The 144179-nt window shown below is 34.5% G+C and overlaps 3 protein-coding genes, 2 long non-coding RNA genes and 1 other non-coding gene across 14 annotated transcripts; 1 reads left to right on the top strand and 5 right to left on the bottom strand.

Annotated features, from left to right (window-relative positions):
- Nucleotides 1-20663: 20663 nt before the first annotated feature.
- LOC136214030 (myb family transcription factor PHL5-like) lies at nt 20664-22695 on the bottom strand. 4 transcript variants are annotated; one of them, XM_066002855.1, is made up of 8 exons: nt 22554-22695; nt 22207-22414; nt 22008-22073; nt 21772-21931; nt 21578-21654; nt 21446-21485; nt 21021-21365; nt 20664-20936 (listed from the first exon to the last, which is right to left on the bottom strand). In XM_066002855.1, the coding sequence occupies exons 2-7, from the start codon at nt 22288-22290 to the stop codon at nt 21289-21291; spliced, it is 504 nt and encodes a 167-aa protein (XP_065858927.1). In that variant the 5' UTR covers nt 22291-22414; nt 22554-22695; the 3' UTR covers nt 20664-20936; nt 21021-21288. The 4 variants fall into 4 exon arrangements, with proteins under 4 accessions (XP_065858927.1, XP_065858929.1, XP_065858928.1 ...); XM_066002857.1 differs by having other exon boundaries at nt 21021-21311; XM_066002856.1 differs by lacking the exon at nt 22008-22073 and having other exon boundaries at nt 21772-21955.
- Nucleotides 22696-27201: 4506 nt separating this feature from the next.
- LOC136216093 (small nucleolar RNA R71) lies at nt 27202-27308 on the bottom strand. The gene has a single exon (XR_010683086.1). It is a non-coding gene; the product is annotated as a small nucleolar RNA R71 (small nucleolar RNA).
- Nucleotides 27309-86075: 58767 nt separating this feature from the next.
- LOC136214019 (uncharacterized) lies at nt 86076-89055 on the bottom strand. The gene is made up of 4 exons (XR_010681123.1): nt 88772-89055; nt 88591-88688; nt 87342-87468; nt 86076-86550 (listed from the first exon to the last, which is right to left on the bottom strand). It is a non-coding gene; the product is annotated as an uncharacterized lncRNA (long non-coding RNA).
- Nucleotides 89056-90648: 1593 nt separating this feature from the next.
- On the top strand, nt 90649-93376 carry LOC136213998 (uncharacterized). 3 transcript variants are annotated; one of them, XR_010681112.1, is made up of 6 exons: nt 90649-90785; nt 90910-90980; nt 91880-92039; nt 92119-92512; nt 92717-92886; nt 92957-93376. It is a non-coding gene; the product is annotated as an uncharacterized lncRNA (long non-coding RNA). The 3 variants fall into 3 exon arrangements; XR_010681106.1 differs by having other exon boundaries at nt 91880-91986; nt 92717-93376; XR_010681100.1 differs by having other exon boundaries at nt 92717-93376.
- Nucleotides 93377-103320: 9944 nt separating this feature from the next.
- Nucleotides 103321-112342, bottom strand: LOC136210751 (uncharacterized). 4 transcript variants are annotated; one of them, XM_066002142.1, is made up of 10 exons: nt 112146-112342; nt 108321-110889; nt 108145-108232; nt 107243-108057; nt 106719-106773; nt 105293-105508; nt 105001-105198; nt 104473-104669; nt 104201-104392; nt 103321-104132 (listed from the first exon to the last, which is right to left on the bottom strand). In XM_066002142.1, the coding sequence occupies exon 2, from the start codon at nt 110879-110881 to the stop codon at nt 108659-108661; it is 2223 nt and encodes a 740-aa protein (XP_065858214.1). In that variant the 5' UTR covers nt 110882-110889; nt 112146-112342; the 3' UTR covers nt 103321-104132; nt 104201-104392; nt 104473-104669; nt 105001-105198; nt 105293-105508; nt 106719-106773; nt 107243-108057; nt 108145-108232; nt 108321-108658. The 4 variants fall into 4 exon arrangements, 3 of the variants coding, with proteins under 3 accessions (XP_065858214.1, XP_065858215.1, XP_065858216.1); XM_066002143.1 differs by having other exon boundaries at nt 105001-105188; XR_010678189.1 differs by lacking the exons at nt 107243-108057; nt 108145-108232; nt 108321-110889.
- Nucleotides 112343-114345: 2003 nt separating this feature from the next.
- LOC136219204 (uncharacterized) lies at nt 114346-118212 on the bottom strand. Its single transcript, XM_066006495.1, has 11 exons — nt 118045-118212; nt 117891-117960; nt 117712-117801; nt 117435-117611; nt 117108-117346; nt 116737-117012; nt 116562-116654; nt 116365-116481; nt 115903-116251; nt 115132-115771; nt 114346-114631 (listed from the first exon to the last, which is right to left on the bottom strand). The coding sequence occupies exons 1-10, from the start codon at nt 118210-118212 to the stop codon at nt 115758-115760; spliced, it is 1593 nt and encodes a 530-aa protein (XP_065862567.1). The 3' UTR covers nt 114346-114631; nt 115132-115757.
- Between the last annotated feature and the right edge of the window lie 25967 nt (nt 118213-144179).

Raw genomic sequence — 144179 nt, 5'->3', positions numbered from 1 at the left:
GTTCTCATATCGAAGTTGTGGATAGTCCAATTGCTAGGAAGAGATTGGATGTTTGTGGTGTTGTTTGTAGTGTTGAAGTGGATTTAGATTCTCATTGTGGGTTATTTGATAATGATGTTGTGAATGAGAATGTGGATTCATGTGTGGATGAGGAGGAAGGAGTTCTTATAGGTGAGGATGTTGGGGAAACCCGCGTTGCAATGGGTGCTCCCCATGTGTTTGATAAAATACCCCTCAAGCATAACTTTACTTGTGTGTGTGAGGACAGTGGGGGTATTACTCTTGAGGAAGGGGAGAGTGACCTTGGGTTTATTAATCTCTTTGGGAAGAATGATGAAATTATATTATGTGTGGAGATTGATGACTATGGAGATGGGAGAGATGTTGGTGGTTCAACTATAGTTGGGTGTAACATGTCGTTTGGGTCGGGTAGCTATTCAAATGGGTTAGCCAGCTTAAACTATAGGTAGAAGTGGAAAGGAACGAAAGGTCATGGGAAAAGACGGATCGTGGAGGAAGATGGTAGAGTTTACCATGGGGAGGATGAACGTTGAAGCATTGAGTGGAACCAATATGGGACCGCTTATGAGGAAGACGAAGATGGGGTCTACTATGATGATAATGGGCGTCGGTGTGTTGAGTGGGATCGACATGGGGCTCCTTATGAAGATAATGAAGGTAGATTCTATTGTGATGATGAGTTGGAGGATGTTGAACGGAACTACCATGAAGATATCTATGAGTATGATGGATGTAGGTTCCATCATGATGATGAGTTGGGAAATGTAGAGTGGAACCGAAGAGAAGAAGCTTATGAGGGTGCAGATCGTCTCTGAGACGACTATGGGTTCGGGAAATATTGGGTGGAACTGAAATGAAGACACTTCTGAGTATGATGAAGGTCGGTTCCGAGATGACTATAAGACGGAAAATTTATAGTGGGACCGAAATGAAAATGCTTATGATGATGAAGAAAATCGGTTCCAAGATGAGGATGAGTCGGCAAGTGTTGAGTATGAAGACACTTATGAAGTTGATGATGATGGCAATGAGTACAATGTGTATTTGGTGACTAAGGTGCCAATGCCTAGTAAAGAGGAGCATAGCCAACGTCATCGATTATTTAGAACTCAGTGCTTAGTTCTTGGGAAGAAGTGTGAGATGGTGATCGACGGAGGAAGCCAAGTGAATATCATTAGTCGGTCTGCTATGAGCAAGTTTGGGTTGGTTCCCAAGCCACATCCTAGACCTTACCGCCTTGGTTAGGTCAACGAGGTGGAAAAACTTCAAGTTACTCATTAGTGTAAAGTTCCTTTCACTATTGGAGCTTATGGGGATGAAGCTATGTGTGATGTTGTGGAGATGGGTGCTTGTGATATGCTACTTGGTAGGCCATGGCAATTTGATTGTGATGCCTCACATGCGGGAAGAAGCAACACCTACACCGTACGCAAAGGCGGAATCCGATATGTCCTTACACCTTTGCAGAGTTCTCCTAGTAAGAAAACGGAGGCCACTTTGGAAGATTATCCAACTCGGGAGTTGAGTGTGAATGGGTGCATTGGTGGAACGAGTGAGACATTGAATCATCTTGACTTGGGTTCCATGGATGAGTTAGCTAGCTACTCTCCTAACGAAGTCAAATCCAAAGAGGAGAATGAAGTTGAGAAAGGGGAGAGCAAAGTTGGGAGTGAGAAAATTGAGCCGATGTCCGAGGGTGACAAGTATGTGTCTTTCAACGAGCCACCTAAAGGGCTTCTTAAAGGGCTGCCACCTTTGAGGAAGCTACCACGAGACATAGCATGGGATCCGGGAGATAGTGCACCTAGCTCTACAAATGGTGGGCTGAGCTTTAGAGAGGAGGATGAAGGTTGCTCCATGATGTCTATTGATAGCACCGGAACACCTAGCACATACCACATGCAAAAGAATCAAGTCCCTTACCTGGTAAAATCTAAACTTATTCTTTTGTGTTTTGTTGAAGTATATGTGTTGGAATCTTGGTTGTGTATGTTGAGTGAGAACCTTCCCTGTGATGAGCCCATGAGAGGTGATCTTGTTGTGAGGGATGTGAACTTTATGTTGAGGGAGAACCTTCCCTATGATGGAACCATGAGGGGTGATCTTGTTGTGGGCTTTGGTGACCGTTTGTTGAAAGGAAATGGCTTCCTGTGGAATCTAGAGAAGATGGAAGGAGGTCAAGACTTAGTAAATTCGAAACTCACTATGTTGTGCTTTATTGAGATGAATGTGTGTGGGTATATAGTGTGCTTGTTGAGGAAGCATCAACCTTATGAGGAGTCAATAAGAAGCGATCTTGTGATGAAGAGAGTGAGGTTTATGAAGTCTTTGATGAATGGGGATAGCCACCCGAGAGATATTGAGGAGGTAGGAGAAATTCAAGACTTGGGGAGTAATGGCCAAGTTAGTAAAGCGGCAAGTCTTGAAGTTCCGGGATTATTAACCCAATGTGAGGGAAGAGCTACTATATGTGTGCTTGGGTTCACTATGATGTGGGTTGACAAATGTCGCCGGGATATTCCATTTGATGTGGGCCATGGGCAAGGAGAGATTGAGCATTGTAGCCGGGTTAGTGGAATGAGTGATAGGAAAGTCCGGGCATATTCAAGTCAAAATCATGTTTGGGTGGTGAAGAGTACTCAAGGGATCGCTCCAATTTGGGTTGATATATGGCGCCGGGACATGTCACTTAAGGTTGGCTATAAGCGAGTGGAGGTTGAGCCTAGCATCCGGGTTGATGGCGTGAGGTACATTGAGGTCCGGGCATATTCAACTCAAGATCATGTTGGGGGTTTGATGAATATTTTTGAGGTTGATTCTAATTGGGTTGATACGTGTCGTCGGGGCATTCAATTTGAGGTAGGCCAAAAGCGGAAGAAGATTGTGTTGATTCCTCAAGTTCGTGATGGGGAGATCAAGAGGATCCATGGGTGGTCCGTGCAACCAAATGAGGGACGTTGGAAGATCATCCAAGCATTTATTGGGAAGTGGTTTGACAAGCTTCGCCATGACATACCATTCGATGTTGGTAGAGCATCCGAGATTGGTGGAGATTGGGAGATGAGTACCACGGAAGATGAAGTCCGGGGTGAGGCACTTGTGGAGATATGGGGAAAAGCTCGCGAGGAGAAGGTGAGCCCGATAATATGCGGAGTGGACTTCTTGAACTCATCTCAGGCAACACCTTGGTTCGATTTGAAAGCTTGGGTCCGTTCACAATGAACACGTCTCATCAATATATGGCAAGCAACTTGGGGTCAAGTTCTTTTTAAGAGAGAGTGTATGATGCAGGCATCTTTCCACTAGCAACAACCCCGAAGTCGAGGTATGAGGAGCTTAGTGTCAAAGCTAGTGAGGGCTATTGAGAGCCACCCAAGAAGGAAGGAAGCTGCAAAGCACGAGACCCGGGGAGAGCCAACCGTGAAAGACGAGGACAAAGGCAACCAGTAGAGCATGCGGGGCGTGCCTCCTCATACGCGGAGCGTGGAAGGTCCTATGTCTAGAGGAAATTTCATGAGCTCATGCATGCGGGGCGTGCCTCCTCATACGCGGGGCGCAGATCAGGCATCCGAGACGAGTTCTACCCAGGAGGTCATCTACACGGGGCGTAATACCAGAGACACCACGCGTGAACCTCATCAACGAGACGCCCAAGTTCAGGAGGTCAACTACGCGGGGCGTAATACCAGAGACGCCACGCGTGAACCTTATCAACGAGGCATCCAAGTTCAGGAGGTCAATTACGCGGGGCGTAGTAAGACTCACGCGGGGCGTGTCCCGCCTGGAGGATGCTTCTTCACCAAGTTTTTGTGTTGGGGACCATTTATTGTCTTCCTTATTTACAACCTTGTCTCTCCTTATTTACACCTTTACCACCCCCTAATTACAACTCTACCACTCCTATATTTACACCCATGCCATCCTTTATTATGTTAACCCATTTTACCCTTACCTTATTATTCCATTTAGTTATAGTCTTTACCCTTTGATGTAATTTTGGCAATTAGGTTTAGATGATATAAATTCATCTCTTTGTAATTGTAATCCTTAACTTTTTATCAATCAATATTAAATCTTCTTCAAGAAGCTTGTTAGGGTTTTCACCTTCAACAATGGAGAATTCTTATTTCCTACGGATTTAGTCCGTAAAACCTGGGTTTCACTCCTTCTAATTTAGCTAGAGAAGAAATATCTTTGTAAGTTTACGATTAAAACTTTCAGATAAAACCGATCTGTATCATCATATCAATGAAAATCAAGTTAATTACAAATGCAGTAATATAGATCATCTTTAAAAAAATTTATAGAAGTAATAAATGAGATGAAGTTGATTGATTATATTCTCTCTAAGTAACAATACAAATTTTAATTATATTTAATTTTCTTAGAAGTTGAATTGGTAAAAAATCTTTGGTCACATTATAATTAAGTTTTACATTGCGATTTTTTATTTATTTATGTTTGTGATCTCTTAAAAAATAAACTTATTCTTATCGGCATGATAAGTGTATATAACGATAAACATTAATATTTATGTGTTTAAAATACAAATTGTTATAAATCGTTATTTACATGGTACATGTATATATAATGATGAATCTAAAGGTGATGACCTAATTGTTAGAAACAATAAGTGTGCGCTGTCCATTCTGGTCATCGGTGAAAATACCGGCATCACAGCTCCCTTTTCTACTACTGGAGCGGTTCCCAGTAAGTATTCAACCTTCAACAATAGAGAATCATTGATTTCCTATGGATTTAGGCCGTAAACACGGGATTAATTTCTTCTAGTTTAGCTAGAGAAGAACTCCCTTTATTCATTTACGGTTAAAATCAACTCATCTAAAACTGATCGCTATCACAAAAATGAAAGAAGATAGTTGCTAAGTTAAAATAACCTCATTTGGTAGAAAGTGCGCTTCGAAAACTTCTAGGCCCATCATCGAGATACATGAAATTCAAAAGAGTAAAACGAAGCGCTAAATAAATTTGCAGAAATAGGGGGGATATATGATATCACATCATAAAAGATGCTGAAAGTAGAATGACAGTAGGGTGAGACTTTTGTAAAGTAGGAAGCGAAGCATTGGTAGTTGGGAGATGGAAATTATTTTCTGAAAAGCTGATAGGCCGAATATTGGGAGTGGAATTAGGCAAATGACTTGTGGAAGTGGGATTAATTACAGTAGGGTGAGACTTTTGTAAAGAGCCAAGATTTGGAACTCGGGGAAGAGAAGTGTTTATATTAGTGGTTGGATAATAAGAAAGAGGATTAGTACCTGGTGGAGAGCCGAGCAAAGATGGGAGCGAAGTATTGAGGGGCGAGGTGCTTGCTGGTGACATGTTTGCAGAAATATATACGAGCAGAGGTAATCTCGAGACAAATATAACCGTTGTGATTTGGTGAGTCTCCCAAATGGACAAAAAGATGGGTTCAGAAATCAAATTTATGTCGATTATAAGCACGAAGGAAAGGGAACACACCACAACCAAAAACACCTAATTTTTTGAAGTCTGGATTTTTATTAAATGCTTTAAAATAAGGTGAGATATTTTGAAGCACATGGGTTGGAAGAAGATTAATTAGACTCATAGTATAATTCCAATATTGCAACGGAATAGATGCATGAGCATGGAATGTCAAGCTAGTGTCTACCACATGGCGGATTTTACATTAAGATATACCATTTTGTTCATGTGTATGTGGACAAGCAATTTTATGAACAATGCCATTTTGAGCAAAAAAGGGACATAATTTCTGGAATTCTCCACCAAAATCAGAATAAAAATTCTTAACTTTTGTAGAATAATGACAAACAATCATGGCATAGAATTGAGAAAAAATAGATGCAACATCACTTTTATTTTGGAGAAAGAATATCCAGCTAAGCCTAGTAAATTCATCGAAAAACTAACAAAATAACGATGTCCTAATACAGACTGAACTGGAGTAGGTCCCCAAACATCAGAATGTATAGACTCCAATATAAAGGTACTTTTGCGAAAAATAGAAGGTAAAATAAACTTAGAAAGCTTGCCCTGTGGACATGAGCAGCACACAGAAGTAGACTTGGAGGCTGGAAGGTTGTTTTATGTGATGATTTGTTGAACGGTGCGAGAATGATAGTGACCAAGACGAGCATGCCACTGTGAATATGGAATCTTCTCACCTACCAATGCTTGCTTCAATGTACTAGGTAGCATGTACAGTCCATCTCTACTCGGGCCTCGCAAGAGGATTTCCTTGCCGACCTGATCCTTTATCAAAAAATAAGAGAGCCAAAATTCAAAGTAACATGAGTTATCACGAGTAATTTTTGGACAGAAAGTAAAGATTTAGTGAGTTTAAGAACAAGCAAAACATCTTTAAGTATAAATTTATGAACTGTGGAGGTGCCTGAGTGAGAAATTGGCAAACCTTGACCATTACCAAACTGAATGGTATCAAAACCTTGATAAGGTGCATATTGATTCAGATGATGTGCATTGTTTGTCATATGGTGTATGGCACCAGTATCCGGATACCAGGGTTGGTCTGTGCCATCAAATTTGTCAAACGAAGCATTATCAATAGAACCCTGAGTCTAAGTCATGTTTTCTTATGGGCGAATGGGCATGAGGGGTCGTCTCCACCCTGAGTTGTGACGAGAAAAGCATTAAGATGTTGAACCAGGGCCCTTATTCTGGCGTTTGAACGTACAACGATCCGCCCAACGACGCGTGTCTCCACACAAACAACAATTGCTGCGTTTCTTCTTTCCTTTGAACTGGTAGGAGTGATCATCACTTGTTTTAGTGGACATGTTTTCCATTGGAACTGGATCCGCACTCCGAAGTAAGATTTCATTACGAGTTAGTTCATCATAGATTTCAAACCACTCAACAGGAGCACCACGACGGATATTGAGAGCAGTGAGAACACCATGATATTCAGACCCAAGGTGTTTGAACAGTGAGGCAATAACCTGAGTCATACCAGCTGGAGTACCTGCTGCAGTCAATTCATCGGCAAGTATTTTGACTTTCTGAAGGTATGTGGCCATAGGTAGATCATTCCTCTTCAAATCATTGAGTTCAATGGTCAGCTGGATTCGTCTATTTTCTGAAACAGTACTATAGGTACGCTCGAGTGCAAACTAAACAGACCTTACAGTTGTCAGATTGGTGGCAATAGGCAAAATCATTTGCGATACTTTCATTTTTGAAAAAACATCATCTGCATCAACGTACGAAAAATTATTATAAATTTTTTTTGTCATAAATTTGTATGTTGTATAACAAAATAAATAAATTGTATATTGTGATTGTTTAGGTCTAAGAATTACATTTGTTGTAGTTCCTTTTTTTTTATTTTAATTTATGTATTTCTTTTTAAAATTATTATTTTTGGACCCAATCCTCCCTTCTACCTAAATGTATTATGTATGATGTGATTTACTTTGGCCTAGTATTATTTCTGGAAACATCGTGTATTTTTTGTTTTTGGAAAAATATTTGTTTTTTGACCCCTCCATCCCTTGGACAACCTTGAGGAACAGTCCAATAGACTCTAAAGCCCTCAATGACAACCATTTCAATCTTCTTTAAGCTTAAAATCTCAATCACAAACTCTCAGTTTTAGACTCCAAGTGTTCAATTTCCTACTTGTTTTAAAAATAATTCATCACCCAAATTTCCAGCCATGGCTCCGTCCTATTTGTCCACCATTTTTGCAGCAATTTCCAAGCTTTTAAACTTCGTTTTCTTCAATCCAAAATTCATTCGCCATAAGTTTTCATGATTGAATTGTTTGAATTACTCGAGACATGGTTTCTAAGATTTCAGTTCGTCTTTGCTCAAATTTCTGCAACTGACTCGACTTCATCTGATGTAGTTTACTTTTAATCGTAAACTAACAAAGATGTTTCTTCTTTAGCTAAACTAGAAGGAGTGAATCTCGGGTTTTACGGCCTAAATCCTTAGGAAATCAAAGATCCCCCATTATTGAAGGTTAGCACCTTAACAAACACTTCTTGAAGAAGATGATAAAAATTATTGATAAAAGTTAAAGATTACAATAGAAAGAAATGTATTTATATCATCTCAAAAACCTGATTGTCAAATTACATAAAAGGGCAAATTACATAGCTAATTAAAAATGTAAAGATAAGGGTAAATTGGGGTAAAGGTAAAGAGGTGGCATAAGTGTAAATATGGAGTGGCATGAGTTGTAATTAAAGAGTGGCAGATTTCTAAATAAGGAGGAAGCTGGAGTAAGGAGCAAAGCTTTTTAATTGAATCCACTCGGAGTGTGGAAAATCCACTCGGAGCGTGGATTGGATGCTGATCTTTTAAGTGACATTCCTCCGGATCAGACAATCATCCATGCGGAGCGTGTGTCTGATTTTGGCCCCTTTACACACTTGATTGTCTGTGCTTGGTTCTGACTACCCTATGCATCAAAATCTTTTAATTTTATACTTACTCTTGCAAATATATCGTTGCTACCATCTTAAAATTTGTTAAATAATACTAGTATATAGAAAGGAAAATATGATTGCTTCTACTTTGTTAAATAGCAAAAAAAAGTATAAGTTTTATAAACATATTGTTCAGACTCGAGAATTAACAAAGGGTTAATAAAAAGATGGACTATTGGTGCACTACAAAAAAAAAATGGTCTATTACGATGCAAAAATTTATAATTTAACGACGGTTTTTAGTGTCACTAAATGTTTACCCACGTTTTTCAAAATGTCGCCACAAGTGTCACTAAATCGTGTTTCGTTAATTTTAACGACGCATAAATCGTTGTGTGGGTAAATTTATTCTGACGACATATCACATACTAGCATCGTCATGCTGCCGACACTTACAAATTTAACATCGTAATTTTTTTTCATATTATTTATTTATTATTTTTGAAATTTCCACTACGTTTTGTAACACATCGGAAAAATTAACGACATAATTTTTATTACAACGACACTTTAATTTAAAAGCACCTCCAAATTATTCCTAGCGTCTTGAATACAATGACACTTTAATTTAAAAGCACCTCCAAATTCAAGACATTTAATTATAAAAATATCTACATTTAACCGTATAAAAAAATTCATCTATCACAAATAGTTATTATTGCATCCTGAATATAATTATAATTTTACGAAAAAGTATATTACAATACATGCAGGGGCGGATATAGGGGGGTCAAAGGGGCATTTGCCCCCCTTCATCCGAAATAAAAAAAAATAAAATTTAGGCCAAAACGACACCGTTTTGCCTTGTGGGTTTTTGATATAAAAAGAAGGGTTAAGGTGCAAAAATACCCCCAAAGTTTTGGGTCAGGAGCAATTTTACCCCTAACGTCTAAAATGGTGCAATTTTATCCCTAATGTTGGAAGCTAAGGATAATTTTACCCCTAACGTTGATAAATTGAGTGAATTTGAGAAATAATTCATCAAACCGTTTTTTCGATCATGAATCTTGTCATCTACACTTCACACATGCGTTATTTATCAATAAAAAATCACAAACATATGTTGGAATGTGAAAAAAATAAGAAAAAAGTATTAAAAATATACTGTCTTTTGTACGAATTAGACAAAAAAAATTCAAAAAAAATCACCAAATTTATAAATATTAATCTCCAATTTTATTATTAAATTACAAAACACATTATATTCTTTTTTTTAGAACAAATTGATATGCAATTGGTGCAAAATAAAGAAAAAAGTATTTTATAATACTGTCTGAAATTGGTCCAATTTATCAACGTTAGGGGTAAAACTGCTCTTGGCTACAAACATTAGGGGTAAAATTACACCATTTTAGACGTTAGGGGTAAAATTGCTCCTGACCCAAAACGTTAGGGGTATTTTTGTACCTTAACCCTAAAAAGAAGCATCATAGATAGAGGCAGCGGATCGTTTTCAAGCTATGACAGATCGTAGATGTCAATTGACACCTCGTAATCATCGATCTACTTAGCATTAGAAGTTTTTTAAGACATTTTGTATCGAATAACAATTATATTTTGTCTAAAAAAAATTTACATAAAATTTTGACCCCCTCCCTCAAATCCTGGATCCGAATCCAAGACACATAATTGTCATTATATCCGTATCAACACAGCTGGAAAATGAAAACATTTGGAGAATGGTGGAAAAACAAAACAAAACTAGTTTCAATATATTTCAACATTATTGAAATGAATTCCTACAATGTAACATCCGTAAATTTAAAGGTATTTTACAAAATGAAATTTATAATATATATTATAATTATTATTATTAAAAAAATAAAATTATTAATTTTTATTTTATTAAGTCTGACCCATTGAATTATTTAATTATTATTATTTATATTTTATATTTAACATTATTATTATTATTATTATTATTATTATTATTATTAATTTTAAGGTTTAGTTACAGATAATGAGTAGGGTACGATTTGAGGGATTTGTGATCAAAACAAATACCTGCATCATCTTTCTCATTCTTTTTCTTTTTTCTTCAATGATATTTTTGTTCGTAACTTTTTATTCCGGTTACCTCTTGAAACAAAAATCATACCATTAAATTGCTTGTTTCGTGAGGAACATTTTGAGACCACTATTGATATTTTTCTGAGCAAAAAGTATGGTGACCAGAACGGGTATTTTTCACCGGCAAAGTATTAGGTCCCGCATTTTAGGCGGTTTAGTTGAGAAAGGGGTGTGCTTTTGGACTCCCCTGATCGTTGGCTATCTCGTGATAGTCTCGGTTCGTGATTCTGGCATCTCCGACGAACTTCCGGTGGCCGACCACCGCGCTCTGGCGAAACTCCGGGGAGCCAGTATCGGATCAATTAGAACCCGAATAATTGATTAGCTTTTTGGGACGAGAGGTAACCTTAATTGCTTATGTTTATATATATGTCTATATATATGTATATATATTCATTTATTTATTTATATGAGTGCCTATTGAGATGTTGATAATTAAATGTATGTTGAATGAATGTTGAGTATTTTATTATCATTTAATTGATACTTGATTTATATATATGGTGATTTGAGATTAGATTCAAATGTTCTCTGTATAATTGAATTTATTAATATAAAGCTTTGTTTTTCCTGAAATCATGTTGTTCATGTATTTACCTATTGAGGTATTAGCTGTGAAATTATACCATGATAGAATGAGAATGTAATATGAGTTCAAAAGATCATGAATTATCAAGTATGAAATTGTATTGGATTATGTTTGAGTTAGAACAAAACATAAATAGCTAGCTTGAGTGAGTATATTCAATGGTCTGGAGGTTTGATGATACTGTGATCACAGGCACCTGGGTAGGGTGTTATTTTACTCTAATTGAGTTTATACTGTGTCCTGAAACTGGGGGCGATAGCAGTACCGTATTATTGAAAAAAAAAAGAAAAAAAAAGAAATCATTACGAGATTAAAAAGGTACTATTGTTAACCATGAGACCATTGAGTATATTTCACTTAGGTCTAGCTGGGCCCTTAAAAATAAAGATAATAAATCATAATTTTGTTGATTGAAGTAAGAGCCACATACGAGATGATATGTTTATATCTTATTCTTGATTGATTGATGGTTGATTTTGATTAATTAAATGTTAAGATGCATGAAATTAATTATATATATATTTATATACATAAACATAGGTAATTATACTTATTGAGTAGGCAGCTCACCCCTTGCCACGTTGACATTTTCAGGCTAGGTTCAGAGGTTCTCCTATTTGCTAGATTTTCAGGTTTACCCTGCATTCAGGCTGGCCAACACAAGCGTCTCATTTCCATTAGAAATTTTATGAATATTTATTAGGATTTAATATATTGTTGAACTAGATTACTTTATTTAGATTAAGTGAATTTTTATTGATCGATTAAATTGTTTTATTGGTTCTTGAACCTTTTGAATATTGATTTTTGATAGATAATAATGAACAATAAGATTTTATTTGATTATGTTGTTCTTTGTATGAAATTATGATAATTGATTGGGGTTTTGTGTGTTTTCAACGTGACCCGGGATGGGGGTTACATACAAGGTATAGTTAAATGTTTGCAACTTCTACAATAAAAAAACCTAGAAATTTCTAATACAACCAATCAAAGTGTCTGAACAATAAGCAATTTGCCTAATTTATAAATAACATACTATAAAAAAATATTGCATCCCAGATTCCGCAATTATCATAGACAACCTTCAACGTCTGTTTGAATTCAATCGCGCTTCATCTCCATAAAAAGCTTCGTCTGTCTGAGAAATACAGTCAAATCTTTACAAAAAAAAATTCAAAATTTGGTGAATGGCCATTCAACCAACTGCAGAAGAAGAAAACAAAATTGATAGCATTAAAGATATAATAGTAAAAAATGCAAAAGCCTAGACAAATCTAATCTCCAAAAGCAAGCCATACCTCTCAAATATAGGGTGAGCCCTTGGGTGGAGATGCTTCAAATACTACAGCAAAGACATGGTCTAAATACATTCATAAATGCAGAGAAATACTATTGCAGAATCGAAAGAGATAGTAAAAGGACTTACTTGATAGTCGGTCTGGTTGTCATAGGCATACATAAGTCAAGGTTGATATCTAACATGAGTAATCACTAAATTACAACATTTAACTGCATATATTCAATAGGACACATAACACACTTGTCACTAAAATTTTAGATGCAAACACTGTCATACCCGACCCTAAACGGCATAGGGTATGAACAAAAAATAGGATAACGAACTTCTAACAGTCTAAAAGGAAAATTTATTCAGACTAAAAAAAATTATTTATTTATTTGGCTTGGACTGAATAATTCTATCAAGCTTCCTACGTATCCCGAACGGTCTTTTGATGTTTAAATCGGGAATCAAAGCTACGTAGTTCTACCTATTTTAGGTTGTTCATTGTGAAATTTGAAGTCTAACTTTAAGCTTTAAGGAATTTCTTGAGTAGGTTACACTATCTAACACTGGCATTGCTTCATTAAAATATCGTGACGTGCGTTTTTCTGTTGATATTTTCCGAGAACAAAATGATCTATTATAATCCCTTCCTCTCCGTGAAACACTCAAAAACCCCTCTTCCATATTCTTTCACTCCTAACTCTTTCCCTATAGTTAACTTGTTTTCTATCTGTTGTTTACTTGAGGACAAGAAAAGATTCAATTTGGGGGTATTTGTTATGCATGAATTTGACTACAATTTAACATGTTATTTATAATGAATTAAGGGTGTTTTTAGGGTTAAATTACAAGAAAGAAGGTCTTATAAGTGTTTTTGTGCAGATAAGGAAAGATTAAGTCGAACAGTTTGGAAGCAGCCTGTTTCGCACATACCATGAGGAGTTGAGCCATTCTTTGACCCAGCGGTCTAATGCTGGAATTTCTAATGATGGACAGCGACAGGACGGAAGGAAGGTGCAGCAGGAGCAGTAGGCAGAAAGGCGAATAAGAGCAGAAAAGTAGCAATATGACATGAAAGTTCGACCCTTGAGTGTTCAAGGGTCAAAAGCATCTTAACCACTTTTAGCATTCTAGGATTTGTGAACAATTTACTTTATGTACCGTGTTGACCTTTTCTTTTCCCTTAAATAGAAGTAGTGGGGAAAGGAGAGGAGAGATATCTCATCTTTTGTTGAACTGAAAAATAGACCTTTTGGTAGAGAGAAGAGCTCTCGAGGAAGATGACTTCATTGATGGAGCTCTGTAGAATGGAAGTAGACTGTTCACTCAGTAGCATGAGTGAGTAGTCATTTTGAATAGGTTCAGCCAGTAGGGACCAGTTATGTAAGTTCTCTAATTTCTATTTATGAATGAATGACATTAATTTATGAAGTGTTTGATAAAGCTTTCTATTCCATTGCTTAGGCATGTATGTTAGTGCTAGATGAATGATAGGGAACTGCTTTCATCTTCACCGAACTTTTCATCAAACATCCAACCCTGAAGCAGAGTTGTTAGGTGGTTGTATCAAGGGTTTTCTTTATTGAAATGTTGTTTCAGTCGTAATGCAAGAAAGAACCAACCTTAGGGATGCTTATGGTTGTAGTAAGTCTTAGAATCTTAAGAACACACGAGAGTTGACTTAAGTGAGCATTAAAGCAGAGACCTTGACTTCACTTTGTGTCATTCATGAATAAATAAGGTGTTTAGGGACTTAAGGTAACCTCTTCCGCTGTGCCTGGCCTGTTCTACCTTTTTATCATTATCAAGTAATCGTTTTTATAAGCTAAATCATTGATTCTGTCACTTATTCACGATATCTCTCACTATAAAGAATTCACACACCACGAACACCCTGTTCTGCAATGTTTTTCTAGTAAAATTTGGTCATCAATCCCTGTGGAGACGATACTCAACTTATCACTTTATTACTTGTATCTAGTGCACTTGCTAGAGTCTGTTCGGAGGACAACACCTTCCTATTTTCACATGCATATATTTGAGTTTTTAAGGTTAATTTTTGGCCAAAAGGTACCAATTTGGCACCTTTTTAATTTTAAAAGTCACAATTTTTGGTTTTTAAGCCTATAAATTTAAGTTTTATTCAGAATTTTCATATCTTTTCATCTCTTTCAGAAATTCTGAATTCTCTGTTTTATTCTGAATAAATTGTTTATTTGATCATTTGTTTAATCAGATATATAGCATTAAAATGTAACTATATATAACGGCAATAATCTTTCATAAAGAAAGTAACCCTAAGTTTATTTAAGTAGTTATAAAGTGTTCATACAAGCATGAAGTGAGACTGTACTTTATAATAGACCAATAAACTTAAAGTAAACCCAAGTTAAGTAATATGTTATAAGGGTTGGCATATTACTGTTGAGACTTGCATGTAACAGTGTTTTCTGTCGAGACAGAAAGCTGATCTCACAAGCTTTAGATATTCGGATATCTAGACAGTTACATGGATACGGTGAAGGAGTTCATTAGGATTGGGACCCGACTTGAGATAACAGAATGGATTGATTTATCTAATGTGTCAAATGTTCATCTCATTGGTGTTAGTAGGTATAACTAATCCTCAGACTCAAACATTCGTTAATTAGTAATTCTGGATTATGGAGTCTGGTACTTTGATTATGTGCGAGCACGATCCAATAGGTGAGAGCCTAGGGTGTGTGAGAGCAGGGTTGGGTATCACGCAAAGTGATTGCAGAATGGTTAATGTCAGATTGAGCATTCGTCACTCCCGATAAGTGGGAGATATATCCAAATGGCCGCTTGTGGTGAATTGACTGAAATCCTTGCAAGGTGATACAATTAAGAGTAGAAATGAACATTACTCTTCGTTATATGTAACCTTGACACATTCCATGGTTATAAGGAATTGACCGACAGGATATAGTTGATGAAGGATCGTATTATACTGTACCTAATACAGAAATGTTAACGTCAGTTATCAACCTGACTTCTTAATTGCTCTGGGGAATATCATAGGTTCTGCTAGTAACAGCTCGCGACGGTATTCCGTTATATACATGTTGGAATTAATCATGATGAATAATTTCAAAGGATATATACGGCTAATGGCAATAAAGAACCTAATGGGTCACATATGGGACTTAGAATCGGAGGACGAAAATGTAATTAGTAAAGAAACACTATATGGGACGAAATTTATATATATATTAGGGGATAAATTAATTTGATTAATAATTATAATTTGATTATAATTATGGATTAAATCAAAAGATTATCTGATAATATTAAATTAGAAGTTTTTATGTGATTGGAACTCTAATTAATTATCTCTAACATTAATTGATTATTAATTTGATTAATAATAATTATCTAAATATAATTAGTTATTGTTTAGATAATATTAAAGTGTTTATTTAATTATCTAATTAGGAATCCTATTTAGAATAAGATTCCAATTAATTAAATTCCTAACACAACTGAGATTAGGGTTTTGAGGAGTCTATAAATAGACCCCTAACCCCAGATTTCGGCCAACCCTATTGAGGAGAGCGAGGAATCGTTCCGTCGTCGTCTCGGCTAATTACTTTAATTTCTTACTCTCTCTTTGATCTCGTATCGATTTCTATTAGAGGCAATCATTGCGATTGCTATTCATTGAAGGTTGATGACTGATTATCTTTTGTTTTGTGTTGAATGTTCGTGGTTCACGAGTTGATAATAACAAGTTGTGGGCACTTCGTTTGCAACGGTAGATAGTCCATCAGTAAAGGTATTACTTTCTATCTCTCTTTATATGAAATAACAATTAACAGATATTGGAAAAGGGAAATAGATAAAATAGATAAAATTTTATTATTCCGCTATGCCTAGGCTTGTCTATTTTCCTTCAACTTATGTCACGCTCCGAGTGACTTTTCCCACGCTCCGCGTGGGCTCACTTAAAAGACCTTATGAATAAGTCTTGCTTCTTACTCCAGCTTTCTCCTTATTATAACTCTGTCACTCCTTAATTACAATCCATATCACTCCATATTTACAACTATGCCACCCATTTACCTTTACCCCAATTTATCCTTATCTTAACTTTTTAATTAGTTATTTAATTTGCCCTTTTATGTAATTTGGCAACTAGGTTTTGAGATTCATCTCTTTCTATTGTAATGTTAACTTTTATCAATACAAAATTATATCTTCTTCTTTGTGAAGTTTTGTTAAGGTTTCAACTTTCAACAATGGGGAATCTTGATTTCCTACGTATTTAGGCTGTAAAACCCGGGATTAACTCCTTTAAGTTTAGTTTGAGAATGACCTTTTTGTTAGTTTAAGATTAAAACTAACATGTCGGATAAAAATGCATATCATATTTAAGAAAAAAAAATGTGAAAACAGTAAAATCGAAAAAATACAAAAGAAATACGAAATATGGTTACAATGCAAAAAAAAACAAAAAAAAATATGAAACTTGTAAAAACATGAAAAATGAAAACAAAAACGAGAAAAAAAGTGAAAAGTTAAAAACACAGAAAACGGTAAAAATAGAAAAACATGAAAAAAATAAAAACATGAAAAAAATTTGATAAAACCACGAAAAACAGAGAAAAACACATGGAAAACAGTTTAAACTAAAAATACGAAAACTGACATAAAATTTCTGGTAGACTACCCAAGAAGAATTCTAATCTAAGGGAAGCTGCCGCAACTGGTCATTGTTGGAAAATACGGCCGACTTGGTTGGTATTTGTATTCTCAAAAAGGTAAAAACACAATAAAAAGAACAAACAAAACATGAAAAACGAAAAAAAAACGGTAAAAACACGAAAATCAGAAGATGAAAAAACATGGAAAACATTTTTTTGAAACGAAAATTGTATTAATCAATTGCTCAAAGCGTCATTACAAAGCAGAGGCCAAACAATGCTAGGACTATCACGTAAAATAACTATCGGTGTCTGAGAGTCACGAGCCCACTATGATATCCTATGTGCCACTTTATTTTCCTCTGTCCAGATAAAATGAAAAGCGCAGCTGGTAAAAAATTAACTAATTCGAGGACTTCTCGATATAGGTAATATAGAGACAACAGTGGAATAGGACCTTTCGTTAATGCTTCAATTACCACATTGGCATCTGACTCCACCCATAATGTGTGCAAATTATTATTTCATGACAGTATAAGCCGTATCGTTTGAGGTTCAGCAGCCTCAACAGAACATCAGGTTGAATTGGGAGACCAGCAAAGAAAATAACTTGAGCCATTGAGTAACCCGATCCTCGCGGAAATGCCATGGCCCCCCCATACGGAATCCCAATTGAGTTTTGTAACGCCTTCAAGAGGAGGACGCCAGACCTTGTGAGGATCCAGAGTTACTCGTTCAGGCTCCTAGGGACTCAACTTAGTTCTGTGAATCTTCAAATCTGCCATAAATATTTGGGCCTTTTCTAACAGCAGCGCAATCTCAATATCGTTACAATCATGAACAAGGGTGTTACGCCTAAACCAAAGACACCAAAGTAAGATTAGGCCGAGCTCTCTCTCTTACAAGCTTGCATCAGACTAGCATTCTTCTAGCCATGCCTTTAAGTCATGACAGTAGACTTTATCCCATCGAAAAGTCATCTTTGCCTGTTTCCACATCAGTTTGGCGCTCGGACATGTAATGAAAACATGGACTAGAGTTTCCATTGCAGACTCATTGCTTCCTCTATCCCTGCCACCCTTCTTTTCAGAATGTCATAATATCTCACTAAAATCCCCAAAGCACATCAGGGGAATAGAATCAGAATCAGTTAGATGTCTAATTAGATCCCATGTCCGACTCTTGTTATTTCTTTTCGGCCACCCATACACTCCCAAGTCTCTCCATATCGGGTTATTGTTAGTTCGAATCACAAAGTAGATGCAGTGGAGAGAGTACGTAGAGATAACCAAGTCAATTTCCTTTTTCCATCCTAAAATTAAGCTGCCACTCAAGCCTACGGGATTTATAATGAACAAATTATAGTCCGAAAAAGATCGATATAGGAGAGTGCAATTGTTTTTCTTTAAGCGAGTTTCCATTAAGAAAAACAAATCAGGTTAAGTCTCCCTCATCAGCTGTTTGAGGGTTCAGACCGTCCAGAAGTTACCCATCCGCTTGACGTTCCAACTCATTATTTTCATAACATAGGGCGGGGCCCTTTGTCGGCCACCACCCTTTGGTCAATGCTAGCAAGAGATTGTTTTTTTGTTACTTCCACTGGATTGAATCCATTCATCCCCTTCACTCTCTCTGAGTTGTTTAGCCAGACTAGAGATTTGTTGAGAACCTGACTGCATTGTCTGTTTTTGCGGGGCTAACTGTTGATTCATGTAATTAGTGAGCACGAAACACGGTACTGGTAAGTATCTAGTGATTTTCATTGTTCCTTACTCTCTCTTTTCCTCATCCGATTTACTTTTGTGTATGTCGATTTCAGCAACCTGATTTAAGGATCTATTGATTTTCAGAACTATCATTGAAAGGGTTAGATCTCTCGCTTAGATACACTGATTTTATTGTATTCATTGTTAGATTCCCCACTGAAAAGCTTGGGTCTTTATATTTTTTAACCTAGGGCCATACAATGTCGGTTGCTGAAGATGCTCTGATTTCTTTTTATTTGAACATAATATTTGCAGGGATAGTAAGAATGCTACATGCGAAGGCTGACTGAAGAGATTAATCAGTAATTGTGTTTAGCATATGGAAAGATTTTTTTAACTTATTGAGTATATATTGTTGTTATGTTAGTTTGAACTTATTGGTTGCATGTATGATGTTGTTGTGGGTGGTGCTGCTGAGATAGGTTTGCAATATATCTTCTACTTGGCTTGTTATTTGAATGAGTATGTGTATGTATATAAAGCATGTTAGCTTGTTCATGCTTGATGTTCTGCTTAGAAAGCTAGAAGTGATTGAGTATGTATATATATTGTTATGTGGGTTTGAACTGAACAATTACATATATGTATGATGTTGTGGGTGATGATGAAATGATTGGTATGAACTGATTGGTTAGATATAACTATTTAGGAAGCTAGGACTCGTAGAGTTTATGTATGATGATCATTACGCATGTGGCTGATTAGGCATACTCTAAAGCTTTGAATGTTCATTGTGATTGGCAATACTCTTACACCTACTGCTAGAAGTGATTGATATGTGTATGTCTATGAAACATGGCTTGTTTGATGTTCTGTTTAGGAAGCTAGACTGATTAAGTATGTGTACGAATGTTCATTTGGGCATGTAGCTGATTAGTTACATGTATGATGTTGTTGTGATTGGCCATACTCTTATGCTATAAATGTTCATTGAGTGAAATAATGTTCATGCCTACAACATATGTTTTGTGAAGCATAGTCATATGGTCAACCTAAATCTCCATTACTATGTATCATGTCACTTGGCTTGTTATGCTTATGGAAAAGTATTTAACATGGTGATGAAGTTGTATAATTCTAACAACACAAGTTTATGACTAAGCTTATGGTGACAGTATAATACACTTCATCGCCATGCTAACTTCATCATGAACTGTACAATCCAAGTGGCAGGTACATAGTGGTGGCTTTAGGCAGGTACATAGTGATTCTAACAACACAAGTTTATGACTAAGCTTGTTATAGTATGTTAGGCATGCTTTTAAAGCTGAAAATGTCATGAATAAGTAAGGAATAGACATGCACGAATAAGTTGTCTACTTGATATTCTGTTAACTAGTACAGAAATGCTTACTTGTGTCGCACTTTTTCAGGTTATTGTGTCGCACTTTTGTGCGACACACCTGGGGTGCGACACAAGAACTTTGCATCGCTCTTGAGAGTGACACAAACTACTCATCTGTTGTGTCGCACTTGTCACGCGCGCGATACAATAGAGTGATAACTCTTGTGACACACTTCTAGAGTGCGCGATTCAAGCTCCCGATTAATCTGGTACACTTTGTGTCGCTCCTTCCTCACGTGCGACACAAAATATTGATATTTTTTTAAAAAAAATTTACAAATTTTTCCAGCATCTAACATAAAATTTTATAATCAAAAGTAATAAAATTTTATAATCAAAATTTATTTGATTATACATGATATTATAGAACATACACATAAAACTACAAGTACCACTTTACATAAATACATACATATTCAAAATATATTAACAATTTGTTTGATTTTGGATGAACCAAAAAATAGAAAAATAAGACATTTCATTGTATTTCAACATGATAGGTGACATAGGCATGTCATGTGGATATTATCTTTTTCACAAACAAAGACAGAATCCAAAAATGATCAAACTATTGCAGCAAATGCAAATTATTGACTTTCGAGTTCATGAAATAAAAGAACTGGAACTATACACATACTACATCCTAGCCCTTGCCATGACTTCACTTCCTGCACTGCCCATTTCTGTTACTCCTGCCCTTGTACATGTCTCCTTGAATTGCTCCTCTGTCACTCCTGCAAACATAACATATAATATATTTTATTGTCAAAAACCTGTAAGAGCGAGCTTCCTTGTTCCAGTTAGTTACATCTAGTTACCTTTCCCCATGGCAGCAGTTGAAGACATGCCTCCCTGGACGGTCTTGAGGTAATGGTCATAAAAGTTGGCACCTGACCATTTCTGATGGGAAAGAGTGTCGACTCCATTGTTTCTCTCTTCCCTCTGGATCCTCTCCAGATATGCCAGCATTCCCCTCTTTGCATAGTGCTTAGCAAATTTATCAATCACAAGAGCATCAACATGAACCTGCAAGTGTTATGAACTGCCAACAGAAACCGAGCTTTGCAATTCTCGGTATGAAATCCCTCATCTGTCCTGAAGCATCCCAACTGAAAGAAGGCGAACCATTATAAGCCAATATCGAAAGATTATCTCAAACCTTCCTGCAGATATAGTAAATATCTTCTTCTGTCACATTAAATTAAATTATGTAATCATATATATAATAAGCTATTTAAATTACCTTGTGAATGGTCTGGCATGTACTTTGCAATTCTATATTTCTGCAAACAAATTAAATCAATTAATTAAAGCTCAGTAACTTTTATATCACGAACGGAGCATTATTGAAAAGTCATGGATGTAGAAATAATACCTGCAAATGACTCTTGACATGGAAGATAGTCAATCCTTCTGAACCCATCAGCTTCAGTATTGCCTTGGGCGTTGCTTCTGCAATTGAATTTTATAGCTGATATTTTTCAATCCTAACAGAATACTTTTTTCCGACTGTTTAGACCCAAAAAAGTAAAAATGAGTTACAGAAAGGAGAAACAAAAGAGGACTTACTCTCAGCACCTCCAAGGCGATTTACGCAATCAACGAATCTCTCATGAAGATTTTGAGTCCATCGGATTCGAGTTTTTGTAAAAACAGGGTTCACAGATCTTGGAGACTCAGTCTCTTTGGCTGAAGAAAATCCTAGCTGTGAAAATGGATTTCCCCCAACCTGTTGCCGAATAGAGATTAACAACTAGAAAAACACATCGGACTACATCACAAAATTAAATCAAAACAATACATACTCGACGATCCTGAATCGAAAACTGGTTTGTTGCAGGAGAATAATAATAATCATCAAGAAAATGAGTCTGAAAATGAAACAAACCCCGAATTGTAAAATCAAGACCGATCTAGCGAAAACGATTAAGCGAATTTGGCACCAACCGAAATCCCTAAAATGAAAGAAAGCATGGTAAAGAAGTTATGATTAAGAGCACAGACCTTTAAGATTGTTGTAAAAGGATTGAGGAAGATAGATCGAATTAGGTTATTAGGGTCCTTGATCCGAACCAGAGACTGAGCCATGGGGAAGGGAGAGGTACAATTGGGCTTTTTCTCAAGCGTGTCGTTATCCTCAAGGGCTTGAAGTTAAGATCCAGTTTTACCATTAGCCATTCCATCAGCCAAAAGAGTAACCAAAGCTTTCCCTCTAATTAACCCAAAAATACTCGCAAATTAACAAGAGTGCAGGATTTATCAACAAAAAACATAGGAGCAGTTTCAACTTTGAGCAGTGACCATTAAAATCAAAATAAAAGAAATTCAGAATTAGGGTTAACAATTAATACCGTTCGCGAAGAAAGGACATAACCGGAATGGTGAGAATCGATGGTTCTCATCACAAAAGCAGAGAAGGTAGTGATGGGAGAAGACATCCATGGAAGAGAGAATAGGAAGAGTCGAGAGGAATCAAACGAGGGAGACAAATAAAACAAGTCGGTCGAATTTCAATAGAATAGATTAGACCCTTAATTTTTAAATGCACCGGAGTCATTTTGATAAATAAAAAACGATGTGAATGTAAAGATAATACACTTTTTGTGTCGCTTTTATAAAAGTGTGTCACAAAAATAACACATTCCTTGTGTCGTTTTGGTAAAGGCGCGTCACAAGTTTGCTCTTGTGTCACACTGTAAAACAGGCGATACAAGAAGTAACTCGTTTGTGACGCACGCTCTTCAAGTATGACGCAAGTGATGACACAGAATACTTAGTTGTGTCGCGTTTACAGAACACGCGACACTAGTTACTCTGTTGTGTCGCTTTCTCTTCAAGCGCGACACAAGAAGTGCGACACAAGTGAGCATTTCTGTACTAGGAAGGTGATTAGGCATACTCTCAAAGCTGAAAATGATAAACTTGCCTGATTCCTTTCTATTTAAACATGAGTTATGCTGATGAGTTAGGTTTATAATATATCTTCCACTTCTCTTGTTATCTGATTGAAACCATTCAGAATGGTGATGGGTTTTTGATGCTATCAGCATAAGTTATGAACTTGTGGCTAGAGCATCGCATACTTCATCATAGTGCTCACTTTGGCATGTAAAGGGTTATTTATGTGCATTGCTATTAATGTTCATTTTGGCATGTAGATATGAATGTGTATGTGTCTATGTATGAAGCATGTTGCCTTGTTTTATGTTCTCTTTAGGAAGTAGAACTGATTCAGTTTGTGTATGAATGTTTATTGGGCATGTAGCATGTTATGTGTCACTTAAATATACATATGTTTCATATCAATTTAGGAATAGACATAAACGAATAAGTTGACTACTTTGTTATAGCATGTTATGCGTCACTTGAATATACATATATATGTCTACTTGAATAAGTTGTCTACTTTGTATTGCCTATCAAAAAAGGATAGTGTGCAAGGGGGCATTATGATGTGACGTGCGAATAGCGTACAAGGGGGGCGTGATGCGCGAATAGCAAAAAAGGAGATTTGGATGCTAAAGAAACACTAGAGCTGGCTGGATGGAGTGGAGTACTAGAGGGGCGTGGAGCCAAAATTGAAGATCATATTGATTACCAAGTAGGTTTGTAATCAATAATCATTCTGTTCTTCAAGAATGGCTCTATGCTTATCCAGTAGTCCACACCATCCAGCTCAGTGTTTCTTTGGCATCCAAATCTCCTTTCTATTCGCATATCACGCCCCCTTTGCATGCTTATGATGTGCAGATGGTAACCAAGGATATCTGGATGATGGAGAACTATTAGAGTCAAATGGCGTCAAATACTGGAGGGGCATGAAGCCAACATTGAAGATCAGATTGATTACCAAGTAGATTTGTAATCAGTAATCATTCTGTTTTTTAAGGTTGGCTCTATACCCATCCAGTAGTCCACACCATCCAACTCAATGGTTGTCCGGCATCCGAATCTCCTTGCTATTCGCACATCACACCCCCCTTGTACACTATTCACACGTCACATCATAATTTCCCCCTTGCTTGCTATTTGCACATCATATATCCCATGCATACTCTTCAGTCCATCTCCTGGCAGTTGCTACATAACCTGTCCTGTTGCTGATGTATCGTTCAACAATTTGCTCTCGGCTAGGAAATGGCCCCTCAATGAAGGGCTCCACCAGCAGTCCATAAATATTCCACAGCAGCTATAAAATGCATAGATAAATTAAATTAGACCCCAAACATGAGTAGATAAACTAGACCCCAAACATGAAATAGATAAATTAGACCCCAAATGCATAGATTTATATCATCATCTTACCGTGGAAATACTATGGGAAGGGTGATCAAGTAGCTGGGGCATAGATACATGCCCCAAGGGACCGATATTAGGATGATAAATTTTGGTCCTGAATATGACCTGCGAACAATAGTAATGTCATAAGTTTATTTGTATATATATGAACTGATTCCTGTGTGTTAATAAGTTCATGCATGTTCTTACAACTGGAGATGTGGAGGGGAAATCGACAGGGAAGTCCATGTGGACTATGAATACACCTCCTTCATAAGGGGTGTTTGGAGGGCCATTCATCACGGCAGTCTATTGTCGACGGTCAAGACATGCATATATATTGATAAGCCACCTGGGTGCCTCACACCGGAATCGGGAAATTTGCGACTCAACACAAGATAGAGGTTCCTTATACGTCTATCTATGCTCGATATAACTAGAGTAAGTATAGTGTTGGATTGTGGACTCTTGAGAATTGTTAAACGCTTCATATTTATAATGTGGGTGGGTAAGTGAAGGGTCTTAGAATGGAGAAAGGGTAAAACGAGATTAATGTTAAACCCAAAATATACCTAAAATATCATCATTATTTACATCAGTTTTGCTACGAATTTGTGATGTTTATATCTATTTAGAGTACTTTTACGTCCGAATATATTTCTTTCATGCAAGGAACCTAAATATTTGGTAAAATCCAAATAGGAATGAAAAGAGGTCAAAAACGAAGGAAAAACCCTACAAAAGGAGTCAAAGACGACGAAAAACCCTACAAAAGGAGTCAAAGACGACGAAAATCAAACGCACCGAAACAAGGACGAGGAACGAAGTCGGAGACGGAAATAATTACCCGTGTCGCGATCGAGAATCCTCCATTCTCGGTCACGACACGCGTCTCCTAGGCATCCTTCCCTTTCATTTCGCTCGGCCGAGAATTTATAATTCTCGGTAAGTTCAGATTTTCAGGCAGCACAATTTACACATGTTCATTTTCAAAGAAACGCGTCCGTTCGATTGGATAAGAATGTCTTTTCGCTGAAGACACGTCCCTTAGATTCGACCCTTCAACATCTATAAATAAAGAGTTTCAGAGTTGATATATGATTTTTTAGAGTTAAGATTTAGTACAGAATTAATGCAGAAATTCTGAGTCAAACGATTTAGAGTTAGTAGTTTGATTTTTGTAAAAGCAATATGATGTACACACATTGTTTATCAAATAATTACATACACAGTAATATTTAGATTTAGATTAAGATCAGTTTATATTAGTTTACATTCTGGTAGTTGACGACCCATCTCTATTCCGAAGATTCAGCGAGAAGATTAGCGGATTCGACCCACGAGCCTGACAAACTCTAGCGAGGTTTGAGGAAAGGATTGACGACCCGAAACTTGAATGTCGTTTGAATGCTTCCATGCTTTTTTTTCTCTGTAAACTTGTATCAAATTCATACTTCATCTAACAAAGTTCATGCAATTCAATAAATTTTTATGTAGCACTTATGGTAAATGATCTGAAGTGAGTTCTAGTGTTTTCATTAAGACGTAGTTGAATTCAATATCTTTACAAGGGAACTTTGTTGAACACTTAGGCAAATTAATTCTTATGCAAATAAGTGTTAATTTGGTTAAGGTAGAAATCTAACCTGACCGTAGGAGGATTGTTTGCAGTTCAAAGCCTTTTAATTGAAGGAGTTTACTTTATTACATTTTTATAATTTATACAAAGTGTAAAGTTGTTTTCTTTGCTTAATGCAAAGGAACACAATTATTCTCTTATTTTAAACACTAAACGTTTCTGTTTTGTAATTCATTCTTAAAACAGAATTGATTTCTAACATTCTACATATTCCAACCTAATTCTTATTCTATTAATCTCAAAACCAATTTCAAATAACGATTATCTATTTCTATAAACCTTAAGTCGTATTTAAACTACAAATAAATAAGTTTTTGTTGAAAAACGTTCCCTGTGGGATTGATATCTTTTTATTACTACAAGTGAAACCGTGCACTTGTGGAAATCGCTCAACAAGTTTTTGGCGCCGTTGCCGGGGAACGCCAAAATTTTTAACAAAAATTTAGATTTTTCGTGTTTTATTTCGAATCTAGGTTTATACATACTTATTTTAACTTTTGTAATTTATTAATTTTAATTTACTAATATATTTATTTTTCAAATTCTATTTTGAAGGTAGTTTTGGTTCGTGCAAAAATTTCAAGTTCATGCGCAGCTCTCGAAGTTCGGGCACACCACCAAATCCGTTAGACCCAGAAATTGAAAAGACCATTAAAAAGAAAAAGAAAGACAAGAAAAACAAATAAAATTCCGAGCCAGAAAATATGGCAAACCCACCAACACTTATGGATTAAGCTAGGCCAGGAGTGGCCGGTGTAACCAATAGTATCGTTAGACCCAGAATAACCGCAAACCAATTTGAAATTAAGCCAACTTTGTTTAATATGTTTCAAAATAATGTAATATTTTATGGGTTACCTAACGAAAATCCTAACACCCATTTGACAAATTTCTTAGAAATTTGCGACACTTTTAAAATAACATATGTGACTGCCGAAGCAATCAAACTTCTCCTCTTTCCTTTCACTTTGAAGGATAGAGCCAAAGAGTGGTTAACTTCCATGCCAGGCGCAACATTTGAAACTTGGGACCAATTAGCCCAAGCGTTTTTATCAAAATATTTTTCTTTAGCAAAAACCGCAAGAGTCATAAAAGAGTTAACTTCTTTTTCTCAAAATGATAATGAAACTCTTTATGAGGCTTGAGAACGTTTTAAAGAACTTCAACGTTTACGCCCACACCACCAATTGCCCGATGCACTTTTAATGCAAACATTTTATAATGGATTAAACCCCACAACTAGAGTTTCATTAGATGCTATTTCGGGAGAGTTATTTATGAAGAAGACATCAGCCCAAGCAAGAGAACTTTTGGAGGAAATGGCAATCAACAGCAGTATATGGCCCACGGAACGTGGACACATACCGGTGGCAAAACCATCATCCTCAACCACATCATCAGTTAAAGGTATAATGAATCTTGATCGAGTCGCGATGTTACAAGCCCAATTTTCTACCTTATCGCACAAAATTGACAAGTTTATGGCACCATGCGATGCTAATGGTAATCCAATCCAAACAGATGTGGATTATGAAGGTATGAGTGAGATCGAACAAGTAAATTTTGTCCAAGGGCAAAACCAAACTAATAATCCTAATTCTAATACTTATAATTCTACATGGAGGAATCATCCTAACTTTAACTGGAAAGATAATAATAATAATAATAATAATAATAATAATAATAATAATAATGTGATTGCTAATCAAAATCGTACGAATAATTATCAAAATCAATCAAGAGATACGATTAGCACTTTATCTTCTAAAATCGACAAATTCATAGATGCTATCAGTGGAAAAATAAGTAATCACGACGATGGTTTTAAACGGGTCGAGAATAAATTTGATCAGCTTATTAAAAACCATTCATCTAGCATCCATAATTTAGAGGTTCAAGAGGGAAGTCTTCCCAGCCATACGGAAGTAAATCTGAAAGATCATGTAAAGGCTATCACTATTCGTTCAGAGAAAAATTATAAAGGTCCGGAAATGCCCGGAGATCCAACTTTACTAGGAACTGATTTACCAAAATCCAAAGAAGATACATTAAACACAGAAAGTTCACCAATTGACTCAAGTACAAAAACATTTGTACCCAAACCACCTTTTCCACACAAAGTCCGAAATAAGGACTATGACAAACAACTTTTAACATTTTTGGATAAACTTAAAAATTTACACATTAATTAGACGTTTATGGATGCAATTACGTAAATCCCTAACTATGGAAAGTTCTTAAAAGATCTAATTTCAAAGAAGATTAGTTGGGAAGGAACCATTTCGCTAACTGAGGACTGTAGTTCAATAGTGTTAAGCAATTTGCCCACTAAACTCAAAGATCCCGGATGTTTTACTATTCCGTGTAAGTTGGGAGATATTGAATTCCCAAGTTGTCTTTGTGATTTAGGAGCAAGTATAAACTTAATGCCATTGTCTATTTTTAATAAGTTAGGTTTAGAAGAAGATATCAAACGTACCAATATGGTTTTGCAATTAGCGGATCAAACCACTAAAAGACCATATGGTATAATTGAGGACGTTTTAGTTAAAGTTGACAAATTTATTTTTCCTACCGATTTCGTTATATTAGATTTTGCATATGACGTTAAATTTCCACTAATTTTTGGTAGATCGTTTATGAACACGGGACGTGCTCTAGTTGATGTGTCAGAAGGGAAAGTAGTTTTAAGGATAGGAGAGGATACGATCGAGTTTAATATGAACAAAGCGATGAAATATCCTATGGAGGAATTCGCTTGTATGAAACTTGACTTAGTTGAAGAATGTGTCAATGACATTATTCAAAAAGAAGAAATTATAGAACCTATATGGGAGAAGAATTAGAAGATAAGGACCCAGAACCTTTGATTCGAGAAGATGGACCAGTTCCGCCTTCAATTGTAATACCCCCTAAATTAGAACTTAAAGAGTTACCAAACCATTTGAGATACGCTTTCTTAGGCGAAGGCGATTCTCTACCTATAATTATCTCTAACAAGTTAACAAATGATCAAGAAGAAAAATTGAAAGAAGTTGTTAGAAATAGGATAGGAAGTATGGGATGGCAAATTTCAGACTTAAAAGGAATTAATCCTAGTATTGTAATGCATAGAATTCACTTAGAAGAAGATAAGCCACCTAAAGCGGATAGGCAAAGATGCTTAAATCCGAATATGAAAGAAGTAGTCAAAAATGAGATTGCTAAACTTTTAGACAATGGAATCATTTATCCTATCTCGGATAGTGAATGGGTTAGTCCAATCCATTGTGTACCTAAAAAGGGAGGCATAACTATTGTAAGGAATGACGAAGGTGAATTAATAGCTACGTGAACCACCACCGGTTGGAGGGTTTGTATAGATTATATGAACCTAAATAAAGCAACCGGGAAAGATAATTTTCCTCTACCTTTCATTGATCAAATGATTGAAAGGATAGCCGGTCATGCTTTTTATTGTTTTCTTGATGGATATTCCGGATTCTTTCAAATATATATTTACCCGGATAAAACAACCTTCACATGTCCTTATGGAACCTTTGCATATAGGAGAATGCCCTTTGGTCTATGTAATTCAGCAGCAACATTTCAACATTGTATGACTGCAATTTTTAACGATTTCATTGAATATATCATGGAAGTTTTTATGGATGATTTTTCAGTTTATGGAGATTCTTTCGATGCATGTTTAGGAAACTTAGATAAAGTTTTGTCTAGATGTGAGGAAACAAATTTAGTTTTAAACTGGGAAAAATGTCATTTCATGGTTGACGAGGGAATTGTTTTAGGTCATAAAATATCTGAAAAAGGATTAGAAGTGGATAGAGCAAAAACTTCAGTGATAGAAAAATTACCCCCTCCAACTACTGTTAAGGGAGTACGGTCATTTTTAGGACATGCAAGTTTTTACAGACGATTTATAAAAAACTTTTTTGTAATTTCCAAACCACTTACTAATTTGCTTATGAAAGATTCAACCTTTGATTTTAATGAAGATTCTGTTAAAGCTTTTGAAACATTGAAAGCAGCTTTAGTCAGTGCACCCATAATTGCTAAACCCGATTGGGATTTACCTTTTGAAATCATGTGTGATGCAAGTGACTTAGCCGTGAGATGTGTTTTAGGTCAAAGGAAGGACAAGAAACTTCATGTTATTTATTATGCCAGTCATACATTGTCCGGTGCTCAATTAAATTATACCACAACTGAAAAAGAAATGCTTGCAGTAGTTTTTGCGTGTGATAAGTTTAGGTCGTACCTGCTAGGATCTAAAGTTATTATATATACCGATCACGCAGCTTTAAGGTATCTATTTGCTAAAAAAGATGCAAACCCGCGTCTGATTAGATGGGTTTTGTTATTACAAGAATTTGATATAGAAATTAAAGACAAAAAGGGAGTAGAAAACCTTGTCGCCGATCATCTATCAAAACTCGAAGATGAAAACGGTCCTATAGGTGAAACTATCGGTATATGAGATAATTTCCCCGATGAATATCTCTATCAGATAAAAAGTATCATGTCACCATGGTATGCGGATATAGCCAATTATCTCGCAGCTAACATTGTTTTAGAAGGGTTAGGTTTCCATCAAAAGAAAAAATTCTTTTTCGATGTTAAACATTATTTTTGGGAAGATCCTTTCTTGTTCAAAACTTGTGGTGATGGTATGATTAGGAGGTGCATTAGCGAAAATGAATACAGGTCTATAATGTCAGAATGCCATTCTAGCTCTTATGGAGGGCATAACGGCGTTAGTAAAACAGTAGCTAGGATATTATAATGTGGATTCTTTTGGCCTACACTGTTTAAGGACGTTCGTTCATTTATTATTCGTTGCGATAAATGTCAAAGAACCGGGAATTTAGGAAGGAAAGATGAGATGCTTCTCACAAGCATGTTAGAAGTTGAAGTCTTCGACGTGTGGGGGATCGATTTCATGGGTCCTTTTCCCCCTTCTTTTGGTAAGACTTATATTTTAGTAACCGTAGATTATGTTTCAAAGTGGGTTGAATCAATTCCAACCCCGACAAACGATTCTAGGGTTGTCCTTGAATTTCTTGATAATATATTTTGTAGATTTGGAGTCCCAAGAGTTATTATAAGTGATGGAGGTACCCATTTCATAAACCGAAGTTTTGAATCGCTTATGAGAAAATATGGAGTACGCCACCGCGTATCTACGCCATGCCATCCCCAATCGAATGGTCAAGCGGAGATATCAAATAGGGAACTCAAATGGATTCTAGAGAAAACAGTTTCGTCTTCAAGAAAAGACTAGTCTTGTAAACTTAACAATGTGTTATGGGCATATCGTACTGCATTTAAAACACCAATAGGAAACCATACCGATTAGTGTATGAGAAAGCATGTCATTTACCAGTAGAATTAGAGCATAAAGCTTATTGGGCTATTAAACCACTAAACTATGATTTACAGCAAGCAGGTAAGAAACGATTATTCGACTTGAATGAGTTGGATGAATTACGTCATTTATCTTACGAAAACGCAAAAATATATAAAGAGAAAGTGAAAAAATGGCATGATGCCAAAATTAAAGTCAAAAGCTTTAGCATTGGAGATAAGGTGCTGTTATTTAATTCACGACTCCGATTATATCCAGGTAAACTTAAGTCTAGATGGACAGGACCATATTTAGTCGTTAAAACATTCGACTATGGATCTTTAGAACTTGAAGGACCTAACGGAGTTCGCTTTAAGGTTAACGGTAATAGATGCAAAATCTATTATGAAAACGCTCCAATTAAGGAAATTGAGTTCATAACAGAATTTCGTGAAGATTAATTCATTAATTTCATGTACTTCTTTTATTTTGATTTTTGTTTGAATTCTTAGTTTAGCTTTTATTTTGTTTTTTTTTTACACATTTTTATGATTTTTAGTTTTTAGATGAATTTATATCAAGTCTTAGATGCATAAAAATATATTTAAGTCATGTTTTTAATCAGATTTTAGGTAAATAGTTCGAATTAGAAGAAATTCAGCGCTTCTTAGTCGAGAATTTAGGATTCTCAGTTGACAATTCACACTTTCAAAATTGTCCAAGAAGGTAAGAGATTTTCTGATCTTACCGAGAATTTATATTTTTGGCTGAGAATCAGAATATAGGAGTTTCGACGCCTGATTTCCAAGAGGAAATCAGCGTGTCGCGACCGAGAATCAGAATTCTCGGTCGCGACACATGTGTTTTCTGCACCATCAGACTTGTTTCTTCTTCCTCCTATAGATATGGCTAATCAAACTCGAAAAATTAAGTTTCTTCAACTCCAAGAGGTCTGATTTTATGCTTTTTTGCATTAAAAAGACACACTACTTCATCCTATGATCCCTATAAATAAATCAAGAGGTTCAGATTTCTGTTACTTGCTTTTCTATTCATCTCTGTCAAACACATATCAGATATTCTAAAAACACCATTCTACAAAAGTTACAGAAACTTTTTGCTCCTCGAAACCATGACTACCAAAAACAAAACTTCCAAGCAGATTGCTGCTTCACGCAATAAGCGTCCTGACTTGTCAGAACGTTAGGGTGCGCCATTTCCTATATACAATCATGACGAAGGACGACGCTATTACCGACTTCGTTACAAATTCTTTGTTGGCATGCTGTATATGGACGAGTTCTTGAATGATGAACTCGGGATCAGCGATGATATGAATCCCTATTTAGAGAATTTAGGCTGGTCTAAGTTCGCCCGTACGAGGTTTCCTATTATTGGAGACTGGATCCTTGAATTCTTCTATACAGTACGCTTCGTGAACAAGCGAGAAGTATGTCTCAGCTTTCGCAAGGATGGCGAAACCTTTACGTTTGGATACCCTGAATTACATGCCTGGTTTGGTTTTCCCCTAAGGTATACAACCATACATCATCCTGGAAGAGATATGACATCTAGAGACATTTGGAGGATGTTAACCGGATTCTGGCATTTCATTCCACGTCTCGCCTACAACAAATCCATTAACTCCAATTCGACGTTATATCTGGATAAGTTTCTGTGCCACAGTTTATTTGGACGCACTTTTAGCAGTGTTGTCCAAGAGACGGACTTGTACGTTTTAGGTGATATTTTCCAAGGCAACACCGTCAATACTTCAAAAATTTTGATGGAAGGTCTTATTTGGACGTTATATTTTCCAATGCCTGGTTTGTTTTGATTATCAATAGTTTGTATTTAGGTTTGTTTTTGTTATTTATTTTTCCTTGTATATATGTTTAGTTTGATTTTGTACATATGTGTTATGAAATAAAAATTTCAATTCATTTCAGTTCATATTGATTCTGGTTTATATCCGTTCCAATTTATATATGATAACGAACCAGTCTGTATTAAAACCACTTCATGTTGACAAATTCTAATCATTATTACAATATGAACATGATTTTAATGAACTTATATAATCTTCTATAATGATTAACACATATATTTGTTTGCCCATAACTTGATTAATTTATGTATGTGTATCATACTTTACAATTTAAGGTTTCAAACAATGAATTATTACCTACATGAACTTACATTAATTACATTTCAAATGATTCATTTAACTTATATGCATTAATGCCCTTTAATTGTTCATTAACTCTATTTAAGGCATTAATGTTTCATAATTATTCATTATTCTCAATTCCTAAGGACAAACCTTTGGTTTTCCTTGTATTTAATGCTTTTAAATTTGTGTTTTTTAGTACATGTACAGTTTTAATAAGTTTCCGGGCATAAATACTCAGAAAATTGCACGAATGGAGTTAATATGCGCAAAATTCAGCCACCAGGGGCAGATTCTCGACCGAGAATTAAATATTCTCGGTAAGATCAGCGAAAGCATGTAAATTTCAGAGAGATTTCTCTCTGAAATTGACATGTCGCGACCGAGAATTTGAATTCTCGGTCGCGACACACGTGTTGTAGGCAGTGAATGGTCCGATTTTGACACTAAAATCAGCCTATTCCTATTCCTACTCTACCTATAATTCACTCTATTTAACCCTATAAATACCTATTCCTTACACAAACATCACATCACCTCAATTTATACCCAATCCCTCACTCTAAACTCTTCCCAATACACTACTTTTACTCTTCCCAATTTATTCATACCTTATTCACAGTCAATTACCCCCTTTTATCTATCTACTCTTTCCATTCATTAACCCTTACTATTCCCTAACTCTTCTTCAAGCTTTTGCTATTCTCTCTACATCTCTTCTTCTCCATTTTCAAACCCTAAACACCACCATCATGCCTAGAACCAAGCGCGTCGGACACAAGCCTAAGGTTACGGAAGCAAATTGCCTTCGTGTTCATTATGGGGGCTTATTTTGATATAGCTTCCGAGGAAGAGGCGAATCGTTTCACTCATTTTTCAAGTTCAAAGAGGGAGTTTGTAGACATGCAGTTCCTTGATTTTGATTCGGTAAGAGAGTTGAATTTCTCTACTAGGATTAATGCTTACCTCGATACTTTAGGTTGGCAAACTTTTGCTTTTATGAAATTTTCCAGAATTGAAGAATATATTGTGGAATTTTTGGTTACCTCAGAAATTGATAAAAAAGAGGAATTTCATCACTTTTAGGAACAATAGTGTAACTTACACTATTGATTATGAAGCAATGGGAAATGTTTTTGGGTTTCCTACAAGTAATTTCTTTGACAAACCTAAGGATTTTGATAATGACACCATTTGGCATACTCTTTCGGGTCAAGCCTATTTTAATTCCAAAAATACTTCAAACAAGATGATTAGGGATAATTGTTTGCTTTACTTGCACAAGTTCTTGAGTTTTTCATTGTTTGGTCGAGTGGAGAGTTCCAAGGTTCAAGTTCGGGATTTGTTCGTTATTGACTGTTTGTTTAAAGGCTTAAGGGTTGATAGCATTGACATGCTATTTGATAATTTGTATCGTGCTTCGAGGGCTCACACTACTCAAGTCCCTCTAGGTAATTTTATTACCACTTTAGTATTGGGTGCACGTGGAGAATTGGCCGAGTATGATATGTCTTCCTGTTAGGCATGAAATTGACTACATTATAACGTATTAATTATAATAAATTAAGGGTGTTTTTATATTTTATTACAAGAAAGAAGGTCTTATAGATGATTTTATGCAGATAAGGAAAGATTTAGTCGAACAGTCTAGAAGCAGCCTGTTTCGCACACGCCATGAGGAGAAAGCCATTCTTTGATCCAGCGGTCAAACGCCGGAACTTCTGGTGACGGACAACGATAGGACGGGAAGTAGGTGTGGCAGTAGCAGCTGGAAGAAAGGTAGATAAGTGCAGTCTAGAAGCAATAAGATGACATGAAAGCTCGACTCTTGAGTGTTCAAGGGTCAAAATGATCTTCACTACTTTTAGCATTTTAGATTTATGAACAATTGACTTTGATTTGTAATATTTTGTGCGGATACTTTTAGTACCGTATTGACCTTGGTCTTTCCTTTAAATAGATAGAGTAACGAAAGGAAATGGATCGCATCTTTTATTAAACAAAAAGATAGACTTTTGCACCGAAAAAAAGAAAAGCTCCATAGATGGAGTTTCAGAGTTTTGAACCAGCAGATTTCTCACTCGCCCGTATGAGTGAGTAGTCCTTTTGAATAGGCTCGGCCAGTGGGGCCGGTGATGTAAGTTTCTTAAGTCTATTAATGAATGAATGGTGTTTATTTCTGAAGTGTTTGATGAGGATTTATATTTCAGTGCTTATGCATATATGCTTGTGTTAGATGAATGATAGGATAATGCTTTCATCTTCACCGAACTCTCTATCAAACATCCAACCCCGAAGCAGACATGTTAGGTGGTTGTATCAAGGGTTTTCTCATCTGAAATGCTGCTTCGATCCTAATGCAAGAAAGAACAAGCCTTTAGGACGCTATTGGTTTTAGTAAGTCTTAGAATCTTAAGAACACATGAGAGTTGACTTAAGTGAGCATTAAAGCAGAAACCTTGACTTCATTTGCATCATTCATGACTGATTAGGCTATTTAGGAGCTTAAGGTAACCTGTTCCACTGTGCTTAGCCTGTTCTACCTGTTTATCATTATCAAGTAATCATTTTTATACGTAAAACCATTTGCTTAGCCACAGTTTTCAACATCTCTCAACATTCATCACTATAAAGAAGTCACACCTAACGAACACCTTGTTCTACAGCGTTTTTCTAGTAAGATCTGGTCCTTAATCCCTATGGAGACGATACTTAACTTATCACTTTGTTACTTGTATCTAGTGCACTTGCTAGAATCTATTCTGAGGACAACACTTCCTACTATGGATATGTTCCGCTTTTGAATATTTCGGCTCTTGAACGAGCTCACTTGTTGGTTTCTTCGGTCCCTCCCGTTTTTGTTTCTTATGAATCACGTATTTCCCATCTTCGTGGTAATATGGGAGGAGGAGCCTCGAGTTCTCAATTTCTAGGTACCGAAGAAGCACTAGTGGAAAATTGTCTATTTGCATCGACGCATTTGCATCGACCCTTATAAAATGTGATGCAAAAGGTACATTTGCATCGGACCTTTATTTGGGACAGATGCAAAGGTCCATTTGCATCGGTCCTTTATTTGGGCCGATGCAAATGTCACGACATTTAGTATTTGCATCGGTCTTTAACAGAGACCGATGCAAATAACTGTATTATTTGCATCAGCCCTTTTGAAAGGACTGATGCAAATATCAATTAAATTATTTGCATCGGTCCCTTAGTAAGGACCGATGCAAATAACTGTATTATTTGCACCGGCTCTTTATAAACGACCGATGCAAATAGTGTTTATATAAATTCAGATTTTAGGGTTAATGTTCTCATTTACAGCCGCCTCCCACCTCAGTCTTATCCTTCTCGCAAGACCGAAATCAAGCTCTCTTCCATGGCTGCCTTTTCCACCTCCGATTACCCTAGTGTCTTCTCCGTTTCCTTCTGGTCTTCCCTATATGTTCAAATGGACGCTGCTAAACTCACCGAGCTTAAGGGTTTTGTCGAGCGATGTAAATCCGATCCTTCCCTGCTCAGGGATCCTCCCCTTTCCTTCTTCTGCGACTACATCACCAGGTTGTTATCCATATTATTCATTATTTTATTATTTTGTTTTTTTTTAATTCACCTTTCACTTGATTCTAGTTGGTTTCAGTCATGATACTCCTTCCTTTGTTTCTGCCTTCAATTCTGGACAGGTTTGTGATTTCAGGGTTTATCGTGTTTATGTTTTTTAGGTTGGGTTTTTAGATTCCTTGTTGCAATTTCAGTATTGATCATTAAACCCTTTTTATTAATCCAACTAAAAGTTGATGTGAATTCAATTTATTCTTCAATTCCACCATGGCTATATGCATATTGAATTATGACTTGCCTAATAAAAAAATATTGAAGCAATTAGGTATTATATCAAATTTCAATCTACTAAGTTTAGCAGCTAACATATGCATATTGAATTCTTGACTTGGCTAATAAAAAATATCTCTCTTAGTAAACCTTCCTGCTCCTTTACAGTAAAACAATTGTAAGCTCATGTTTTCTATTTGGATATAACAGCCTCATTGTTAGAGTGATCATGTCATCCATATTTTGGGATGTTGTGTAAATGAACTCAGCTTATTTAGGTATTTATTACGTTTAAAAAATGGTATCAATTTAGGTATTGAGAAGGGATTGGACACATTATTGATATTATTCCGTTAAGTTCTGATTTCTCCATCCACTTAATATCAATTGATATTACAATTGATAGAACTTAACGAAGTAATATTAATGACGCGTCTCGTTCCCTTTTTTAAACGTTTAGCCTATATTGGTGTTATTTTGTACGTGGAGCCTAAACTGATACTTCTGACAAAAATCGTAACCCTATTTAGTACTTTATCCCTATTTTTGTAACAGGCAATAAGACGTGAGAGCAACTGCATTTGATAAAGTTGTTATGCATTTATCATTTAGCCCTGAAGACATTAAAGCTTTAGTGGTATGCATAGAAGGTTCCGACAAAGTTTCAATTTGTTGAATTTGGAGGTATTGCCTTGTGGAATTTTGAGGCGGTAGCTAGATACTATAAGTGTAACATCACTGTTTTCAGCATCCTTACCACAATCTAGCATTTTAATTTATTTTAAGCGGTGCTTTGATTTTGTTCTACATTTTTATTTATTGCCTTCACTCACTGATTTTTCTTCAATTTTCATCAATTTACTTTGCTGTTGGATATTGCTTGATTCTCATGTTTCACATTGTTAATGAATTGTTGTTCATTTCTTGATGACGGTTCTGTTTCGGTGTTTTGTGCTGTTGGATTGGTGAGCCTGATAGTAAGCTGCTGATGATATTAGATATTTCCAACATTTTAACATTGTTATGCATTTAAATAACAGAAATCAACTAAATAATACTAACATTCAAGTAATTCTATCCCCTCCCATGTTTAATGAATTGTTATAAAATAATTAGATCTGAGTCTCAATTATATCATGCATTATTTACATTATGTTTCCATGAATAACTACAAATAAGAGAACAGGTGAATCCAATGAAGAGTTCAGCTGCAGTAGAAGTGGAGGTGCTGGCGCATTAGGACCATTCGGTCTTCTAGTTCTTGCGGAGCAAACTTCTGTCTACTTCTACGTTGGTAAGGGAAGAAACGACACTTTGAAAACATTCTTCTACATAAACCAAACCAGATATTCAGTAGCAAATGATGTTAACAAACAAATATATGGAAGCTACGTTCCATTGCTAAAAGGGGAAAAATTCTCATTAAGAATATTGGTAAGTTAAGGCTAATTAATTTTGATTAATGAATATGGTGATTAGATGAAGTGAATAATAAATTAAGGAAGTGAATTTCTATTGCAGGTGGATCAAATCAATAATAGAACATGTATAACATCAAGGGCATATCCAACAAGCACAATAAATAGAGCAGCTAAACTGTTTTTCTTTAATAATGCAAAGATACAAAAGGTGGAGCTACTTTGGCATTTTATGTGTTAAGAAATGTAGTATTAAACTTGGAATCTTGAAATTTTATTTTTTTAATCATTTATTAGTTTTGTACGAAAATAATTAAGATCTTTAGTAAAATCATGTAAGATGTTGATTATTTAAGTTGTTGATTATTATTTGTATAGCGTTCCATTCAATCCAAATTTTTTTTTTAAATATTTTACTATTTACAAAAATCTGTCACTAATTTTGTCAGAAAATAGTCATTTGCATCGGCCCTTTAGAAAGTGCGATGCAAATGCTACATCATTTGCATCGACTCTTTTAAAGGGCCGACGCAAATGTAGCACCAATTACGTCGGCCCTTTAAAAGGACGGATGCAAATGCAGCCTCATTTGCATCAGCCCTTTAAAAGGGCCGATGCAAATGATGTAGCATTTGCATCGGTCCTTTTAAAGGGCCGATGCAAATGCTTTAATCATTTGCATCGGCCGACGGTTGATGCAAACACATTTGCATCGAGGGCTTTTGCATCGACCAGTGGCCAATGCAAATAGCCCTAAATGGCCGATGCAAATGGCCTTTTTTCCACTAGTGAATTCACCACAAGCACAACCCCAAGCCCAAGCACCACAAGAAGAGGATCCTATTGATTTACAAAGGATTTTGAACCAAATCAATGAAAATAATCGACACATGAATTTGAGAATTGATGATTTAGTTGAGAACAACATGGTGATGAATGACAATATCAACAATTTAAGGAGGGAGCACAAGTTCACCCGTCGTCGGATTCTCTCATTTTTCCGTCGTCAAAACGTTGAAACCTCACCATCTCCACCGGATTCACCTTCCAACATTTAGGTTGTATTATTTTTCTTTCACATTTTTTTTATTATGTTTTAGTTTGGTACAATTTTTATTTTTATTTTGTTTGGTACAATTCTATTTTATTTTATGATGAATGCTTTTCTTTATATATCTCATGGTTAGCTACATTTCTTTGATTGTTTTTCCATGTGTTATTTCGTATATTTTTCGTGTCTTATCAATTTTTGCACCAATGAGGACATGATCCAAATTAAGTGTGGGATGAGATATTGTATATATCATTAAATTTTTTATGGCTTAATGCAACGAAATAATTTTTATGCAACATTCCTTTTATGTAAACGCAACACATTTAGCAACGTTTTATTCAAAACATAGTATTTTACAAAAAAGTATTTTTCAATGACATTATTTTAAATAACATCATTATAAACTTTACATTTTCATATGTATAAATAAAATATTTTAACTTATGATTATTTTTAGGTTATCATTATCGATAGAAATAATATTTCTATACGGGCAATATTTTTCAAATTTTTCACAAATCTCCGAGAGGATTTTTAAGTAAAATTGTCTCCAATGAATGTATTTAAGTAAAATCTCTATTTTTATCTCTATTTTATATCATGAATCCATGATCCAATAAATCTTATTTTAAATTTTCAATTAGGTTTATAGGCATTAAATTGAACTAACAATTTTTAGCTCGGTTTTATTTCGTCTTACATTAACACCAATTGAAGTTTTTAAGGAAACTTTAGCCATAATACATGTTGAATTTTAAGTCAATATAGGATGAATGTGCTATCTTTCTTTTTCCCAATTTCCAATTTTAATTTTATATCTCATATTAATTAATCAATTAGTCGTATTCTTAACTTTTGGCCACGATTGAGACCAACCTTATCACAATCGAGGTATGAAAGGGAAGAAAATTAAGTACCGTTTACTTTTGGCCACGATTGCGACCACCCTTATCACAATCGAGGTATGAAAGAAACGTTAAAATTAAGCGTGTTTAAGTTTAAAGTAACGATTGCGTCCACCAATGGCATGGTCGGTACCTCTTAAGCAAACACAAAGCAAATAAAATGCATATAAAGTTACGATCGAGACAACCCTTATCTTGGGCGTAACCCAAATACTTACTCAAATCATATAATAGTTTAGGTTTGGGAAATGAAGTTTTGTGCTTTGAAATACCTTGAGACAAAAGACTCAATAACATGCGTGCTTATATCGTCCCGAATACTTCAATTCAAAATTAAAAATACAAGACGAATAATAATCGCCTTTATACTAGTTAGTTTGATATTTTGCGTATAAATTTGTTGTGCGAAGTTAGTCTTTTCGGCTTAACTAATTCAAAATGTAATACAGAGATATATGTTTTATTTTTATAAAGAGGTTAGTTAAAGAATAAATTCAGTGAAATTTTGCTCGGGACTAGCAAAAGATTAAATGTGGAGATTTGTTAAGCCCAAAATATACCTAAAATATCATCATTATTTACATCAGTTTTGCTACGAATTTGTGCTGTTTATATCTATTTAGAGTACTTTTACGTCCGAATATATTTCTTTCATGCAAGGTACTTAAAAATTTGGTAAAATCCAAATAAGAACGAAAAGAGGTAAAAAACAAAGGAAAAACCCTACAAAAGGAGTCAAAGACGATGAAAATCAAACGCACCGAAACGAGGACGAGGAACGAAGTCGGAGACGGAAATAATTACCCGTGTCGCGACCGAGAATCCTCCATTCTCGGTCGTGACATGCATCTCCCAGGAATCCCTCCCTTTCATTTCGAAAGCTGAAAAACTGTTTCTCCATTCTCGGCCGAGAATTTATAATTCTCGGTAAGTACAGAATTAATGCAGAAATTCTGAGTCAAACGATTCAGAGTTAGAAGTTCGATTTTTGTAAAAGCAATAGGATGTACACACATTGTTTATCAAATAATTACATACACAGTAATATTTAGATTTAGATTAAGATCGGTTTATATTAGTTTACATTCTGGTAGTTGACGACCCATCTCTATTCCGAAGATTCAGCGAGAAGATTAAGTAGCGGATTCGACCCACGAGCCTGACAAACTCTAGCGAGGTTTGAGGAAAGGATTAACGACACGGAACTTGAATGTCGTTTGAATGCTTCCATGCTTTTTGTTCTCTGTAAACTTGTATCAAATTCATACTTCATCTAATAAAGTTCATGCAATTCAATAAAGTTTTATGTAGCACTTATGGTAAATGATCCGAAGTGAGTTCTGGTGTTTTCATTAAGACGTAGTTGAATTCAATATCTTTACAAGGAAACTTTGTTGAACACTTAGGCAAATTAATTCTTATGCAAATAAGTGTTAATTTGGTTAAGGTAGCAATCTAACCCGACCGTAGGAGGATTGTCTGCAGTTCAAAGCCTTTTAATTGAAGGAGTTTACGTTATTACATTTTTATAATTTATACAAAGTTTAAAGTTGTTTTCTTTCCTTAATGCAAACGAACACAATTATTCTCTTATTTTAAACACTAAACGTTTTTGTTTTGTAATTCATTCTTAAAACAGAATTGATTTCTAACATTCTACATATTCCAACCTAATTCTTATTCTATTAATCTCAAAACCAATTTCAAATAACGATTATCTATTTCTATAAACCTTAAGTAATATTTAAACTACAAATAAACAAGTTTTTGTTGAAAAACGTTCCCCGTGGGATCGATATCTTTTTATTACTACAAGCGAAATCGTGCACTTGCGGAAATCACTCAACAATTAATTAGGTCTACTGTATACGATACGTAATTAATGAGCACCAATAGGTTTTGCAGATATCAAGACTTTGGGGATTGTAGGCAATGATTACTTAGATATGCATGAGATCAAGTTGAATTTGGCTTCCAATCAACACCACCACGCCTCTTGAAAGATTGACGTATTGACAGATTTGGAGATGTACATTGCTTATTGTTTTTACCTTATTAGATTCAGAAATTTGTCTAGTTCAAATGTAAACAGATTGAGCATTAGTCTCCAATAAATTTAAAATCATTGATATACAGAAATTCTTGTTCATTTGATTATTGTTCATTACCAGATTCATTCGAAGAAGAAGGCAAAGAGTGACATTTACAATTAAAAAAATATCATCTAAACAACAATAAAAAGACATTAAAATAAAAGAATAGGTCATCTAAAATAAATCTATTGACATGATTGATTAAGACCTATGTCATCTGATACAAGTTACTACGATAGAAATTATTATAAAAACTGTCACCGCCAATACCAATATGCCAATTTCCTATATAGCTACTTGACATTTTTTATTATTAGTATGTCATGTGATGACATTAAAGGTGACGTTAATAAATAAAAAGATGCATCGTAACAATATTCATATGACAGTACGCAACTAGGCTGATGTCATGTATAGTATCTTATAATGACAGAATCTAACCGTCGTCTGAAGGTGCAAAAGAAGGCAGCGAGCCTTGTGACAGATTTATATCTCGCGGGACGATGGTTTTTAACCGTCGTCTGAAGGGGTTTTTAGCGTAGTGCAGGATACAATAGATTACGCAAGAGAACTCAAACCGTGTGTAGCCTAGTTATGACCAGAGTAGGAAAACAAGAACAATGTGAACAGACAAAGAGTATTTTGAAAAACTTCAACAACAGCTTTTTCAACCACTTGTGAATTTGACATTCCATTTTATATAAGTAGAACTCGAAAGGATATGTCATTTCACGAATGACTACGACTGTACACAGACAGACACGATTGTTTATGTACGAACATGACTGTTCACGACGAACACAACTATTCATGAAAGGATGTGTTTGTTGGTATTTAAATTAATATATAATTTTATTCAATTTTTTCCAACAAAGAATACCTATTCTATTTCTTGGAAATAATTATTCGATTCCTTTCAATGAACTAAATGACACCTAAATCTGATGTAGATTAATTCGGGATGAGTTAATTTTAATCGTAAACTAACAAAATGTTCTTCTTTAGCTAAACTAGAAGGAGTGAATTCTGGATTTTACGGCCTAAATTGTTGAAGGTTAAAACCTTAACAAACACTACTTGAAGAAGATGATAAAAATTATATTGATAAAAGTTAAAAATTAGAATAGAAAGAAATGTATTTATATCATCTCAAAAACCTAATTGCCAAATTATATAAAAGGGCAAATTACATAACTAATTAAAAATGTAAAAATAAGGGTAAATTAGGGTAAAGGTAAGGGGTGACATGAGTGTAAATATGAAGTGACATGAGTTGTAATTAAGGAGTGACAGATTTGTAAATAAGGAGGACGCTGGAGTAAGGAGCAAGACTTTTTAAGTGAATCCACTCGGATTGTAATTTAATTTCACGCGGAGCATGGAAAATCCACTCGGAGCGTGGATTGGCCGTTGATCTATTAAGTGACATATTCCTTCGGATCAGACCATCATCCACCCGGAGCGTGGGTCTAATTTTGGTCCCTTTACACACTTGATTATCTGTGTTTGATTCCTCCTCCGACTTTCCTCGTCCGGATTAGATCTTCAAAGGAGATGCTCCGCATCATCATCTTTGCTCGATTTTCTGTAACTGATTCGATTTCATCTTTGCTCGATTTTCTGCAACTAATTTTGACTTGTTATGAGCTTGGTATTCACTCCAAGTTCCATTCCATAATGGTACTTCAATTTCGTTTATGATGCAATTCCATTTGATCACTGGCTCACTAATCATCCGAACACACGAGACAAATTTCAGCTCACTAATTTCGTTTTTTCGTTCGCATAATCCCTGTTTTAGCTTTCAATTGTTCTCAATTAATTCCAGCATCACACACAATTTTGCTAATATAATTGATGTAACTTTTAGTTGTAATTTACTGTTGTCTTTTCCAATTCATTCATTGTTTGTAATAAAAAATATTTATAAATATCAACAAAGAAAAAGAAAAAAAAATTCTCAAATCATTGTGTTGATTTTATTTTTGGAGTCGCTATTAATTGAGTTAGTTAACCTTTTTATAGTGGAGTTAGGAATTTAAGAGGGATTTGCTAATTCTTGAATCATTCGCTCAATTGTTTCTTTTTCTAGAAATTAAGTTTAAAACATATAATAACAACCTAAAAATATTAAAATTAATTGGTTAAAGTGCAAAAATACCCCTAACATTTTGGGTTAGGAGCAATTTTACCCCTAACATTTAAAATGGTGCAATTTTAGGGTCTATTACGACACTTTTTTAGCAACACTTTTTGACATATATCTTAATATTTTAAAATTTAACCACACTTTCGTACTTGTATCGATTTTTATCTTATTAACGACACTTATTATTATTTGATGGTACGTTTTAAAAAATTAGCCACGCATGTAAAAAAAGCATTGGTACTTTTTTATGTTAACAACGGTTTAAAATTTACGTCGTAAAAAGTATCCCAATATTTTTATTTTTTTTATCCAATATTTAAAAAGTACTCTCGACTAATGGTGGTTGTATTTTTTTTGTAACTTATCTCATTTAACTATTTTTTGTCAATATTTATTGTATTCTAATGATGTTTATCCTATTGTTTCTTAACATACCTTTATTTATATCTAATTTTTTATGAGATATTTAAAATTAAACAATACAAGGAAAACAGGAACGAATGAACGGGAAAAAAAACAGGGGAAATGGAACCCAAGTCAAGATGATTCGGTGTCTCACCCGTTCCACGGATGCACCCATTCACATTCAACTCTCGAGTTGGACAAGCTTCCAAAGTCGACTCCGTTTTCGTATTAGGAGAACTCTTCAAAGCTGTAAGGATGTATCAGACTCCGGCTTTATGTATGGTGTAGGTATTGCTTTTTCCCGCATGTGAGACATCACAATCAAATTGCCATAGCCTACCTAGTAGCACGTGACAAGCATCCATCTCCATAACATCATATATAGCTTCATCCCTATAAGCTCCAATGGTAAAAAGGAACCTTACACCGACGAGTAACTTGAAGTTTTTCCACTTTGTTGACCCAACCAATGTGGTAAAGTCTGGGATGTGGCTCGAAAACCAAACCAAACCTACTCAAAGCGGACTGACTAATCATATTCACTTGGCTTCCTCCATCGATCACCGTCTCAAACTTCATCCTGAGAACTAAACATCAAGTTCTAAATAATTGATGTCGTGGGCTATGTTCCTCTTCACTAGACAATAGGACCTTCATCGCGAAATACACATTATGCTCATCGCCAACATCATCACCTCCATAAGTTTCTTCATCTTGGCTCCACTCCACACTTCCCGACTCATTGTCATCTTGGGTCCAACTTTCTCCACCCTTATAAGTTTCTTCATGTCGGTTCCACTCTGCATTTCCCAACTCTTATTCATGATGGAACCTACCTCCATCATATTCATAAGTATCTTCATTGTAGGACGGTTCAACATCTTCCAATTCATCATCACAATGGAATCTACCCTCACTATCTTCGATCCCACTCAACACACCGACGCTCACTCTCATCATAATAAATCCCATCTTCGTCTTCTTTATACGCGGTCCCATACCGGTTCCACTCACTTCTTCTACGTTCAACTCCTCATGGTAAACTCTATCATCTTCATCATAATTAAACTCATTTGCACTTCCACAAAGTTCACCATCCTCATATATTTCATCTTCGGAAGCGCTCTCTCTCTCTCTCTCTTCAACCTCATCCTCGAATTCGCCTTTATAATAATCACGTTCCTCATTTCTTTCTTTTCATTTTTTATGTTCTTTTCTTTCTTTCTGTTTTTCGCGTTTTTATCATTTTTTAATTTTACATGTTTTTTTTCTGTTTTTGTGTTTACATTTTTTCACATGTTCTTGTTTTTCCGTTTTTACTATTTTAATTTTTCGTATCTTAACCGTTTTTCATGTTTTTTTTTAGTTTTTTGGTTTTACTGTTTTCACGTTTTTTTCTCTAAAATAATACATATTAAATATTTGAATAATTGATTGTACTAATTAAAATTTTACAATAAATAAGAAATTACACTTGACGGTAAGATTATCTTTTCAACTATATAAATAATTATTCAATTTTATCATACTTCATCAACGAAACAATGTGAATAATTATTTCTAAAAAATACATATTCTAATATTCTCCCCTATTCTATTTATTAGTAATACATATTCTATAGTATTCTATTATTTTCAATTCCATGAAATGAACACCCGGTTTTTTTAATTTTATACTTAGGATATTGGTCCTACCAACTTAATAAGTGTAAGTTTTATAAACATATTCTTCAGTTCCAGAGTTGACGAAGGGTTAGCAAAAAAAAAAAAAGGGTTTATTAGTGTTTTAAGATCAATTTTTATATTTATGTACACCTATCATGAGGATAACTAAATTCATTTTTAACAGCACAAACATAAATAATTTTTCATTGCTATGTAAAACTTATAATGTGAGCAGTGATTGTACCATTTCAAATTCTAAGAATATTAAACATGATTAAAATTTGTATTGTTAGTTAAAATCATATTATCAACCCAACTTCATCTGATCTGATCTGTTACTTCTATTTAAAAAAAAAAATTAAAGATGATCTGTTACTTCTATATATATAGTGCATTTGTAATTAATTGATTGTATTTTCATTGATTTTCATTAATTATTCAATCTTATCCGGTCATTCACTATTATCCGGTCAATCAGTTTAGATCTAACAATTAATGACCTAATTCACTTGGTGATCAGATTCATGTAAAAACCCTTCAACCTTATGAATATGATTATTAAAAAATGGAAGGCAAATCTTGTCCAAGTGAGAATATTGGTTTAGTTCAAGAGACCCCTCTGATCCAAGTTGCTATATGAAAACAAATTCTGTATACTTGCAATTAAATATTTAATATCTAGGGTGATTAATCTCCACATTAGGATTTAATCAGCCTATATCTAACCATGAATGACCAAATTCACTTACTGATCAGATTCATGTAAACACCCCTGGACCTTATGAATATGATTGTTACAAAAATGGAAGGCAAATCCTGTACAGGTGAGAATATTGGTTTAGTTCAAGGGACTAAATCTCCTCTGATCATATTTGCTATATATATGAAAAACAAATTCTGTGTACTTGCAATGGAATGTTTAATATCAGATCCTATTAAGATTTTCAGTTTTTATATATATATCCCTCCAATTGGCTATCTTAATGCATTCAATTCAATATACTTATTCATGGTTATGATTTTATCAAAATTAGGAGCTATGATTGTTATTGTCCTTCTTGCTCTAACTCTGCAAGTTTCTACTGCAAATCCTTTTCTTGACGATTACGGACCACGTACTCAACCACCTCATCACAATGGGGCTCCACCACAGCAACTGTCAAACCGAGTTTCTACTGCAAATCCTTTTCTTGACGATTACGGACCACGTACTCACCCACCTCATCACAATGGGGCTCCACCACATCAACAGTCAGATCAAGTTTCTACTGCAAATCCTTTTCTTGACGATTACGAACCACGTACTCACCCACCTCACCACAATGGGGCTCCACCACAGCAACTGTCAAACAGAGTTTCTACTACAAATCCTTTTCTTGACGATTAAGAACCGCGTACTCACCCACCTCATCACAATGGGGCTCCACCACAGCAACTGTTAAACAGAGTTTCTACTGCAAATCCTTTTCTTGATGATTACGAACCACGTACTCACCCACCTCATCACAATGGGGCTCCACCACAGCAACTGTCAAACCGAGTTTATGGTCATTCTTCTAGTCTATCTCCTGGCCCAATTAAGACAGAACTTCAACAGATCAGCCGTCATTCTTTCAGAAGACCAAACTCAATTCATAACCCCGGACCTAGCTCACCACCCCAAATCAACCCGGCTTATTATGGTCATTTTCATATTAACTTCTGGCGGATCAAACCCAATTCATAATCATGCACCAAGCTCACCACCCCAGCCCATCCCGGCTTATAGTCATTCTTTCAGATGAACTCCTATGGGACCAAACCCAATTCATAATCCCGGACCTGGAGAACCACCCCAACCCATTACTGATGAACTTCAACGTTAAATAACATGTTATATATCTTGTTTAATTATGTGAAGTTTGATTATATATGAAAATTATGAATACACATCCAATAATGTTTTTAGTCAAATATAATCTGCATCTTCATGTTATTTATGATCCATTTATTATTATTATTATTACCATCTGTCACTTTTAACAATGTTTCATATGAAAAATATATGCCAGAAAGAAAAATGGCGAAAAAAATAATAATTAAGCTTCTGAAGTTTATTTGTTTTAAAGATCAGGTCTCTGATCAATTATTTTTTCACATTGAACTTTGATCATTGATTTTATTATGAATTTGGATCTTATTTAATTTTTCGGTAGTGTTTGGAAAAGGAGAAGATGAATTTGTCGATTTTAATGCTGAAAATTACAAAATGGAAGAGTGGAAGATCGAGTTTGGAAGAACCTTAATTTCCATAATTTCTTGTTACTTTTTACTCTATATCTATCATAGTCAATAAAATTCCTATTTTTATTTGTCCACGTCAATTTAAGCTGAATGACCCTATACATGCGGCCCAAACTTGATGGAAAAGTTAAATAAGAACCTAATCTAATGGCTCAATATATGTGAAAACATAATTAATCAAAGGATCCTTAATACAATTAAAATTCAGAGGCTTTATTATACTTTTTAACATGAAAAATTCTATGAGATCAGTTTGAACCTGTTGATGATAATAAAAACAACATTCAAGGAAAGATAGAACATGCCTATAATGGAGCAAAGCATATTGCATTCTTCAATTTCACAGCGTAGCATCAATTTTTCTTTTTCAATTTGGGTAATTAATTTATTAGTTCTTATATTTTGACAAAATAAACTGTTTAGTCTGTATGTTTTCAAAAACAAACGGTAAGATTCTAACTTTTTCTTGGTGAACTGTTTAGTCCTTCTGTCTGCTTGTTAGATTTTTTACTGTTTATGAATTCGGAAATAACTAAATTACCTTTTACTATTTATCAGTCAAAACCTCTATGTTTTTTCCTAACCCATAAAGGAAAGAAAAATAAAGGAAAAGAAGAACGCATGGATGAGAAACAATGAAGATAATAGTCTTGTATATTTGCTTTTGTGGTAAAGGGTAGTTAAGACATTACATTTTTATTTTAAATAGATTTTGACTCAAATCCTAATTGACTAATAGAATCTTCATGAAGAGTAGTCTAATGGCTGGGACTAAACAGTTCACCGAGAAAAACGTTTGGGACTAAACAGTTCATTGAGAAAAAGTTAGGGACCTTACCGTGTGTTTTTGAAAATAGAGGGACTAAAAAGTGTATTTTATCAAAATATATGGCCTAATAAATTAATTACCCTTTTAATTTTATAAACACAAAATAATTTAAAGTCATTTTGGTTTCAAAAAAAAATTTAAAGTTTAATCCACTAATTATATATAATATTGTTAGCAATATTTTCAAAATATGCTAAGTTCAACCTTGACGTGTAGATTTTGTACGGACGTGTCACGAAAATTAGTCTCAATTAATTTTAATATTTTTGGGTTGTTATTATGCGTTTTAAACTTAATTTCTAGAAAACGAAACCATTGAACGAATGATTCAAGAATTTAAAAATCCCTCTTGAATTTCTAACTCTACTATAAAAAGGTTAACCACCTCAATTAATAGCAATTATAAAAATAAAGCAACACAATGATTTAAGCTTAAAGAAGATTTTAATGATTGCAATTGAGTGCTCTAGAGTTAATCTGATATAGTTATGATTTTAGGATCTTTGCAGATATTTGCATAATGCTGATATTTTTTATTTTCAAGAGTTTATATGCATTATATATCTGGCAGTATTGATATGAAAGGTTAAATGCCATAGATATGCATAATCTTTGTTATATAAGGTTTATCAATACTTATAAATTTAGTTCAACTGTTATATATGCTAAATCATTTTGATATATGTTTGTTGTTTGTGTTATTTAATATGAACTGGTGGAGAGGGTGTAACAAGTGAAGCATAAAGAAAATGGCAGGAGTTCTTTAACAAGTTATAAAAATGTTAAGATGCTATGAGTTTCTCTATTGTCAAAACATTTTCCCCTGAAGTTTTTCAACACTATTTAGCATATATATTAATGTTTCTCTAACTATATTAATGTTACTGATTTTTCTAGTAGCGATATGAAAAAACATGAAACCACATAACATTTATTTGAAATTAACATTTTTAAGTATAGGAAAAAACTTTACGATTCATGAACATTGTAGGGACACGAGAGTCAACAAAGTCAACCTATAGAAATGTAAAAAATACAAAATAAAAATACGGTAAAATATATGAGAACCGAGAAAAAAAACGTGGAAATCAGTTTAAACACTAAAAATATAAAACACAAAAAAAACAAGAAAAAAGAGTAAACATCACCAAAACTGAAAAAACATGTAAAATAAAAAAAAATAGTAAAAACAAAGAAAATGGATAAATGTAAAAACACGAAAAAAGAAAAAAAAACACGAAAAATGAAAAACGAAAAAAGAAATGGTAAAACACGAAAATAAAAATAACGTGGAAAATATTTTAAACATAAAAAAGTGTAAATATACGAAAACATTGAAAAATGGTAAAACTGTCAAAACGGAGGATAAAATTTCTGATACATTACCCTTTTAACAAAAAAAAAAGGAGAAAATATATATAAAGTCAATGAAAATACAGTTAATTACAAATTCAATATATATAGAAGTAGATCATCTGCACGTATCAATAAAAAAAATAAAATTTAATTATGTTTAATGTTCTTAGAAGTTGAATTGATATCCTATATATAAAAAAATGAACTGGTATAGATCGCTACTCAAATCATACGTTTTACATAGCGATTAAAATTTTATTTATGTTTGTGATCCTTTAAAAATGAATTTATCGTTATCTGCACGATGTACATAACGTTAAACATTAATATTTATGTGTTTAAAAGATGAATTGTTATAAATCATTATTTGCATGGTACACGTAGATAACGACGAACATGTATTCTAATTCTATTTAATGCATTGTCTTTTGTTTAGAAAAAAAAACAATTCATCTTTTACATAGCGACGAACATTAATATTTATGTGTTTAAAAAACATGAAAAACAGTAAAAATACGAGAAAAGAGAAAAAATGTGAAAAATGTAAAAACATGTAAAGCTAAAAACAGTATAAACACATGTGGTTAAGCTTTTAGCGTTGGTTGAGAGCTTACCTATGACCTTAGAGGTCATGGGTTCAAATTACATAGGTGTGGTGGGTTGGGGGTTTCTTTTGTCTTTAATGTAATTTTCCTTTGTTTAATGTAAATGTATTACGCACAACTTTTAAAAACACAAAAACCAAAAAAATATGTAAGAAAATGAAAGAACCATAAAAAAAAGAAAACAGAAAAATACGGTAAAAATACAAAAATAAAAAAAAATATTGAGACATTTTAAACGCTAAAAATACAAAACATAAAACAATGGTAAAAAAATATGAACATTGAGCATAAATTTATGAACATTGGTTCTCCTGGGGCCACTCGGGTGGGCGGAATTTTCCCGAATTATAGGGGCTTTCCCAAGGGAAGTTTTGCTTTCCCGATTTCAAACTCTTTTGCGCATATTGCTGAACTTCAGGCAGTGATTTTGAGGTTGAATTGGCTTGGGAAAAAGAATGGTGGAACCTCTGGATAGAAGTAGACTCAACTTTCGTGGTAAATCTTCTTCGACACCGCTCTAAGATCATGCCTTGGTCGGTTAGACAGAAATGGCTAAAGTGTTTGGAGTAATGTGCAAGCATGAATATCATAATCTCCCACATCTTTCGTGAAGGTAATCAAGCGGCGAACTCTCTAGCACGAGATGGATCCTCCTCCGACAGTCTGACATGGTGGCATTCGACACCTCATTTCTGCAAATCTTTTGTATTTTATGACATTTGTAACATTTCCCATATTCGTTTCCTCTAATTTCCCTGTAATTCTCCTTTTTTAATATAAGGGTTTGGGTTTTGTTGGTGTCTGGGGTGCCGACCTAGGGGATGTCAGATCCTAACATTAACCCTCGTCCCAATTTTTATTCAAAAAAAGTATGAAAAAGGAAAAAAAATCAATGAAGATCAATTAAATACATATTGAAGACTAAATGATACGAATTCTTCACGGAAACAAGAAAGCAGGAAAGGCAAAAGATGTTTCTTGCAGTGTATAAAGTCATTGGGTTGCTCTTGTTTATGGTGCTATGTTATAGTAGAATGTGTAATTTTTTAACTGACAAAAGTAACCAGTCAAGACATATACATGCAGGTGCAATTGCATATTATGGTACGGAAGAGGCCTCAACCAATTTATAACATATTCATGGCTAAGGTTGAGTCCATTAACTGAAACCGTATTAGAAGAAGCATGAGTCATTCTAGTATTGAGGTGGCAGAGCTTGTTCCTCACACACTTGGATACACATGGCTAAATTTCTTCTAAGAAATGAAAGTTTTCATCATGTGCCAGCTGTATGCTCTAGAGAATTGAAACAGGATAGGTAATTTTGCACTATACCATAGGTAAAATCTATAACAAGTTGCATTGTGTTGACATAAAATCAACAACTTGTTAGTTTCTAACATAGTTCCGTGTGCAGAATCTACTCAAGTACATCCTTCACTACGTGGTATAGGGTGCATTTGCTCGAATTTCATTTCATGATTTGCGTTGTTTGAGTGTGTTCACTCCTCACTCTCCTAAAGTGGGGTAAGTTATATGAGATTTCTATAACCTTATCAATTTTCTGAAATTCATATGGGTTTGGCTCATAATCAACCACAAACTGAAATATTCTTAATTAATAATTCAAATGTAGCTTTTGCTTTCTTTCTTCCTGCTTAATTTTCTTTCTTTTTTTTCTGTTTTTTTTTTCATTATCTTCAACTTTGTCTCCCCTGTTGTTAGTTGGCATGATTTGAGATGCAAGTGAGAATGAACATGCTTGAGAAAAATAAACCCCAATCTCTGCCTGATCTTTGTTTTTGGATATTTCAATTACTCCCAACCCATATAATTAAGTCAAATTGAGTACCGTGTCTTTTCCGGCAGCCCATGGGATTTGTATTTGCACGATACAAAAATGAATTAAATTGCTTGATAAACTCCTTTTACAAATACTTTATTTCACTTGCTTTTTGTTTAATAATTTCTATCTTGTTCTCCTTCTCTTTCTCATTTCCATTTTTTACATAGGACTTCACTTGATCATGTAACACAGGTTTTGGTTGTTCTTTCTCTTTTATTATGGTTGCAGTAATATCAGTTACTTGTTTCTTTTCTTTTCCAACATTTTAATTCCCTATTTGGCTCCACATATTTGTACAGTCGCTATCCTCTCAATGTCCAAAATGCATACATCTATTTATTTATTTATTCTGCTCAAGTTGGAACATTTGCAATGAAATATATGAATATATGATAACTAGTAGTTGTGGATAGGAAATTACAGAATTAAGATTAGAATTTTAGAAATCATTCACCACATGAAAGTTGATTTTTTGTGGGGAAAAAGTTGTGGGGAAATATGTTTCCCCACTAAAACTAATATATTTGTGGGGATTTACAACATTCGCCACATAATATACATATTTCCGGGGAGATTAAAATTTCGCCACAAAATTTGAGATATTTGTGGGGAGTTTAAATTTTCGCCACTATATTTTAAAAATTGATGGGGAAATTATGATTTCGCCACTAAAAATATAAGATATTAGTGGGGAGAATTGAGATTCTCCACAAATTAGAAAATATTAGTGGGGAGTTGAGAAACTCCCCACTAAATATACTTATCTTAATTAATATTTTTTTAAATATGCTTGTTTATGGTGATAGGAGGAGGTATTGCTTGCTCTGTATTTTGTGTACTGCCATTTGCCTGGCTTGCTTATGGGTAATTGTATATGTATTTGCAATGATATGTTATGTGATGTTCTTGTTTAGTCCATTACTTGTATAGAGCTTAATAAAAAGTTGTACACCTAATATTAGACTATAATGGATTAATTATGCAATAGGATGTTAGAGAAGAATCCAATTTAATCATATTAGCTAGTGTCTTTCACTTGTTTTCTCACATCTATCACTATATTTAATCATATGTTGTTAGGCTCCAAACCAAGTTTGAACATTTTTTCGAAAACAGAGGATTCAAGCATGGCTCTTTGCTTATTACATTTTGTGACATTTAGAAACTATTCTAAAGTCTCCTTTAAACTTTGTATGGTTTGCCATTGTCAAATCTTCATATAAGTTTTTCCTTGGTGTTGTATTAACCTTTTATAGAAAGCTTTATGGAAAACTATCTTGTTGTTGAACAAAGCTTGCAGTAAATGGGAAGTTTCATTGTTAATTGGTAATATGATTTGTAAAACCATTTAATTCAATACAACAGCTTGATATTTTCATACCTGGAAATTTATACATGTCGTAATGCCTTGAATTAGTATATCTCGTTTCCTATTCGGAGTAGGATTGGGTTTCAGATTCCTAGTTGGATTAGGATCATGGGTTCCTAGTTGGATTGAGATCATGGGTTCCTAGTTGGATTGGGATTGGGATCATGGGTTCTTAGTGGGATTAGGATCATGGGTTCCTAGTGGGATTAGGTTAGATTGGGTATTATAAATACCCCATTATGTAACCTAATCATCTAATCATTGTAATCTGATTTTCTCCTCCTAATAATACTATTCTCCTTCTGCCCGTGGACTAGCCAACACAACGTTGGTGAACCATGTAAATCTGTGTTTTTTCGATTGTTTATTATTTTATCTTTCATTAATTCCGCACAACAAACTGGTATCAGAGCTTTCGGTTTCCGATCGGGGTTTTTGTTTTCTGGAGAGAAAGATGTCTGCGATGAACGCGAAAATTGAAAAGTTTACTGGGAGAAATAGTTTCAGTCTATGGCAGATCAAGATGCGGGCTTTGTTAAAACAACAAGGTCTGTGGACACCGTTGAAGAAGGAAACGGGAGAAGTCACTGCTGAGATGACGATTCTGGAAGAAAAGGCACATTCAACAATTATGTTGTGCCTCGCAGATGACGTCATCACTGAGGTCTCAGACAAAGAGACTGCAGCCAGTCTGTGGATGAAGTTAGAGAGCTTATACATGACGAAATCTCTAACGAACAAACTTCTTCTGAAACAACGTCTGTTTGGTCTACGAATGTAGGAAGGTATGCAACTCAGGGATCATTTAGATCAATTGAACACATTACTATTAGAATTACGTAATATTGATGTGAAAATTGAAGATGAAGATGCTGCTTTGATTCTGTTGGTGTCTTTACCGCTTTCATATGAGAATTTTGTTCAATCATTTATTGTTGGTAAAGATTCTATGACTCTGGAAGAAGTTAGGTCATCTCTTCATAGCAGGGAGTTGCGTCATAAGGCGAGCAATACAGGTGCAGATAATCAGGCCTCTGGATTGGTTGTCAGCGGCAGTAAGGGAAAGGGAAATGGTGGAAAGAAGAAGTCTAAGAAGTCATTCTCAAAGGGTCCCAAGCCAGACGACAACTGTAATTACTGTAAGGAGAAAGGACATTGGAAAACTGATTGTCCAAAGAAGAAGAAGAAATCAGAAAATCAACCAGGTTCTGCTGCTGTAGAAAATGGCGACAGCAGCTCTGAAAATGATATTGCTCTAGTTGTTGATAGACACACTCATCACTCTGATGTGTGGGTTCTTGATTTTGGAGCATCTTACCATATTTGTCCAAGGAGAGAGTGGTTTTCAACTTATAAGCAGGTAGATGGAGGTAGCATTTCAATGGCTAATAGTCATGTCTGCAAAGCAGTTGGAATAGGCTCGATCAAGTTGAGGACACATGATGGTAAGTTCTGCACATTGAACGAAGTCAGGCATGTTCCATTGATGACGAAGAATCTGATATCTCTGAGTCTGTTAGACAGCAGGGGTCTCAGCTGGTCAGGAAAAGATGGAGTGTTACATGTCTATAAGGTTCTGATGTGATTCTGAAAGGTGTGAAGCATGGTACTTTGTATTTCTTGCAAGGTTCCACTGTTACAGGTTCAGCTAATGCTGCATCGTCAGAGATTGACCAGGAGGATATGACAAAGATATGGCATATGAGACTTGGTCATATGGGCGAAAGAGGGATGCAGATTCTATCAAAGGATGATCTTCTTAATGGTCACAAGGTCAAGAGTCTGGAGCTTTGTGAACACTGTGTCTTTGGGAAACTACATCGCAGCAAGTTTCCCAAAGCTATTCACATAACAAAAGACACACTTGATTACATCCACTCTGATTATTGGGGTCCATCTCGAGTTGAGTCTTTGGGAGGTCATAGATATTTTATGTCTCTGATTGATGATTATTCAAGGATGACTTGGGTCATCATGATGAAGCATAAAAGTGAAGCTTTCAAGAATTTCAAGCAGTGGAAAGCATTGGTGGAAAACCAAACAGGAAATAAGATAAAGAGGCTGCGAACTGATAATGGAGGTGATACAGAGTGTTTGGTGACAGGTTTTTCAGACTCTGATTATGCTGGAGATGTTGACAGTAGAAGATCTATGACTGGTTATGTTTTCACTTTTGGCGGTTCAGTTGTCAGTTGGAAAGCTACTTTGCAGCCTACAGTGACTTTGTCTACTACGGAAGCAGAGTATATGGCACTGATTGAAGCTACTAAGGAGGGGATTTGGCTTAAAGGACTGGTTAGTGATCTTGGTCTACATCATGATCAGGCTACAGTGTATTGTGACAGCTTGAGTGCAATCTGTTTAGCCAAAGATCAAGTTCATCAAGAGAGGACCAAGCATATAGATGTGAGGTATCATTTTCTGAGAAGTGAAAAGAGGGTCAAGGTGAAGAAGGTAGGCACTACTGACAATCCGGCTGACATGTTTACCAAGCATGTTCCACAGAGCAAGTTTCAACACTGTTTGGACTTGCTAAATGTCCGAGATTATTGGTTGCCTTGTGGGGGCGACTCTGAGGTAGAGGGAGAAGTCTGTTCATCTGGCACTGTCACGGGTGCATCTGGCATGTTTTCAGGAGGATTCAAGTCAAGGTGGAGATTTGTCGTAATGCCTTGAATCAGTATATCCTGTTTCCTATTCGGAGTAGGATTGGGTTTCGGATTCCAAGTTGGATTAGGATCATGGGTTCCTAGTTGGATTGGGATCATGGGTTCCTAGTTGGATTGGGATTAGGATCATGGGTTCCTAGTGGGATTAGGATCATGGGTTCCTAGTGGGATTAGGTTAGATTGGGTATTATAAATACCCCATTATGTAACCTAATCATCTAATCATTGTAATCTGATTTTCCCCTCCTAATAATACTATTCTCCTTCTGCCCGTGGACTAGCCAACACAACGTTGGTGAACCATGTAAATCTGTGTTTTTTCGATTGTTTATTATTTTATCTTTCATTAATTCCGCACAACAATACAAAACACAAGATTATTGTCGGTTGATGAGCTAGGTTTCGTGGAAGGATAATTGTCTGTTTAAGTTTTATAAATCCTTTAATTTTTTGGACATATACATGACCTTATTAGCTCTCTCTTTTATAAGGTTTTAAAATTCGCTTATTTGGTCAATTAATTTGCCTTCAGGTAGGCTCACTATTGGTTATTTCCATGTCAATTTCAAGTTCCAACCCATTTTCACCAATGAGAATCATGTCTCACTTGCCCCATATTGGTGGTAACCTTGGGTTTGGAAGACAATAATTTACCTTGGGTTATTCTTCCTTATATAGTATTCTCTTTGAAATTGGTAATTTTTCACCACTTTCCTTTTTTAAATTACATTAAAGCTGAATCTAAGTTTTGAATATGAGCAGGCCTATTAAAGCTAGTGGAGTATAAGCTTATCCACATTGGTATTGAATCCCTACTCATGGACAAAGGTCATACATACTTCTCACTAGTGTATAACAATTAATTTTATGTTAGATTCTACCTAAAATATGGGCTTAATTATTGGTGATTGATTATAGGTGGCCAGCATAATTTTTGTTGATTCTCTAGTTCACACTTATGAGACAGCATAACTTGCTTCTATGTTAGGAGACTTTTTGCAAATCAACCAAGTAGATGAGTTTCTTAGAAAAGTAAATTAATTGTGTGATTCGTTGGCTATAGTTGGACTAAATTGCAATTAGTTGCTTCCATGTTTGAGTTGAAATGTCAAATGATCAATCTGTCTTGTACCGAATGGTATATATTCTTAGGTCATTGTTTGAAACTCACAAGATAGAGTCTGGAGGGCCAAATTTTCAATGAGGACAAGTTACAGATTTGGGTTTTGACATATTATTAATAACATAAATGGATTCTTTTTGTGCAATGCTTATGGGACATAGTCCCATTCCTGATGGTAGCAGGGAAGGCGCTGTAGTCAAAGAGGTGGGCGATTTTTTTTTACAAAATTATTTTTTTAGTTTGCCAATTTACAGTGATTCAATGGATGAAATGAGGCAATGTTGCAATTTACATATGCAGAGCGGAGATCCGAGTTAAATTCAGACATGTACATGGTAACTTGTACAACAGAAATAGAGGAAATGATCTAGACAAGGCCACATATAAGCTAATGCTTCGAATTCTACTAGACAATGCTATTTACCTTAAGATCAACAATAAAATTCTTGATGTGCTGAAAAATTGGTTAGAAAGAAGCATTCAAGTTATTGTTGTAACTAATAGTGAGCGAATTTTAGGACTTGGGGGTCTTGGTTGTCAGGTATGAATAGACTTATGTTATAAGTTGCATTTATAACTGCATTATAAGTTTGGATTATTAGAATGCATATGATGAGTTTAAATTATTACAGGGTATGGGTATTCATATTGGGAAATCGTCTCTTTACACTGCACTTGGAGGAGTTTGTCCTTCTACAGTAAGTATTTTTGGATTATCAAGATTGTTCCATTTTGTAAGCCATTAGTACCAATCTCCTTGGGAGATCCGTATTCCTGGAATGCTGGATTCTTGAATGTGTTAGACAACAGAGTTCAACTACTAAACAAAAGCACTTATACTAATTATTATTTCTCAGTTTTACGCAACAAGTTGTTAGTTGTTGCTATAAATGCTTTTTTTATATAGAAATTGGGACGAGACAGAACTAGGGCGAGGTAAGCACCCATGGCCCAAGAACTGGCAAACCTGCAATATATAAATAAAAGAAAAGTAAGAGTTTGGACAAGAGAAGAGGAAGGAGAACAAACAAAAGAAGGGGAGGAGAAAAGAAAGGAAAGGTCAAGAAAAACGCAATTGTGAAATACTACAAATGTGATCATTGATAAACCTGTGGAAAAAAGTAGGAGCTGAAGGCCACCAATTGATCACGGAGGAAGAGACTCCAAACCTTACCAATGCATCAGCAACTCTATTTCCTTCCGTAAAGATGTGTGAAAAGATAATGTTCATTCTAGAGCAAATGTTGAGGCAATGTAACCACTCTTGTCGAATACTCCAAGGAATATCCATGGAGCGGTGTCTAAGCAGATTAACTACGTACATTGAGTCAGACTCAACCCAAAGCTGATGCCAATTTTTCTCCCAAGCAAGTTCAATTGCGAAAATAGCGGCTCTCAATTCAGCCATATAAGCGAAGGAATGAGGGGTAGAAAAAGCAAAACAACCTTTGGGAAAACCACGAAAGTTGCAAAAAATGCCTCTTGCTCCAGCCTCTCTCTTCATTCTTCCCTCTAGTAAACTCTCTCTCCCCTAGGTCAAATCCATCTTCCCCCTAAGTTAACCATCTTCCAACTTTTCATCTCGGCCATGACATCGGCGGAAATGGAGCCACTCACATCAAGAGCTAGCAATCGCATCATTCCAATCCTCAAAACTCTAAGAAATTTCCTCGTCTTTCTCCAAACAAGGTTTTTCTCCCTCCTCTTGCTTATCTTCCCTCGTGGTCACTCCTCTGAGCCTCTGTCGGTGGAATTGTTTTTAAAGCGGCGATATCTTTGGCCAATTGAGGAGGAGGATACCTTAAGGAGGAGTGCTCTTGTCGAGGGCATCGATATGACCGATGAAGGCGACTCTCAGTGCCAATGAAATACTTATCTATTTTCCGGTGTTAGACGGAATGCACTCTTTTGCCGTTCGTGGTTACCGATCACAACTGAACGCATATGTAACATTCTCTAAATCACAACTGAACGCTTTCCTAGTTACTGGGATTTGGGTTTTCAGTCTCCCTCATATGATGAACAAATGATTTGATATATTGTCTTATGCAGTTTAGCAATATTAATATGTTTATGGGCTTTTGCATTCACAATGGGTATAGGAAATGACAAATTATGACTTGTAGCATCAAGTAAAACTAAGCTGCAATCTTTATTTAAGATCTCTTATATTTGGCAGGAGTCAGAATTCATGCTCCATAGTCTTTAAGTGTTGTTGTGCTCTGCATAGTCTTTAAGTGTTGTTGTGCTGGGTTCTAGGCTTTGATGTTCTCTTCTTTGATGTTTTAGACATCATTAAGGAAGAAAAACTCCTTAAACACTACGCTTATATTTCACTTGTGGTCATGTTTGGGAACTTGGTGATATCTGTTTGTTCTATATTTTATATATATATATATATATATATATATATATATATATATATATATAAGAGTTCCCTTCAATCTAAATCTTAATAAAATAGATAATAATTTTTAAATAAAATAATTTTTTAAAAATTTATAATACAAAAATTATTTTCGCAACATAAAAGTTATTACCATTAATATAATATTTTAGCAACGACAATTGTTGTTACAAAATATGAACATTTATAGCAATGATAGATATTGTTGCGAAACATCCACATCAACGTTTACAACAACGAAAGTAATGGTTGCGAAAAAAAGTATATATAGTTACGATATGAGTTGTTGCAAAAATGATGTATATACAGCAATATAAAATGTTGTTGCAAAAAGTCTAAACATATAGAAACGATACAACTTGTTGCAAAATATAGAAAATCTACAGCAACAACACATATTGTTGCAAAAGATAAATTTTATTCTCTAACATGTCTTTCATATTTCGCATCAACATATAGAAACCTTTTGCAATAACATATATTGTTGCGAAATATATATTTTCTGCAATGCCGGGATGTCGTTGCAGAAACCTTTAGTAATAGAATGTTTCTCAACAATTAAAAGTCGTTGCGAAACACGTGCTATTGTTGCTAAAAATATTTTTTGCAACAAGCTTTTCCATTGCCAAATATCAGTTTTCTTGTAAGTTCATTATTTTGCTTCTGTAAAGATTGATTATTAATCTGGTTACGTGAACTAATGTTTTTTCTTTTGTTTCATTTTCAGAATAAATGGATGGAGCTGTTTCCTTCACTCGTTGCTAGAGCAAAAATTGTTCAAGACATATTGCTGCTGTTTCTGGTCCAACTGGCTCTCTTCTTATGGTACACAAAACAATTCTTATTTTATGAGTCTTGGTCCTTCTTATGATACACAAAATAATTCTAGTCATTGTTGAAATATTGGCATGTAGCAATTCTGCTGTGAAGCCATAATACACAACTAAAAAATAAATATAGATAACTACTTGGAGTTGGAGGTCGAAAATCCACTAGCATCAGGAACAACACTCTGCTTAGAATTTAAAATCAACTCAATAACTATATGGAAGTGTCTAAAGCCCTTTTTTTGTGTAAGGTACCAATTGGTAGGTTGTGAATTAAAATTAACAACCCGTTTTCTTATATTAATAAATGGGATAAGTATCAAAATAGGTTTATGGTTTTTGGGAAGTATCAATTTAGACTCAACTTACAAAATAGAACCAATATAGACTATACATTTAAAAAGGTATCAATTTAGGCTTCGAGAACGGATTTGACACGTCATTCCTATTACTCCGTTAAGTTCTGATTTCACCTTCCACGTACAATTGACACAGCTTAAAGGAGTAATATCAATGGTGTCGAGGCCTAAATTAGTACATTTTTTAAATGTTAAGCTCATATTGGTGCTATTTTGGACATGGAGCCTAAATTGATACTTCCCCAAAAACCATTGGCCTATTTTGGTACCTTATCCCTTAATAAATTTTCAACTCTTATCTCCCTAGCTTGTATTTTCCCTAATGTGTTACTGCCATGTTAGTACTACATTTGATATGCTACTGTGAAATGAAGTAGTAACTCAAGATATTGAGTTAATTATTGTAATCGAGATACTGAAATTATATCCTTAATCTTTTAAATATTGTTATGGTATTTACTTTGTTTAATGTTTCTCGTGATATTTCTACTTAATGTCCTTGTGAATTTATTCATATTTCTGAGTGTTTTGTGTTATTGTTTATGTATCAATATACATTTGTTTCTTTAATTAACACATTTTGGAATTGTTGTTTGCAGACAATTTCTATAGTATCGGGATCCTTGTGCTCAAAGAAGACATAATAGTCCATCATGTTGTTGTCTCTATATTAGAATTCGATTTCAGCAATTGACTTGTTCATATATGCTATTTTGTAATTGTTCGGATGTTATTAACTTGGTTGAATTGCACCATACTCTTGGTCCATTTTGTAAAGCTTCATTCAATTTTTGTAACTAATATAATTTTATTATATATAATTATTAGTCTTATTCCTCTATATTATTTTTTTAAAATTTATTTAAATCGTTTACATTTTTAATATATAATATTTAGTAATAAATATCTAAATAAATTAAATGATAAAAGTAAATATAATAGTGTGCATAATTGATTCGTAATGGGATTTCATTTTAAAATGAGAATTGTGGGGATATTCATATTTCTCCACAGATAAGTAGGGAAGATTAGTGGGGAAATGTTCCCCACAAAAAGCATTATTGCTTGTGGAGAAATCTGATTCCCCACAATAGTCTCATGATTAGTGGGGAAATTTTCCCCACAAAAGAAGGTAATTTTCGTCATATAGTAGCTGAATTGGTACATATTAATGAGGATAATTTCGCCATAAAAGGGGGTTTGTGGCACAAATAAAATCCGCCACAAAACAATTTATGCATTTGTGGCGAAATAAGATTTCTCCACAATTGTCTAGCTATTGTGGCAAAAAAAAATCGGCAAAATTACCTTCAACGTCGGTCTAACAGTGGCGATCATGTGGCGATTTTTTTTTCGCCACAAAATATCTTTAGTGGCGAAATTTCAATCTTCTGTGGGGAAAATCTTCCCCACAAAAAATCTATTTTCTTGTAGTGATTGGATTAGTAAAATTTACTCATATGTTGAATGGTAATATGCAGGCCGACGTTCACGTTCGTGAATATTTTAAGGGATGCATGGAGTTTTTTATTGGCAAATAGCATCTCGGGAATACTAATTATTTTGATTATGTTCAATTCTACAGTTTCTGCCACTCTTATTCGTGTGCATGGTAAAATCAAGGAACATATATTTTTCTATTTGATTTTTTGCTTTGGATTTTTTTTACTAGGAATTTTTTGTTGGATGATAAAATGAATGATATTTATTTAATAATTATTTATTTTTGATTAAGAATGATTCAAATTTCGTATTTTTTTTATTTTCTATTCTTTTGTTTATTGATTTTATTTTAGCTCTCTTCAATTCAAAAGTTCACATAATAATACTAATAAAAGAGATTAAAAATTAATTAAAAAATTATTAATATTTAATCTAGTTTTCCATGATTATGTTCGTGGCTAATAAGGTTTCTAGTCACGAGTGTTCTATTTTTGCCACGTTATGCTCGTAGCTATGTAAGGTTTCTAGCCATGAGTGTTCTATTTTTGCCATAGTTCTGTTCGTGGCTAAGTGGGGTTGATTGCCACGGGCTACTATGTCTTGCCACATGTATTTTACTCTTGCCACGATTTTACTCGTGGCAAAAGGATATGAATAGGCACGGTTTTTCTCGTGACATAAAAACCAATTTATGCCACAACCATTATTTTTCTGTGGCAACTACCTAGCCACGACCACTTGTGCCACGGAAGAATTTGCGTGGCTAAATAGTGTAGCCACGGAAATACTATACTTGTGCCACGATTCTAACCGTGGCACAAATGATGATTTGTTGCAGTGATAGTATCTTATAATGACAGAACCTGACCGTCGTCTAAAGGTGCAAAAGAAGGCGGCGAGCCTTGTGCCAGATTTATATCTCGCGGGACGATGGTTTTTAACCGTCATCTGAAGGGGGTTTTGGCATAGTGCAGGATACAACAGATTACGCAAGAGAACTCAAACCGTGTGTAGCCTAGTTATCACTAGAGTAGGAAAACAAGAACAATGTGAACAGACAAATAGTATTTTGAAAAACTTCAACAACAGCTTTTTCAACCACTTGTGAATTTGACATTCCATTTTATATAAGTAGAACTCGAAAGGATATGTCATTTCACGAATGAATAGGACTGTACACAGACAGACACGATTATTTATGGATGAACATGACTGTTCACGACGGACACGGCTATTCACGAAAGAATGTGTTTGTTGGTATTTAAATTGATATATAATTTTATTCAATTTTTTCCAACAAAGAATACCTATTCTATTTCTTGGAAATAATTATTCGATTCCTTTCGATGAACTAAATGACACCTAAATCTGATGTAGATTAATTCGGGATGAGTTAGTTTTAATCGTAAACTAACAAAATGTTCTTCTCTAGCTAAACTAGAAGGAGTGAATTCCGGATTTTACGGTCTAAATCCGTAGGAAATCAAAGATCCCCCATTGTTGAAGGTTAAAACCTTAACAAACACTTCTTGAAGAAGATGATAAAAATTATATTGATAAAAGTTAAAGATTACAATAGAAAGAAATGTATTTATATCATCTCAAAAACCTAATTGCCAAATTACATAAAAGGGAAAATTACATAAAAGGGCAAATTACATAACTAATTAAAAATATAAAGATAAGGGTAAATTGGGGTAAATGTAAGGGGTGACATGAGTGTAAATATGGAGTGAAATGAGTTGTAATTAAGGAGTGATAGATTTATAAATAAGGAGGAAGCTGGAGTAAGGAGCAAAGCTTTTTAAGTGAATCCACTCGGATCGTAATTATTTAATTTCACGCGGAGCATGGAAAATCCACTCGGAGCGTGGATTGGCCGTTGATCTTTTAAGTGACATTCCTTCAGATCAGACCATCATCCACGCGGAGCGTGGGTCTTATTTTGGCCCCTTTACACACTTGATTATCCGTGTTTGGTTCCTCCTCCGACTTTCCTCGTCCGGATTAGATCTTCAAAGGAGATGCTCCGCATCATCATCTTTGCTCGATTTTCTGTAACTGATTCGATTTCATCTTTGCTCGATTTTCTGCAACTAATTTTGACTTGTTATGAGCTTGGTATTCACTCCAATTTCCATTCCATAATGGTGCTTCAATTTCGTTTGTGCTGCAATTCCATTTGATCACTGGCTCACTAATCCACACACGAGACAAATTTCAGCTCCAAGTCTGTACGAATTATCACTCATTTTTACTTCCAAATATGTTTCTTAATTTCGTTTTTTCGTTCGCATAATCCTTGTTTTAGCTTTCAACTGCTCTCAATTCCAGCATCACACACAATTTTGCTAATATAATTGATGTAACTTTTAGTTGTAATTTACTGTTGTCTTTTCTAATTCAAGAATTAAAAAATCAACACAAAAATATTTATAAATATTTTTTACAAATTGAGTTGATTTTATTTTTATAGTCGCTATTAATTGAGTTAGTTAACCTTTTTATAGTGGAGTTAGGAATTCAAGAGGGATTTTTTAATTCTTGAATCATTCGCTCAATTTTTTTTTCTAGAAATTAAGTTTAAAACACATAATAACAACGTAAAAATATTAAAATTAATGGGTTAAGGTGTAAAAATACCCCTAACTTTTTGGGTTAGGAGCAATTTTACCCATAACATCTAAAATGATGCAATTTTAGGGACTATTACGACACTTTTTTAGCAACACTAACGACACTTATTATTATTTGATGGTACGTTTTAAAAAATTAACCACGCATGTAAAAAAAGCATCGGTATTTTTTTATGTTAACAACGGTTTAAAATTTACGTCGTAAAAAGTATCCCAATATTTTAATTTTTTTATCCAATATTTAAAAATTACTCTCGACTAATGGTGGTTGTATTTTTTTTGTAACTTATCTCATTTAACTATTTTTTTTTGTCAATATTTATTGTATCCTTTTTTGAATGAAGGCTGGCAGCTGGCAAGAGTGAACGGGAAGCATCCCAACTAGGTCGGCACCCCCCCGAACACCCGAAACCAGGGCCAAATTTATTAAATAAAAGAAAAAAGTATTACAAATACGCAAAATCAATTGAAACGGTAAATGTGCCTGCCTCCTAAGTTACAGAAGTAGGCTGCCTTACAAAAATCTGGTATGCTACTCCACCAAACCGTGTCACTCGAAGAACGACCAAAGTTTGCTAGCAGGTCCGCACATTGGTTACCTTCTCTGTAGACATGAGAGACTGCCAGACGAATTGAGTTGAGTTTCGAGGAGCAAAGCAGCCATTCTTGCCTCAGGGTCCAAGGAACTGTGATATCGCGGCTGCGAAGAAACCGAACAACATACGTGGAATCCGATTCCAACCAAAGATACCTATACCCTCGGTCCATTGCTGTTTTAATTGCAAAAATTGCCGCTGCTAATTCCGCAACGTAGGAGAAGGTAGGCAACAGCGGGAAAGCAAATGCACACACAAACTGGCCTGTCGTGTCCCTAAACAGCCCACCACATCAAGCTTCTCTCGGGCATCCTATGACCGACGCGTCGGTATTGACTTTCATCCAATCCAGTGGTGGGGGTTGTCAGGAGACTGGGATAATTCTTGGTGCTTTTGCAGTCGACGAGGCACCCCGAGCTCCTTAAGGATATGAAGTTCAACAGATGAATTCCAAGTAGAACCTATTCCAAACGTGGATGCCTCTCGAATAGCATGCCAAAGCCTGTACAGAACAGACGAAATGTTAGGCTTGTCCCCTTCATAGATGGCTCTATTTTTGGTATCCCAAATCAGCCAAACAACATTAATCACCCCCGCAGACCACAATGCCGCGATCTGACTGCTGAACCTCTGCTCCGAGGCAAGAAGAATGGTGTCTTCAATGGATGGCATAGTGCGGATCTGCCGTCCAAACAAGTTGCCCAGCGCTCGCTATATCTCCGTGGAGAACGGACAGGTTGCGAAAAGATGAGAGCTTGTTTCAGTATCCGCTTCACAAAGATAGCAGCGAGAGGCGAGGGCAATCCCCTTGGCCGTTAGTCGTTCCTGCGTTGGCAGTTTTCTGTGAATTTCCCTCCAACAAATCAAGGACCTAGCAGGAGGGATGTTTCTAGCCCAGAAAAAACGCTGCCAATTGACTATTTCTGAAGGCGGTGTTAACCATGCGTAGAACAGTTTTGTGCTGAACACGCCCTTTACTGACGGCTTCCAAACGCAGACGTCCTGGTCTTTCGCGCTTCTGCTGATGCCTGAGATATCTGCAATCAGACTAGAAGGAAGAATCGGCAGGTTAGACCAACCCTCGTCAGTGAGAAACTCCTCTACAGTCGCTGTTAGCCCTCTCCGATCCTTTGCTGAAATCCCAGCCTGTTCTGCAATTGGAGGGTTAATCCACGGGCTATTCTAGAAATTTAGCCTCGATCTTCTGCCAATCCCCCAGTAGCAGTGAGCTAGCAACTTGTGGTATGATTCCTTGATTGAGCACCAGACAGTAGAATTAACCACCACCGCTCGAGGAAAGTCTGCCAGCAAAATGCACGATCTCAGAAGGCGGAAACAAAAATCCTGACCTTGAATAAACCCCCATGCCAACTTCCCCAGCATTGCTGTATTCAGATTTCTGAGATTTTTAAGGCCAAGCCCTCCTTCACGGACCGTCTTGCAGCAAATGCTCCAGGGGACCACGACAAGTTTCTTATCGACTGTAGAACCAGACCAGACAAAGTTCCGGATGCTTCTGCACAATTGCTTCAGTAGCGCCGCTGGCCATTTATAAACAAGAAAGGAGTGGATGAAACTTCCATTAATTGCCGAGTTGACCAGAGCAATACGACCTGCCATTGAAAGACTCCTCCCCTTCCATTTTGTAAATTTAGATATCAGCTTGTCCTTCAGACAAACAAGATATTTGGTCCTCGGGGCCCCAATGAACATAGGAACTCCTAGATACTTGAAAGGTAATTCACCTCTCCGAATGTTAAGCAAATTGGCCATCCGCAGAGCTCTCCTAGGGGCAATGTCCGACCCAGTGTAAATCTCAGATTTTAGCCAGTTAACCTCCTGACCAGATAAAGCTCCATATAGAGCAAATGCATTTATGATAATCTTAATATTCCCTAGCGAGGCTTTGCAGAACACCAGCACGTCATCGGCATACAAAAGCTGTGTGGGGAAAGAATGTGTCTTAGAATAACCCATCGGGTTTAAACCACCAGAAAGGCTAAGCCGGGAGATCCATCGGCTCAGGAAGTCCTCCGCAATTCCAAACAATAAAGGCGATAAGGGGTCCCCTTGACGGACTCCTCTTGAGCAACCAAAATACCCTGTAGTGCAAGAGCCAGACAAAACCGATATCCTAGCCGAGGAAAGAATATTAAGGATCCAATCCCTAAACTTCAAAGAGAAACCAAAAGCCTCAAGGACCGCAAGCAAAAAGTTCCAATTCAGCGTGTCAAAGGCCTTCCGTATATCAATTTTCAAAGCCATATTTCCTCCGAAGCACCGTTTGTTGAGCATATTCGTTCCCTCGGACGCGATAGCTATACATTGGTGAATGCTTCTGCCGGGAATGAAGCCATATTGATTGGGGGAAACAATCATAGAAGCAATCTTTGCAAGCCGCCCTGCAAGAATCTTTGTAATTATTTTGTAGCCAAAATTACTCATGGCCACAGGACGAAACTGCTCAAGGGAAATTGCCCCGCTCGTTTTTGGCAACAGTGCCATTATGTTTGAATTGGGCCCGGGAGTAACACAGCCAGTACTGAAGAAACCACGAACCATTGCTGTCACATCATCCCCTACAATGTCCCATAAAACCTGGAAGAATTCCCCCGTGAAGCCATCTGGGCCTGGCGTGCTGTTTCTGTCCATAGCAAAGACTACTCCTCGGATTTCTTCCTTTATAGGACACTTCACTAGCTCATCATTATCCATATCCATAACCAGTTGTGGAATTACCTCGTAGACCTCTTCAAAAGAGCGCCAATTCTCAGTGTCATTACAGAACAACGTAGCGTAAAATTCTTTAACATGGTTTGCTATTTGTTCCTTATTCGTCGTAAGGCTGCCGTCAATCTGCAGTGCCTGTATGCCGCTAGACGCCTTTCGGACAGAAGCCATTCGATGGAAGAAGGCAGAGTTCCTGTCTCCATCCCGCAACCAAGTAATCCTGCTTTTATCCCGGAGATAGGATTCCTTCCTCAGCAGAGCTAAATCCAAATGAGCATGTGCCTCCAGCTCCTTTTTGCGCAACTGATCAGAGGGCCCAAGTCTCGCCATATCCAATTGGATTCCAGACAAAGTGTTGCTCGAATCTGAAATTGCTGTATCAAGATTGCCAAAAGTCTCCTTATTCCACTTGTGCAGAATTTGCCTGAGTTGCTTAAGTTTCCCGCTAAGCTGCTGCATAGGCGGAAGGCGTTGCTGAGGGGAGTTCCAGAAGTCCTTGATAACATCCCTGAGGCCCGGGTGACTGATCCACATCGACTGAAAACGGAACCTAGAAGGCCCTTTATTAGCATTGTTACACTGCAGAAGAATTGGACAGTGATCGGACTGGTGCCTTGCCAAAGCAGTGGTGCTGAAGCTATCCCAAAAATCTGCGAATTCAGTTGTAAGAACTACTCTGTCCAATCTGCTTTCCACCCTGGCATTCCCGCGCCTACCATTGCTCTAGGTATAAAAAAGCCCAGCAGCTGTAGTGTCAATTAGATCCCCGGTATCTAAAAATTTATGGAAATCCCTGCAAGGTCTCAGAGCAGGGGAGCTACCTGTTTTTTCATGAGAGCCAAGCACAACATTGAAGTCTCCCATAATGGCCCATCTTCCCTTCCACACATTCAACTGATCTAAAATGTCGTCAAACATACCCGTCCGACGGTTAGCCCAGATACTACCATAAACAAAACACAAATAATTTGCCCCTCCAAAACCCTGTAGATTAACCAAAATAAACTGATCTGTCTTCTTATGAACGCTTACTGAAGAGATGAATCTAGAGGCAGAAAAAACCCAAAGGGTTGGTTTATCTTTTGAATTCATGGCAATTAATTGCAGCCCCAATTAATCGTCTCAAAGGTGACCATAGGTTCCTCTAGACAAACAAAATCTGGCTTATGCAAAAAACATAAATTGACAAGGTAACGCTGAGTATCCTTATTCAGAATACCCCTACAGTTCCAATAAAGGAGATTCATTTAAATCTTACCGGTATCTTGGCCGTCCTTCGTGGTCGGACTGCGGATCCCGCTGCTTCTTTACGTTTTTCCTTCTGCTTATTACTCTTTTTCTGCACTGTCTCCCATTCCTCAGAATTTTCCTCATCTACAATATCAGCCCACGCCTTGGAATCTAGTTGCAAAGGGGTGACAGCAGCCTCAGATTCCTTTTCTCTAAGTTTCGCCCCTTCATAAACCATTATCTCCAGGCCGCTTGCAGTAGCTTCCTCCCGCTCGCTTCCGGGGAGGTTGTCGTTACCTGAGGAAGGTAGCCTGTCAGATATTTCTCCACAATCGCTCCCGCGCCCTTGCGGACTATTTGGAAGCTTTAGCTCAACTTCAGCAGCGTCATGATGCTATGTGTCTTCGAGGATGCGTTGCATTATACCAGCAACTGGTACCTCCTGTCGAACGGTTTTCTGTTTCTTCTCAATATTGGCCTCCGCTCCCCTTTTTCCTTCTGCCTGGGACGGTTTGCGATTGCGTCGACAATCATATGCCATATGTCCTATCGAGGAGCATACCTTACAGAAACTAGAAAGTTTTTCGTAAACAACTTCAATCCAAAGTTGTTTTCCATTCCGTTCTATGCCCAGCTTCACTGGTAATTCCGCAGCTAAATCAACATCAATCAGCATTCTAGCGAAGTGCCCAAAGTCCCCTTCTATCGTGGCTCTATCAAACCGGAGCAGGCCTCCGATACCTTTAGCTATGTCTGATAGTATTTGAGTATCCCAGTACTCCCAAGGCAAAGCATATAATCTTACCCAAACCTGTGCGTTTGTGGACTTCTCAGCTAGAGGATCAAAGTCAGGCACCCAAGGTTGAAGACGAAACGTGCCCGGCCTTGTATTGATGATGCCCTTAGAAAAAACACTGGCCTTTGCTCCGGCCGAATTTAGAATTACGTGAAAATACCCTCTCCCAATCGAGATTAACCGCCAATCTTCCTGCAATCCCCAAACCTGTGTGAGGTTTCTTTTCAAATTCGCGACTCTCCAAGGATTGTCTCCTTTATTTAGTATCAATCGACCGATCCATGAGTGTGCACAGAGCTCAATCCTTCTGTCGTATGCCGATTGCGATATTTTGATCGATTTAATTCCCCCTATGTCTGAGATAGTTGTAGAAGAAGGGGGTGTGTCCACTATGTTCCTTTTAAGGGCTCCTGCGTACGACTTAGTTGCAGGATCTTTTGCTTTGAAACGAAATTCTGGGTTTGCGTCAAAGCGCAATTTTGGATTGAAGAGAGTTCTAATGCTGAGATAATCCTCTGGTGGAGTCTTAGCTGAAGCCATTGAGGTGAGAATCAAAGGAACTGACCGACAATGGAAGCGGCGGTGGTGCGGCGGCGGCTAGGGTTCCCACATCTCCTTCATTATAATTGTATTGATTCTTAACATACCTTTATTTATATCTAAATTTTTTTTATGAGATATTTTTATATCTTTCAAATTTATCATATACTTGGATTTATTTCCTTTTTCTTTCTTTACGGTACATATGTAAATATAATTATGATCCATCAATTAACTTTTAAATTTTTAAATTTGAAAATCAACTTAATTATCAATGTATTACTATTTCTTATGAAATTAAACAATACAAGGAAAACAGAATGAACAGGAAAAAACAGGGGGAATGGAACCAAGTCAAGATGATTCAATGTCTCACCCATTCCACGGATGCATCCATTCACATTCAACTCTCGAGTTGGACAAGCTTCCAAAGTGGACTCCGTTTTCGTATTAGGAGAACTCTTCAAAGCTCTAAGGATGTATCGGACTCTGCCTTTATGTATGGTGTAGGTGTTGCTTCTTCCCGCATGTGAGACGTCACAATCAAATTGACATAGCCTACCTAGTAGCACGTGACAAGCATCCATCTCCATAACATCACATATAGCTTCATCCCTATAAGCTCCAATGGTAAAAGGAACCTTACACCGACGAGTAACTTGAAGTTTTTCCACTTTGTTGACCCAACCAATGCGGTAAGGTCTAGGATGTGGCTTTATGAGTGTCGAATTCACCAAAAATAAAATACCTACTCTTGGAATCCAAAAACTGTAGTAAATATAATAAAAAATAATAATAAAATAGGAGAAAAATTAAATAGTTGAGAAATATATATGAGAAAGATTCCAGCTAGAGGTTAGGTTTGAGTCTTGAATTGATCAATTGATCACGATCATAGAAAATATAAATTTCAACCCTTCAAATAAATTAGCTATGGTTATTAAAAAGCATTAACAACTTATCTCTTCTTACAGATTGGACAATTAAGAAAAGCTCATTAATTTTCCCTAATCAATTAAACAGTTCCAAACAAGCTTCGGAATTTAATTTGATTGAAAGCATTAAAGTATGAAAGAGATACCAATTCTACTCAATAATCACTAAAGCATGATTATTTAAAGCATATCAATTACATTCACAACATAGGTTAAAAGCTTGTCCACAATTAACTATGTTATTTGCTACTTGCATTAGATGAATTAAACAATTACGTATTTAAACATCTAATTAGCAAAATGATTACAAGTAAAAAATCAAATCAAGGATTCGATTAAATCATGCAATACGAACAAGAATATAATAGAAATTGATTACTTGAAATAGATGAAAAAAATTAATTACAGAATGATCTCCCAATTGATTGTTCAAGACCTAAAAACCTCTAGCTAGAAATTGGAAATTAGTTCATATTGGAGGAAGAAGAAGCCATGGAAGAATGATGATGCATGAAGATCCCTTGATATTTTTTCTTTTGATATTTTTTATTGTTATCTCTGTGTGTGTCTTCTTTAATGTGTGTCCTCCTCAAATATGGTTGTGATTTTCTCTTTTTATAGCTTTCACAATTGTGCCTCTTGGCTTTCAAGAGAGAGAAAAACTGACTCTTATTAATTCCTCATAAAAATATTAAGAGAAACTTTTCTTTAGAATTAAACTCTAAAAGAAACTCCCTTTTAGAATTAAACTCTAAAAGAAACTCAGCTTTAGGATTAAACTCTAATTAGGACTATTTAAGAAAATCCTAATAGAGTTAAAATCTCATAAACATTATATATGTTAAGAATCTCATAACATAAGTCATCAATTCTCCATTAAATGCTCATTGATCCACAGGCATAGGTTATGACAGATCATCATTTGAAACTCCTTTTCAGCACATGACTTGACAAGTTTCTTCAAATTCTCTTTAAACTCCATAGAATCACCATTTTAACCATAAATTTGAAATTCAGTCTCAAAAATACCTACAAAACAAAAAACAAAGTAAACTTGCACCTAAACAACAAAACTAAAACTAAACCCTGAGGAATTAAGATATAAAAATATGTATAAATATGGAACTATCAAAATTCCCACACACTAAACCTTGCTTGTCCCTAAGCAAGAACAAAACTAAAACCAAATACAAAAAAAAAATTATCAATATCCTCCAAAACTATCAAATTCGAATTACCAAGCATTATGGAAATGAATCTCAATAATAATCAAAATATCAGAAGTTTTCACAGTTAATTTTGTATTCAATAGTTAAGTAAGACATCAAGTTCAACAATGCTATCTAAATCAAATACACAAAGCTTGATAACTCTTACAAGGTGGTCACTCAATTCACACACGTGTTTAGGGATAAATATACTTGAAGCTCTCGATTCTATACAAGGAATGAACTACCATGAATTTGCACTTCAATCTAATCTCGACCACTTTGTTATATAATCAAAACAAAAATCCGAATGTCTTTGAAAGGGTTATAACGGGGTTAGGGTTAAAGGTATGGAAAATGGGAAAATTTAGGCTAACAATCAAAAAAATTAGCAAGCAAATCAAAAGAAACTAAATCTATTAACATCTGCACTAGAAAGGGAAGAAAATTTACCAAGACTGAATATATATTTTTTTTCAAACTTTTTTTCTTCTTTTTTTCTTCTTTTTTTTCATTTTTTATTTATTTTTTCATTTTTTTTTTGTTTTTTAGAATAGAAAAGGAACAAAAGTTAGAACAAACTTGGTTGTTAAAAAGATGTGAAACAAAACAGCCAACAAAGAAAAGACGAATTCAGCTGTCAACTATTGGTGACAAACAACTGATAAACAAAACTGAGAATTTATTTCTTTTGAATAGAAGTGAATAAACAAAAGATGAGAACGAAATTGGTTGCTAAAAAGATGTGAAACATAACATCCAACAAACAAGAGACAAATTCAGCTGTCAAATATCGATGACAAACAGCTGATAAACAAAAGTGAGAATTTATTTCTTTTGAATAGAAACGAAAAATAAGACTGACTGTCGAACTTTTGAAGTGCAACAGACAAAATTTCAGACATCCTTGACTTTTATTTTTGATTTTTTTTTTTAAGGAGGAACCTCCTTTCGAATGATATGAGCATATAAGAACAATGACTAGTGCATACATTTTATGGAAAAAAAACTTGTAGAACTAACTTGCTTACCAACTCTTAAGATTAAGGGTAAAAGTTAGTGTTTGGCTAAAAAGGAAAACAATTTAGTGTATACAACAAAGAAAAGGTTAAATGCTCAAACTTGGCTATCTAAGAGATAAAAATGAAAAAGGGTTAGGCTATTTAAGTCAAGTGGTTAATCCTAATTTCCTTCCTTACTTTAATGCATGACTAAAAACGTGTGGTCTCAAAAAGCATTTGATGCAAATTCCAAAGTTGCAAACCAAGTATGAATTCACACATAATAAAAAAAATTGGAGCAAATGTTAAACGTTGATGTTGTTTAAGCAAATTGCTCCATTGGCTCAAAAGCTCACAGAAATTGAGGGTAATTGTACCAAGCTTTGCATACTTTTCAATCAATTTGATCGCTTCAGTTAAAATGGATTACTCAAAATAAAGACTACCAAATCAACTGTTACTAAATCCAACACTCATCATAAGTTTTAATTGATTTTGATAATATGAGCTAATTAAACTATCAAGTTAAGGAGAATATGATTAACACGATTTGACTAAAACACAAGCTAACTAAATGCAAATGAAAACACAAAAAACAAACTAAACATAGAGAACTCAATTTAAAATGAAGACTAAAAATGAAAATTTTCTCCAAAACACCTCTCCCCCACACTAACACACACATCGTCCCTAATGTGCAAAACACAAGGACACGAATTTATTTTTGAAACTGAATTTAAATAAAACAAAATTAAAATAAAGTAAAAGGATAGAAATTTGGGTTGCCTCCCAAAAGAGCGCCTTTATTTATCGTCTTTGGCTAGACATTATGCCAAATACTCAAGTAATTCCAATGGCATTTTTGTGTTCCTTGAAGACCTGAATCAACACTTCCTCTTGTATTCCTTTTGGTATGATCACCGGAATGGTTTCATTATCACCTAGATACACAACCTTGAATTTACCAATTACGGCCTCGGATTCTATCTTAGGATCACATTTCTTACACAAAACCTCTTTGAGCTCCACTTGCAATGTTTCTTCAGAAAATTTACTGTCAAAAATCGTATGCATGGGATTAGCACATCATTAGCTAAATTAGAAGCTACATCACATGGAAATTTCATAGCTTTATATATAGTAAATTTACTCACTTCATCATTGAACTCCATAGTGAGTGTACCTTCATGCACATTAATTATAGCTTTAGATGTTTTAAGGAATGGTCTCCCTAAAATAATTGGTGAAGACTTAGGAAAATCATCATCATCCACATTTAAAACATAAAAGTCCGCAGGAAAACCCAAACCATTAACTTGCACAAGTACATCTTCTAGCACCCCAGCGGGATAAGTATTAGTTCTATCGTCCAATTGAATTATTACGCCCGTTTCTTTTAGAGGTCCAGCATTTAAAGATGCATAAATAGAACGTAGCATAACATCAATTGAAGCTCCTAGATCCAACATAGATTTTCCAATTCTAACATTTCCTATCTTGCAAGAGATAGAGAACATACCTGGATCTTCACATTTAGGGGGAAGTTTATTTTGAATTATCGTAGAAACATTCTCCCCTACACTTATCCTTTCATCACCTCTCAATTTCTTCTTATTAGTACACAAATCTTTAAGAAATTTAGCATAACGAGGAATTTGTTTAATTGCTTCAAGAAGAGGGATATTTATCTGAACTTTTCTAAACAAGTCTAGTACCACTTTCTCTTCATCCTCCTTTTTAGATTTTGAAAATCGACTTGGGAATGGGGGAGGAATTACAATGGGTGGTGATGTTGTTTCCTTTAAGGTCGGCTTAGGAATGGCCTCCTCTCTCTCTAGCTCTTTTTCCATAACTTGCTTTGAGATTGATTTATCATGTGATTGCACTTCTTTGCCACTCCTCAACGTGATAGCACTAACATTCTTTCTAGGATTCACCTCGAGTTGGGATGAAAGATGACCATAAGCTTGAGATTCCAACTTGCTTATTGAAGTTGCCATTTGGCTCATCTGGTTCTCCAAGTTCTGGATGATCATTTTGGTATCTTGTTGGAATGTCAAAGTGTTTTGCTGAAATTGTTGCACATTAGTAGCCGTAGCAGTAACAATTTGTTCTAAAGTCATACCTTGCTTAGGAGGAGCTTGTTGTATAGGAACTTGTGGTATAGGTCAACCTTGTTGTTGGAAATTATTGTTCTTTGGACTATAACTGAAGTTTGGGTGATCTCTCCATCTGGCATTATAAGTAGGTGAATATGGGTCATATCTCCTTTAATTTTGCTGATTTTGAAAATTCCCCATAGCATTGACTTGTTCTTCCTCTCGGAGAGTGTGACAAACATCAGTTGGATGGTCGGGACTCGAACAAATTCCACAAGTTTTAACTTGTTAAGTGTTTCCCAATAATGCTTTCTGCACAAGTGAAGTAAGAATATCAAGTCGTTTTTCAACTGAAGAGCTACTTACCTCATTCACTTTAATTTCAGACACATCTTGGCGAGAGCCAAACTGTTGAGCATTCGCAGCAACTCTTATAATTAGATTCCTTGCTTCAGTGAGAGTTTTGTCCATTAAGGCTCCACCACTAGCAGCATCTATCAAATTCCTGTCAAACAAGATTAGACCTTCATAAAAATATCGAATTAAAAGTTGGTCACTTATCTGATGGTTGGGACAACTAGTACACAATTGATTGAATCGTTCCAATATTCATGAAGATTTTCTCCAGTGATTTGGCAAATTCCAGATATATCCTTTCGGATTGAAGTAACTCTTGAAGCTGGAAAAAACTTCCCAAGGAATTGTTTTTGCATCTCGGTCCATGTATTGATGGATCGAGGTGGGAGATAATACAACCAGTCTTTGGCTTTATCCGTTAATGAGAATGGAAAAGCACGCATTTTGACTTGCTCCACTATGACATCCCGTGGTTTCATACTAGAACACACCACATGTAGCTCTTTAAGGTGCTTGTGTGGATCTTCACCTAAAAGACCACGGAAAGTAGGCAATAAGTGTATTAAACCAGATTTTAATTCAAAATTTACCTCTAGATCAGGGTATTCAATGCAGAGAGGTTGTTGGACTGTATCCTGATTGTCCAAATTTCTGAGACTTTGTTCTGCCATTTCTATTTCTTCTTCGAATTCACTTGATGAATCACTAGTTGATGAACTGGATTCTGAAGAATCAATTGCCAAGCCCAAACCAGGTGACTTCGCTTCTTTCTTTTCTCTTGCTTGCTTTCTTAATCGACGAGCAGTTTTCTCTATCTTAGGATCAAATATAGGTATACATGTACGAGAAGAACGAGGCATAAACTATTAAGCACAATATGAAAAGAAATAATTCTGTTAAGACACCAGTCCCCGGCAATGACGCCAAAATATGATGAGTGTCGAATTCACCAAAAATAAAATACCTACTCTTGGAATCCAAAAACTGTAGTAAATATGGAGTAGGGTCGAATCCTCAGAGACTGGTAGAATTATAACTTTGCAGAATTAACAATTAAAAGTAAAAAGGGGGGGTGGATTTTGGTTTATAGAATGAAATAAATAGAAAATAATAAATAATAATAATAAAATAGGAGAAAAATTAAATAGTTGAGAAATATATATGAGAAAGATTCTAGCTAGAGGTTAGGTTTGAGTCTTGAATTGAACAATTGATCATCGATCATAGAAAATATAAATTTCAACCCTTCAAATAAATTAGCTATGGTTATTAAAAAGCATTAACAACCTATCTCTTCTTACCGATTGGACAATTAAGAAAAGCTCATTAATTTTCCCTAATCAATTAAACAGTTCCAAACAAGCTTCGGAATTTAATTTGATTGAAAGCATTAAAGTATGAAAGAGATACCAATTCTACTCAATAATCACTAAAGCAGGATTATTTAAAGCATATCAATTACATTCACAACATAGGTTAAAAGCTTGTCCACAGTTAACTATGTTATTTGCTACTTGCATTAGATGAATTAAACGATTACGTATTTAAACATCTAATTAGCAAAAAAAATTTGATTAAAGATTGGTTACCGAGGAAAGCGACGGACATCCCAGCCAGGCTGGCACCCCCGCGACGGACATCTAATTAGCAAAATGCTTACAAGTAAATCATCAAATCAAGGATTCAATTAAATCATGCAATACGAACAAGAACAGAATAGAAATTGATTACTTGAAATAGATGAAAAAGATTAATTACAGAATGATCTCCCAATTGATTGTTCAAGACCTAAAAACCTCTAGCTAGAAATTGGAAATTAGTTCATATTGGAGGAAGAAGAAGCCATGGAAGAATGATGATGCATGAAGATCCCTTGATATTTTTTCTTTTGATATTTTTTATTGTTATCTCTGTGTGTGTCTTCTTTTATGTGTGTCCTCCTCAAATGTGGTTCTGATTGTCTCTTTTTATAGCTTTCACAATTGTGCCTCTTGGCTTTTAAGAGAGAGAAAAACTGACTCTTATTAATTCCTCATAAAAATATTACGAGAAACTTTCCTTTAGAATTAAATTCTAAAAGAAACTCCCTTTTAGAATTAAACTCTAAAAGAAACTCAGCTTTAGGATTAAACTCTAATTAGGACTATTTAAGAAAATCCTAATAGAGTTAAAATCTCATAAATATTATATATGTTAAAAATCTCATAACATAAGTCATCAATTCTCCATTAAATGCTCATTGATCCACAGGCATAGGTTATGACAGATCATCATTTGAAACTCCTTTTCAGCACATGACTTGACAAGTTTCTTCAAATTCTCTTTAAACTCCATAGAATCACCATTTAAACCATCAATTTGAAATTCAGTCTCAAAAATACCTACAAAACAAAAAACAAAGTAAACTTGCACCTAAACAACAAAACTAAAACTAAACCCTGGGGAATTAAGATATAAAAATATGTATAAATATGGACCTATCATGGCTAGAAAACCAAACCAAAACTACTCAAAGCGGACTGACTAATCATATTCAATTGGCTTCCTCCATCGATCACCATCTCAAACTTCATCCCGAGAACTAAACATCGAGTTCTAAATAATTGATCTCGTGGGCTATGTTCCTCTTCACTAGACATTAGCACCTTCATCGTGAAATACACATTGTGCTCATCGCCAACATCATCACCTCCATAAGTTTCTTCATCTTGACTCCACTCAACACTTCCCGATTCATTGTTATCTTGGGTCCAACTTTCTCCACCCTCATAAGTTTCTTCATGTCGGTTCCAATCTGCATTTCCCAACTCCTCTTCATAATGGAACCTACCTCCATCATACTCATAAGTATCTTCATTGTAGGACCGTTCAACATCTTCCAATTCATCATAACAATGGAATCTACCCTCACTATCTTCATACGGAGCTCCATGTCGATCCCACTCAACACACCGGACCTCACTCTCATCATAATAAATCTCATCTTCGTCTTCTTTATAAGCGGTCCTATACCGGTTCCACTCAATTCTTCTACGTTCAACTCCTCATGGTAAACTCTATCATCTTCATCATAATCAAACTCATTTGCACTTCGACAAAGTTCACCATCCTCACATATTTCATTTTCGGAAGCGTTCTCTCTCTTCCTCTCTTCAACCTCATCCTCGAATTCGCCTTTATAATAATCACGTTCCTCATTTCTTTCTTTTCATTTTTTGTGTTCTTTTCGTTCTTTTTGTTTTTCGTGTTTTTATCATTTTTTTATTTTACATGTTTTTTTTTCTGTTTTTGTGTTTACATTTTTTCACATGTTCTTGTTTTCCTGTTTTTACTATTTTAATTTTTCGTATCTTAACCGTTTTTCATGTGTTTTTTTAGTTTTTTGGTTTTACTGTTTTCACGTTTTTTTCTCTAAAATAATACATATTAAATATTTGAATAATTGATTGTAATAATTAAAATTTTACAATAAATAAGAAATTACACTTGACTATAAGATTATCTTTTCAACTATATAAATAATTATTCAATTTTATCATACTCCATCAACGAAACAATGTGAATAATTATTTCTAAAAAATACATATTCTAATATTCTCTCCTATTCTATTTATTGGTAATACATATTCTATAGTATTCTATTATATTCAATTCCATGAACTGAATGACACCCGGTTTTTTTAATTTTATACTTAGGATATCGATCCTACCAACTTAAAAAGTGTAAGTTTTATAAACATATTCATCAGTTCGACAGTTAACGAAGGGTTACCAAAAAAAAATACGGGTTTATTAGTGTTTTAAGATCAATTTTTATATTTATGTACACCTATCATGAGGATAACTAAATTCATTTTTAACAGCACAAACATAAATAATTTTTCATTGCTATGTAAAACTTATAATGTGAGCAGCGATTGTACCATTTCAAATTCTAAGAATATTAAACATGATTAAAATTTGTATTGTTAGTTAAAATCATATTATCAACCCAACTTCATCTGATCTGATCTGTTACTTCTATTTATAAAAAAAATAATAATAAAGATGATCTTTACTTCTATATATATATATATATATATATATATATAGCGGATTTGTAATTAATTGATTGTATTTTCATTGATTTTCATTAATTATTCAATCTTATCGGGTCATTCACAGTTAGATCTAAACTAAACTGATTAATTAGTCTAGATCTAACAATTAATGACCAAATTCACTTGGTGATCTGATTCATTTAAACACCCTTCAACCTTATGAATATGTGTAGGGATCCTCTAGAGTTGAAAAGCCTCTAGAGTTGGTGGAGTTTTAATCTCAACCATTAATTGCAATATTAATGGATGAGATTTAATTGATAAATTTTAATATTTAATTAGTCATTTATTGATCAATCAAATCTCATCCATTCATTTTATAATTAATGGTTGAGATGTATATAACTCCACCAACTCTAGAGGATTTCAACTCTAGAGGATCTCTAGCCTATGAATATGATTGTTACAAAAATGGAAGGCAAATCTTATCCAAGTGAGAATATTGGTTTAGTTCAAGGGACCCCTCTGATCCAAGTTTCTATATGAAAACAAATTATGTATACTTGCAATTAAATATTTAATATCTAGGCTGATTAATCTCCACATTAGGATTTAATCAGCGTAGATCTAACCATGAATGACCAAATTCATTTACTGATCAGATTCATGTAAACACCCCTGAACCTTATGAATATGATTGTTACAAAAATCGAAGGCAAATCCTGTCCATGTGAGAATATTGGTTTAGTTCAAGGGACTAAATCTCCTCTGATCATATTTGCTATATATAAAAAAACAAATTCTGTGTACTTGCAAATTGAATGTTTAGTATCGGATCCTCTTAACATTTTCAGTTTTTGTATATATATCCCTCCAATTGGATATCTTAATGCATTCAATTCAATACACTTATCCATGGCTATGATTTTATCAAAATTAGGAGCTATGATTCTCATTGTCCTTCTTGCTCTAACTCTGCAAGTTTCTACTGCAAATCCTTTTCTTGACGATTACGGAGGACCACGTACTCACCCACCTATTCACAATGGGGATCCACCACGTCAACAGTCAGACCAAGTTTCTACTGCAAATCCTTTTCTTGACGATTACGGAGGACCACGTACTCACCCACCTATTCACAATGGGGCTCCACCACGTCAACAGTCAGACCAAGTTTCTACTACAAATCCTTTTCTTGACGATTACGGAGGACCACGTACTCACCCACCTCAGCACAATGGGGCTCCACCACAACAGTCAGACCAAGTTTCTACTGTAAATCCTTTCCTTGATGATTACGGACCACGTACTCACCCACCTCATCACAATGGGGCTCCACCACAACGGTCAAACCAAGTTTCTACTGCAAATCCTTTTCTTGACGATTACGGACCACATACTCACCCACCTCAGCACAATGGGGCTCCACCACAACAGTTAGACCAAGTTTCTACTGTAAATCCTTTTCTTGACGATTACGGACCACATACTCACCCACCTCATCACAATGGGGCTCCACCACAACAGTCAGACCAAGTTTCTACTGCAAATCCTTTTCTTGATGATTACGGAGGACCATGTACTCACCCACCTATTCACAATGGGGCTCCACCACGTCAACAGTCAGACCAAGTTTCTACTGCAAATCCTTTTCTTGACGATTACGGAGGACCACGTACTCACCCACCTCATCACAATGGGGCTCCACCACATCAACTGTCAGACCGAGTTTATGGTCATTCTTCTAGAGTATCTCCTGGCCCAATTAAGACGGAACTTCAACAGATCAGCCGTCATTCTTTCATAAGACCAAACTCAATTCATAACCCCGGACCTAGCTCACCACCCCAACTCAACCCGGCTTATGGTCATTCTTTCATATTAACTCCTGGCGGATCAAATCCAATTCATAACCCTGCACCAAGCTCACCACCCCAACCCATCCCGGCTTATATATAGTCATTCTTTCAGATTAACTCCTACCGGACCAAACCCAATTCATAATCCCGGACCTGGAGAACCACCCCAACCCATTACTGATCAACTTCAACGTTAAATAACATGTTATATATATTGTTTAATTATGCGAAGTTCTATTATATATGAAAATTATGAATACACATCCAATAATATTTTTAGTAAAATATATTCTGCATCTTCATGTTATTTATGATCCATTTGCTTTTTCATTATTATTATTATTATTATTATCTGTCACTGTCACTGTTAACAATGCTTCATATGAAAATATATGCCAGAATGAAAAATAGCCAAAAATAATAATAATAATAATTAAGTCTCACAACTTTAAAGATCAAATCTCTGATCAATTATTTTTTTCACATTGATTTTGTTATGATTTGGCTTTTATTTAATTTTCCGTAGAGTTTGGAAAAGGAGAAGATCGATTTGTCGATTCTAATGCTGAAAATGATAAAATGGGAGAGTGGAAGATCGTGTTTGGAAGATCGATTTGTCGATTCTAATTTTTCCACGTCAATTTAAGCTTAATGGCCCTAACCATACATGCCGTCCAAACTAGATGGAAAAGTTAAATAAGGACAGAATCTATAATAGAATCAAAGGATCCTTAATACAATTAAAATTCAGGGGCTTAATTATACTTTTTACCATGAAAAATTCTATGAGATCAGTGTGAACCCATTGATGATAATAAAAACAACATTCAAGGAAAGATAGAACATGCCTATAATGGAGCAAAGCATATTGCATTCTTCAATTTCACAGCGTAGCATCAATTTTTCTTTCTTAATTTTATAAACACTAAATAATTTGAAGTTTTAATTCACTGATTATATATAATATTGTTAGCAAAATATGCTCAAATCAATCTTAATGTGTGTAGATTTTGTGGGGACATGTCAAGAAAATTAGTTTTCAATTAATTTATTATTTTTGGATTGTTATTATGCGCTTTAAACTTACTTTTTAGAAAACCAACACTACAAGAAATCAGCAGTTAGGGAATGAAAATTCAGTCGCAATTCAGTCCCTAAATGAGTTTACTGACCAAATTTAATGAGTTAACGACGGAATCTCTTCAGTCAGTAACTACCTGGTCGGTAACGGGTTACTGACGATTTAGTTGATGTAGTCGCAAACATTGCGACTAACATCACGTAGTATTTAAGTTTTGTCGCTAAATTACCGACTAAATATTCAGTCCCAACCAGTAAAATGCAGTCCCTAACCTTGCGTCAGATATAGTTCCAAGCTTTAATTTAGCGACAGAATTTATGTATTTACGACCAATTACTCCGTCGGTAAACGGCCTATTTTTTCTTATTTATTTGTAATTAATTAATTTGCACAAAAACAGGAATAATTTTGGATTGAAGAGAGTTCCTTCCCAATTGAGAAAATAACTAAAACATGTCTAATGCATAATAAAACTGTTGAAATTCATATCACATCTTTCAAATTTATAAATGTTGTTCAAGAATACATCAATAAGACTAAACAAAAACCTATAAATGATAACCGTGTCAAAAAGTTGCAACAGTGAGTACTCAAGAGTAAAAACATCTGAAAAAATTCTGAATTATGGAAACTATTCAAATTCCATTGGACCAATAGTTGGAGGCTCGTCTTGTTCTTCAGCTAATTCAAAGTTTGCCAATAAAGAGTTTGTTAACAAGAATTGTGTAATTTATATTAACATTATGCTTATCACTTTGTAATATCACATTCCTAAATACATACATCCATCTCATGGAAGCATAAGCAAGACACAATTGGAACCCATTATACAAATAAGTTACTTGGATGTTATCAAGAGTCACACCATTATCTTAAAGGAGGAATAAAAAGTTGTCAAATCAAAACTATTAGTTGCAACAAATATGGCAAGGCTAAGGGGAATCAAATTCAAAGTGAATTCTGCATATTAGTTGCAAAATTATGCAAAATTCAACAACACAAGGTTATCATCCATTAAATAAGATAACTCAGATTTATAATGTCAAGCTTGATACCTATTTTTAAATATGAAAAAGTGAAAAGTCAGCCACAATGTATACCTGCTGGGAAGTAGATAGGAACATTTATATTTATACGGTCCAAGTAGTCATTCACCAATATACATAGTTCCTGAACAAAAGGTTAAAAATAAAAACAGTCAGAAATTAAACAATTAGAACATAAAAAGAGTGAGAAAAGCACATAGATATCATCATTATATGTTAAGCAACAAGTATGATGTAGCATAATTTGAAAACTATATAGGTAAGTTATGCAACATGCTAAAATATATAGATAAGTTCATGAACTATGCATATTCTATACCAAGTTATTTTTACTTTCAAAGTTTTGAAGCAACCTAAAATTTTAACCAGCAAATAGATTAAACAAAGGATACCAACATTTAAGGACGGTTTCATTTTAGTTGTTTGACTTGTGCTTGAGATGTGGAGAACCCAAATTAAGAATGAGAATCTTATAGTGGAGAAAAGAGAAGACATCATGGCAAAGTGCATGTTGGGGAGACAAGGATTATTCACATTCGTTGATCCTGAAACAACCGAGGAATCTACATTAACCTATCATGTTACTGTTCTAACTTCTAAGATAATCTGCTAAATTACTATTGAAGGAAACAACCAAGTAAACAGAAAGCATCAAAAACATGTTTGCTAGCTTACCTATTCATATTTTTAGTCAACAAGAAGACATGAATACACCATATTCATTTCCAACAAGCATAAGATGTGTAGTAATGCCTCCGTCCATGCATGCATAAAGAAACAAAGTGCTTATAAAACCAAAACGAAAAAATGAAATAGAGAACTCAAGACAAACTAAAGAGATGTAAATGAAACAAAGACAAATTATATGAATTCTTAAACACAATGCAAGATATTAACTATTAATTGAACACTTACCAGTTATTGCCTCTTCAAAGTGTTATAGCATTTCATGGGTCTCTCCTCTTTTAACTAGAGCCTTCACATAGGACAAAATTTAGTTCTAGTGCTTTTGTACATTCCTTGATGGTATCCTCATATTTTCCTTAGAATCATGCATAGGGAAATCAAAGTTTAATTATTCGAAACTTTATAGTTAAGAAGTAAAGGCTGCATTCAAAAGCCAAAGTTTAAATATGAAGCCACATGCATACAATGTTAAGTTGTAAACTGTAATATAACAATTCTCAACTTCTAGTAGTGCACTACAACCTTCACACAAAGAAGGAAAGAAAAACGGATACATATTTTTATTTGACCAGTCTTTTCTCATCATCAAATTCAACACCTTAATAATAGATGCAAAACAAGAATATCAACAATTCAATAACCACAACAAGTTTTATCAATAAATTCATGCTACCTAGGTTTGATTATGATTCATTGCTGAAAATAATAATGACATTATCTAACAGTTCACAGTTGCACCAAAAATTTAAGAAAACATTAGCTTTAAATGATAAGTATAACAATAGGCTCTGCAAAAGAAAATGACATTATTTAGACATGAAACCTATTTACTTGCTGATCATTCTTACAAGCTACAGAAAAAATGGGGAAACTTAGACTCAATAGAATATTACTGATGAAATAGAAAAACAGGGAACAAACAATATGCACCTTCAACTCTCTATTTTATATCTTCCAAACTGAAAATCGACAATATCAAAAAGATCAATGAATTTCTTACTTAGACAAAATAGAATGTAGCCAAGAAAGTTACCAATTATAAAAGAAAGAAAACAAATGAACAGAGTATTAATAGCCAAATAAAAATGAGAAAAATCATACATGCTATATTTTCAATTATGTGGCACACAAACTATATTTGTAATTCTGATGCACAAAAACTATACTGGGATTTCATCATATGAGGACTAGTTTACATTCAGTTAATTAAATTTTCAATCAAGTTCCCACCACTAGCTACCTCCACAAGTCAAGACACTTCATTACCTATAACCCAAAATTTTAACCACAACTCTAAATCTTATATATGAAAAATTCCACCACGTGAAACTCTAGATCATGCTTTCTAAATCAATTTAAGATTATTTCAAACAATAGAATAACACTTAATCAATAAGCATCAAGCTACTAGGCAACACTTATAAATACCCTGAGTTACAAATAGAGAATATAGTTAGGGTTTTCACACAAAAAATACCAAAACAGAGCAGATCTTGAGATTGATTCTAGAGAGATCCTTCGAGTGCTGCTTGAGAAGTCTTTTGGAATCATACACTCTGATCTTCTTCATGGTCACTTGAATTCAATTTGAGATACGTAAAAAACAACTTAAAAGACCAGAAATTGAAAGAAACATATGAATCACAAACTCATCTCACCTTCGTAGTGTTCTGTTGTCCGAAACCTCACTTGTTGGCCGCTGTCCCCTTGAAGCCTCATCAGGTCTCTGAACTCGAATGCGCAGTCTGAAACCCTAATCAATCTCTCTTCCTCCTCTGGTGTCAACAGCAACAGTCTCCAGCAGCTGCAATGGCCACAAGCCAGCAACATACAAGCGAGGGAGATTAAAAGAGGGGATCGAGAACCAGCACAAAAGAGAGTGAGGGAGATTAAAAGAGGGGGTCGAATGGAAGAATTAGGGTTGGAGAGAGGAAATGTCGAATGGGGTGATTAGAAGAGGGGGTCCAATGGGCATTAAAGTGTCTTGATTTTAATATTAATAAATAATTTATTTTTGTTTTAATTTTAATTGAATAAATTTACTGACTTAAACTGTAGTCTTTAAAGATCAGATGCAGTGGCTAAAGCGTGCATTAAAGTTGGGGCCGTCTTTTGATAAAATTACCAACCAACAATATGGTTAACTACTGATTTTAGTCTTTAATTAATGACTATTTTTATTCGGTCATTAACATTAGTCATTAACTCATGTTTTTCTTGTAGTGCAAACGATTGAGCGAATGCTGAAATCTTAGAAACGTTGTCTGGAGTAATTCAAATAATTCAATCATAAAAACTTATGGCGAATGCCAGAAAACCAAGTTTAAAAGCTGGGAAACTGTTTCAAAAATGGTGGACAAATGTGACGAAGCGATGGCTGGAAATTTAAGTGACAAATTCTTTTTAAAACAAGTAGGAAATTGAATGCTTGGAGTCTAAAATTGAGAGTTTGAGATTTTAAGCTTAAAGAAGATTGAAATGGTTGTAATTGAGGGTTTTAGAGTTAATTGGAATGTTGATTAGAGCGGTCTCATTGGCTAAAATGACAACATAAGATGTTTGCCAAAATTGTCAATGTAACATTTGAAATTCGTGATTTTGTTAAAGCAGTAGATTCTTATCCAAATTTTTCAATTGTTTTTAGAATCCTAACTATTTGAGATCATTAATGTCAAAAGAAATGTTAAATAGTTTAGTAATTTTATGTATTGAGATAAATATGTTACAAAACATTGATCTAGACACCAGTGGCGGAGCCAGAAATTTACTTTTGGAGACTAATTTTAGCCTTGTGTTTTATTGTTGGAGTTAGCTTCAGAAGTTTAGCCCGTAAAGGCTGGAAACGTTTTTTAGCCTCGTTGTTTTGGTGTATTAAATACTAAAACATTAAAATTGCTCGACTTAAAAGGAGTAGATATCTTTAGTAACGCTAATTTCTTAGATTTGTTTTTCATATATAGCAACTTGGATCAGAGAGGATTTGGTCCCTTGAACTAAACCAATATTCTCACCTGGACAGGATTTGCCTTCCATTTTTGTAACAATTATATTCATAAGGTTGGGCAGGTAGCTTCATTTGCTTGCAGGAAAAAAAAATTCAAACCCAATTAAAAAAAATATTGTCATGAAAATTGTGTTATGATTAAATCCTAAGGTGGAGATTCAAAACCACTACAAGAAAAAACGCTATCACCGACGGAATGGACCGATACAATAGTTTCTGTCGGAATCAGCGACAGATATTGTGTGTCGGACATTACCTACGCAGTCCCCTACATATTCTAAAAATGTGTAGGGGATATTTGGCGGGATTAATCCCGCCCCAATCACCGACATATTTAATAGGTGATTTTTAGTGTCGGGGATTTCACCAACAAATTGGGTTTTTCACCGACATATTTATGTGTAGGAGACTAAAATAAATAAATAAATAAAATATAAACTATTATTCTATCATTTAACAAAATAAAAAAACATAAGAGTATATATACCTTCTTTTTACTTTTTCATCCCTAACTTTTCATTCTTAACCCTAACTTTTCTTTCTCTCTATCCAAGTTGAACGCCGCCACCCAACTCTCCTCCTCACCTCCATCAACATCGGCGCCGATTGCTCGTTCTCGCCTCCACGATTCACAATGTTATTTCATCTGTGCTCGATCTTATCTCCAGGTATGTTTTACCTTTCTCTCCTTTTGGGTTTAGGGTTCAATGCTGGTTCATTATATGTTCTTCTGATGTAGTATTTTTCCTCAGTTTTTGTATCTCATAAATAACGTCTTCCTTGTATTTTCAGTTCATACACTAGTTTCGAACTTTTCGAAGCTACTCTGCTCTGCTGTCCTCTCTTTAATCTCCTCTGTTCAGGTAATTGTCTATCTTTATTCTATTAACCCCCTCCTTTGTTTGGCTTGTTTTGCACATTTGGTTTTTGTTCCTTTGATATTATATTTATATATAATAAAAATAAAAACCATGGAGATTTACGGTGAATGGATAAGATTGGTTTTATTTACTATGAATGTGTAAGATTGGTTTTATTTATAGTGAACGGAGACTAAGAAACTGCTTGTTGTTGAAGATCATTTTTTATAGTATTTTTTTTCTATTTTTTTTTCACAGAATGGGTATAGTACACTATGGAGTATAATCTCGTAATTTTTAGAGTTGTTGTATTTATGTATCACATTTGTGAAATTTAATTTGGGGCTTATTTTGTATTATGTTCTTTTAATTTGGAGGTCTAGTTATGCTAATATAGTTTTAATTAATTTTTGGAGTCAAAAGGGACCTTTTGTATTTTTCTTATTAGTTTATTCATTAGGATGGTTAATGTAGTAGCTGGGATGTTGGTTTAATGATATAAAAGGAATAAATATATGTAAAGTGTTCAATTTTGGATTTAAAAACAGTGGCTAGGCTTAGAGGTTAAACATGTTATAGTACATTGTTAGTAGACAAATAAGTAGATACACGTCCTATTTATTTTGGTGAGTCCTAATATAACCAAATTTCTTCCATATTTTTATTTTTAATAACATGGTTTTAGTTTATCATGTTTGACTACTATGGAGGTTTAGTTGAAATATCTGTGATTGAGAGTCGTTAATATTATCTTAGTTTATTTTGTTAAACATATCATTGGTAATACGAGCATCGTCTAGTCGCAACTAAGGTGGTGAAAGTATTGCTTTTTATGTTTTATTCAAGCGATGTGTGATTCAAAATATGACCAGTTCCTTTATTGGATGTATTTGTTATACCAGCTCCAGGTCTATGATTTGTGGCTTTCACGGAACATTTAGTTGTTGCTTCAGCATTTGAAATTAAGAAGTCGCGTTTATTAACTGCACTAAGGCAAGATATTGTCAAGGTTTGTTTTCATGAACACCTTTTTCCATGAAGGTAGCCAACAGCACCAGCTGGGTAAGACAGTTCACTAACATTGGATTTTACTATTAATTTTCTTTAGCTTGAGTTTTTGTTCTTTTTCTCATATGAGCAGAATGGAAATGCCAGTGGTGGAGGTTCATAAACATGGAGTTTGGCTTCTTGCAAAGACTGTAATATCTCTTTCCCGAAAATACCTGCCCTTTCAGCTCTGTGCTATGCCATGCGGGAACCAAACCAACTAGTTTGCGGGGAAAAGCCTAGGGCTCATAAGCAGGCGAACTCTTTTTTCAAGAAAAAAAAGTAACTATATGCTTAAGAAAACTTTCTGGTTCGGTTCGAAAGAGGAAACAGAAGGAATCGCCTTTTTCTACTATTCATTTGCGCCGGAAACCCCTAAATCATTTGCTGTTTGGCAATAAACTGGAGGGTGTATGAAAGCCTCCAAGCTAACCACAGGGTCAAGTGCGACAACACAACTCAAAAAGATGGGATAAGAGCCAGTGAAGGTAATCTCTATGGGTTCTTACACACAGATAAGCTATAGCTTATTTCATAGGCACTTAATTGCTTGTCTAAAGCCGGGTAGGTTCTGATCTGTTCCGATCTGCGAGAGGTAGTATGCTCATTCAATGTGTGTTAAATTGGAAGTTCCTCATATGCGTTAATATATCTGAAGGGAATACTTATCCTAATTTCTAATTTTATGATAGGTAGATCAATTTATCCACAGAATTCTAGTTGAGGAAGATGCCAAAATGACATCAAAATGCAAGGAGGAGCTATTATGTGCTGCAGCTGATGCTGGGAAGAATCTTTATACCATGGGCGACTTTGCCGAGTCAAAGATTTCTGACCTAGACGTGTATATCTCATAGAAAAGGTACGAGTGATAGATATGGAACTTTAATCTTCCGTGAAAGCAGTTTGCGAAGCAATTGTTCTGCCTACAGGTTGGTTTGTTTCCGGATGTTCTATAGCGAAGAGCAATGGGGCATTTGGCAAAAAGAGACAGAACTCAGTTACAGCTTGAAAATAGCATAAATTTGAAAGTCTCTTGGTTAATTGTCTATAGATACTTTTTCTTATAGGTTTCAGCTTTAATAACTGCCGAATTTTACAATGTTTGTTCATGGTTTATCTACACATTGAGCTGCAGCCTTTTAAGCATTCTAAATCTTTTGGTAGCATTTTGAAAAGCTAATCAATCAAATTATAGACCATTGCCATTCTTACTTTCATCTTCATAGCTTTCAGTTATCTGGTCTTTATTAAAGAGCTTATATATGATATTTTAGAATCAAAACGAGTCAATAAGCCTATGATATGATTAAACCTCTATCCGGTGCAGCTTATGGAAGTTATTCTCCAGGTCGAACTAGTGCTTATGGGTGAGAATGACCTCTATTTTGCCATTTTTATATTATATGTCATCTCCATTTCAGTATCATGATTTAGAGATGCCTTTTTCTTGGGCGGTGGAAGTTTCAACCCGGCGGGCTTAAACTGAATCTTTTATTGAAGTGCTAAATAGTTCAGCTGAATTCTCCTTGTATTTCCTTCATAGTTATATGATGTGTAGTGTTGTCCAAAGCTTCTTATTTGTTTGTCCTTAGGTCCCTAGGAGATGATGTTAGTTTTAGAACTTCTAAATCCTTATTTGCAGCTCTATTGAATTTATTAGGGCTCAAATATGTGTGTGCCTATAAAAGGAAGGAGGAGATGAAGCAATGAGTAGGGCTCATCTAAAACGTTGTGGTTTTCTGTTCAGTGTTGGGTAGTAGGAAAAAAAATATTAAAATTAGCTTCATTGAAGAGAGTAAAATGTCAAGTGGATGAGGGCAAAAGTGGAATAATAAGAAGAAAATAGTTGAGGTATGGAAGGTACAAATTAAGCTTATTCCCATGTTTTCCATGTGTGCCTATGATCACGGTAATACTATAAAAGCAGTAGTTGAATCCTTGTACATATAGTTTACATTTTCATGTACTCTTTTTCACATCAGAATGAACTTCTTGTTGACACAATTATTTTGTTAGCTATTTACCAATTGGAGCGAGGAACATTAGAATTAAGGCATTAGTGAGATGAGTTGAATATATGTTATAAGGAAGGAAGAAGAGGTTAGGCCTCTCATGTTTGCATCTGGTTTTCAGAGTATTCATGCTAGCAACTTTGTTCTTTTATAAGTATGCTTCCATTCTTTGGAGCTGGTTGGACTTGAAGTAAATTAATGTTGCATTAATTAGGTGGATAATGTCAATTTGTTAGTATTAGTACAAATCTGCTCTCTTCCAATGCTTTATATTGCTTAGAACAATGGATTTGTTTCCATCTCAGCATAAGAGCATTACCCAAATCTGATGTTTAATTTCTTCGTCCTTCATTTGTTGGCCTTGCATGATTCCTCTATTTTCAGTTACAATGTAGAACTGTTCAGTTTAGGATATAACCTGAGTCTGATCCATGAAGCCAGTTGCCTTTTTTTTTATGAAGCTTACTGCCTAAACCGGAAGACCAGATGTACCAGGGTCTGACAATCTCATGGCCTACCTTGATGATCCCACCTAGAAGGACCATATCTATTTGGAGGTCTAATATTTGACTTGTATCAAAAAATTTATCCAAGTTGCAGGTTTATATATTCTCTTGTTATAGTTGCATTTTGTTTTAGATATAATTGTTGTTCGTAGAACATCTTTTGATTTGTGTGTTAATATATATGTGAGTTTCCTTCAATCCAAATAAAGTGACTAAAAAAATATAAAATTAATTTAAAATGATTTACAAATTGCGACGCATTTCCGGCGCATTATCCGTCGGTGCATTATTTAAATAAATATTTGATAAAACAGATCACTGACACGTGGGTCGGTGATGTTGTCGGACTCTCCGACGCAAGTCACCTACTAATATTAGTAGGAATTTCCGACACACAACACGACTACAATTTGTGTTGGTGAAATTTTTGTGTCGGTAAAAATTTCTCGCAGATGCTTACCTACGAGGTCAACGCCGAGACATATGAATCTGTTGGAATTTCGTAGGTGATAACGATCACCGACGCAAATTAGTCCATCACCGACGGATTGCTGCCGTCGGTGATAGCATTTTTTCTTGTAGTGAACATCTTAAAGTTTAGATTTAATCAGTCTAAATTTAACGGTGAATGACCAAATTCACGTGGCAATCAGGATCCATATGAACAAGAAAAATGTGAAAAAAGGTAAACACGAAAATGGAAAAAGACGTAAAACTAAAAAACAATAAGAACACAAAAATTGAAAAGATAAAAATACGAAAAACGAAAAAAATGGTAAAAACACAAAAATCAGAAAACAAAAACGTGGAAAATATTTAAACGAAAAAAAAACGTAAAAACGAAATTGTTGAAAAATGGTAAAGATGATAAAATTTCTTATACATTACCCTTTAATGTAAACATAAAAAGGAAAATATATATATATATTGTTTTTGATAGAAATTGGAACGAGACAGACCTTGAGCGGGGAGAGCACCCATGGCCCAAGAACTGTCAAACCCGCCAATATTAATAAAAGAAAAGATGAGTGTTTGAACAAGAGAAGACGAATGAGAACAAACAAGAAGAATGAGGAAGGAGAAAAGTTTAGGAAAGGTCAAGAAAAACGCAAATAAAAAAAATTACAGATGTCATCATTGATAAACATGTGGCAAAAAGTAGGAGCTGAAGGCCACCAATTGATCACAGACGAAGACACTCCAAACTTTGCCAAAGCATCAGCAACGCGATTTCCTTCCCTAAAGATGTGAGTAAAAATAATGTTCATCCTCGAACAAATATCGAGACAGTGCAACCATTCTTGACGAATACTCCAAGGAACATCCATGGATCGAAGTCGAAGCAGATTAACTACGTACATGGAGTCTGACTCAACCCAAAGCTAATGCCAATTTTTCTCTCAAGCAAGTTGAATTGCGAAAATAGCGGCTCTCAATTCAGCCATATAAGCAAAAGGAGGGGTAGAAAAAGCAAAGCAACCTTTGAAAAAGCCACGATAATTACGAAAGATACCCCCCGCTCCCGCCTCGCCAGGAGTACCAAAAGCAGAGCCGTCCATATTGACTTTAACCCAATCCGGGGAGGTTTAAGCCAATGTATCTGAATAATGTTGGGAGCCGGAGGCGGTCTTGGAGAAGCTAGAAGATGGGATAAGATATCAACATCTCTCCTCGAGGAGCAAAAACCTTTAGAAGAGGCAAAAGACTCTCGAATCATTCGAAAAAGGATAATCTTCGAGAGTTGAATAGAAGGAGAAACCTCCTTAAAGGTTGCTTCATTCCTGCAATCAGATTAACCAGATACAAGAGACAGCGGCAACACGCCAGATCATCGATACTTGAGAGCCAAAATGAATGTTACGAAGAGTGCTGCAGAAGTGGATGAATTGGGAATGACGAGGTAAAGTGCAGTCAAAATGAATCTCAAGGGCGCTCCAAAGAGAATCTGCAAAAAAACAGCTAATGAATAAGTGGTTAATAGATATATATATATATATAAAGTCAATGAAAATCCAATTAATTACAAATGCAGTATATATATAGAAGTAAAGATTATTTTTAAAAAAATTTATAGAAGTAACAGATCATATCAGATGAAGTTGGGTTGATAATATGATATTTAACTAATAATATAAATTTTAATTATGTTTAATTTTCTTAGAAGTTGAATTGGTAAAAATCTTTGCTCACATTATAATTAAGTTTTACATTGCGAACAAATTTTTATTTATGTTTGTGATCTCTTAAAAAATAAATTTATTGTTATCAGCATGATTGATGAGGGAATCCCTTCACTAAGACCGAGCCTGGACCCACGAGACGAGAACAGCGAAAGCCGAGAAGACCAGCCAAGCATGCGGGGCGTGCCCACTAGGACGCGAGGCATGACGAGTCCCGTTTCCGAAGAGTTGCCCAGGAACTCAGGGGCGCGGGGCATGCCTCTATGCGCGCGGGGCGTGGATTCAGCCTCCGAGAAGAACCCAGTCTAGGAGGTCAAGTACGCGGGGCATACGCCTAGGGACGCCACGCGTGGATCCCAACCAACCGAGCCACCAAGTCCAGGGGCTCAACTACGCGGGGCGTAGTCCCGAAGATGCCACGCGTAATATCCATCAACGAGCATTACCAAGGTCAGAAGCTCAGATACGCGAGGCGTGAATCCAGAGACGCGGGCCGTGCTAAGATGGAGAACACTTCTCCTCCAAGTTCTCACCATTGGGGGGACGATTTTCTGTCTCAATGAATTTACTATATTACCACTACTACTATTTACCAACACTACCCTTGCTATTCTCTTCCCCAATATGACCATATCCTTAATGCTAACCTAGAAACCCTACTTTGGGCTTTATGGTCATTTTCCTTATTATTGGGGAGAGTATATAAGCTCTTTTGTTTGTAATATGAACCAACTTTTGATATTATATGAAATTCAAGCCTCCATTGGAGCACTAAGGTTATCCTTGTGGGTTTATTCAACCTTCTAGTTGAGCTAGAGAAGTTTGTAATCTTTGTTAGTTTACGATTAAAACCTTCACCCTACTTCAATCTACATCAATTGTACATAAAGTTTAAAAGATAAAAAGCTGAATACATCATTTGTTTGCTGAATTTATCCAAAAAGCTTGATTGGTCTCTTAAACTTTTGAAGTGTTCTGATAAATCCATGAACTTGCATAAAATGTTCAATTAGCCTCCTGAACTTACATAAAATGTAATCAATTAATCAATCGGTTGTAAAAGAGTAAGTTAAATATGGCACGTTTTGTCACACCCGACCCAAATCGGCATCGGGTATGAATGGAAAATAGGATAACGATCTATGAATTCGTCTCTTTAATATTGAACTCGTTGAAACGTATTTCCTTCATAGATAAAAATTTATTAGGACTACCTAAAGTTTTATTAATTATTTGGCTTGGACTCGATAATTCTATCGAGCTTCCTACGTATCCCGAACGTCTTTTAATATTTAAACCGGGAATCAAAGCCACGTAGTTCTGCCTATTTTAGGTAGTTCTCTTAACTTAGGTAGTTCTCTTTAACTTTTGAACTCGTTTCAGCTTATCGACACGTTGATTGACACGCTAATAACTTAATTGTCTATTTCACTTTATTACTATATAATTTAATATATATAATTCCTTTTATCAAAACAAATCAAATCAAATAAAGTTTCATAAAAACGAATCAAATCGAACAACGTTTCATCAAAACGAATCAAATCGAACAACGTTTCATCAAACCAATTCGTAAACAAATAAATGTTTTATCAACCCAATTCGTAAACAAATAAACTGCTTTAACAAACCAACTCGTAATCAAATAGATTGCTTTAACAAACCAACTCGTAATCAAATAGATCACTTTAACAAACCAACTCGTATTCAATCAAACGTAAAATTTGTGTCCATCCTCGAATTCCACCCGTGTAGCTTATCATAACATCAATCATATCAATAATCGAGATATCTCATTCATATCTCGCCTTGCCTAATGTTAGGACTACCAGCCGTGCACTCTGGCCATACCGCCCTTAGGTATGGTTTTACAACTACTAACCCTACCCCGGGCAATCCTAGATGGACAAAACATTTTATTTATCTTTCAAACTATCAAAACTCATGAAAATCTTTCAAAATAATAACAACTGCAATAATCAAAAACAATTCGTATAAGATCTTCAAATTCGTTTTCTCGACCAAAATTCCAAACACCACGATAATAAATAATTATTCTTCAAAAGTATATAAATATAATATATCTTAAATAATTTACTAAAACGTATTCAAAACCACTTAAACTACTAAGAATATATTCGTCCTAATTTTATATTTAACTTTATACCGACTCTAATTGGAAAATATCGGTATTAGTCCTTCTTATTTTAATTCGACAAATTAAACTCACTTAATTATTATATAAAACTAAATTTTAAACCAAACACTTTTATGAAACTATTTATGTTTGTCACCATATGAGACTATCTATGTTTGTCGCCAAAATTGTAACGCGTAACGCTAAACGTTATCGTCAATTCCGACTTAAGGTTCAGTTAGACTCGTGATACTCATAGGAGTCTATCATTACTAATTTTTATTTCCTAATTGACAATTATTAGTATATTTCACCGTATACAAATTCAGACTAAACATCAATTATTTTTCATTTAAGCATTAAATATTTTCCTAACAATAATCGAAACTTCCAAATGACCGTCTATTGTAATATCTAACTATAATAGTATCAAAGAGAAAATAATATTATCTTATAAACATTACAAATAATATTACCTCGTGAACAATACAATTTCTAGTCCGTTCACACGAGACCGTTTGCTCCGGAAAATATTACCTCCTTGAACTCCCTCTTTTTACATGAATTTATAATCACCTCTTGATTTCTTCCCTTTTTATATTCCAAGAACTCAATTTAACTAATCTTTTAAAAATATAAATATACAAATTAGATGTTAAACTAGCTTTTTGACAAGTGTTTAACACCTCACCCACCTTTAATACTAATATTTCATTTTATTTATTTTTATAAATATTAAAGTATTATAAACCTAGATTAACACTAAATTAAAATCATTTTTTATAATTAAATTCGAAAAATCAAATTAAGGTTAGTTGAGCTATTTTATAATCAAAATCATATACGTAGAAAACAATTTCTTTTTCTTTTTCTTTTAACAAAACCACCTCCATCCAAATAAAACAAATTTCATAATCTGCCTAACCTCATAATTTGACGTCATAATTGAACATTTCAAACTAAAATCCTTCACCACGCAACTTCATATCCGATTCTAAGATATGACACGTTTCTCAGCATGTTATTATTATTCACAAAATAAATTAAAACATATATTAAAAAATAAGTTATTACTTGTTTAACTATAAAAAAATTTCTTCTTTAATATTAGAATCATAAACTCTGATCTTCGTTGTTTTATTTTTTAAGACACGTGCAACATGTCTTCCATATTTAACTTACTTCTTTTTTACATCTAAGTAATTAATTGATTACATTTTACGGAAGTTCAAAAGGTTAACTGAACATTTTATACAAGTGTAATGGGTTATCGGAACACTTTAAAAGTTTAAGGAGTCAATCAAGCTTTTTTGTACAAGTTCAAGGAGTAAATGATATATTAAACCAAAGATAAATGGTTATAAATCGTTATTTGCATGGTACATGTACAACATTTTAATTATATTTATGATCTTTTAAAAAAATGAATTTAAAGGTTAATTTTGTTGTCTTTGATAAATGTTATTTCTCCACCGTATAAATTGATCAATTAAGTTTAAAAAAAATCACTTATTTTGATTAGCAGTGGCGGATCCAGGATTTGAAGGAGAGGGGGGCAAAACTCTACGTAAACAAATTTTAGATAAAAAATGCAAAATTGTTCAATTTTTTATAACAAATAATGCAAAATTGTTCAATTTTTGGTGACGAAAAATGCAAAATCGTTCAATTGTCATGCATTTCATGATTTTTTTGATAAAAAAAACGTAAATTTGAATGTTTCCGACTCGTAATCATCCATTTCTGGGATTCTCGGGTTGTTACGCATTAAATATCCCTAACATTTTGGATTCAGGAGTAATTTTACCCCAAACATCTGATCATTATTTCTCCTAATTTTATAATTTGATCATTATTTTATTCATTTTTATAACAATGCTCTTTAATCCTTCTATTAGTGTAAATTATCAAATTAGAAAATATTTGTATAGTGCCAAGAATTTCAAAAAAATTAAAAACACTTTTTTTAAAATTCCATGAATGAATTCGGATAGTATGATTGACAAAATTATTCTTAAGTATATATAGAGAGTATTTATGAAATGTATTCAATTTTTGGATTTTTTTAAGCAAAAATATATATTAAAATTAGTATCCCAGTTATTTAATACTAATTTCAATGGAATTTAGCACTCATTAAATACTATCTTAAATAATTGCAAGTTTCCATGAATAAAAATAAAGAAAGAAAATTTATATTTATTAAGGGTAATAATGATATTTCAAGTCACAAAAATCAGATTCTATCCCTTCTATGCCTATTTTTTTATATCCATTTAGCATAGTCCAAATTAAAAAGAAAAGGAAAGACAAATGATTCATTTAAGAGAAAGTTCATTTAATTAAAGAGATAATTAAATTAATTGGAGAGAGAATGAGGAAGGAAATTAAATTATTTGGACAGAAAACCTATTTAATTAGAGAGAAAATGTAATAATTGGAGAGAATTGGAGAAATAATGCAATTAAATGAGTTTATTCCATTGGCGAGAGGTATCATGGTCCAAATGAAAATTAGAAAATTTAATGATTCAAATTTGTAATTGAAAAAAAAAAGGTGACAATGTTTTAGCATTACTAGAGACTGATCTATGTATTTAATAAAGAATTTTATAAATTTGTCTCACATTACAAAAATCTATGTCAAATAGTTAACAACTCATTCACCACTTTCTCATTTAATTGTACTTTTCCAACCTAATTTAATCATTCTAATAAATTACGCTTCCACATCTAAGTTAACTAGTCGAAAATCCGTGCGATGCACGGAATATGAAACTTTTATATAATTTAGATAAATAAATAAATTGACATATTTACTTTTAAATAATTTTATATCATCCTATGAAAAAAATTTATATTATATATATTTAAAATTAATATATATTTTTTAATGATAATTCAAATTAAATTAATTTTAAAAATAATTGACTACTTTTTTATAGAATTTTAACTAAAGATGAATGATTTATTTATTTTTAAAAAATTCAATAATTTGTACTTTTAGGAATTTTAATACATTTTCATATTCCAGATATTCTGTGAAACAATAATAATAAAATAGCAGATTAATTAAGAAATATATTAGAATATAATAAAAAAAACCAAAAATTGAATTAAACTATAATTAAAATTAAATATTATATTTACGATACAAAAGAATTACAATATAGATTAAACAAAAATTGAATTAAACTACAATTAAAATTAAATATTATATCTACGATACAAAAGTATTACAATCTATGTTAAAATGGAAGCAACATCAATATATTATTCTATAAACTATTACAATCAATACTTTTCTTATGTTGCATATGAAGAAACTTTATCAATTCAATATGTTACATATAAAAAAATAAAATTCGTAAGAATTAGTCACAAATTCATCTTGATAATAATTATTTTGGTTGATGGAATTTCATGATCACCAAGTATTCGAATTCAATTATTCATTCTGCTACAATAACCCAATATATCTAATTGAATCACTTTAAGATGATTTCTCATATTTTCATCTCATAATATCTCATCAAGACATTCAATCAATTTGTTCTTCATTCTTTCACTATATAGAATATCAGTCATACTCGCATATATCACTTATTTGACTTCATTAATATTTTCTAATAATTATATATTCTTGAATTTTGTAAGTAAGAAAAACAAACAAAAAAATTGAAAAAAAAAATGAAGGGACGAACACTACAAAAAAAATAACTTTTGAGGACGGTTAAAATTGTCCCCTATATTTTTGGAGACAATTTTTTCCGTCCCTTTGTTTTGTCCCCTATGCGAGCGTACCCGATGCTATAGGGGACGAAAAGGTTGATGTCGTCCCTATTTTGTGGGACGATTGTCGTCCCAAACAAGGGGGACCAATGTCGTCCCCGTTTTTAAGGACAATTGTCGTCCCTATGGAAAGGAGACGACTTATGTCCCTATTCTTAAGGGAGATTTTTTTTGTCTCCGAAAAAAGGGACAGTAGTCATCCCTATGTAAAGGAGACGACTTATGTCCCTATTCTTAAGGGACGTATTTTTGTCTCCAAAAAAAGGGACAGTTGTCGTCCATACGCAAAGGAGACGACTTATGTCTCTATTCTTAAGGGACAATATTATGTCTCCAAATAAAAGGACGATTGTCGTCCCTATGCAAAGGAGACGACTTCTATCCCTGCTCTTAAAAGACGTTTTTTTGTCTCTAAATAAAAGGACGATTGTCGTCCCCATGCATAAGAGACGACTTTCGTCCCTATCCTTAAGGAACGATTTACGTCTCCAAATATAAGGACTATTTTTCATCCACTAAGGAGCGGGACAATTGTCGTCCCTATGTAAAGGGGATGATTGTTGTCCCAATTATCTGTCCCAAAATAAAGGGACAACATATAAAAAAAGTAAGATCATAAAAACCATAAACATAAATAGAATTAACTTAAAAGTAATAAGGCAAACTCTAGCATGAAAAAAATCATAAACATAAAAAGATCAGACCAGCTCTTTGTTTTGGCAGCCAACAAGGCTTGAGTTTCTTCTTGAACGTAGGAAGAAGAAAATTCACAAACACATCTTGCATTATTTGTTTTATCTGTTCAATCCATAGTTGAGCAGACCCACCACTATTTAGAAGATGAAATTCATGCAATTCAGAAATTAACTTATTCAAACCTATTTCTGGTATATCTATGGTAGATAAAAGACAAAAATTAACACATCTTGCACCTTTGAGTGCTGCTTCTGGAGTTCCAAATGTTCGAGATAGAAAATTTAAAGCTATATTCTCTGGAGATTCAACAATATTTTCCCATGAGTCTAGTCCATGTAACAAGTGCATTTGATGGTTATGCCAAGAACATAATAAGAATATTGACATTAAGTAAAGTTCTGAAAGTTGTAGGTCATCAGTGAATTTGGAAAGCTGAGCTTTTGTTACTTTTAATTTATATACAGACACTTCTGAGAGGCTTAAGCACATTTATCCTAACCTTATTATGTATAACAAACGAATTTAGTTCATCTACCTCCAACACAATCAACTACCTAACTTTTTCATGTGCATTAACATGAGCTAATTTACAATCCTAGTGAAAGAACATACTTCCAGAACAATATGACAAGGACATGATGATTTGATAACTCACTTGATGATTAAATGACCATAGAAGAAAAATATTGATATAAAGGACCTTACCTCAAGTGCAGAGCAATAAAATGCTTCCTTTCATTTTCATTTTTCCAACTAGCATTTTATCCATTTGAAGAATCGGATCTGTAAGTTTCAAAGCATGTTAGCTGAAAAAAAGACTCTTTTCTAAAGATCAAAGGCCAGACATGCACCTTCATCTCAATCGGCGGAGTCAACTTGACCAGCGGAATAGGAGCACAAAAGGTCTTTCTCCAAGCTCTCTTTCGCCCTTTCATAACACTCCTTCCACCCGGGAAAAATGTGGAGAAGAACCAAAACATAATGGTTCTACTTACTCTAATAATAGTCACTCCAAGTTTTGCGTCCCCTTGGACTTCACGGTTCTAAGGAAGTATGTAGGGAGCCAGAGAAAGTGTTAAGTAAGCAGAAGAAAGCAAAGAAGAAAGCGAAAAGAGATTTTTACCCTATAAGGTCTAGGTCAAGGCTCCTATGTGGCCACCAATGTAGCTATTTCCTTTAGGATTGAAAATTCCAAGTGTTGGTAAGGATTGTCAGACTGGTCTTTGAAGTTTAAGATGCCCGCCTTATGCATCTTAGCTTTTGTAAATCCATGTCCAGCTTATTTGAGAGTCTGTAGTCAAATTTACCAAGCTGAATAACCTGCAAAACAAACGAATTGTTGACAATTTTCAGTTCTTTCATGAACATTAGGTTACCCAAATAGCTTAAAATCTAAGAAATTTAAGCTTTATGGCATAATAATTAACTCAAACACTTTTAGAATCAGATTGAACATGCTCAACATAGTTAATGAGAACACCAACACTTCACAGACACATTTACACATGTTAATAGTCAAGGTTCCTTAAGCCGATGATATTTGACTTTCACTAAGCATATCTTGCCTCATTCATACTTCTCAGTTTGTATAATTTCATGGCATATTCTATGTTAAGGTTGACTTGAGCAAGGCCAGGAATATCACCCATACCTAAAGCTGCAAACATGTCAATAGTCTCCTTATCAGCCTCAATCTGGATTGAAGGGGGCTACTTAAGTTAGATATATTAATTCTCAAACAAATTAATATCTGAGCTATTCTGTGTCGCATCTTGCTCAGCTGCAACCCTTACAGCAGCGACCTCAGCATCATGTTGCTCATAGCTACCAGTTGCATTTCTGAAAAGAGCTTTATAAAGGAAAATCAATCTTAGAGAATTGCTATGAGGAATACCGAACAGGAAAACATAGTCAAAGATCTTAGAAATAATATAGAACCATACCTTGAATGTGGTCAGAGAACCATTTATGAACTTCAATGCTTCTTGAGAAGCACAAGTTAGTATAGGTGAAGTGCTCAAATCATCTGATATTTTAGTCTCCAACTCATCACACAACCTATTCATGCATTTCTCAGCATCAGCATTAACCCTACCTGTTTTCCCATTCTGCCCAGCTCCTTCCTTCGGTTTTCCATCTTGAAACGTCAACCAATTGTGCTGCAAATTAAGCAAAATACAAACTATTTAGCATTCACAGCATCACAAAGCACAAGGGCTTGAGCAAACCATTATATTCTAAGTAAGCAATTCCTCACCATTCTAACCTGATGCCACTAAGAAAAAGTCAATAATGAAGCAGCCCAGAGGTAACTCATGAATACATATTATAAAAAGACCAACTAAAAGCTTCGTTATCAGCTAAACAGAAATTATAGTATAAATTCAATTAAAAGCTTAATTAACAGCTAAACAGAAATGAAATCCATAAGCTTTCAATTTCATTATCAGCGAAATAAAAATGTAATCCATATAAGCTTTCAATTCTTCATTATCAACTAAACAAAAAATGTAATCCATAAGCTTTCAATTCAATTAAAACTTCATATCAGCTATAAGCCGAAATGTAATCATATAATAATATAGATGAGTAATAATTAAAGGTAAACGCAATAGATTGCCATCAATCAACCAAGATTCAGATAGTATTAGTAGTAGAAAGTAGAAACTAGATCGGATATGTTGCAATTGGGAGTTAAGCTGCAGTTGTGAATTAATTGATACTCAGAGACAATACACTTAGAACTGAATCATTATAGTACTCAAGTATTCAATATACCAGGAAAATGACAACAACTACTTCTTAAAACAGACACCGTTCTATTCTCAGTTAGAGGAATCTAAATCATTATTGATTAGATAATAATGTATATACTTGTATTAGATTAAATTTATAAATAACTATAGTCTAACTGGTTTATGTATATAATATTATTGTTCTCCAAATGTTCACAACAAAAATTCAAGTGATATATAATCTCATTGTACCCCTCCTAATATTTAAGGACATTTTAATGCAGAAAAAAGTAATAAAATGACTCAAATTCCTTGTTGCTAAGGATTTTAGTGAAAAAATCTATTTTGTAAATGGATAAAACCTTTGACCAAGTTTACAAAATCACGAAACCACAATTATCCCTTTTTTCTTAACCTCCATCTCTATTATCAATCTCACTCGGACCTATTATGTGTTAAAAATCTGATTTTTGAGCTTTGTTTTGCATAGTCCAAACCAATATGGATAGAATTTCATACAGTGTATTACAATCAAACAAGCATCAATTACACAAGAAAACAGCTGAGAAATGAAAGAAGAAGAAAAAATCTAGGCTTAGAAAGGCAAAGAGAATGGAATATCTGGCATTGCTACCCTTCAGCTGGTGTGCATGATCATCAACCTTTTGAAATCCACACCTAACTGGTCTCTACAAAATAAGAAAGCCCTTTTCAGATAATCAGCCAGAGATACAATGAAAAGAAATTTTAGAACATGGTAGAGAATGGAGTATAGTTTTACAAAGCCCTTGTCAAACGAACATAATTGCAAGGAACTCAAGAGTACTATGCAGATCAAGGGTACAAAATTGGAGTTTTAATCAACTTAGCACAACTATTTGCAATTCTATGTGCAGGATATTGAAAAAAGAGACTCAGAACATATCCCAAAATATAAACATACATTGCTAAGTTGTATAATATCCCAAAATGAATGAACTGAATTTAAAAAAAGAGAAAGATAAAATTTGTCCTCCACATTATAGAATTTATTGTAATCATTTATAAGTACAAATTGATTCATCTTCATATGTGACCTACAAAATAAACAATATTGCATTAATATAGTTGATCAATCTATTTTTTTCTTAACTTCAAATAGTACCAAATTTATATTACCTTTAGTTTTCGTAATCATCTTCGTACTCATTTATTTCGTTAATATTTCCATCGTCACTTAGATTGTGTACATCATCATCATCATCATCATCATCATCATCATCATCATCATCATCATCATCATCATCATCATCATCATCATCATCATCCTCAATATTAGGCACACTTGTTTCTTGTAAATCATTAGCCACTTCTTCAAATCCAAGAACATTCACATCCGACATGGCATCATCATCATCATCATCATCTAATGGTCTTGTTGCATGACCATCAACAACTATCTCATCATCTTGGAAAACCTCATCATCTCCATCAATTTCAAGAATATCTTCTTGTATAGGCAATTTATAAATATCTCACGGATGATACCTCATCACAATAAGCCAGTTTGGTTTTTTTGGATCCTGAACATAAAAGACTTGCTCGGCTTGACTGGCTAAAATAAATGGTTCATCTGTCTTTAATCGACCATTGGCTTTGACACTAGTGATCAGGTAATTATCAACTGTATATCCATTCCCTTTATTGCGCACATCAAACCATTCGCATTTAAATAAGTATATACAGTTACTCCCAGAGTACTGGATCTCCCAAACATCACTCAAAAGCCCATAATATTCTTTATCAGTAGAATTATCATCACCCCTTGATAAGATACCTGAATTTTGACTCTTTCGATTCATTTGGCGATTTAGAGTATGAAAGCGAAAGCCATTCACAATGTGACCATTGTAATGCCTGTATCGTGTGTATGGACCACAAGCTAAGTGAAATAGATCCTTAGAAACAATACCACGTTCATTTAATTCAGACACCTACATATCAGTAATATATATGTAATAATCATATTAATTTAAACATGTATTATACAACTAAATGTAATTATGTTTATACTCACGTACATGTTCATAGAACCAATTTGGAAATTCTGAATTATAACGATTCCTTAGCTCTCTGAGATTTGCATATGACAATGAACTCTTATATTTCCTAATAAAATCAACACTTGTAAATAAATATGTTGACAATAAAAGCTATTATGATAGTCATGTATTCAAAGAACAAAGAGTGGACTTACTCGGCGTACGGCCAAACTTCTTCACAATTGTTTAGGATATAAAGGTGCACTTTATGCCAAAGATCATCTGTAAGCAATTGTACAACACCTTTACCTAATGGTCGTCCAGCTTTCCTAAATATTGCCAACTCTTGATCTGAATTATTTTCATGCATCCCATCGTCATTTCTGGGACGCTGACTGAATATTGTTTCAGTTCCTACCAAATACCTTGAGCAGAATGTCAAACACTCATAGGCAATATACGCTTCAGCAATTGATCCCTCTGGTTTTGCCTTATTCCGAACATTCAGTTTCTTTGTATGCAAATCTCTCTCAACAAAATACATCCACCTATACTACACAGGTCCCGCTATCTTTGCCTCATATGCTAAGTGAACAACTAAATGGAGCATCACATCAAAAAAAGCAGGCGGAAATATTGTCTCCAACTTACATAAAATCAAAGGAATTTGTTTCTCAAGGCGATCTAATTCAGTATTATCCAAACACTTATTGCATATATCACGAAAGAATGCACTCAGTTCAATAAGAGGCTCAACAACATCTTTAGGTAGGAACCCTCGAATGGCAATAGGTAGGAGATGCTGCAAGAAAACATGGCAGTCATGACTTTTCATTCCAGATATCTTACGATCCTTCACATTAACACACCTAGATATCTTTGATAAATAACCATCTGGTGTCTTTAAATCAACCAACATTTTACATAGAGCTTCCTTATTCTTATCAGAAAGAACGTATCGAGCCACCGGGACACGTACTTTATTTCCCATCACAACTGGGTGAAGCTCATGTCTTATACCCATATTAACCAAATCATATCGGCTCTTTATAGTATCTTTTGTTTTCCCTTCAATGTTCATCAAAGTTCCCAACACATTATCACACACATTTTTCTCAATATGCATCACATCCAAATTATGGCGAATAAGTAATGTCTTCCAATAAGTCAACTCAAAAAATATACTCTTCTTTCTCCAATTTTGGAAACTATTTGAAGCATCGTATTTCTTTTTAATGGTTCTATTAAAAGGCAACTGAGTAAAAGTTCCAAGTTCCATCAACACATTGTCGCCTGATAAAGGTGTTGGCCTTGGTCTTGTCTCTCTTAAACCATTAAAAGACCTAGTGTCCTTACGCCATTTGTGATTAGGAGGCAAAAATCGCCTATGATCCATGTAACATATTTTCCTTGAACTAGCAAGATATTGAGAACTAGTGTGTTTATGGCAAACAGGGCAAGCCTTATAGCCTTTTGTAGACCAACCTGATAAGTCTGCATATGCTGGAAAATCATTGATAGTCCAAATAATGGATGCACGCAACACAAAATTTTGTTTACTGTGTGCATCGTATGTCTCCACGCCAACATCCCATAACTCTTTTAGTTCTGCTATTAGTGGCTGCAAAAAAACATCTATACCCATTCCTGGACTATGCTCACCAGGTATAATCGTCGACATTATCAAGTTGGATTGTTTCATGCATAACCAAGGAGGCAAATTATAAGGTATAAGAATTACCGGCCAAATGCTGTGTTGAGAGCTCATGTTTCCAAATGGTTGAAATCCATCGGTTGCCAGACCCATTCTAACATTACGAGCATCAGTGGCAAACGATTCATGCTGTTGATCGAATGATTTCCATGCAATACTATCAGCAGGGTGTCTCATAATTCCGTCATCAATCCTCTTCTCCTTATGCCATCGCATGTTTAATGCCATATCGCTGGACATGAACAACCTTTGTAGCCTTGGTTTTAAAGGGAAATACCGTAACACTTTGTGTGGAATATTCTTATTACTGTCTAGTCTGTCAACAAACTTCCACCTAGATGATCCACAAACTTGGCATGATGTTGCATCTGAAAATGGCCCCCAATATAGAGTGCAAAGATTCTCACAAACATCATATTTTTCATAATGAAGGCCCAAAGCACTAATATATTTCTTTGCACCACTATATGTCTCTGGCAAATTCTGCTTCCCATTTGGGATGACATCCCTTAATAAACTTAGCAAATCATCAAATGATCTATTAGTCCATCTATGAAAGCTCTTCATATGAAGTAATTTCACAATGGTAGCCAATTTTGATAGGTCGCAGTTGGCATGTAACTTTTCATTGGCTTCTTTTAATAAGCGGTAAAACATAGCAGCCTCCCCTTTAGGTTCCTCTGGTGTCGGATCATTTTCAAACTGATCATTAGCACTGGACTCAGTATCAAAACCATATATGTCATTCACAAGTCCAACCATGTCATCATCTAAGAGATCATCAGTGTCTGATAGATCATCATTGATGCTAATTTCTTCGTCTAGAGACTCTCCGTGCAAATACCAAATAGTATAAGATTTCATAATACCATATCTTAACAAGTGATATTTAACATTTGATTCGTCTTGGTTGTCAACATTTCTACACTTCATGCAAGGACAACGAATCATATCTTGTACTGAGTCATTCCTAAAGGCATAGTTCAAGAAATTTTCAATCCCTTTAATATATTTTGGATCTCTTCTATTATCAATTCTCATCCAATCCTTTTCAACAGCCATAACTTGGTCTGTTCACCAACAAATGCAATCAGTGAAAACTATGAAAAGTAAACAGAACTAAAATAGATATATGATTGAAAAACATACCAATTAATGTTGTGAAATTATAACAAAAAATTGAACATCAACACAAGAGGAAAACTTCATACTAATGTTAGTAGATTTTACAATTTTGAGAAATTGCATCCTTATTATAATAGAAAACATCAGACAATCTAATTGAAATTCAGCTTTTAATTCGAATGAAAAGCAGGAAACCGTACGGGACAAACTGAGGTAGTGACAGCAGGGACAGATCCACGATTTTTAGATAGTTGGGGCAACCTGTGTATGGGGGATTTTTAGATACCAAAATAAGCCTAAAATTTTGGAAAAGTATCAATACGAGCTCCACGTACAAAATAACACCAATATAGGCTTAACGTTTAAAAAAAAGAGTACCAATTTAGGCATTGAGAACGGAATATGACATGTCATTCTTATTACTTCATTAAGTTCTGATTTCTCTCTCCACGTACAATTGACAGAACTTATCGGAGTAATATGAATGACATGTCATATTCCGTTCTCGATGCCTAAATTGGTACTCTCTTTTTTAAACGTTAAGCCTATATGATGCTATTTTGTACGTATAGCCTAAATTGATATTTCCCCAAAAACTATAGGGCCATTTTGATACAATTAAATGTGTAATATTAAAAGTGATATAATTGGCCCTAAATGTGATCCATTTCTTAAAAACATTCTTATTTTGTTAGAAACTCATAGTTATAAGTAGAACCAAATGAGTGGAAAAATTCTGAGCATGCTAAATGCTTATTTTTAATTGCTATATACATCTACTCAATTGACTGGACATCTTCAATTATAAATCCCAATTATCAGTAAGAGAAAACAAAATTTACAGCCACTGATTGCAAAAGTAAAATATAGCAGTTGATTTAAATTTGTTGAAGAATACATCTGTTTTCAAACATATTGAATAAAACATCAGACATATAAAGTCCCATCCCAACCAAAAAGATTTGAACATGTTTAATTTAAGACAAGAGCAACAAAGAATCCAGAACATTAATTAACACAATTCAACATAAATTAAGTATTGTAACACCTAGGAAGTCTTGCACAGTTGGAATTGAATTTCCCCTGTTTTTGAAATCGTTTGGTACAGTATTGAGGTAGAACAGATAGTTAGACAAGCTGAATTGACAATCCCCAAATTTACATTTCAATTTATAGAAAGTAAAGGTTAAAACTAACTAACCTGATTTTTAATAATGGTTGGAAGTTTGTCGAATAGGGCCGGAATAAACTTATCCTCTCCACAGATTGTCCATCCACAGGAAGTGTAGCGCAATTGGAATTGAATATCAGCTGGTATTGGTACAGTTTCACACAGTATTAAAGGAAGAACAGATAGTTTTGGGATGGAAGCTAAAACCTAATTAGCTTGTGCGTTTGAGCAGTCGGCACCAATGAATTAGAAAATAAGGCGTGCTACATTAAGGAAAAAACAAGGTTTAAAACTTAGGGTTAAAATTGAAACAAATTAACAAGTTTGTTACTGTCTATATTTACTTAATAAATATTAAAGAAATGAAATAATAATATTGTAACTAATATATTTCATAACTATTGGACGGTTCGTAATTTATAGACCGGTTGATCTGGTTAAGTTGTTTAAGTTAAGAAATTCAATTAAATTCGCACCGTTTAGACGGGTTGATCTTATTAAGTCGTTTAAATAGTGACATTATATTAAATTTGTTATTTATAGACGAGTTAGCTTAGTTAAGTTGTTCAAGTACTGAAAATCAATAAAATCCGTAATTTATAGACGGGTTGACCTGGTTAAACGTTTACGTTAAGATTTCCAATTAAATTCGAACGGTTTAAACGAGTTGATCTGGTTAAGTTGTTTAAGTAATGAAATTCAATTAAATTCATATGATTCAAACGGGTTGACTTGGTTAAGTCGGTCAAGTAATGAAATTTAATTAAATTCATACGGTTCAAACGGGTTGACCTGGTTAAGTTGTTTAAGTTAAGAAATTCAATTAAATTCGTACGGTTTAGACGAATTGATCTTATTAATTCGTTGAAGTCGTGAAATTCAATTAAATACATAATTTATAGATAGGTTGACCTGGTTAAGCCGTTTAAGTAGTGAAATTCAATTAAATACGTAATTTATAGATGAGTTGACTGGTTAAGTCATTTAAGTAGTGAAATTCAATTAAATTTGCAATTTATAGACTGGTTGGCCTGGTTAAATCACTTCAGTTAAGAAATGCAATTAAATTCGAACGGTATAGACGAGTCGATATGGTTAAGTTGTCTAAGTAATGAAATTCAATTAAATTTGTGAGGCTTGGACAATTTGATCTTATTAAGTCGTTTAAGTAGTGAAATTCTATTAAATTCGTGATTTATAGACGGGTTGACCTGGTTAAGTTGTTTAAATTAAGAAATTCAATTAAATTCGCACTGTTTAGACGGGTTGATCTTTTTAAGTAGTGAAATTCTATTAAATTCGTTATTTATAGACGAGTTAGCCTTGTTAAGTTGTTCAAGTACTGAAAATCAATAAAATCCGTAATTTATAGACAGGTTGACCTGGTTAAGTTGTTTAAGTTAAGAAATTCAATTAAATTCGAATGGTTTAAACGAGTTGATTTGGTTAAGTTGTTTAAGTAACGAAATTCAATTAAATTCATATGGTTCAAACGGGTTGACCTGGTTAAGTCGGTCAAGTAATGAAATTTAATTAAATTCATATGGTTCAAACGGGTTGACCTGGTTAAGTTGTTTAAGTTAAAGAAATTCAATTAAATTCGTACGGTTTAAATGAGTTGATCTTACTAAGTCGTTCAAGTAGTGAAATAATTTGGTTATATTGTTTATTCATGATTTATAGATGTCAACCTGGTTAAATTGTAATATTTTATATTCATTATATTACTTTCACATACTTCAAAGTGAATAACAAAAATTGATAAAACATATCAGCTACATACAAATGCCATGCCATGCCATTTGAAGGACTAACAAATAAAGGTATACAAATTTGCATACCAGATCATATTGTAATGTTTTTTCTCAATAAAATTTGCAGAACAGATCAGATTGCGTAATGTTTCAATCGTTTATATACAAAGAATATAATTTTGTGGAATCACACTAACTAATAGCATTTCATATTGACAAATGCCCCCTTATCTCTTACAGAAAGATTACAACATTAGTAAAAAGCAGAAAGAAAATAAATATACAATTGAACTCAACAATTTCAATATATTGAAAGGAATCATACAGATTAATTATATAATTTTCCATGAATGAACTTGCTTAAATTTCATCAATAAGCTTAAAATGTGTGCTAGTATTCAAGACAATTCAAACAAAAATCTGTTTGAATTGCTTTACTCAAAAGGAGAAACAACACAAAAGCTTTTCCTGTCTGGTTTGAGTAAGTTGATAAAACTTCAGTTGCTATTTTGTAATGAGTCCATGTTTCTGATGGTACTAATGAGAATCCCAGATCTCGAAAATTACTCAAAATGACATTTTCATTAAAAAGATAACAACAGCTGATCTACTAAGGCTATTCGGGTGGATTGTGCCAGCTTATAGCATGCCAGTAGATGCTGGCATGTCACAGTGCTCAGGGTTGTCATAAGGGAAGATATTTCAGGCACTCTGGCAGAGCGACTGATATCACAAAAGTGTTGCATGACTTAGATGCTCTCCCTGCTCAAACCAATGCCAAGTTGAGTGTTATAACCAAAGAGAATGGCAAGAATGGTAAAGTAGTCAAGAAAACTGTCATTCAGACACATGAAAATCACTACTTACTGGAAACAATTCTTTCATCAACAACAAAACTAATAATAATTCCTGAAGCATAAAGATTAAGATAATAATATCTCAAAACTTAAAGAACCTATGTATCCAAACAAAACAAAACCAAACAACTCTGTAATAGCCACAACTCCAACATCACCTGGAAAAAAAAGACTATAAGATTTTATCTAATAATTAATATTTTGAAATATAGAGAACACGAACATAAAAAAGGATTTACAGACTATATGATTCTATTCTATCTAATAAGATTATGAAATATAGAGAACACAAACAGAAATAAGGATCTACCATTCAAAAATATTTAGGTGGACCCTGTATGAGGAGATAACTCCATCATTACCATGAAAGCAAAACCAAATGCATAAAAGAAAACACCAACTAACCTTGCATACTTTCCTTGGCCTCTTTTCAACACCTCTTCTGTCCCTAATATCTCTCCCGGAACTTTTCCACATTGTCTGCTTTTTTCTCAAGGATTCCCACCTTTTCTACCTCCCAAATTTGTTCAACATTACTGTTTGTTCACCTGCGAGAACTTCCTGTTGCTCATATTTCTCCTCTATATCCTCGAGAACTAAAGTAACAGTATAATAAGAAACAACTACAATTCATGTTCAACACACATTGTCCATTTGACAAATTCTGAGAATTTTATCTGACTCAGAGCTGCAGTTTAAGGTGTGTAGCAGTATAAACAACCACTCATAACAATTAATAAGAGCAGCATACCTTCACATGGCCAAATCCACAATATGAAAAGCTGTTTCAGAGCAAAATATTTTTGCTTATCCAAGTACAAGAAAAAAAAAACCAGTTCATTCAATATCCTAAATAAATCTTCAAGTGGAAAAAAATGCAACCATTCAATATCCCAAACCAATAAAAATTAGAATTAAATGGTACTTATCAAATATCAAATGTCTCCATATTCTGTTTCATTTTTCTAAAAAAAGCTTAATGAATCCTTCATCTCATCCACTGCAACTGGAAATCTTCACGGCTCCATAATCTAACCTATCCCTCCTACAAAAACAAAAATCAAAAGCAATCATTTAAGAAGAGGACGTATTTAAATGTGGCTATTGAATATTTGTAGTTTCGAACTATTACCGAGTGATTTTGTATACTACTTAAGAAATTATGAAATTATGTACCCAAACTATTCTGTGATGTCATGGCGTCCATCACTTTGAAATATGATTCAAATCGATCTTGCAGCGCCCTTTGGCCCTCAACTAACACTTGTTCGCGTTGTTCTTGTGCTTTTTCGCACTCTTCTTGTGCCTTTAATTTCTCCGTTAATCTTGCAACCTCATTTTTTAGCTCGTTTACATCACCATTTTTAGTGCTACATACCATTCCCTTCGTACTTGATTTATATCCCATATCCTTACCACGAACATATCCGGACCTAACTCCAAATATCTGTTGTAGAACATCATCTGGTGTGGGACCAGACTCATTTTCATTTCTTGGTTCATTCTCAACCCTTTTCATTTCTTCCTACAGGATGTGCAAAATTACTATTAGTTATAAGATCCATCAAAAGCTAATATCATATTTGTTAGTGCAAAATAAACTCACAACTCAATCTATTGTTTAATTTAAGTACTTACATAAAGCCTTCGTGATTCTGAATCACGAAACTGATTTTGACCTTGTTCATTCAATATTGAATGAGTAGCCATCCACACAGCAGAAGCATCTGGCAATTCACCTTTTTCCTCATCCATCTGCAGCATCAATCAAAAAACATAAACTATAAACTAGCCAAAAACTTAAAAAATATTTTGAACTTGTGTTACATATTTACCATATCGTACTCCACTTGTGCAAAAGGGATGGGGCCAGAAGAAGCAACAACTTTTTGCGATTTACGATTACCCGAGTTAATTGAACTCCATTCCTAAAAGTTAATAACATTAACGAAACATATTACATTATTAAAAAGAACTTTAACAAATATTACTTAATAAATAAGCTTGAACCTTAAATTCTTTACTTCCAAACAATTTCACCAAGTCCTTCCAATCATTTGGAGATAATCCTCCAGGAACATGTTTCAGCCGTTCCTCATCGCTAGAATACTGGAGATATTTATCATGTAACCTATTTTTCCACTTGCGAAATAGTACCCGCATCACAGAGAAAGAATACATTTCAAATTTTGATCTTTTTATTTCAGGTGTGTCCGGCTTCACCTTTCCTAATTCCTCAAGTGCCTTCCACTTTTTAGGACTCTCAGGACTAACATCAGAATAGTGCTAAACGAAAATTAAACTCATTGCATATACTGTTAGTAATCCAAGACTTCAAGAAATAAAAAAAATTAAACAAAAATTAAAAGAGCATATGTTACCTGAATCATATTCCACAAACGAGACCTATGCTTGGCTAAATTTTGATCCCACGTCTCACTAGGTCGTCCAATAGATCTAGCACAGTACCCTAACCATGATGCTAACTTTCTCTCATGTTGCCCAATTGGTCTAAAAGATTTACCAGGAGGGATATAGACAATCAACTTATCCTTTCTGTTGTTTGTGAACTTATCAAGATTCCCACCTTTGTACAACCCTCTTATCGGAACAGAACTCCCTAAGAAATATGCCAAAAAATAAGTTATACTTTAAAAGCAAAATAATGGTCGGGTGTACCATAAAAAACAATAAAGTATTGTAATAACCTTGAAGATCAACTGAATTAAAATCATTTGCCTCAACGTCTAATTGGCAAGTGTTGTCGGATTCATTGTTGTCATTGAGAGTAGATGGTGAAGGACGACAATGTTGTAACTCCCGAGTTCCATTCTCATCGATCATCTTATTCACATTGGAGCTCCTCAAATTTTTCCTCTTTTCATCTAATTTTACACCGTGAACACAAGAATTCAATAACATAATTAACACACTTGTATACAAAAAAGTAAAATAAAATTACTGATAATTCAAAAAAAATCATACAATAAGTGGATGGATGTGTTGAAGATTGTAAGCAAGCATTAGCAGCAGGTGCTTGTTGGATGCTTGGTCGAACGTTTTTGTTTCTTGAATCTAAAATGTTAAAATAATGAATCAATGTAATATGATTTCTATTGAAATCACAATGTATACGAGATAAATAAATAGTGTATAAAACATACCAGCTGACAATGGTCCAGAAGTTGGTCTATGATTAGTTTCAGTACCAATTACATCATTAACAATGTTTTCCTTTGGAATACGTCTCCATCATGTTGCTAAACAAAGTTCCTATTTATATCATACATTTGAAATCAAAGAATATGTAAAAAATACTAGTAATTCAAGAGTGATACCTTGAGGAACATCTACATTACGCAAATATTGAGATTCTGATGGTGCAAGTGTTTCATCATCAGAATAATCATTGAGGATAGGTGGGTGAGGTCTAAACATTGGAGGTAATCTTCTATGATTCTTTGTGCGTTTGTTAACACCCGCCATTATCTCTGTCAAATCAAGTTTCCAATTGAGTACATAATACTTAACTTTAAGGCAGACCAATTTCAATTTGATAAGTAAAGTATAAAAGAAGCTTGATTAAGATGCTCTCCTGCTGAGCCAAAACAAGAGAGGTCCAAGCCATAGGTTAAAATTGGATGGATGATATTTGAACTAACCATGAAATATTTTGTTAAATAAAATTTTCAAATTTGTTAAATCAAGTTTACAAAATACAGAGAAAATTTAAGGGATTTTGACAGCAGAATAATTTTGAATAACACATTGATGTAGAATTCAAAAGTGTAATAGGAATGAATAACAAATGGCAATAGAATTCAAAGTGTTAACTTACCTTAACCTTCAAGAAGAAATGCACAAATGGATTTTAGAAAACCTTCAGCAAACAATCAGCATCAGTGCACCTATGATATACACGATGGTCATATACTCCACTACTGTTTCTTATTTTAGTTTTTGGCGCCATATTTTACTATCCATAAACATTTCCCTCCAAAATATCATTATCCAAAAAAATATATTTTGTTAAATAAAAAAGAAATAAGATATAAGGTATTTGATTATTAATAAGTGTAAAAGAAATAAAATAGGATATAATTGTAAACAAGATAGCCATGTTCGAAAAATAGAATTCTAAATAACAGAGACTTCTAATTAAATAGAATAGTCCCAAATAAGATAGAAAATAAAGAAATGGACATTAAGTTAGGCGTAAATCCTAAACACTCCAAGTTTTCAAATCTCAGACTCCAACCTAATTCAAGTTTTCAAATTTTTTAATGCAAAGTTTTCAAGTTGTAATTAGGCAAAAAAATCTCAGACCTTTGATTCAGAATACAACAATAAAACCAGTTAAAAGAAGATTTAAACCAACCTAGAAGACAAAATCGTCTCTGGTTAAAATTAACAAGAAAACAAACTCTAAAAAAGTTGATCTTACAGAGCCTCTATCTTCAATTTGAAATGTACGCACCAGATGAAGAAAGGAAAAAATGAAGAATCGCCAATACGGTAAAGCGAAACATCGAACCCATGACCTCCCAAGGCATAGGTAAGCTCTCAACCACTAGGCTAAGAGTTTCACCCGTATTATAGTTGAGGACAATAATATTATATTTCCCCCACTTATTTGTCTCATATACTTGTTTTTTTTGTAGTGGAAAAAGATAATTAGGAGAGAATCACCTTCCTCTCGGGGTTTTTATTTTTTAAATAAGAGAGAATGTCAAGACATAAGCATACAAAGAGGAGAGTGAAAATATTTTTTGCCCATTAATTAAACATTTTATTTTTTCTTAATGAAGTATTAAGTCCATAAATTAATTTTAGTTAAATAGAATTAAATCGCAATTGTAACCAACCACTCAGTACAAAAAAAAAACGTTTTATAATTAATATGTGAAATTAATTATATTAATTAGAATCATTATGATCAACATTTGAGAATTTGAAGAGATTCAAATAATAATATTTTCTTAATTAATATTTTTCAATAATTTGTCCTATGATCATATTTTATTTTCATCTGTTAAAAACTCTTGAAATACTAATAATTTTGTACGAACCATAATATAATAGTTAAAAATTATATAAGCCAATGTTGCAAAAGCAATTATCTCAATATCCTTAATTAATGTATATTTTTAGGATTTTGAGCATCAAAATTTATTTTTATTTACCTTGATTTTGAATTCGTATCTAGCATAATCTACATTCTTCAAGAATAAACATCTTATCAAGCGTATTAGACGCTTACAATCTCCTTGTCTAGAAAATTGGGAAAAAATAACTTCTTAATAATAATAATAATAATAATAATATAACATAATTTATATTGAAATAAACTTCATTGTAAGTATAATATTCCAATATCTCTTTAATATTTTATTTAATATGTCTCAAACTTCAATGAACAACTATCGTGTGAAACTTTATATCTATTTGTACCAAAATGCATAAAAATAAAAAAAATACAATTCATATCAATTAGCTAAACTGAAACTAAAAAAATGAGTGGATTTCAACATGTTTCGAATTAGAAAAATTAATCTAACTTCAATTAAAACTAAAAATTGAGTTCATCAAAAGCCGAAAATCTAAATTTTAGTTAGAGTTAACAATCAAAATGATAACACCTAGGAACATATACTAAAAAAGAATGCAAATATATAAAATCTTTATTTTAGTCATTTTGAAAAATAAATAAATAAAAAAAACATGGATAAGGTAGCGAGAGGTATGGAATATGGATAACGATAGAAATGGAATTTCATTTCTGAAAGATGAAACTATAACAACAATTGTTTAATAAAAATAAAACAACAGCACAATTGAGAAAGCTAAAAATTGAGTTCATATAAAGCCGAAAATCTAAATTTTAGTTAAGAGTTAGCAATCGAAACGATAACACCTAGCAACATATACTAAAAAAGAATACAAATTTACAAAATCTTTATTTTAGTCATTTTGAAAAAAAAGACAAATAAAAAAGAAAACACGGATAAGGTAGCGAGAGGTATGGAACCTGTGTAACGACAAAAATGGAATTTCATCTCTGAAAAATGAAACTATAACAACTATTGTTTAATAAAAAAAACAACAACACAATTGAGAACAAAAATAACTACAACATATGAAAAAAAACGAATAATTACCTTGAGAAAATAAGAATTTCTTGTACTTTTTGACACTTGTGTTTTTCGGTTTTAGTTGTTCATGCATCTTCTATTTCTGTCGGATTTCTTCAATTGAAGCTATCAGTTTGAAAAAAAAAGACAAATAAAAAAGAAAACATGGATACGATAACGAGAGGTATAGAACCTGGGTAACAACAGAAATGAATCTGAAAAATGAAACTATAACAACTATTGTTTAATAAAAATAAAACAACAAAATAATTGATAACAAAATAACTACAACATATGAAAAAAAATCGAATATTTACCTTTAGAATTATAATACTATCTATCGTGACCAATGAATATAATGGTGGAATACTATCTATCATGCTTTATATAGAAGTTTATTTGTGACTTTTGGATTTCTCTTGCTTTGTGCTTTTTTATCTTCCCGTAACTATTGCTTTCTTTTATTATTTTAATTAATAAGCTAGTAATTATTTAATATATTATAAATATAAATTTGTTATTTTTAATTAATTAAATATTTTTAATCTGGTTTTTTACTACGTTGACAACTCATCAAAAAGACCTTTAAAACACTTCTTCTCATTTCTCTCTGCTTCCGTAATTATATATAGTATAGATATAGATTAGATTATAATAGTACACAATTTTGCGCCACATTTATAATAAGGGAGAATTACAAAACTAACACTTTTCAATGGAGTAGTTTACATTTCTAGCTCATTTTAAAAAACTAACCAAAACTAACACATTTCAATAAGTAACTTCCAAGTTTGCCCTCATTATTCCTAAACAGAACTTCATCTCTCTAACGTATCAAACGCTGCGATAGGAAGAGGTGGTAGAACGAGAAGCGACGGCGGCACACTCAAAGAGGTGGAGAAGCGAAAAGCGGCGATAGGAAGAGGAGGAGAAGCGAACGGCAAGGAGAAAGAAGGAGGAGCGAATGGCGGCAATAGGAAGAGGAGGAGAAGACGGCGAACGGCGAACGGAAGAGAAGGAAGAAGGCGACCCTTTTTTCGGCAATCTCGTCCCAATATATATTGTTTCTCTTTCTTTTTTATGTTTTTCCTGGTTGTGCGAACCCTAAAAACAGTGGCATTGTTATCTGAAAATTCATTTTGGTTGGGCTATCAGTTTCAGATTTTTCCCCGACAGTGTCGATATCTGTAGATATTTGCCGATATCTGTAGATATGTGTTGTCAATATCTCTAGATATTTCTCGATATCGACAAATATTGTAGATATCTACAGATATCTACAAATAGCTACAGTGTCGATATCTGTCAGATTTCGACAGAAATCGACACTGTCGGGGAAAAATGTCTGAAACTGATATTCCAACCAAAATGTATTTTCAGACAATAATGCCACTGTTTTTGGGGTTCGCACGATCAGTAAAAACATGAAAAATGAAAAGAAACAATATACATTGGGTTGTAGAGAAACAACCCACTAGATCTTAACGATGAATGGACTAAGCTTTAAATCTTTTTAATGAAACTAAAAACCAATGAAAATCTTATATGATTATAGAAATTTTGTTGTATGAACTGTGGGTTGGATTAATTGTTGTAGTAGTAGTCGTTCTGTAGATTGTTCTGTTCTTTAGAGAGAGAGAGCGTGAGAAAGAGAGAGAGGGGGAAAGACAAAGACACACAGTTATGTTAAGGAAGAAGACGAGAGCAAACTTGGAAGTTACTTATTGAAATGTGTTAGTTTTGGTTAGTTTTTTAAAAGGAGCTAGAAATGTAAACTACCCCCTTGAAAAGTGTTAGTTTTATAATTCTCCTCCTTAAAGGGTGCTAGTTTTGTAATTCACCCTTATAATAATCCAGATATAAGTGTTTATCACAATTAAAAAATAATTATTTATAACTATTGAAAAAACAATTAAATTCTACTAGCTACAACAACAACAAATCTTAAGTAAAAGGAGCGGCAAGTTCTGACACGAAAAACACGATTTACAAGACAACCCGACTGACACGACACGAATGACACGAAAATAATTATTTTAGGATTTATAAGATATAAAACCATATGGAATGTATATATGAGATAACACGATTTTGACATGAAAGAAGAAATTGCTACCTCTACAATAAAACTAAAGGAAACAGATCCTAATTGTTGAGTTCCATATCTAATGTATGAAAAAAAAATCTTAATTGAAAAATGAGCTATATATTTATAAAGACATAATGTACATATTTAACCATAAAACTATTGTTGGAGAATAGACTTAACTTTTACGTATAAAAACAAGTCATTTTAATCTCAATATTTATCAAACGATACAATTTTAAATCTTGTTAATGAAAGATAAACAAAATTCACGTGTTATTTCATGTTCTAACCTTATGCATTTTAGCCATCTAATAAAACTTGAATTTACATATGTTTTTGTCACGAAAAAAACTCATAATTCATTAATAACAAACATTCATGTAAATATTGAGTTTTAAAATTACATTATTAGTGGAGGTTAGATTTGTACCTTATCCTTATCCCGCTTATAAAAGTTATCAAACTCCAACCAATAAAAAAATAGCTAGGAACAACTATTTAGATCAAAAAGTCAATTAATAAAAAAGAAAAATGAGGATTTATTTATAAGTAGAGTTATTAAATAAGAGAATGATTTTCCACATGAACATCAACAAAAAGAAAATTAAGAACTGTGTGAAATAGAAACCCAACCAAAAACCCACCACATAAAATAAAATCAAAAAATCAAAAATAATAACAATAATAATAATAATAATAACAACAATAATAATAATAATAAATCCTTAGTCAAATACTCAAACATTCCTTTTCACTTTCTTTCTCCTCTATGACTTTCCGGCCATCTATTTCACTCGCTCCTATCCACTCCCTATGCACTCTCCTCCGACTGTAACATTGTTCACCCTTCTCTCTCTACTTTCTCGCTCTAAAATGTCCATTAAAATCATCATTCGTAAACCTAGTCTGAACCATTTAGGAGACACTAATCAGCCACTAATTCAATACCATTCATTTGGAATCTGTCTTTCCCTAAAAAGTTTCAATCTTTTTCTTCAAAACACCATTTTTTTCTTCTTCATCTGCAACAACAGAAGTTGAAAAAATCACTTTTTTTTCGAGAATCAGTCGAATTTAAGGAAAAATAAATTAAATATATTTTTGAACAATTAAACAATGGCTACCGTTCAACATTTGTGATAAAAATCAAACAGCTAATAAAACCTTCTAAAAATAAAATTAAAGAAAAATTGTGACCAGCTTCATCAAAATTAATGAAAACATGAAAAGAACAAGAGTAATAGTTTTTACAGTTAAACCTCGATTAATGAATATTCGATAAAGTAATAACCTCGATTATATAATAAATTCTTCCGGTCCCGACTTGGGCCAATGGACTAAAGTAATAACCTCACTAAATGCATTAAGTAATAAAAAATATTTAAATTCTTAAGGGCCCAATGACAATATAAAGTAATAATTATTAAATTACATACTATATATATATATATCAATATAAATACCCAAGAGTTTAAAAAAAAAGGGTAATTAATTTATTAGTTCCTATATTTTGATAAAACACACTGTTTAGTCCCTATATTTTCAAAAACACATGGTAAGGTCCCTAACTTTTTTCTCAATGAACTGTTTAGTCCTTCTGTTTGTTTGTTAGATTTTTTTTACCATTTATGATTTCGAAAATGACTAAAGTGTCCTTTACTATTTACCTTCAAACTTTAGAAGAGGAAATCCAATTTAAAAGAAAAAGCTATTTGTATGGAGAACAAGAAAAAGAAAAGACCAAATGTTTAAGAATTTGAACGATTAAGAAGAAAATCAAGAAGAAGAACACTCAAAGTTGATTTCAGATGCATTAGAGTTTAAAGAAAAGGAAAAGAAGAACGCAAATCCAAATTGACTAACAAAAGCTTTATGAAAGTCTAACGGCAGGGACTAAACAGTTCACCAAGAAAAACGTTAGGGACTAAACAGTTCATCGTGAAAAAAGTTAGAGACTTTATCATGTGTTTTTGAAATACAGGGACTAAACAGTGTGTTTTGTGAAAATATAGGGACTAATAAATTAATTACCCTAAAAAAAATAAGACCTATAATTGTGCCTATAATTATGCCTATAATTATTTGATTGATTTGTAATTACGCTAATGTGATCATTACAAATCAATTAACTAATATATTTCCTAAACAAAATAATTACATATCTAATGAATATTTCTCGATAAATGAATAATTTATTCATTTATCGATAAATAAATAATCTCGCTTAATGAATATTTTTTTCCGATCCCAAAAATATGCATTTATAGAGGTTTTACTGTACTTGATAATAAGCAAAGCTTGAAGAGTTCTATTATGTCTCAACTTTCTTCCTTGTTTGTCGATCTGATTGTGCTAATCGGCGCACGGTGGGTGGTGGTGGAGAATTTCGAACTGGAAAACGAAGAGGAAATGAAGCAGAGGTCGAAAGAGGAGCAGGATTGATTTACCGTTAATGAAAAAAAAAAGATGATAATATGGCAGTGGTTTTATTATATTTTTATGTTAGTTTCCAAGTTAAATCATGGATTCTTGTAGATAGAGATCGAGTAAGAATTCTGGAACGGATAAAAGAGGAAAAATTTAAAGCAAAAAAAAAAAAAAAGAGAAAACAGAAAGTCTAACTTGTTGTTAACCTCCTACTACTGCGGGTAACTTTAATGATAGAGAAGAAGAATAATTTATTACGATGAGAGAAACCTCCTTAAAAACGTAATAGGATTTATCATGGAGAGAGAAATGTGTATTTAGGTAACTTGATAACCTGCTATAGCAGGTCATTTATTCAGAATATAATAGTCTCCATGAATGGAGACTCTCCATTGAGAACTCTTATATATATATAATAAAAGCTAAAATACTAGTTGATAGTTACTTACCTTAGACTAAAATTGCAAAAACACTTTAAAATCTCAAATTTGTCTCACAATGTCCCTAGACTGTATTTTTTGTATATAGCTCCAAATCAAAATCCCTCTAGTCAGAAGTTGCTCCTATGTGTCTAGAGACTCTAGTTACACTTTAAAGTGATTTAGACAGTTAGATTTCCGATAATACTAAAAACGATGGAGCTGTCCTGTTTTGGGTGATGGTGGAAGATGGAGGAGAAATGAGAGGGAATGGAAGAGGAAGATGGGTTTTCCTTTTTGATCTAAATGGCCAAAAATATGATTTTAATTCTGAATTCATGATTATATAGGTCATTATATGAGTGGTTAGATATCCCTTTTAGTCCCTTAAAATCTAATTTACTTAAAAACTTACCATAAACTTATAATTATTCTTAAAAGTGTGCAATTATCCTCTAAACTACACCCATAACATCCAATTAATCAACCAATCCTAAAATGACTATAATATAACTTAGGGTTCAAGGTATAATAGATAAAAATTAAGGACACGGACGTGACATTTATTACCAATAAATAAAATAGCAGAGAATTCTATAATAGGTATTTTTTAGAAATAATTATTAATATGTTTGGTTTATGGAATATGATAAGATTCAATAATTTGTTTTGTTGTTGAAAAGACAATCTTATCCTTAATTATATTTCTTATTTATTTTAAATTTTAATTATTACGATCAATTATTCAAATATTTAATATATATTATTTAGAAAAATGTGAAACAGTAAAATCGAAAAAACACAAAAAAAAACTCAAAAATGGTTAAAAAGTGAAAAACAAAAAAATGATAAAAAAAAACACGGAAAAAATAGTAAAACCATGAAAACGGAAAAAAAAAACGAAAACAGAGAAAAAAACATGGAAAAAAGTCTAAACGCTAAAAATATAAAAACATCGAAAAATGGTAAAATTGAAAACCGAAAGACGCAAAAAAAAACACAAAGAATGGTTAAAATGCGTAAAACGAAAAAAAATAAAATGATAAAAAAAAACATAAAAATATGGGGAAAAGTGAAAAAGTGTAAAAAGATGTGAAACGATAAAAAAAAACAAAAACTGAAAAGAAGGTAAAAACAAAAAAAAAAGATAAATCCAAGAAAATAAAAAAAATGGTAGAACCATGAAAGGAGAAAAAGAATAAAAAAACCGAGAAAAAAAACGTGGAAAAGATAACGCTAAAAATATAAAAATATACAAAAATGGTAAAAATTGAAAACTAAGCACATTTATCATTTTAATTTAAATATAAATAAAATAAAAGATAAAATCAATGAAGAATATATGTGCAATATACATAGAGTAACAGATCGGAGCTAACCACTCTTTGCGGAAGAAGAAAAACAAATTAAAATGTAAAAGCAAGAAGAAAAAAATGTAAAAACCACAAAAACTGAAAAAAAAAGGTAAAAACATGAAAAACGATATAAAAACACGAAAAACAAAAAAAAATGATAAAAAAATACGAAAAATAAAAAACGGTAAAACCATGAAAACGAAAAAAAGTAGGAAAACAAAGAAAAAAATGGAAAAATACTTTAAACGCTAAAAATATAAAAACATTAAAAAATGGTACAAATTGAAAAAATGCGTGAAATGGTAAACAAAACAAAAACTGAAAAAAAAAGGTAAAAACATAAAAAAAACAAAAAACAAAAAAAAACGATAAAAAAACAGGAAACTAATAAAATAGTAAAACTATGAAAAAGGGAAAAAGAAATATAGTAAAAAATACAAAAATCGAGAAAAGAATGTGGAAAATGAATAAATGCTAAAAATACAAAAACATATAAAAATGGTAAAAGCTGAAAAATGAGCATAATTACTATTTTAATTGAAATATAAATAAAATAAAAGATAAAATCAATAAAGAATATATTGCGGGTATGCAATATACATAGAAGTAACAGATCGGAGCTAACCACTCTTATCGGTATTAAAGGTAAAAAATGGAAAAACGAGAAGAAAAAAATGTAAAAAGACAAAAACTAAAAAAAAGGTAAAAACATAAAAAATGATAAAAAAAAAAGCACGAAAAATAAAAAAAAATGATAAAAAACCACAGAAAACAAATAAACAGTAAAACCATGAAAATGAAAACAAAAATGAAAACAAACAAAACAAACATGGAAAAACAGTTTAAACACTAAACATATAAAAACATCGAAAAATGGTAAAAGTTGAAAACCGAAAAACGCAAAAAAAACACACGAAGAATGGTTAAATGCGAAAAACGAAAAAATGAAAACGGTTAAAAAAACATGAAAATATGGAAAAAGGTGAAAAAGTGTAAACAGACGTGAAACGGTAAAAAAACATAAAAAATGGTAAAAACATAAAAAACAAAAAAAACAAAAAAACGAGAAATACATAAAATAAAATAAAATGGTAGAAGCATGAAAAAGGTAAAAAGAAATATAATAAAAAATACGAAAACTTAGAAAAAAAAACGTGGAAAACGATTAAACGCTAAAAATAAAAAAAAATATACAAAAATGGTAAAAATTAAAAAATTAGCACAGGTACCATTTTATTTTAAATATAAATAAAATAAAAGATAAAATATCAAATATCAAATCAATGAAGAATATATATGTAGTATACTTAAAAGAAACAAATCGAAGCTAACCACTCTTTGGGGTATTAAAAATAAAAAATATAAAAACATAAAAACTGAAAAAAAAGGTAAAACCATGAAAAAGTAATAAAAAAAACACGAAAAACAAATACTCAGTAAAACCATGAAAACGGAAAAAAATATGAAAACAGAGAAAAAAACATGAAAAAACAATTTAAATGCTCAAAATATAAAAGTGGTGAAGCTCTTAGCCTAGTGGTTGAGAGCTTACCTATGTCTTGGGAGGTCATGGGTTCGAATCACATCCGGGTCTGGTGTGGATTTTTCTTTCTTCTTTAATGTAAGCGCATTGCGCAAAAATTTTGAAACAAAAAATGCTCAAAATATAAAAACATTGAAAAATGGTAAAAATCGAAAACCGAAAAATCGCAAAAAAAAACACGAAGAATTGTTAAAATGCGAAAAACGAAAAAAGAAGCGCTACAAAACATAAAAATATGGGAAAAAAGTGAAAAAGTGTAAAAAGACGTGAAACGATAAAAAAAACAAACAAAAAAACGATAAATATTGGAAAATAAAAAAAATGGTAGAACCATGAAAAAGAGAAAAAGAAATATAGTAAAAAAATAAAAAAAAAACCGAGAAAAAAAATGTGGAAAATATTTAAACGCTAAAAATACAAAAATATACAAAAATGGTAAAAGTTGAAAAATAAGCAAATATACCATTGCAAGAATTAAAAATCTAGTTGGAGGATGATATGGGGATGACCTAGCCGCCGCCTCCTCCTCTGGTTCATCGGCCATGGCAGCTCCGACCTCTCCTCCACCAGATTATCTCGGAATTTTTTTCAGCATAGGAGTTCTCTTCAATCCAAAAGCACAAGTTTTCCCACAGTCAAAGAAGTCGACTTCTGTTCATTCGACTGACCGATCGAAACCCTATGGTACGGTGCTATCAAGTAATATCGAGAGGGTGCCTTGTTCCTCTGCCATCATATTGGATATCGGTGGATTGAAATCTGTAAGAATTTCTCAAGCAGTTTACGACAGGCGAGCTGCGCTTTGCGCTTCTTCACTCATCGGCAAGTTAATTCTCAGTAAAGTTTACGATTCATGAACATTGTTGAGACTCGAGAGTCAACAAACCCAACCTATAGAAACGTACAAAAAATACAAAACAAAAATAAGGTAAAAATACGAAAACCGAGAAAAAATATGGAAAACACGAAAATAAAAGAAAGAAACGTTAAAAACACGAAAATAAAAAAAATAAACATGGTAAAAATTTTAAACAAAAAAAGAACAAAAATGAAAAAAGAAATGTTAAAAACACGAAAATTAAAAAACTGAAAAATAAACATTAAAAATACGAAAACACGAAAAACGAATGTAAAAACACAAAAAAAAAAAAGAAACGTTAAAAACACGAAAACAAAAAAAATAAACGTGGTCAACATTTTAAATGCAAAAAAAACGTTAAAAACACGAAAAGAAAAAAATAAACGCGTAAACATTTTAAACGCAAAAAAATGTAAAAATACAAAAACATTTTCAATGGCAAATATGTAAAAAGGGAGCCCTTTTAATTGAAAATTAAAAAAAAGGAAAAAAATATAAAATCAAATGAAAAACGAATTAATGACAAAGATAATAGATAGAAGTAGCACGTTAGATCATGTTAATTATTATATATATTTATAGAATGAAATGAAAAACGATGTAATTATACTCGTAATATATATAGAAGTAACAAATTAGAATATCTTAATTATATATATATAATTATTATCATTCAACGTATAAATATCAATATAATATTTTAAACAATTAATCATAAAATTAATTAATCGGATATTATATATTCCATGCAAAACGCAGATTTTCGACCAGTTATGTATATTTTAGGAACTGATTTTTTTAATTTGATTAATTATATTGATGATTATTAAAGATTTTTATTTTTATTTTAAAGAGTCATTCTGTTCGTTTCAAACAAAAAAAAATCTAAATAGTGATATGATAACCACATTGAAAATGAATTGACTTTTACGTACAATATAACAGTTAAATGTTGTGAAAAAATAAAAATTATATGTTTTATTTATTTAATTCACATGCTTAAAATTATTATATGTTGTGAAAACACGAAAAAAGAAACGTTAAAAACACGAAAATAAAAAAAATAAACGTGGTCAATATGTTAAATGCAAAAAACGTTAAAAAGAAGAAAAGAAAAAATAAACGCGGTAAACATTTTAAACGCAAAAAAAAAATGTAAAAATACAAAAACATTTTCAATGGCAAAAATGTAAATTGGAGCCCTTTTAATTGAAAAATAAAAAAAAGGAAAAAATATAAAATCAAATGAAAAACGAATTAATGGCAAAGATAATATATATAGAAGTAGCACGTTAGATCATGTTAAATATATATATTTATAGAATAAAATGAAAAACGAGGTAATTATACACGTAATATATATAGAAATAACAAATTAGAATATCTTACTTATATATACAATTATTATCATTAAACGTATAAATATCAATATAATATTTTAAACAATTAATCATAAAATTAATTAATCGGATATTATATATTCCATGCAGGGGAGTAGGAGAATGGTGTACAAGGAGCTTTCTCGCACAGGGCTCCAAATTTAAGGGGATCCAATTTTTTTATTATACAAATCTAAATAAAGTTTTGTTATTAATTATTATGTGAAAAATTAAATGAATGTTAATTTATCCAGAAAATTAACGCTCGAAGAGTTTTAAGGGGCCCAATTTTTTTTTATTGTTATTAAACAAATATCTAATTCAATTATTTTTTATATTTATAATGCTAAAAATCAAGTTAAAATTGAACCGGAGAGAGAAACAAAATTCATCGATAGAGAATTTGATTTGATCGCCATTTGTCACTAAACTTGGAGTGCATGGAATAACAGGGATTACATTGTTTGACCAAACAGAGAAAATAATTTATGTTCCATTGCTTGATTTAGAGCTCCTCATGTCGGCGGCGGCGGCGACCATGAGCTCGGCTTTTGCTATCGCACATCTCTTTTCACGGCAATCATTCACCCGATACCACAAATCCCATGATCAAGCCTCTTGTATTTCACACCTATTTAGCCGTGAGGCCTTCACAAAAGAGAACGGACCCCTTCCTTCGACCTCGGAGCCCCCGGCGGCCACGGCTCCTCCTCGATCTTTCGTGCAGGCCGTAGCTGGTAATCTCGATTCTTCGATTGCTCCTGATTTGGAGAAATCTCACATCACTGACGAAGGGGGATTCCGGGCGATTAAGATCCCACAGTTAGTATACAAAGAACGCCTGCTGGTTTGCCAAAACTCTGTCATTGGACGAATCTCCCTTCAAAAAGGTGAAACCCCATGGAAGCGGGTGGATTTGAAACTGAAGTTGAACGCAATCTGGAATCGCAAAATGGATTGGAAGCTCATCTCCTTGGGGCGTGGCTTCTATCAGATCATAATGCCCTCTGCAAAAGCTTTGCAAACAGTTTGGGCTCAGGGAGCCATTCAACTTAAACCAGGTATCTTACGCCTCTCTCCTTGGACTCCTGGTTTTAACCCGGACTCTTTTAAGTCTTCATCGGCCCAGGTTTGGGTTCATTTTTATAATTTTCCATGGGAATATTGGGATAAAAGGATTATTGCTAGCATGGCAAGGGCGGTCGGGGTCCCTTTGCGTTTTGATAGAAACACTTTAGAAGGGGAGCTGGGCCATTTTGCTAGAGTGCTTGTTGATGTGGATTTAACACAGGATTTACAGTATAAGCTAAGAATTGACACATAATCTAGAATGCAATGGGTTGACCTTGAATATGAGAATCTCCCTTCATTTTGTTCAATCTGTAAGACCGTTGGGCACACGGCTCCGAAATGCAGACACAATCCTGTCAGGGATAACTCGCACAGGACCCAGAGGGAGGGGAAACAGCATAAGAGCGAGGAACACAGGGGCAGATCTTTATCTAGACCGGTATGGAGGCAAAGATCGGCTAGTGCCATTCAAGAATCGCTTCCAGAGCCCACTTCAGAAGCCACGACTTCAGGGGAAAATATCAGTGAGAAACAAGGGGAAAAGAACATGGAGTATCACAGAACATGGGCAGACGAGGAATCCGAAGTGGACACTGAACCTAACATGACCAGGGCACTTCAGATTTACACCGGGGTGACACAAAAGGCAGCTGCAGGCACAGGTTTTCCTGGGATGGGTAACCTACCTGAATGGAATTGGAGTCTTCCTATCACCATTGCCCGGCCAACAGATTGCAATCTTGTACATCCAAGCATGGATTTGGTCATTCACACTGAGTCTGATCAGCAGAAAGGAAATTGTAAGGAGGCCTGGACCCAAGTCAAGAAAAAGAAAACAATTAAAAAGCCGCTACAGACGGGGGAAAAGCGAGTCCGGAGGCTTAGCAGACCACCGAAACGATATCAATGTTAGTCCTCTTTTGGAATTGCAGGGGCCTGCGCAACCCCAAAACACAGCTGTAGACACTGGAGTCGGAACCCTATGATGATATCCAACAAAGAGGGGATCAATGGAAGTGTTTTGGAATACATTTGAATGAAAGTCAAAAAAAGTCATAGAAAAGGTCAAACTGTCCAGGGTAAAAGTCAACATCATTATTGGAGTCAAGTTAGGCCCCAAATATCAAATAATATCATTGTACTCTTTATGAGCTTTCCAACGCCATATGGCACGTCTAAATCAGAGGTCCAACGGAAAAGTTATGACTTACGGAAGTTTCGGTCAAGTTCGAGGTTTAACCTAAAAGTTGACTTTTTATACGGTTAAAATTAGCTCTGAAGGTCTCATAGAGTAGTGTTCTCCTGGTCTTAAGGGTTTCAACGCAATTAACCGTGCATGATTCCGACATTAGACCAGAAAGTTATGACCTAACAAAGATTTTTGGTGGTTCGGGCCCTATCGGGACTGCACCCTGCCACGGCAGGGTATGTCCTGGGGGGCACCCTGCCACGGCAGGGTATGTGCAATTGTGATAAAATTCGAATTATAAATTCCTCACTCATCTCAAACTTATCTAATTAGCTTACTAATCAGAATATCAGGGAAAACCAATCTATATTCGGTTATGGATTGATTTTAGGAGTTTTAATAGGATTTAACTTCATTTAATTGGGTTTAAATATCTTTTGTTCTCCTATAAATAGATAAGAACGAATTAGGGTTAGGGTTAGCTACAATTAAACACCTCTTAGCCTTCCTCTTTCTAGGTCTAAACTTCTTTAAGTTAGAAACATGAAATTTGAGAGAAAATTAGGGTTCTAATGTGAGAAATCTTAGGTTGAGCGACCAAAATCTAGTCTTTAGGTTGATTTAATATTTCAATTGTGTCCTCACACTTCCATTGAGAATCCTCGGTTCGAGAAAGGTAAATTCTGAGGGTAATCCACGACTTTAGAATCGATTATGTACGTTTTTAACATATCGGAGGCACACCTTGCCACGGCAGAGTGCACCCTGCCACGGCAGAGTGCACCCTGCCACGGCAGAGTGCGCTGCCTGCCATGGCAGAGTGCGCTGCCTGCCATGGCAGAGTGCGCCCTGCCACGGCAGAGTGCACCTTGCCATGGCAGGGTGCTGCGCAGAATGGGCCAAATCTCTCATGTTCGCCCGTTTTGTAATTTTCACCGAGCGTTTTTCATTATACTTACTTTTTAATGTTCTTTGAGTGTCTTAAAACCTCTGTAATATATTAAATATCATTTTTTGTCAATTTTAGTGGATAAAGTCGCTTTTAAATAATGTTCCTTTCTATTTTAACGATCTTCAAGTGTTAACTCAAGCATGTTGTGGTCATTCAATGTTTTGCAATTATATATGTGCTGGAAGTTTACTAACGTGTTTATTTTGGTTGAGTTAAGGGATAAACCGAAGTTTGTGGTGCAGAATTTATCTCGTAGACGGGACCTTGCCATGGCAGGGTGTGCCCTTAGAGGCACACTGCCACGGCAGGGTATGACCAAAATATGGACTTTTGCCTTATTCTTACTTGTTTGATATTGTTAATTGATTTTATGTGCAGCCAAGTTTATTTCAACAACATCAAAAGGGAAAGAAGGCTCGGGAATGCCCGAGTTTGTTTGTAAATGTCAATTTGGTAATTGTTTGTATGAGTTCATTCTTTTTTGCCTACTTCAAATCTCTAATTAAAACGGATTTCCAATCTTTGTGAAAACTCACACATATCACACATACCTCACGAATTTAAAAAGCTTAAAAGAGTTATTAATAGCCTGATTGTATTTAGAAATGCTAAGTAGGAGGACGGTGGGTTCACCGGGCGATTTTGGTGGTGCTTAATATTTCCTTTCGAGGAGATATTAACCTTCCCCAAGCATACCTAACTTCCCGAACCCACTTTCTTCCCGCAAGGAATCTCAGTAACATTCTCGGACCTAAAATCCGGGTGGCGACTCTATCTCCGACACCGGCCCTGCCGAGCTAGTCGTTTTCTCTAGTGGACCTTGAGTCCAAACAGCACCGTAGTAGTCATGGCGGACTTCCCGCGGATGAAAGCCCGTCGAGGTAGGCTTCGTCCACAGTGGCGACTCTGCTGAGGATAAAGAGAAGTTGATTCCGAAAAGCAATTTCTTATGTACTTTTTGAACTATTCTTACTCTCTTTTAAGTTCGCATAGCATTTGCATACAAAAGAAAACCTTTTGGGCAATTCTCACGAAAGTTCTCCAAGAATCCATCGATACTTGGGGCCCACCTAGTGTCAATGGCTCTTGTAAAAAATTTTGGACTATTCTAACTCCATCCGAAAGGAATAGTTTGATCTTTTTGCAATGGTCCCCATGTCTCAACCAAACCTCATGTAATGGCTTTAGTTACTTCCCTTAGGATAAAGCATGACCCTAATAATGATTTTGATTTTCCATTGTATTTTGGCCTTTTGTTTGTCTTTTGTTATAGCCTATGACATACTTGAAATTTCATAACTCTTTCATAGAGATTTTACCTCTTTGTTCAAACCCAAAAGAAAGAACAAAATTCTAATCTAGCATGACCTATTATGAAAGGAACTTAGTAGTCTCTTTAACCATGACTTATACTAGACCCAAAAGTTTCATGTTTTCCAAAAAGAGATTTTACCTCTTTCGTCGATAAGGGAAAAATGAAATCTAAGGTCGGTACAAACCATGATTCAAATAGACCACTTTGAAATCTTTTGTTCAAGTCATGTCATATTAGAATTGAAATTTCAGTTTGTTATAATCCATGTCAAAAGAATAGGGTTTCGAGTCTTTTAGTATAGTGTGTACTACACCCAAAGTCTCCATTCACTCAAAAGAGCTTTTCATCTCTTTCAAATCAAAACAGTAATGGAGATCAAGGTTGGTACAACCTATGGTAAACGGAACGAACATGTCATTTAAAGGTAGTATGTGTCATACTTAAAACAAGAGAAAAACTCAGTAGAGATTTCAACTCTATTCTACGGGTACTCTCGAAGTAAAGCGGGCATAACCCATTTTAAAAGACATCGACTTGTCTAGGACGACCTTTGCTATATCCAAGTTTTGGAAATCACCCTAAGGAGACTTAAAACTCCAAATGATGAAATAAGTGAATTCCATAGACTTGATTGGTATAGTTTGTCCTAAATAAGACCCTAACCATTAAGATAGCCCACATCGTATCCCATGGTCCCACGTGACCTAAAAAAACTGATACGGTCTGTCTTAAAGGCGAACTAAAGGCCAACCTTGTATGATGATTGATTTACATTGCTTTGAGAGTTATGCATGTCGTCGGTTTCGTGCATCCCCCGTTGATGCAAAACGAACCAAAGCCAAAATCCTAGGAAATGACCTGAATCAATACGTGTATGGGAGGAATAAGGTTGGAAGGAATAATATTGTGATATGTGTTATGTGTGCTATGACTAACTGTTTGTTGGTTTTGTTTTCTTTTTTTTCTTTCTGTAAAAATAAAAAAAAAGCACACACCACAAATCATGCATAAATCATACATCCATTTGTAGAACGCATAAATAGGTAGCTTCGACATTCAGCTTGTACATGCATTAAAATCATCCAAATTCACAATGTCTAGAATGTCTCACTCATGCATCTTTTCCTTTTTCGTGTTTAGATCACAGTCATGGCACAATCTAGTGATTTAGACCATGATCTTGAGAGCAAAGTGCAAAAGAGCTTAGTGGAGTGCCTCATGTCTGATGAGCTCAAGCATGCTCTTAACATCAAAGAGGCTTTTGAGAATGATGTGACTGATGAAGCAGTTGGCCGAGTTAGAGAATTAAAGAAGGAATTTCAAAGCTCCAATGGGATGGTTAGAGATCTTGAACTCAAAGAAGCAATTAAGCAAGTCCTCCCTGATATTCTTTCTTCAATTGAATTCAAGAATGGGGTGAAGAGGTTGATCCGAGAGATCTTGAATGAGTCATTGATCATTGATACTTCCAAATCTGCTATTGTGGAGCCTATTTCCCATTTGATACCACAGTTTTCTCCGCCAACATCCACTCCACGAAGACCTGCCGCACATTTACCTACTCCTCAACAACAACAAGTTCCACCCAATTGGGCCAGTAAGTTTAACAGAGTTGTTCACCCTTCATCCCACCCTCAGTCTGTTAAAGTGAAAAGGAAATTCTCCACTTTTACTCAACCATTGTCTGAAGTGCTCGAGAGGTTACAAAGGCTTAATTTGCTCCATCCATTGCCAGCTAGTGATGCTTTAGCCTCTGTTCAAGCTGAACGTAATGGGTACTGCAATTTCCACTAAAAGCATGGTCATGAGACAAATTATTATACTAGGTTGAAGTATGAGATTCAAGATTTTATTGACGCAGGAAAGTTAAGTGATCCAAATCCATCCCACAAGTGAATCCTTCAACAATGCCTTGAACAGAGGAACTCTAGAACAAATCAAAGGGAGTTGAAGAAGAAGTCCTCGAGATTGAGGACACTTATGAAGCAGATGCACCTAAAGCTCCTTGAAGCAGTATGAGAATGGAGGATTGCATTTTTAGTCTTTATCTTTTATCTTTGTTTTTGTTCAATAAGACATCATGAATTACTCTCTTGATTTCAATAAAATTCTGTTTTTATGTGATATTGATAATTTTGTACATTCTCATCTGCCCTACATATCAGCATTTGACATTCACTCATTTGAAACACTCCTATTGTTATCATGGCACGGATGAAAGTCCTAAAAATAAATATACTTATTGCTTAGAACTTAACCATTGAAGAGAGAAAATTAATGGAGTGCATAAACAAAATAAATCGTGAGAAGGGTTTCCTTGGCCTTACAGTGATAAGCAAGACCTAAATTCATCAAGCAAAGAGTTCTTGCACACAAAGAAGGTTGAGCAACGACTGATTGAGCTTAATAAAAAAGAAGAGAAGAGGCGGACAATGAGCCAAAATCATATTGGTCTCAAGCACCAAGATTTCAGTGAGAAGGTCACCTTCAATTCCAAAAGGGACACAGCTACCTAGATACACCATTCAGATTGAAGCATGAAGGGCCAACCGACCCATAGATGACAATTGAACCTATTCCATGAGCAACAACAGGGTACAAACCCATGATGTGATAATCCAAGACTACAAAAAAAAGATCAGGGGCAAAGTCTAGCAATGAGAAATGAAGATGAAGCAATCCAAATCCATCTTGGAATAAGATCCTTCAGAATTCGAATGAGATTAAAAGCCAACACAGTCAACTAAGTAGCTTCAGGAAAAAATGATTAATAGTGCCCCACAAGTGGCTAATCAAGCCTTCAAGAAAAGCTCACTTTAGTCAAGGAAGAAAATCTGGAGTCTATCAATCATGCTCTCAAAAGTTCATATCCAACATGAAAATTTCAAGCCAAGATCAAGAGTGCAGTTAAGCGAAGACAAGGACGACCACAAGTTTAGGAAGACGATCACCCTCAATCAATCATGTTCTCAAAAAGTTCATATCCAACATGGAAGTCTATAGCCAAGATCAAGAGTGCAGTTAAGTGAAGACAGGGACGACCACAATTTTGGGAGGACAATCACCCTCAGTGAAGCCAAGAAATCCTTCTCATAAAAAATGCAAAAAAAAAAATTAAAAAAATCCTGATAGGTTGAAAATCCGCAAAGGACGACCTATGCAACAATAAGGGACTTCCCCAATGAGTGAAGACTCGCAAAGGGCATTCATTTGAAAATTCCGGGAACAAAAGTGAGGAAGGAAAATAGCTGAAACGTGAAAACCTGTAAAGGCACACTTCCGTGACATTGGTTAGGAATCTGAGCAATAAACAATTCAATGCATATTTGCCAAGTGTTCTGTTTGAGTTGAACAGTTAGAAGCTGTATATACGATGAAATGTTTGAATCAATAGATATCTCACCTCAAGAGAATTTTCAAAAAAAAAAAGAAAATCAAATAAATAAGATTTGAGTAAAAAAGACTACTCCTCCATCTCTATGCTCCCTGAAGCTTGGTCTCTCTGCTACTTTGTTGTCCTCTCAAGAGCCGACTTTGACAAAAGCATCTTGCGTTCATAATCATCCAGAGTAGTGAACTCCGGGCCAAACTGAGGAATATATCGAGTTCTTCACTCCTCGTCTGTATACGCAGACCAACCAGCATAGTGAGTGACAATGGTTCACTCCCAACGGTGGTGTTCCCAATATAAATGCAAATGAGGCCTCACCTTGGGTTTTTCAGGGGCATCCACCCACATGAACCTCTGTTTAACACCCAAGCTACAATCTTCATCAAGGGTACATCTGCATGACCCGATCACCCTTCAGCCCATTCAGAAGGCATCTCCACTGGTCAAAAGACTGAGAACCAACTCACATTTGATGCTGAGTATAGGAATCAACAAAGAAATGGATATTAGGACCATGCACTTTAAACTATCCAAATTCTCTCGCATCAAGGAAAATAAAGAAAAGAAATGTTGGATTGAAAACCTCAAAAGAGGCAATCCAGGCAAAAGGAGAGATAGAGAAAAAACTGTGAGATGTTAAAAAGCTTAATTGAAAACACCTATGGGCAGTTCAGGCAAAAGGAGAGATAGAGAACAATAGAGAGATCCCACTGAGTTGAAAACCCAAAAAGGGCGACTCAGGCAAAAATTAGGGAAAAAACGAACGTATCAACACTTCCTGAAAAAAGATATGAGCCTCATCAAGCTGAAACCTTGCCCCTAGAGCTTCTCACGTCAGACCTATCTATCCTCATCAAGCTGAAATCTTGCCCCCAAAACTTCTCATGTCAGACTTATCTATCATCATCATTTGCAGACAGTATTAGCTCTCACAAACTGGGTCATATCGTCAAAACATCATCCATTGATCCTAAAGACGCACCATCTCTCAAGTCTGGAAAAGAGAATCTATGAAATCATTTCATCCATTCATGCATAATCTTCACACATGTACCAATGTATCAACACAGAGTAGAATGCACGTCTACCACACACATTCATTCACACACACATGCTTACATCCATACATGCATACATTAGGCTACATACGCATCACTACACATTTATCATTTGATTTGATGTCAACTCTACGAGAAAATGGGCATCTTGCTTTATTGCAGGGAATACCTGAAAGTCCAGGGATCGTCACCAAAATGACATCTTCTGAAGCAAGAGAATCCAGGGGCATTGAATGAGAAAATTTAGTCCTAAGCAAAACAACAGAATTGTCAACAGACAGGGAAATTTCTCAGTAGCGTCCTGAAGAAGGAGTCAGCCCACAAGAAGAATTCCAATCAATTCAATAAAGCCAGATGGCTCCTGAAAGGAGAGTGGGGTTTTGTCTTCTGCAGATTAGATGGCTTCTGAAGGAAGAGTTGGGTCGCAGAAAAGATTATCATCAATTAAACAAGGCAAGATGGCTCCTGAAGGGAGAGTGGGGTTTTGTCCTCTGCAGATCAAATGGCTTCCGAAGGAAGAGTTGGGTCACAGAAAAATTATCATCAATTCAACAAGGCCAGATGGCTCCTGAAGGGAGAGTGGGGTTTGTCCTCTACAGATCAAATGGCTTCCGAAGGAAGAGTTGGGTCACAGAAAAATTATCATCAATTCAACAAAGCCAAATGGCTCCTGAAGGGAGAGTGGGGTTTTGTAGCTCACAAGTGTTGAAGAGACCTACAAATCAAAGATTGTTCAAGAGATCCACAACAACAGGTCGTTGAAGAGACCTACAATCTGAGACCGCTGAAGAGATCAATAATCAGATATCCATTTGCTCCCAGTCGTTTAAGAGACTGGATCGATGAATCAATCACAACATCCTCCAACTCCAGGTGAGTATTACTTTATCATACTTTGTTCCATTACACACATTTTCTTCCTACATCTTCAAAGTAGGGGGAAAAACCGTTTTCAGAACATCTACTTTGAATTCAGTTTTCTAAAAATGCACACAACTCATAATGCATGATAAAGTAGGGGCAACTGTAGACACTTGAGTCCGAACCCTATGGTGATATCCAACAAAGAGGGGATCAATGGAAGTGTTTTGGAATACATTTGAATGAAAGTCAAAAAAAGTCATAGAAAAGGTCAAACTGTCCAAGGTAAAAGTCAACATCATTATTGGAGTCAAGTTAGATCCCAAATATCAAATAATATCATTGTACTCTTTATGAGCTTTCCAACGCCATATGGCACGTCTAAATCAGAGGTCCAACGGAAAAGTTATGACTTACGGAAGTTTCGGTCAAGTTCGAGGTTTAACCTAAAAGTTGACTTTTTATACGGTTAAAATTAGCTCTGAAGGTCTCATAGAGTAGTGTTCTCCTGTTCTCCTGGTCTTAAGGGTTTCAACGCAATTAACCGTGCATGATTTCGACATTAGACGAGAAAGTTATGACCTAACAAAGATTTCTGGTGGTTCGGGCCCTATCGGGACTGCACCCTGCCGCGGCAGGGTATGTCCTGGGGGGCACCCTGCCAAGGCAGGGTATGTGCAATTATGATAAAATTCGAATTCTAAATTCCTCACTCATCTCAAACTTATCTAATTAGCTTACTAATCAGAATATCAGGGAAAACCAATCTATATTCGGTTATGGATTGATTTTAGGAGTTTTAATAGGATTTAACTTCATTTAATTGGGTTTAAATATCTTTTGTTCTCCTATAAATAGATAAGAACGAATTAGGGTTAGGGTTAGCTACAATTAAACACCTCTTAGCCTTCCTCTTTCTAGGTCTAAACTTCTTTAAGTTAGAAACATGAAATTTGAGAGAAAATTAGGGTTCTAAGGTGAGAAATCTTAGATTGAGCGACCAAAATCTAGTCTTTAGGTTGATTTAATATTTCAGTTGTGTCCTCACACTTCCATTGAGAATCCTCGGTTCGAGAAAGGTAAATTCTGAGGGTAATCCACGACTTTAGAATCGATTATGTACGTTTTTAACATATCGGAGGCACACCTTGCCACGGCAGAGTGCGCTACCTGCCATGGCAGAGTGCGCTGTCTGCCATGGCAGAGTGCGCCCTGCCACGGCAGAGTGCACCTTGCCATGGCAGGGTGCTGCGCAGAATGGGCCAAATCTCTCATGTTCGCCCGTTTTGTAATTTTCACCGAGCGTTTTTCATTATACTGACTTTTTAATGTTCTTTGAGTGTCTTAAAACCTCTGTAATATATTAAATATCATTTTTTGTCAATTTTAGTGGATAAAGTCGCTTTTAAATAATGTTCCTTTCTATTTTAACGATCTTCAAGTGTTAACTCAAGCATGTTGTGGTCATTCAATGTTTTGCCATTATATATGTGCTGGAAGTTTACTAACGTGTTTATTTTGGTTGAGTTAAGGGATAAACCGAAGTTTGTGGTGCAGAATTTATCTCGTAGACGGGACCTTGCCATGGCAGGGTGTGCCCTTAGAGGCACACTGCCACGGCAGGGTATGACCAAAATATGGACTTTTGCCTTATTCTTACTTGTTTGATATTGTTAATTGATTTTATGTGCAGCCAAGTTTATTTCAACAACGTCAAAAGGGAAAGAAGGCTCGGGAATGCCCGAGTTTGTTTGTAAATGTCAATTTCATTTTGTTTTGGTAATTGTTTGTATGAGTTCATTCTTTTTTGCCTACTTCAAATCTCTAATTAAAACGGATTTCCAACCTTTGTGAAAACTCACACATATCACACATACCTCACGAATTTAAAAAGCTTAAAAGAGTTATTAATAGCCTGATTGTATTTAGAAATGCTAAGTAGGAGGCCGGTGGGTTCACCGGGCGATTTTGGGGGTGCTTAATATTTCCTTTCGAGGAGATATTAACCTTCCCCAAGCGTACCTAACTTCCCGAACCCACTTGCTTCCCGCAAGGAATCTCAGTAACATTCTCGGACCTAAAATCCGGGTGGCGACTCTATCTCCGACACCGGCCTTGCCGAGCTAGTCGCTTTCTCTAGTGGACCTCGAGTCCAAACAGAACCATAGTAGTCTTGGCGGACCTCCCACGGGTGAAAGCCCGTCGAGGTAGGCTTCGTCCACAAAAGCGCGCTCTAAAAATGCTCTGTCAGACACACATACCTGATTTGCTTTGTATTGCTGAACCAATGACGGCTTTTGACAAAATTCCGAGTGGTTACTGGAATTCTCTAAACCTCGATTTTGTAGCTAGCAATGACCGTCCCTGCCCTTCAATTTGGGTCTTATCCAAATCATCTGTAACTGTCAATTTGATTCAGACTCATGACCAGCATATTACTATTGAAGCCTGTTCGGAAACTGTAAGCCAGATGGTATCTTTTGTTTATGGGAAGAACACTGCAGCGGAAAGATTAGACCTCTGGGAGGACCTCATCACTTTCACTAACTCCCCAATGAAGGCCTGGATGATCATTGGCGACTTCAACGCGGTAACTAGCAATCATGAGAAACAGGGTTCTGCACCTGCTGCTGGTGCATGCTCAGATTTTAGAAATTTTATCAACATCTGTGAAATGTTAGACGTTGAAACCTCTGGGGCCCAGTTTACTTGGACTAACGGTCATCGGGGGAATGCACATGTTCAATGTAGGTTGGACAGGGCTATGGTCACTGGAGAATTCACGGATCTGTGGGATACCATCAGTTGTGCAGCACTACCATGACACTGCTCGGACCATAATCCTCTTCTGTTCTCCTGCAGAAAGGGTCATCCGCGAATTGCACGTTTTCGTTTCCACGAGATGTGGCTAACGCACTTATCTCTGCGGGAGGTTGTTAGGGATCACTGGGAGAAGTCCTCCATTATATTGCCGCCAACACAGCTCCTCTGTCACAAACTGCGCACTTTACGTCCGGTTCTAAGGCTTTGGAATAAACACACTTTTGGGTGGGTGGAGGAGAACATCAGACTTGCTTCCCGCCGCCTTTTGGACATTCAAGAGGATATTACTAGAGTTGGTTCCTCTGCGGAGGCACAGGCATGAGAAAGTGCAGCTCAGGGTGACCTAGATCTCCAATTACTAAGACAAGAGTTGCTTCTGAAAGAAAATAGCAGGTGTAAGTGGCTTTCTGCTGGCGATAGGAACACTTCTTACTTCCATAGGTGTGCTAAGGTCAGAAAACTTGGTTCAAACCTTAATTCAATGGTTTTCGATGGAGAAATTACTGCTGACAGGGGTAAAATTTCGCAACATGTAGTTGATTTCTATACGAATTTATTCAATGGAGCTACAGACTCTACTAACAGAGGTGT

Source organism: Euphorbia lathyris, chromosome 1 (genome assembly GCF_963576675.1).
Source record: "Euphorbia lathyris chromosome 1, ddEupLath1.1, whole genome shotgun sequence".
In the NCBI taxonomy this organism is placed as follows: Eukaryota; Viridiplantae; Streptophyta; class Magnoliopsida; order Malpighiales; family Euphorbiaceae; genus Euphorbia; species Euphorbia lathyris.
This window is presented reverse-complemented; position numbering and strand designations above follow the sequence as displayed.

Bases quoted from the DNA above. Each gene is read 5' to 3' on its own strand.
- LOC136219204 (XM_066006495.1), bottom strand. From the start codon at position 118,212: ATGGCGGGTGTTAACAAACGCACAAAGAATCATAGAAGATTACCTCCA. The intron at 117,961-118,044 runs GTATTTTTTACA...CGTATTCCAAAG, and splicing joins GTATCACTCTTGAATTACTA to GAAAACATTGTTAATGATGT. The intron at 117,347-117,434 runs GTTATTACAATA...CATATTTCTTAG, and splicing joins TAATTCAGTTGATCTTCAAG to GGAGTTCTGTTCCGATAAGA.
- LOC136210751 (XM_066002142.1), bottom strand. From the start codon at position 110,881: ATGGCTGTTGAAAAGGATTGGATGAGAATTGATAATAGAAGAGATCCA.
- LOC136214030 (XM_066002855.1), bottom strand. From the start codon at position 22,290: ATGGCTCAGTCTCTGGTTCGGATCAAGGACCCTAATAACCTAATTCGA. The intron at 21,932-22,007 runs GTATGTATTGTT...ATTCGGCAACAG, and splicing joins TTTCGATTCAGGATCGTCGA to GTTGGGGGAAATCCATTTTC. The intron at 21,486-21,577 runs GTATTATTTCTA...ATTTGTTTGCAG, and splicing joins ATGTCAAGAGTCATTTGCAG to AAATATAGAATTGCAAAGTA.